At 35.6% G+C, this 140428-nt stretch overlaps 15 protein-coding genes and 1 non-coding gene across 28 annotated transcripts in view; 6 read left to right on the top strand and 10 right to left on the bottom strand.

Moving 5' to 3' along the window:
- LOC132162420 (7,8-epoxymelianol synthase CYP88A51-like) overlaps window positions 1–3954 on the bottom strand; it is a 10757-nt gene extending 6803 nt beyond the window's left edge. Inside the window, 5 exon segments of the mRNA XM_088511426.1 lie at window positions 858–947; window positions 1149–1415; window positions 2195–2371; window positions 2373–2679; window positions 3689–3954. Coding sequence (XP_088367552.1) covers window positions 858–947; window positions 1149–1415; window positions 2195–2371; window positions 2373–2679; window positions 3689–3924 — 1077 coding nt within the window. The 5' untranslated portion in view covers window positions 3925–3954.
- Window positions 3955–9179: 5225 nt separating this feature from the next.
- On the top strand, window positions 9180–13412 carry AS1 (myb-like HTH transcriptional regulator family protein). 3 transcript variants are annotated; one of them, XM_059606553.2, is made up of 2 exons: window positions 9180–9503; window positions 12044–13412. In XM_059606553.2, the coding sequence occupies exon 2, from the start codon at window positions 12088–12090 to the stop codon at window positions 13171–13173; it is 1086 nt and encodes a 361-aa protein (XP_059462536.1). In that variant the 5' UTR covers window positions 9180–9503; window positions 12044–12087; the 3' UTR covers window positions 13174–13412. The 3 variants fall into 3 exon arrangements, with proteins under 3 accessions (XP_059462536.1, XP_059462535.1, XP_059462537.1); XM_059606552.2 differs by having other exon boundaries at window positions 9180–9732; XM_059606554.2 differs by lacking the exon at window positions 9180–9503 and adding an exon at window positions 9795–10194.
- Window positions 13413–19868: 6456 nt separating this feature from the next.
- Window positions 19869–25999, bottom strand: LOC132162653 (uncharacterized). The gene is made up of 7 exons (XM_059572935.2): window positions 25815–25999; window positions 23030–23200; window positions 22747–22878; window positions 22163–22303; window positions 21798–21926; window positions 21220–21553; window positions 19869–20334 (listed from the first exon to the last, which is right to left on the bottom strand). The coding sequence occupies exons 1-7, from the start codon at window positions 25956–25958 to the stop codon at window positions 20084–20086; spliced, it is 1302 nt and encodes a 433-aa protein (XP_059428918.2). The 5' UTR covers window positions 25959–25999; the 3' UTR covers window positions 19869–20083.
- Window positions 26000–37896: 11897 nt separating this feature from the next.
- Window positions 37897–54390, top strand: PRT6 (proteolysis 6). Of its 4 annotated transcripts, none has more exons than XM_059607145.2 (19): window positions 37897–38251; window positions 38743–39840; window positions 40076–41286; window positions 41745–41885; window positions 42251–42509; window positions 42586–43308; window positions 43974–44165; window positions 44299–44984; window positions 47163–47214; window positions 47296–47932; window positions 49866–50074; window positions 50146–50684; window positions 50777–50881; window positions 51115–51181; window positions 51313–51390; window positions 52482–52550; window positions 52822–52927; window positions 53020–53150; window positions 54004–54390. In XM_059607145.2, the coding sequence occupies exons 1-17, from the start codon at window positions 38183–38185 to the stop codon at window positions 52894–52896; spliced, it is 6210 nt and encodes a 2069-aa protein (XP_059463128.2). In that variant the 5' UTR covers window positions 37897–38182; the 3' UTR covers window positions 52897–52927; window positions 53020–53150; window positions 54004–54390. The 4 variants fall into 4 exon arrangements, with proteins under 4 accessions (XP_059463128.2, XP_059463127.2, XP_059463125.2 ...); XM_059607144.2 differs by having other exon boundaries at window positions 40076–41304; window positions 42266–42509; XM_059607142.2 differs by having other exon boundaries at window positions 40076–41304.
- A 2150-nt stretch (window positions 54391–56540) lies between these two features.
- On the bottom strand, window positions 56541–62760 carry MYB3R-5 (myb domain protein 3r-5). Of its 6 annotated transcripts, none has more exons than XM_059571973.2 (10): window positions 62628–62760; window positions 62453–62519; window positions 62001–62171; window positions 61668–61719; window positions 61241–61298; window positions 60491–60585; window positions 60294–60397; window positions 59866–59994; window positions 58153–59354; window positions 56541–57023 (listed from the first exon to the last, which is right to left on the bottom strand). In XM_059571973.2, exons 3-9 carry the CDS (start codon window positions 62144–62146, stop codon window positions 58163–58165), a joined length of 1776 nt encoding a protein of 591 aa, XP_059427956.1. In that variant the 5' UTR covers window positions 62147–62171; window positions 62453–62519; window positions 62628–62760; the 3' UTR covers window positions 56541–57023; window positions 58153–58162. The 6 variants fall into 6 exon arrangements, with proteins under 6 accessions (XP_059427956.1, XP_059427958.1, XP_059427955.1 ...); XM_059571975.2 differs by having other exon boundaries at window positions 62001–62155; XM_059571972.2 differs by lacking the exon at window positions 62453–62519.
- A 2485-nt stretch (window positions 62761–65245) lies between these two features.
- LOC132161761 (mitochondrial import inner membrane translocase subunit Tim9) lies at window positions 65246–67590 on the bottom strand. Its single transcript, XM_059571943.2, has 2 exons — window positions 67402–67590; window positions 65246–65635 (listed from the first exon to the last, which is right to left on the bottom strand). Exons 1-2 carry the CDS (start codon window positions 67494–67496, stop codon window positions 65449–65451), a joined length of 282 nt encoding a protein of 93 aa, XP_059427926.1. The 5' UTR covers window positions 67497–67590; the 3' UTR covers window positions 65246–65448.
- A 2648-nt stretch (window positions 67591–70238) lies between these two features.
- On the top strand, window positions 70239–79150 carry LOC132192010 (ATP binding microtubule motor family protein). 2 transcript variants are annotated; one of them, XM_088511180.1, is made up of 13 exons: window positions 70239–70513; window positions 70606–70774; window positions 70881–71274; window positions 71580–71785; window positions 71889–72199; window positions 72279–72345; window positions 77782–77863; window positions 77978–78264; window positions 78352–78398; window positions 78498–78519; window positions 78607–78669; window positions 78768–78806; window positions 78910–79150. In XM_088511180.1, the coding sequence occupies exons 1-13, from the start codon at window positions 70344–70346 to the stop codon at window positions 78991–78993; spliced, it is 1941 nt and encodes a 646-aa protein (XP_088367306.1). In that variant the 5' UTR covers window positions 70239–70343; the 3' UTR covers window positions 78994–79150. The 2 variants fall into 2 exon arrangements, with proteins under 2 accessions (XP_088367306.1, XP_059463167.2); XM_059607184.2 differs by having other exon boundaries at window positions 77972–78264.
- Window positions 79151–80065: 915 nt separating this feature from the next.
- Window positions 80066–81064, bottom strand: LOC132162095 (metallothionein-like protein type 2). Its single transcript, XM_059572344.2, has 3 exons — window positions 80905–81064; window positions 80600–80680; window positions 80066–80506 (listed from the first exon to the last, which is right to left on the bottom strand). The coding sequence occupies exons 1-3, from the start codon at window positions 80967–80969 to the stop codon at window positions 80416–80418; spliced, it is 237 nt and encodes a 78-aa protein (XP_059428327.2). The 5' UTR covers window positions 80970–81064; the 3' UTR covers window positions 80066–80415.
- Window positions 81065–89930: 8866 nt separating this feature from the next.
- TRNAK-CUU (transfer RNA lysine (anticodon CUU)) lies at window positions 89931–90003 on the bottom strand. The gene has a single exon. It is a non-coding gene; the product is annotated as a tRNA-Lys (tRNA).
- A 783-nt stretch (window positions 90004–90786) lies between these two features.
- DAU1 (TRM32-like protein (DUF3741)) lies at window positions 90787–95090 on the bottom strand. Its single transcript, XM_059572170.2, has 5 exons — window positions 95007–95090; window positions 94475–94666; window positions 93907–93992; window positions 92087–93755; window positions 90787–91557 (listed from the first exon to the last, which is right to left on the bottom strand). Exons 2-5 carry the CDS (start codon window positions 94632–94634, stop codon window positions 91037–91039), a joined length of 2436 nt encoding a protein of 811 aa, XP_059428153.2. The 5' UTR covers window positions 94635–94666; window positions 95007–95090; the 3' UTR covers window positions 90787–91036.
- A 4728-nt stretch (window positions 95091–99818) lies between these two features.
- Window positions 99819–102442, top strand: LOC132161909 (putative protein phosphatase 2C 4). Its single transcript, XM_059572129.2, has 4 exons — window positions 99819–101186; window positions 101275–101388; window positions 101975–102239; window positions 102333–102442. Exons 1-4 carry the CDS (start codon window positions 99819–99821, stop codon window positions 102440–102442), a joined length of 1857 nt encoding a protein of 618 aa, XP_059428112.2.
- Window positions 102443–104746: 2304 nt separating this feature from the next.
- On the bottom strand, window positions 104747–110864 carry LOC132161800 (pectin acetylesterase 5). Its single transcript, XM_059571994.2, has 12 exons — window positions 110379–110864; window positions 110188–110270; window positions 109944–110073; window positions 109754–109827; window positions 109152–109241; window positions 108841–108965; window positions 108017–108077; window positions 107580–107633; window positions 107377–107454; window positions 107171–107276; window positions 106551–106696; window positions 104747–105181 (listed from the first exon to the last, which is right to left on the bottom strand). Exons 1-12 carry the CDS (start codon window positions 110605–110607, stop codon window positions 105068–105070), a joined length of 1290 nt encoding a protein of 429 aa, XP_059427977.2. The 5' UTR covers window positions 110608–110864; the 3' UTR covers window positions 104747–105067.
- A 2200-nt stretch (window positions 110865–113064) lies between these two features.
- Window positions 113065–116556, bottom strand: ALG10 (DIE2/ALG10 family). Of its 2 annotated transcripts, XM_059571970.2 has the most exons (9): window positions 116347–116556; window positions 116130–116227; window positions 115947–116035; window positions 114976–115309; window positions 114569–114848; window positions 114228–114365; window positions 113924–114128; window positions 113497–113639; window positions 113065–113349 (listed from the first exon to the last, which is right to left on the bottom strand). In XM_059571970.2, exons 1-9 carry the CDS (start codon window positions 116369–116371, stop codon window positions 113090–113092), a joined length of 1572 nt encoding a protein of 523 aa, XP_059427953.2. In that variant the 5' UTR covers window positions 116372–116556; the 3' UTR covers window positions 113065–113089. The 2 variants fall into 2 exon arrangements, with proteins under 2 accessions (XP_059427953.2, XP_088367218.1); XM_088511092.1 differs by having other exon boundaries at window positions 116130–116555.
- Window positions 116557–117582: 1026 nt separating this feature from the next.
- Window positions 117583–121960, bottom strand: LOC132161786 (actin). The gene is made up of 5 exons (XM_059571971.2): window positions 121821–121960; window positions 120630–120699; window positions 120141–120534; window positions 118073–118686; window positions 117583–117986 (listed from the first exon to the last, which is right to left on the bottom strand). Exons 2-5 carry the CDS (start codon window positions 120687–120689, stop codon window positions 117921–117923), a joined length of 1134 nt encoding a protein of 377 aa, XP_059427954.1. The 5' UTR covers window positions 120690–120699; window positions 121821–121960; the 3' UTR covers window positions 117583–117920.
- An 8876-nt stretch (window positions 121961–130836) lies between these two features.
- On the top strand, window positions 130837–131853 carry LOC148583464 (uncharacterized). The gene has a single exon (XM_088511329.1). The coding sequence runs from the start codon at window positions 131216–131218 to the stop codon at window positions 131822–131824; it is 609 nt and encodes a 202-aa protein (XP_088367455.1). The 5' UTR covers window positions 130837–131215; the 3' UTR covers window positions 131825–131853.
- A 4274-nt stretch (window positions 131854–136127) lies between these two features.
- On the top strand, window positions 136128–139794 carry LOC132161884 (uncharacterized). Its single transcript, XM_059572098.2, has 7 exons — window positions 136128–137762; window positions 137905–137995; window positions 138179–138336; window positions 138450–138501; window positions 138574–138653; window positions 138736–138829; window positions 138905–139794. Exons 1-7 carry the CDS (start codon window positions 136143–136145, stop codon window positions 139606–139608), a joined length of 2799 nt encoding a protein of 932 aa, XP_059428081.2. The 5' UTR covers window positions 136128–136142; the 3' UTR covers window positions 139609–139794.
- Window positions 139795–140428: the final 634 nt, after the last annotated feature.

Below are 140428 nucleotides of genomic sequence, written 5' to 3'. Positions count from 1 at the left end.
TTTATACAAAAGTCAAGGGTATAAATGTCATGTAATGTTTAAAATCTGACAGAGGAGTCCAAATTGAGAGCAGTTGAAAGTTCAAGGGACTAAATTAAGAGATTTTGAAGTTTAGGGTGGATTTATCAAATCAGGTAGAAGTTCAGGGGTCTTTAGTGAAGTTTCTCCTTCTTTTTTTTTGTTTTTTCCAAATGAATTTGGCGTTTGGTTTATAAGTGTTGGAGCACATTTTTGGATGACCGAACTAGTCAATGGATCGGTTGCAAGACAAGGAAAAAAGTCATCGGAGGAACTGGGAACACCAATAATTAAGTTTCAACCATTCATTTCATCTTATTTGCTTGGTGTTAGAAATGTAATACATAGCATTGATAGCAGAATATAATACGATACCTCACATGCACTGAAAACAAGATTTGATGTAATTGTTCCCTATGCATATTTGCTATTGGGTCTCCAACATTTCTTCTCTCAATGGTTGAGCATGCTACTAAAGCGATACCCATAATATCCAGAGTCTAAGTACTTCCATACTCATAGAAGACCAGAAAGGGAAAGTATTTTCACTCACAGAATGCTGTAAGATTTTCTACGCACCAAAAACATCAAATTAAACCAAAAACTTGGTTTCCCAGCAGTTGCTTTTGCACATTTAAATAGTGTTAGCATAAAGAACATGTTTAAGGTGCGCTTATTTTCATTTCTTGTGTGGAGTAATGTTTGACCATTATATTACAGATATTTGTGTCAAGGAGCTTAAAAAGTACTTTTTTAATCATATTATTTTTGCAATATGTGGACTAGTCCAAGTCAAAAAAACATCAACAAAAGAATGAAGAAGCCAGAAAAATCCATACCTTTGCAAGATATTCCATCCGTTTAATATCCGTAAGGCTCAATCCTTTCTGGGTAGATGGTCTTCTCTTCATGATCTCCTGTTGTTCTTCCTGGAAAATGAAGTAAACAATTGCTCATATCAATGGGCATCCACATGAATATGGGGATTTGAATCCATGATGTTTAGTTTCAATACAATATGAATAGCATTTGAGGTTTAAACAAACACCATCCATCCTCTTTAATTAGATTATTGCACACGCACACAACTATATATATATATATATATATATATATATATATATATATACCTTGGCCTTTTTAAGGGCTTCAGGATGTTCTGATAGGTGTACTATTGCCCACAATGCACCCATTGCCGAGCTCTCAAAACCAGCCGAAAAGGAAATGAGTATCAAATTTACGATATGCTCATCCTCCAATTTGTGACCATCTTCATCCTCGGCTTCTATAAGCAAATCCATCATATCTTTCTTTCCCTTGTGTTCATCGTTACTTTTAGCCTTCGCCCTCTTTTCATCCAAGATAGATTGAAGGACTTTCACCAACTTTTTTCTTGCCTGATCATGCAATAAAATTAACCATATCATCACTCTAATTTATATAACAATGTTTCTACCTACGTTCATATTGTAGAAATACATAATACGGAATAAAAATAATACAGAAAGAGAGAAAAGAGAGAAAGACACATAAATTAAGATAGTTCGGCATATAGTCTACATCTACAATTAAAGTCTTAATAGGCTACATATTTCCTTTAATGATTTGACAGTTACATAAGATGCTTATTTATACAGATCAATAACCAAAGCCTCTCTACACTTAAGTAATGTGGGACAATCTCAGTTTGCATATTCTCTAACGCATAAGACCCTTCACGTCAAGAACAAACATAGAACAAATTTTATAACAATTATATATCATTTTATACCATTAGCATTTATTTAAAAAATATTAAAGCAATTAATAATCAAAATACGTGTCAGAATTCTTCTTGTATATCTTAATATAAACCAGTATAGAATAGCATTTCATATATTTCGCGTGTGTCCATCTGCTTAATCCTTTCATGTCAGTTTAATTTTTAGATATTATATATGGTTAAGATATTTGAGATAAAATACCTAGTAGATATATATTGTGTCTTCTCTTTTTCCTTAATTTTCAAAATATTTCTTGCTTATGAAAATATAGTAAGATTTTTTCCCAAGAAATAAGTATTCCTTCTCAAATTTGTGGATGGAATGGCTATTATTGGGTGAAGAAAAGGTATATATAAAAGCCATCTGATCTTATAATATATACTTTTTTAAATCATTCATAGTGCAAATTTTACCTTCAACGCTTTATGAAAAGCAAACCCCGGGATATCAATGGCCATGGACAATAGTCCTTGATGATAATCATTGTACAATTTATGCGTCGCCCTGAAAGTAGAATCACTAACAGAGCCCATGAAAATGCTTATCACGACCTTGAAGGTAAGCATCTTCATTTCTGTGAATAACTCAATTAAATGGCTTGTTCATGCTAGCAAATTCATCCAAGTAATTAATCACAACATCCTCTATATGTTTGATATACATTGCTAGGGCTTGATGTCCGTTGATGGGATTTGCGATTATTCGCCGTAGACGCCTGTGTTCTACGTTTGATGTATTGTGTAGGGATTTTCTCCCTGCTAAAATATTGGCGGATTTAGGATAACCAAGTCCGAAGGTTTCATCATTTGTCAAAACACGCCGACATAATTCAGGCGTACAAACGATGATACTTGGACAACCAAACAAGTGTGTTTTGTAGATGCCAGTCTTCCCAAATCTGCATATCCAACTTAACATATATATCAGTTTGTGATTCTTTTAGACAAATAATGGTAAATTGTACAAATGAATTAAAATATTGAAGAAATTCATAATAAAATGGAAAATTAAATAGAAAAGGGGGATAAAGAGAAAAATAGACACAAAGATTTATGGGTGGCTAAGTGTTAAGACACTTACGTCCACCACTAGAAAAGGCCTGATAAGGCTATATTGTGTTCTTATTCTTAATATTTACAATACAAAGACTCCTATTTATAAAAGAATTGAGATTGGTGAAAAGAAATTCTTTATTTTTTTTTTTTGCTGAACCAAGATCTAGTTTGGCAAGTATCACAATATGTTCATGAGATTGCCCACCAGAACCGCCAGAAGAAGAAAAACAAGAGTCGACACAGCTATTAGAGATTCAAAACTGATGTAATAAGCCGATGGCTCTAATAGCATGAAGAAACTCATAATAAAATGAAAAATTAAATGGAAAAGATGAATAAAGAGAAAAATAGAGACAAATATTTATGGGTATAGTTCGAAGTTATATACCTACGTCAACCACTAGGAAAGAGCCCAATAAAACTAGGTTGTGCTCTTATTCTTGATGATATTTATATTACAAAATACTCCTATTTATACAGAGATACAAAGATTTAGTAATATAGTTGAAACAAGTAGTTTTTAAATGTTCTCTTAAATTTTGTCATAGCCAGTCATGTGTTACCATTGCTTTCCTCTTATCATGCTGTAAATTAAATAACTCACATATATAGCTCATCTAAGTTTTGCTTGAATCCTATTCATACTCAAAATAAAAGTAGACAACTTAAACATAAACATTTAATACTCAGGTATCCACTCTCTCTTATAACTTAAAAGAGAGAGCTTAAATGATCTTCTCCAGTCCAACTTTTTTAAAAATCAACCAGTAGTTCCATAGGACCCACTGATCCAATGATTCAATGTAAATACGAACACAATTAAGAGAGAGAGGGAGAGAGAGAAAGAGAGACCTGGAGACAAGATTATAGATGAAAGCATTAGGGTTACCAGATCTTAGAGAGTTGATGAGAGGCAACATGTTCCCAAGAAAAGGCCATCCCAAATCACCTGGAGGGAGAGAGTATACCATTTCTCCCACCCTGCCAACATAATACCATTCGTTCACTCTCTTGAGAAACCAAAATACAAAAGCCCATCCACTCAATAAACCTGCAACAATCACCCACAAGAAATTCATCACCACCATCTTGAATTTTCTCTCTTCCTCATCCACAACATGCACTCAAAACTATAAATAGTGGTGCCAAACCGTGAGCTTTCCGGCCTTTTTTTTGCCGCCTTCCTATGTCGCCAACCTCTCTTAATAAAGGGGCATCTTTGCCGTTACTATTCTTGTTTGTTTGTAGCCGTTACTATTTTATTATTATTATTATTATTTATATAAGTACCGTTACTATTCTTGTCTGTTTGTACATGACTTTGCATGCCCCTAGCTGAATTCCCATATGCCTAGTTCCATTTTTTTTATTTTTTTTTTATTGAAGTATAAATTATTTAGTTTTACCATCTCAATTTCAAATGTATATATAGTTGTTCGTTACGAGTAAAGTTACTAGCGTCGAATCATCCGAGAAGAACTGGTTGGTTAAAATTGAGGGGTAAAATTGTCAATTTTTAAGTGAAATAGAGATGATCCTATTCCGATCCTCCCACGCACTTTCCTCTTGTTCTCCATTTTTTTTCCAAATAAGAAGTTTTAATTTCCAAAAATATTTGTGTTGACAAATTTTATTGCCATTGTTTATCTTGAAATATTACATATAGATAGGAATGGTGAGAGAAGAATTCATATCTACCCTTATAGCTATAAAAATGTTAACTATAAGAATGTTTTCATTTTTCTTAAAATTATGATGGACAAGAAATTAAAAAAAAAATTAAAAAATAAAAATTAAAAGAAACAAGGAGAATGGGGCGAAGTGTCTGATTCTATTTTAGAGAAGACTCTGCCATAGGAAATTTGATATCTTTATTTCAAACTATCTATTTCATTGTCAATATCTAAAATTTGTGTATCTAACCGTGCATGTGAGGTTAACGTTGGCACATTTTTTTAAAAAAAATAAATAATGTAAAATAAAAATCAACACTATTAGATGCACTTAAATATTGACCAAGAAATTGATAAAATCCTTGTTCAGTAGATGTTTGTCCAAATGGTTATATCAAGTTGGAATGGGTCAAGTTATTGCTACCTTATTTACAATGTGTCCCAAAGCCCCCAATATGCCACGCAGGCCCAATAGAACTCTTCCATTCTTTCCCACCTCTTCAGGCCTTACTTAAAAGAGGCCCAATTCCCTCTCAAAAGCCCATCAACCAATTCCCTCTCTTGAACAAGCCCACAGATTCAACTCAATCATCCATCTTTTCAAAAACTCACAAGTGAGCCTTTTTCCTTCAAGAACATTCATTGGTGAATTTTATATATATATATATATATTGCTCTCTTAAAAAAGGTTCAAGCTGTATAAATTTGAAATTAAATATAAATTGTGAAAAATAACAAAAGCAAAATATTTTGCGGTGGTTCGGACTTAATGGCCTACATTCACCATTGAGAATTGCCCCTTAGGGTATACATTGTGCTCTTATTGTTTTGAATGATTTACAATACAATACAACTATATATACAGAGGAAATGATTAGATAATGATTTAATATATACCAACTTAAGCACTATATTCAAACAAGATTGTCTTACCTCTATCTCTTCAATTTCCCACATAATGGGTTTTTTTTTTTTTTTTTTTTTGGTTGGGTACGCGGGGATAGTTAATTTGAATACCATAATTCAAAAGTGTAAGTCCTACAAATTTAATTATAGATTTTTAAAATATGAAAATTGAGAATGATGGAAGAAAAATGAGAGAATACAAAATAGCATTTCTTCTACTCATTTGAATTTTAAAATAAATTATAAATTATACAAATGGTAATCATTAAATCATGAAACTATGCTATGCATTAAATTTTTATACACTAAATTCATTTTTCATTTAAAATTGAAATGAAAATGAGCTATTTTTAATAAAAATATATATTATCATATTATTTAAAATTTTAAATAATGAGGCAATTTATATGAAGGATAAAAAGACTTATTTTCATTTTCCTTCGAATAGAAAAATCATATTCCCAACTAGTCACAAATCACAATGCGCAATTGCACATGAATGCTCTCTTTTCTTTTTCTTTTTCTTTTTTTTTTTTTAAAAAAAAAAAGCATCATTTTCCAAAAGAATCATACGTCTAGGAAAGGCGGTGCTAAAAGGGTCGAATATCTTGAAAGGGATTTTGGATGTTTCCCTTTCACCTAACCAAATTTGGGAGAGAGAGAGATATGGGTCTGAGTCAGACGACTGAGATTAAAGGAGGGAATTCTATTTTTTGAGCTTATTTAGGATTATGTATGAGAAATAGAGAGAGAAGTTTTAGGTAAAAGTTTTATTTTTTAAGTTTTTACCAAAAATGCATTTTTAACTATTTTTAGCTTTTTAGACCTTTAAAAATGCTTTTATTTTTTATTTACCAAACGAGTACTTTTTTTTCAAACGGACTTATTGAGTGTTAAAAGCACTTTTAAGCTCCTCAAACACAATCCCAAACAGATCCTTAACCCTTTCTTGATCGATTTTTTTTTTTCATTTTAATAAGTAATTTTTTACTTAGAATTTTATTTTATAGTATTTAGCAACAATATACAAGTAATTATGTATGAAAAAAATTTAGAACCAGCATTTATTAAAAAATGAAAAAAAAAAATGATACATAGAATCAGCTTAAAAATGTTCTTTTTTTAAAAAATACTAAATAATGTTTTTGTTTTCAAATAAAAGAAAAAAAAAATGGTATAAAAATGATGAATAAATAAAGGGAGGTATTCCATTCCTCCTCAGAGTCGCTCCCTCCCACTCTCTCTTCACCGATCCCAATAGGATCTGTCAGGCTTGCGTCGTAACGTGGAAAGACTAGCATACTGATAAGGTGTACATACGTACGACGCCAGCTGGTCCAGCCAATGGTCGATGTATTGTGGTCGTTTTTTTGTTATGGTGGATGTAGCTAGTGTCCAACGGTGGACGTGGAGGTGGTTCGTAGGAGATCATTAGTGCATTTTCCATTTCCACCACAAAAACCTTTTCAGAGGTGGGCCTCACATCGGAGATCAGGCAGGATCTCCCTCAATTTTACCATATGCTCGATGTGTCAAATCACTCCTTCTTATTCCAACCATGCCCTTCACCATCCTTTTACACATAAAAATTATTAATTTTTTTTTTTTTTGAGAAATATTAAAATATTAATTAAATAATTAAATTTATTTTTGTAAGCCCCCATATATTTACCATGCTTATAAAATAATAAAATTATGCTTGGTAATGTGTTTTGTAGGATTTTTTTAAAAAAAAAAATTGTGTTTTTAATGTTTATTAATATTTTTATTTTAAGAAGAGAAAACAAATATTTTAAGAAAGTGAACATTAGTAATATTTCAAAACAAATAATTTACGACGTTCTAATGTTAAACATTGCAATACCAAAAAAAAAAAAAAAATGTTAAACATAGCTCTTGATAAGGGAGTGCAAGTAAAAACATTAACCATCAAATCATTGCCTTCAAAAATACTTTCTCCATTGTTGGGTAATGATAAAAGGGCACCCCAAACCAAGGATTGTTATGAAGGCCATTGAAGACAAAGCCCACATTAATTAGTTATAAGTCCATGAAGAAATAACAGAGATCCGGTTGTCTAAAAAGATTAAAAAAAACATGTTCCAAGAGAACGTGGTCGAGCTTAAAGCGTTAAGCCAAGTCACGTGTTGAATAAACGTGCCCAAGCTAAGAGCACCAATCCATGTTCTGGATGAATGTGATCGAGACTTCAATAAGACCCCATAATCCCACGATTTGTCACAACCCATGATCCTATTATTCACGATTTCAGCATCATTCGCATTGGACTCTTTGAAAATATGGGGCAAAGAATTCAGGGATTACTTTTCGACTATAACTACTACTTGATATCTATAAAAGGGAAGCTCCAATCAGGTATCTGACTAATTACACTTAAGAATTCTTTTGCTTTCTCTCGGTGAGAGACAGTTAACTGACTTAGATATCAAAACTATTTTTTGCCGGCATACTTGGTAGACTCTTATCCTATTTTTATTTTTCAAATTGCACCTCTCGAATTGATGAGTAAGCCATCTCGAAAACTGTCTCAACATCCATAAATAAAACTCTTCTTTAATAAAAAAAAAATTCTTAATTATTTAATTAATATGATATGTAACAATACTAAAAAAAAAAAAAAAAAAAAAAAAAAAAGAGACGAGGTGAAGTTCAGTAAATAGATCATTGGGTGGAGGGGCAAAAGAGGAATACGAGGGAACGTAGAGAACTACGGGTCTGATGGGAGTGTTTTTTGTTCTGTGAACCCGGAATTTAAAGAGAGAGAGAGAGGGAGGGGGCGGGAGAAAGAGAAAGGGACCCACCACGTCCAACAGAGTGAGAGAGAAAAAGAGAGGCGAAGGAAAAAAACCGACGTAACGTATCACTGAGTCTCTGCGCGCGCTTCTGCGCGGACCAGAAGGTCGCGTCTCCATCAGATTCGTCTCCTTGTGCCGTGAAACGCGGACTACAGTCCCCTCCACACCCACTCAGTCTCTGGGCCCCACCATCCACGTGTCACCCCGAACCTCGAACACCCCGCCACCTAATGATGGCTCCAGAAGATCCTCCTTCTCCCCTCTCCTCTCCATCCACCCAGGTCGATCCCCTACGCTCTACCCTATCCTCCCCCCCTCTCGTGATTTTCCTTTTATTGATGACCACCTGTTCTCCTATTCCCCGCTAGGCTTATGCAATCACCGTCCCCATTGTTGCTCATAGGTTCGTAGCCTGTGAGCTACATAGACACAAAGAGCAACTCTTGTCTCTACTCTAAATGTGAGTCTGTGACGCAATGGGGATCAGAATTTCCTCGGGGGCCACCACCATTCTTTCATCATCATAATCACCATCATGATGATTTCTCGAACCAACGGTTAGAGATGCTTCCCACGCCTCTGTGGTCAACTCTTTTTCCCCCTCCACCTTGGGCCGTTGTCGATCACAAGGGCGAAAACAGGTTCACGAGTGGGCCGGCCTGGGGGGGGGACCACGGAGAGGCGTTGGGGTAGAATTTTTTATACCTAACCCGCTAAACGCCACGTGCATGGTGTGGCCCGCTTCCCAATAATGTAACTGGCCGTACCGCTATTTTTTTTTTGTTTTGTTTTTTTTTTTTCCCTGACCCAGGTGGCGTCAACGATTGAATTTAGCTGTGCTTTATTACTGAATATGACAGCCTTGTAAGGATAAAAATCACACGTATTAAAGGGGCGTAAGCATGTTAGTAGAGTATTTATGTTAGCCCCAAACAGAAAGCTGCGAAAGGACGGAAGGTGGCGCATTTTAAGCGCTGAAATCGAGCGTACGCCTCTGGAACATTAATGCACCCATCTCGCTCTCTTATCCTACGCTCTTATGGTTTCCTATTTAGCTTTATGCACAGTATAAATGCAAGGGGGGTATTGGTGGAGGGGGTGAATCGAGCACCGGAGCTTACGGTAGCAAATTCCCCGAAAGACGTCAGCGTTGAGCTCTCTCTCTCTGTTTGGCCTCCTTTCCTTCCCATTCGCGTGCCCTGCTTTTTCGCGCACTGTCAGATCTCTCCATCTCTTTCTATATGTGTTGTCTTAGCTTTATCGCTCTTTTTGGTATAGTCTAATCTTCTTCATTTCTTGCTGCTCTCTCTCTCTCTCTCTGGTCCCATTTACTGTGCTCTCTTTCTCTCTCGCTCTAGGCTTGGGATATTTTCTCGCTCTAGGGTTTGAGTCTTGAGCGTTTTTTCCAAATTCTATATTCTGTTTTAAAGATACGTCTCTGTTTCATTGAGTTGGAGATGCGTCGACGACGAAGCGCGGTTCTGTGTGGTTAAGAGGGAATGTAAGCGTCGTTCTGTAGCTGTTTTGTTCTTTTTCACTGGTATCTGGTTATTGTTGTATTTTCCGTTTCGATAAATGTTATAAGTAGTTGTACTTTTGCTCTTGATATGCCTAAGAAATTTGGGTTTGTTCTGGTTTTCTTTCTGCGTGCTGTTTGGTTGTTGAGAAACACGGTCGGGGAAATTTGAATATAAGCTGTGTTGAAGCATAGGGCTTAATGGGCTTTGCCTTTATGTTGTTCTGGACCAAAATACCACCTTACAAAATATCTGGCTACTGAGTAATTGAGTTTGATATTTGCCTTTTCGTCCTCAATTATTGCTTCAGCTAGATCCCATTTCGGAATAAAGTTACTTTTGGGTGATGATTATTAAGTATGGTTGTGTACGTGGTCAAGCGAACTTTATGTAATGTCTCGGATTAATATTTGGCTTATCTCACAGGGTAGCTTCTGGCTTTGAAGGTATCCCGCTTCTGAAACAATTTGTTTTGCTTTAAAAAAAAATTATTTACTATTGGAATAGCTTCGATTTTAACCTGGTTGTAATCGTTTTTTTAATGAAAAATCTCAATTCATTCTGTTGCTAAATGATTGCAAATCGTTCCTCTCGCTAAATAATCTCAGTATTTTTCTTTAGATAATTGGTATATAATCTCCATAGTTAATTTACTTAATAAATGATGTCAAGGATTTTCACTTGTCGAAAAGAAATGATATTATATATTCTCCTTCTTTGGTGAGTTCCTCTTTCTTCACGGAGATACTCTTGAATATTCTATTTGGTTTGTAACTTTTTATTTCTTGAAATCCCAACACTGTCACTTTCTGGTTGAATTGAGTCCAACCCATGTAAGGATTATGCGTCATTACGAATTTTGTGCTGTAGCTCTAAAAATGCTGTATTTCACAGTTCATCCCGGATTTGGATTGCGGGTTTGTATTCGAAATGTTTGTTTTTCTGTTTCAAACTCATATATTTGTATTGCATTCTCGTGTATTCGATCCGTAGGCATGAGGATATTAGATATTTAGAATAAGTAATTGCTATGCTAACTCAGAACTGTATTTCTTTTGCAGTGTTTTGATTTGCCTATTTATTTATTTCTTCTTCTGTTCCTTATGTTTCATGATAAAATGAAGTTTGCAATGTTAAATGTATGACTTAAAAGTTGAAAGTGAAAGTGATTAAGGTTTGTGGTTGACTCGCTGATAGATGATAACCTCTAGAAAACTGTGATGCCACATCGATACTATTTTTACAATTGTCTCACTATAACATTGTCTCTTACAATAAAATTCTGGGCATATATGTGAGAGTATTAACTAAAATTCTGGCAAGTTTGCCTATTCTTACCGATGCATATCCGCTTGTATTGACACGTCACAGTCTTTGATGAATTTCCAGCTTGCTGCTGGTGTGTGAAGTTACTGCTTATTGTACTGCTGATTATTGGGTACGATATTGGTAGAATTATTGGGTACGATATTGGAACTTAGCATGACAATTGACCCAACTTGTTTGCTAATTCAGTCATTGCGTTAGTGAGTTTTCTCTGTTATATATTTTTGTGTTTTTTATTCTAGCATATTTTTATGTGACATTTTCATACGTTGGTTGTTAGTGTTGCAGGTAAGGGGTAATTAGTTTTATGAAGTAAAGTTATATTTTGCACCATGATGTGCACTGTCATTTTGATTTGTTTGGCCGATGTGTATATGAGCTGAACTAAAGAAACAGAAGAATTCTATCTTTCTTTTTTAGAAATCTGAATACACTTGTCTTACAAGTCTGATTGGTTTGGGCATCATATGCGACTTTGCCTGGATCCTTGTCTATTTAAGTTTGAGGAGATTCTAAACAATTGTTGGATCGGTTGTTCAATATCACTCTGTCTAGTGAAAAGTGCCCCAACTTTTGTTCAATGAAGAAAACGCGTCTCTATATTTCTGTGGTTTTTTATTATCAGGCATCTATAAGGAAAAATGAAAGCTACAGAATTTCCCATTGATCTATTCACAAACATATGCGTTTGTACTTGTTTTAGGCAGGTCATTAATTGCCACTTTAAGCTTTTGTACCCTTAGTCGCTGCTGACCTTTTCTGATACAAGAATCCGTTGTGAAGGGTACAAATTACTTGTTCATTCCTTTAGCGTGTTGTAGGTTCATTCCTAGCTGGTTCTATCTTTTGAATTGTATGTTGTTCTGTTTATCAGTTTTATCTTCCCGTTCTAGGAGTACTTTACTCTTATATATTAATGGATAATCTGTTTCTGGAGCTCTCATATTTCATATTTTGAAAAATTTCCAGATACATTATGAGGAGCTCAAGTTTGAGGCAATGGGCAGTGGAGTATGCATCTGGAAATGAAGGAGAGACAGCGTTGGAGAGCTGAGGAGGACGCATTGTTACGAGCATATGTCAAACAATATGGCCCTAGGGAGTGGAATCTCGTGTCACAGCGCATGAACACACCCCTAAACAGAGATGCCAAGTCCTGCTTAGAAAGGTGGAAGAACTACCTCAAACCCGGCATAAAGAAAGGATCCCTCACTGAAGAGGAGCAGCGTCTTGTTATCCGCCTTCAAGCCAAGCATGGCAACAAATGGAAGAAAATTGCAGCTGAAGTCCCAGGTCGTACTGCCAAGAGACTAGGCAAGTGGTGGGAAGTGTTTAAAGAGAAGCAGCAAAGGGAGCAAAAGGAGAATAACAAGGCAGTTGACCCCATTGAGGACGGCAAGTACGATAGGATTCTTGAGACTTTTGCCGAGAAGTTAGTGAAAGAGCGCGCCACCCCAGCATATCTCATGGCCACTTCCAATGGAGGTTTTCTTCATACTGACCCACCTGCCGCTGCACCTGCTTTGCTACCTCCATGGCTTTCTAATTCCAACGGCACCTCCACAGTTAGGCCGCCCTCCCCTTCTGTAACCCTCAGTCTCTCTCCCTCAACGGTTGCAGCCCCTCCCTCGATCCCATGGTTGCAGCCTGATAGAGGAGGACCAGATAATACCCCTCATGTTTTTGGCAATTTGCCGCCTCAAGGGTCAGTACCCGGTTGCGGAGAGAGCATGCTGATATCTGAACTAGTGGAGTGCTGCAGAGATTTGGAAGAAGGGCACCGTGCTTGGATGGCGCACAAGAAGGAAGCAGCCTGGAGGTTAAGAAGGGTAGAGTTGCAACTGGAATCGGAGAAGGGATGCCGGAGGAGGGAAAAGATGGAAGAGATTGAGGCAAAGGTGAAGGCTCTGAGGGAAGAGCAGAAGGTTGGTCTAGATAGAATCGAAGCAGAATACAGGGAACAATTGGCAGGACTAAGGAGGGATGCAGAAGCCAAGGAGCAGAAGTTGGCTGAACAATGGGCTGCAAAACACTTGCGTCTTACCAAGTTTCTTGAACAGACGGGCTGCAGACCCAGGCATGCTGATAATGGCCGATGAGGAAAATCCATATAGTAGGGTGTGGGTTGTATCATGTTTGTCTAAATCCTATGCTTGATCATGTTGTGTCCATTCTCCTCTTATAATCTATTATAGCTGTCTCTTTATCTTTACTGTCTACTTATTGGCTGGACCGACTGAATGTAAGGCAGCATTTGCTGAACCTGCACTACGTGCATTTTTTCCTTCTAGCTGTATGATATACATTCAATTGTTGCTTGAATCTTTTTTGCCTTTCATTTTCCTTTATTCTTCTTCTATTTTTCTCTCAATCCTCTTCTTTTGCAAGTTCATGCTCTGTATAAAGCCATGTCTTCATCCAGATTTTGGACATGGCTTGTAAGGAGATCATTGACACGTTGCTTTGTTTGTTGTCTTGGGAAATATGGGAAATAGCATCATTATGCTTCATAATTATGATTCACTAACAAAATCCTCAAGCCTCAAAGGTCTCTTGTCTTGACTCCCTCCCTCAAATAATTCAACATTGACTCCCCTCATCTCCAACTGCACATGGAGGGTTGGATGAGGTTGTGTAACCCACAACGCAAAAAATCAGTTGTAAAAAAAAAAAAAAGAAAACGGGTGCTCAGGAAAAAAGATGTTGTAGTTGCTGTTTGTCAAGTGCTGGATTATTACACTGTTTTGATCATGCTGGTTATCGATTGCTTCTAGGGGAGGAGATTTGCTTACCTATTTGGATGTAGTATATCTTCCATATATTGGATTCTACATAGGATTAGGATTGATATCCAATGTTATTCTCTCTCTACTTTATTGTCTTTATTTTTCCTATCAGTCTTCCTATATATTACTATAAGAAGTAGGGATTGTTACGAAAAGTAATGTTATTTTTATCTTACAATAATGTATCGGTCCCAATCAATCTTTAGATCAGTTAGTGTTAAAAAATTTATATTCAATGGTAAGTTATAATTGCTACATTAGCATTGTGAGATAGTTGTGAAATAAAAATATACTATATAACATTTTTCTATTATGAAATAAGATATGGATCTCTTTAAAAAAAAAAATTGGGGAAAATATACAATTACCACCACATGACATTGGGGCCTCTTATACCACCTTCATGTGTCTAATTAGACACATGAACATTGGTGAAAAATCTCAATCGACCGAACATTGTAGCACCAACGTATATAAAAAAAAAAAAAGATAAATAAATAAATAATTCAAACTTACTATTTCTTTCTTCCATTTTAATATTGAGAAAGGCTTATTAGAAGAGTGAGTTATTATTGAATAGTGAAGATCTGCAAGCTTACCACGAAAGGGAGATTCTAACGAGTGATGTAAGGAAGTGCTCATCAAGCACTTGGCAACCTTTTCACAGGATCTTTTCCCATCTGAGCCGAGCTCACATACATGTTTGTTTTCTTACAACACAGGATATGATCGTCAGCTTCATCAATGGTTTTGAACGTCAAGCTCATGCTCAGATTTTTGTGTGATTCGCACTATATCCAATTTCAAGAAAAGCAAATCACTTTATCATATTGAGTTTGAGAGGAAATCTTAGAATATTTCATGTTCTCTAAATTAGGTTGTGTTCTATTTTCTTGTGGGTTTATTCTCTTCCTTATTTAATATAGGGTTTCTTATTCGAGAGCTCATTCTATTAGGATGTAGTGCAAACCCTTATTTTCCAGTCTTCAATAGAAATTTGATACATCAGATAAAAATACCAAATACAATAAAGATAAAAATACCGTATCTTTAATTCAAATCAATACTACGCACTTTTCCATTCATTTTAACCTAACACCTACCCACCTCCAAGCCCTTGTAACCGGAGTATCTAAGACCAACCAAGACGGTGGCTTCAATGGTTTTGTCAATGAGTATTTTGTATATGAGGTATCTTGTTAGGAAAAGAAAAATTGTTTGGTGTGGAGAGTTATATTATTTTTGGATGTTCCAAGTTTAGGTGTCTACTTCCTATTCAAGAGTGCAAAACACCGAGTTTACATTATGACCTGATTGAAGTTATTCTCTTATTATTCACAACTCTAAATTCCTCTATAAATTCCTCTATAAATATCACATTGAAATACAATTTATTAATTATATACTTCAATAAATCAAGATGCAGCAATACTAACGCTTTATCGTATCAATCTCTTTCTCTCTCCACTTTTGCTCTTTTCTCTTTCTCATATTATATCCCATTATATATTTATACATGATCAAAGCGAGATTTCCCCATATCAAGAAATTCTAATTTGGGCACTCTAAAAAACATCCCCATTGATTTGCCTATTTTTACCCAAGAAAAATACAAGCTCATACTTGGAAACCTGTGGAATGTGGTTGATCAGATCACATTGTTCAGTATAGGCAGAAGGAGAACTTGAATATGCATCAATATTGTCTTCAACTTCTACTAGATTAGTTTGCAGTTCCATTAGATTTGCTTGCTCTTGTATAGGGTTTACAGTGCTTTGCCCTTCTTCTTTATGCTCCTCCACTCTCCCCTTCTTATTTCCTACAATAAATGATTGAAAACAATACTAAGAACAACATTAAAAACCACTGTTTTTATAGGAAAAATTGGTCCATGTCAAGTAATAAATAAGAATTTAGTTAATTACCTTGTGGCACATTTTCTTCCTCGTTGAAGTGATTAAGAAGATTGTTATATGATGTGTCCAAAAATTCCTCAACCATTTCGTGTGCTTCTTTTGGATCCACACAAGCAGATGAGAAGCACATATTCTCCTTTGATTTACTACTACTACTAGAAATTTGAGATATCATCTTCCTCTTTCGTAGTCCTTTTTTATGCTCAAATCTTTGTTCCTGAAAAGATTACAACATTGGTATAATTATAATGAAACCACATTCAATATTATCAAGGAATAATAACATGTAGTTGCTTCTCTGACTCACCAAATAATGCCCCCCTGATTTGCTCTTGTTTGCCTTCGGTTGTTTATGATCTGTATAAGCCTCATAGAGCAAAAAATTGACAACCTCAACGGTAGACCGGAATGTTCGGTGTGATTTTTCATGACGATAAAACTGCACATGAAATATTTCATTGAGTAAATTACCAACATTTTAAGTTCAATTTTTTTTTTTTTTTTAATAATCCTTCATGGAAAAACATGTATTGTAGGATTTTAGATGTCTTGTTTTGAATTGCTGATCACTTTACTTGATTAAGAACATGCAAGCTTTACTTTAAATTTATTACAAGCTAATTATAAATGTCAAATTACGTACCATGTCACATGATTTTCCGTTGCTGCGTTTTTTGCACACAATGTTCCATCCATTTAGCCTCTCAAAGAAAGAAAACTGAGGCACATTCTGGGTATCTTGGGGCACTGGTGACCTAATTATCTACAAACAAAGAAAATAATAATTAATATACATACACATATATCTATACACCCACACCCACACATTTATTTATTTTTAGATGAATTTGTGAAATTCAGATAACTAATTAAAGAAGAATCTACCTTGTCCACCTCTCCAATGTCAATTGCACAATCTTCAGGAAGTTTGAAGGAAACTGAGATTTCTCCTACTACATTGGTTGTCCTTGTCCCCTGTTCTGTTTCCCAAGCCGACACATGTTTCAACTGTGATGTTGATTGCTTTTGCAAATAAAAAGACAAGAAATAGTTGTTAGCATATATATATATAGAGAATGTGAAGAAATTTATATCCTTAATATACACAACTCTCTTGTTCTACCGAGATGATCAACTTCACTACTAAAGCAAAAAGAACATTAAGTAACTTACAGTAACCAGTTGCCTGAGGACTTCGTAGAGTTGAACATGGTGGCTTTGTCGACAAAAATGCTCCACTAGATCTTGAACACACGGCGGTGTCTCCCGCCCGGCCATGATGTTCTCCGGCACGGTGGAGTTTTGGGAGTTATTCTCATTGGTGAGTGACATCTTGACCTTTGTATGAAAAAAATGAAGAAACCATATTACCTTCTCATCAATCAAACCATAATTAACTAGCAATTAATCATCTAGCTAGTAGTGTGCACAATATTTGTGTCACCAAGCATATATACTTGACAGTATATATATGTAGCATAAAAAAATTAATTACCGAAAGTATATTAACAATCATCGATCTCTAATCTCTTTGGCAATTCCAATATATATATATATATATAGTTAAATTAATACTGGGCATGGCCGCATGAGTACTGATGCTTCTTAGAGAATTAAAATTTATTTTTTCTTCCCGGCCGCTCATGAACTCATGGACATGAAGTACGTACACTTCAATTGGGCTCTAATATATATATATATATATATATATATATATATATGAAGCTCGATCCAGGCTACGGTTAACCTAAAGTGAATTGTTTTGCAGCATTAATATTGATTAGGGTTTCAAAGTAGGGGGCAAATTAAAGTAGTAAAAACTCATCTACTATGGTGATCGATCAGCCTCAAACGTAATTCTATGTGAAGCTCTAAATTTTGATGTAGAAGATGTATAACAGTAATGAAAAACAGAAGAAAAAGAAAAGAAAAGAGGAATAAATAAACCCACCAAGAATTAGATCAAGCTAGCAAAAGCCAAATCGAGTGAAGCTTCAAAGTACAAACTGTTCAAAAAGATAGAAAGTAGGGGGAAGGGAACAAAATTACCCCATCCATTCTTCTAATTAAGCGTGATTAAATTCGGTTGCCCCCTTTCCAAGTCATAACCCTCGTGATGCCTTTCTGTGGGCAATGGCACAACTCGAGGGATTTAAGGTTTAAATAAAGTAATGTATCCTTTGTAAATTTTGAGGAAAGTTCATTTACCCTCAAACTACTATTTAATTGATAATGTCCCCTAATGATAAAACTACCATTAGTAAAATTAAAATAAAATTAAAAACAAAAAATATTTTTATAAAAATTGAAAGTTTTCGTTTTTATTTTTATTTTTTAAAACAGAGAGAAGTTCACGCTCCCCAAAAGCACGCACACACCTCCTAATAGAAGAGATAACGTAAGGAAGAAAGACTAACATGCAAATAAGACTTCCCTCAATAAGACTTTCCTTCCCCCTTTCTATTACGCAGTTTCGAGCTAGCAGCTAGGTAGCTAGTTTCTTTGTAGTTTTCATTTGGTAAAATTGAGTAGAAAAGGGATATATGAAGTTGGTTTTGTTTCTCTGTAAATCCCCATTAAAAAGGGGCAACTTTCTTGTAGTTTGTGATTGGATGGAAGAGCACTAGCAACAGAATCCTATAGCTCATTCCATTTCCTATGTTTAAGAAAATTTTCAAAAATATCACAAAAAATACCAATATTAAAGGGCATTTACAGTGTTTTCCAATCTATTGGAAAACATTGTAGATGCTCAATGCACTATTAAATTATAAAAAAATTGATTCTCTCTCCTCTCTCATCTCTCATTGGTTGCAATAATAAAAAGAAATAGTACTTAATTCATATAAATATAGAGAAAAATTAAGATATCTTTTGTGAAGTGTTTTTTTTTATAGTGAATCAAAAAGTGGTCTTATTCCCTAAATTGAGGGAAAATGGTTGGAAAGCTGCTGCTAGTGCTCTAACTGTTAAGATTTTCTCTCTCTTAATAGATCTCTTGTTTCTCAAATAATTTTTTTTTTTAAAAAAAAAAAAAAAACATTTTTTTAAATAAATTCATTTTTTTTAAAATTAAAATTTTCGTTTTTAAAAAAAAATTAATTTTTTTATAAATATTTTTTGAATTTATAGGAGTATTTGTCTTATTGAGAAATATATAGTGCCTTATCTTTTTGGCTAGCCTTGGGAGGATATTGACAATGTTTTGGTAGTTTAGAGGGAATATTGTCATAATTTAAAATTTGAAAATTTTGTCAATTAAATGGTAGTTTGAGGGAGTTATGTAGACTTTACACTAATATAATTTTTTTTTTTTTTTTTTTTTTTTTTTTTTAGAAATAAATAAGTATCAAATAGTACGACATGCTCAATCATCCTCAACTTTTAGAGCATGTTTGAGATTGCGTTTGAGAAATAAAGTTTTTAAGTCAAAAAGAGCTTTTAGACAAAAGCTTCATTTTTAAGCTTTTGTCAAAAGTGTTTTTTTGGTCATTTTTAAGCTTTTTGGACTCTTAAAAGCGTTTTTAATTTTTTTACCAAACGAGTACTTAATCTTCTATAAGCAAATCCATCACATCTTTCGTTCAATTCCCTTGTGCTCATCACTACTTTTAGCCTTCACCATCTTTTCGTCCAAGACAGATATTGAAGGACCTTTAATTACCAACTATATTTTCGCCTAATCATGCATTAAAATTAACAATATGATCACTCTAATTTATCTAAAGCAACTTCTGCTTACATAATTCCATGCATATTACGTTTCTAGGTTCAAGAATAAACATAGCTAGAACAAAGTTTATAACAATTATAACATTTTATAACATTAATTAGTATTTATTAAAATTACCGGGTCGCATGATTTTCCATCCGTTTAGTCTCTCAAGGAAAGAGAATTAAGGTACATTTTGGCCGGGTCACTTTGTTTTCCAAACTCAAGTTTACACAATATATGAGTTTTGAGAGTGAATGTTAGAATACTTTTTTTATATTTTCTAAATTAGGTTTTGTTCTATTTACTTGTAGCGTTTATTCTCTTCCGTATTTAGTATAAAATTTCTTGTTCTGTTGTTCACCACCCTAAATCCCTCTATAAATATCACATTGAAATACAATTTATTACATACTTCAATACAGTCAAAATGTAGCACTAACATTTCATCAGTCTCTTTCTCTCTTCGCTTCTGCTCTTTTCTCTCTTCACATTACATCCCATTACATATTTCTACTCAAACAAAGCAAGATTTTCCCCATATCAGAAAATTCTAACTTGTGCACTCTAAAAGATATCCCCACTGCTTTGCCCATTAATTATTACCCAGTAAAAATGCAAGCTCACACTCTGAAACATGTGGAATATGGTTGATCAGATCACATTGTTCAGTATAGGCAGAAGGAGAACTTGAGAATGCACCTGCATTGGCTTCCACTTCAGTAGGATTGTCTTCAACTTCTTCTACATTAGTTTGCACTTCTGCAACATTTGCTTGCTCTTGTATAGGGTTTACACCACTTTGCCCTTTGTCTTTCTGCTCATCCACTTTCCCCTTCTTATTTTCTGCAATAATAAGAGCATTATTAATTAGCAGCTTCACCAAGTTTTACTCACCAAAATAACCAAAAATACATTTTTCTCTATTTTAACTACTTACTTTTTAATTGCACTGCCAGCAGCCTCACTATTTTAACAATCAACTTTCACTATTCCATTAAAATTTTTTTTTTTTTTAAGATTTGTTTATTATTTCTCTAACTATTAAAGGGGGAGAGAAACCATTTTTTATTCAATTGGTAAGTAAACATTACTCACTATTAAATAGTGAATACTGTTCACTACCATTTTTTTTTTTTCATCAAATTGGTGAGGCTGAAAAGACGGGTGTTTAAGCCTTTTCACCAAATTGCCTCACCAAAATAACCAAAAAATGGTTTTGGTGAGGCTGCTAAGAGCATTGTTAGCAACTTCATCAAATTTTACTCATCAAAATAACTAAAAATACATTTTTTTTTTTTTGCTATTTTAACTACTCATTTCTTTAAAGCACCCCCAAATGCCTCACTATTTTAATAATCACCTTTTGCTATTTCATTTAAATATTCTTTTTTAAAGATTTGTTTATTATTTCTTTAACTATTAAAGGAGGAGATAGAAACTGTTTTTTTTTATTCAATTGGTGAGTAAATAGTACTCACTATTAATAGTGAGTATTATTTTTCACTCACCACTTATTTTGAGTTAAAATAATGAGGCTGAAAATAGAAGATTTTAGCCACTTTCACCAAATTGCTTCACCAAAATAATCAAAAAATTGTTTTGGTGAGACTGCAAAGAATGCTCTAATAGTACTCTAAAAGTGATTGAAAACAATACTAAGAACAACATTAAAACCCACTATTTTTATAGGAAAACTTGGTCTCAAGTAATAAACAAGAATGCAGTTACCTTGTGGCGCATTTTCTTTCTCGTTGAAGTGATTAAGAAGATTGTTATATGATGTGTCCAAAAATTCCTCAACCATTTCGCGTGCTTCTTTTGGATCCACATAGTCAGACGAGAACTCTGGTTCACTACCACCTTGCATGCTACTGTTTGAAGAAGAATTGAGAATGTTCAAATATGCAGCAGCTAAAAGTTCCTCCACTGTTGCATTCGTGTATTCTTCACAAACATCAGATAACACGTACATCTTCTCCTTTGATTTACTGCTACTTCCACCAGAAATTGGAGATGCCATCTTCCTCTTCAGCAGTCCTCTTCCATGTTGAGATCTTTGTTCCTGAAAATATTATAATTATAACACTTCGTTCTAAATTGTATGATATTTTCTGTTTTTGGCAAAGTTCGCACGGTTTTTATTATTGGATTTACTCAAAATACCTCATATCATTTACAAAGAGCATATTCAATATAAACACATCATCTTTTTCACATACAAGCAATGTGACACGCACGAATATTAATTATAATCAACAACATTCAATTTTATCGAGGAATAACATGTAGTTGCATATGCGACTCACCAAATAATCTCCCTCCGATTTGCTCTTATTTGCCCTCTGTTGCTTTGGTGGATAAGCCTCATAGAGCAGAAAATTGACAACCTCAACGGTTGACCGGAATGTTCTGTGTGAGCTTTCATGACGATAATACTGCATATCAAATATTTCAGTGAGTAAATTACAAACATTTAACTTTATAATTTTTTTTTTTTTATTTTTTTTTTTATTTTTTTATATTTTTTTTATGATCCTTCATGAAAAAAGAAGAAGGTATTGTTGGATTTTAGATGTCTTGATTTGAATTGCTCACTTGAAGAACACGCATGCTAAATTATTACATGCCAATAAAATTTAGTGAGATTCGAACAAGAAGTCAATCAAATTACCATGTCGCATGACTTTCCGTTGCTGCGTTGTCGGCGCTCAATATTCCATCCGTTTAGCCTCTGAGCGAAAGAAAATTGAGGGACATTCTGGGTATTGACGTTGTTAAGGTCCCCATCTTGGGGCATTGGTCGCCTAATTATCTGCAAACAAAGTTATCAAATTGCTAAGAAAATAATAATATAAATACACATATATCGTGAAAAAATACCCATTCAGTGAGGCGTGAATAGTGACATTTTAAGTGCATGCCAAAAAAAAAAAAAAAAAAAAGTCATTATTCATTTAGTGACGCTTTCTAAACAACACTAAACATGAGGTCGAGAATTAAACACTAAACAGTACCAATGGTGTCGTTGGTACTATTTACACTTCACTACATGAAAAGTGACATTTGAACAGTGAAACGTCATTTTTTATGTAGTATTGCCATTTTTTGTGCAAGCGAGATTAAATTTGTGTATACAACCATCCACCCACCTACACACATATATATATAACTATGTATGTTATGTATGTATGTATTTTTTTAATGAATTTGTGAAATTCATTTAATTAACATATAACTAATTGAAGTAGAATCTACCTTGTCCACCTCTGCAATGTCAATAGCACAATATTCAGGAAGTTTGAAGGAAACTGAGATTTCTCCTACTACATTGGTTGTCCCAAGTTTTGTTTCCCAAGCCGACACTTGTTTCAACTGTGATGTTGATTGCTATTGCAAATTAATAAAAGACAAGAAATTGTTAGCATACATATATAGAATGTGAAGAAATTTATGTACTTATTAATTATACAAAACTCTTGCATGTTCTACCGACATCAACTTAACTATGCTAATAAAGCAAGAAGAACAAGTAACTTACAGTAACCAGCTGTTTAAGGACTTTGGAAATCAGTTCAACATTGATGCTCTGTCGACAAAAATGCTTCATAATTGGATTTTCAACATAGGGCTGTATCTCCCATCCGGTCGTGATGTTCTCCAGCTCAGTGGAGTTTTGAGACTTATTCTCATTGGTGGGTGACATCTTGACCTAGGGAGAGAGAGTAGCATATATGATATATATACAATATTTGTATGAATGCCCATTGTAGTAATTTGGTGGCCCTACGGTTGGCAATCAAAACTATACTTTATTTTGTATTGTTAACTTTAAACCATGTATTCAATCTATTATTTATGGAAAAGTTATTGTTTTTTCAATAATTCAGATTTAATTTCAATATATCTCTCTTTCTCATAAAAACATGTATTGGGTTAGATGAAAAGGGTAAAGGGGTGTCTAATAATTAGCAAACTTGTGCTTATGTAATAGGGTACTTCATTTAAATGGAAACATTAGACGTGTGTTGTACCCCTAAACTTTGATTCAAGTCTCTAAGAACACTACAAAAAAAAATGCTAAAATAGTGACACGTGGCAAAAAATGTCACTATTGATGTAGCGACATTTTCAAATGCCCTTAAACATAGTGATTGGATTCAAAATTGGAGACGTTTGAACAGTGAAATTGTCATTACAATGCTATATTTTAAGCCCAAATGTCACATTTTAGAAGACAACGTGTGAATTGAATAGTGCCAACGTCAGCTTTTACTACCCATATATATGTAACCTCCTACTACCCATATTAATGTATGTACCGATTGAAAAGAAAAACATGAAATTGAAAAGAAAAATAAAAAGCTCCCTAACTCATTTCCTAAAATAAAATTAATTAATTTAAATAAATAAATAAAATTAATTAATTTTAAAAAAAAAAAAAAAATTGTAAACAGTACTCCGTACAATTGATTATTAAGAACACAAAAAAGTATACAACTCTAAGATGTCTTTCAAATTATGACCAAGAACACAAAATGCAAGTAAAGTGCAACTTATAAACCTACTACAACTTTTATTACAAATATGAACTGCCATACATGTACAGTAGTCCTCATTGACATTCATTTTCATAAAATGTGGATTGCCATATGAATTTCGCATATACACTAGCTAACACGTCTTTCCAATTATGACAAGTTCTCAAGTACTTGTCAGTGTCGTCACTCAATGATAGGAAAAAATTAATGATGGTTCCAATTATTAAGAGAGCAAAAATGCAGATGCACTAACATGTCAATATGATCAGTTGAGACAATGAATGATTCGGATAATGGTAAATGATTAAATGCCATGTATTATATTTCATAAGTCTTAATTCACTTGATTGTATGAAAAAATGATGAAGAAAAAACCATATTACCTTCTCATCAATCAAACCATTAAGATATTGCAGGTGTACTAATAAATATGATTTAATGCTAATAGATTATATATGTCAAATATGATTTCATTAACGGTAAACGGTATCTGACGACGATCTTATCTTGTGTTGAATTGATCTTATGTCGTTAATGCTAAAGAACCAAAATCGACAAACGGTTAACGTCTAACGATTATAAGGCACTACAAGAAATTTGGTTTTTAGTGACAACCAAAAGTAGTTGTCGCTAAAATTCTAAAAGTCAATAAATCATCACTATTAATGTACTTTAACGATTACCGGTCATGGCTAATAAGTTATCGCAGTTGTTCTGTTGAGAAATGTTATCAGTGACGACCTTTCGTCAATGCTAATGACATTAGATAGAGGGTTTCAAGGCCAAAACTCACGCCAACTAAAATAAATGATGGCTAGTAAGACATTATAGGCCTGCAACAAGAAATCAAGCCTAAGATCCCAAAAAAAAAAAAAAAAAAAAAGCCTACATGAATGTAATTAATAATTATAATACCAAGCTTCAGTAGCCTATTTTCAAGAATTTTCAAGGGGTAAAAAATTTATTTTAAAGGATATCTCTCATGAAAAACAAATAAATCAAATGGAATTTTAAAATTTTGGGAGACACTGATGAAAATAAGACCTGCAGGCTGCAGTACCTCTTTTGTATCTATAAACCAATTAGTAGAGTTTGTTACTTAACTAATTAAAATCAAGTATATATTAAAACCTAGCAAACATACAGTTTTTTTTTTGTTTGTGTGTGTTCACGTCCTACCAAGCATATTCGACAATATATATATAAATTAATGACTGAAAATATATTAACAATCATCTCTAATCTCTTTGGCAAACAATATAATTAATATGTATACAGAGTGTTAAAAACTGTGCATGAATACTGATGCTTCTTAGGCAATTTTGAATTATTTTTTTTCTTCCTGCTCATGAACTCATAGACAAGAACTATCACTTCAATTGGGCTCTAATAGAAGGAAGCTCCAGGCTAGGCTTAACCTAAAGTGAATTGTTTTGCAGCATTAATATTGATCTATATGTTTAGGGTTTCAAAGTAGGTGGCAAAAGTTCTAAAAGCTCATCTATTACTGCTTTATATATGATGTTCATGATTTTCAAGTACTATGGTGATCAGCCTCACAAGTTATATGCATGTGAAGCTCTAAATTTTGATGTTGATGTTGAAACAAGATGCATGCACAATCCTGAAAATTTGTCAACATATCAAACCCTTCCTAGAAGAAAAAAAAAAAAAAAGAAAAAAAAAAAGGGGGAATAAACCCACCAAGAATTAGATCAAGCAAAAGCTAGCTCCAAAGTACGAACTGTTTCAAAAGATCAAAAGTACTAGGGCAAACAAAATTACCCCATCCATTTTTCTGTCAGACGTGATGAAATCCTGTTGCCCCCTTTCCAAGTCACAATCCTCCCGACTTTCTGTGGCCAATGGCACAAGGGTTTGCGCCGCAGCCATGTCATTTTCAGTGATGTTCTCAGAAATGAGCACCATTTTCACCCTAGAGAAATTAAAGAGAGAGTACTGAGAGAGAGAGAGAGAGTGAGTGAGTGAGAGAGTGAGAGGGGGAGGGGGGTGTTCGTGTAATTATCTATATAGTATCTTTCTTCCAGTTACATGCAGAGGCCTGCAAGCCACGTGCACGTCGGCGAGGTGGCGAAGTAAGGTGGAGGGGGGTTTTGCCAGGGTCTGAAAAAAGTCATACGTTATGTTTATACCCATTTGAATTAACTGATGCTGTACTTACCTAAACAAAATTCAGTCTTTAATGAAAGAGCAAAAATGGCAAATATGCAATAATGGAGCTGATATATATGTGTGTGTGTGTGTGTAATCAGATTGAGCACCCAAGTGAAAATATGCTAAAAATGAAGATTGCTATCCATTTCAAGAATTAATATTACACATACATGTAAGAAGAATGTTATTTGAATTTGATTTCATTTTTGAGGATTTATTAAATAGTTTATTGCTCAAAGTTTCATTTTATATATATGAAATTAACTAAAATATTTGGGTAATTAAAGGTTGATTAATTAAAGGGCTCAGACATTATTAATGCAGGGTGACAATTGTATGGTTAGGTTGAGATGGCTAGCTCATTTGCTAGTGGAGGGCCACAAGTCACGACATGAAACTTCAACGTTTTACCAACTTTGGACTACAATGCAACTTGGCAAGCATGCTAAGACTTATCTGGACAGGCCAGATTTTAAATGAAGAGATGTATGATGACAGGAATTCATGCACCAATTTACTCCACAATTAATTAATTAATTTGTTTGAAGAGAAGGTAATTACGAAAAAGACATTAACAAAATATGTATTTCAAGTAGCAATATAAGATCTCCACCTTATGTATTTGTATAGAATTAATTCAAAAAGGCATATCCATACCATTAAACAGTTTATTCATGGCCCCCAATCCTTTTAACAAGTATATTGTATGCCAAAAAAAAAAAAACATATGGAATTGCACTGCAATATGCTGCTTTTTATACATAAATAGAACCATAGGCGGAGCAATAGGAGGTCGAGAAGAAGCTAATTTAAGTAGCTTTGGTATAGTTTGCCTTTTAACTTTGATCGATCGCCCGCCCTAAAAATAGAAAAAGTGAACATACATTAAATATTATATGTTATGGAATCGTCGACAAACTTATTAAAGAGTCGATCGATCAAACGTAATTATAGTGGCGTGTACTCAAAAGGCAAATGTGCGTTTTATGAAAAGAAAGCAATTATATGGATAAAAACTTGTAAAGTATAAAAGTAATTATAGCCTCACGATTCACCAAAAAACCCCTTAACTAATATGTTATAGGGAAGGAAACATATGCGTTATGGAGGGAGGGTTAGGCGGCTTGTGCGGTGGCATGGGAAATTTGTGCAATAATTCACTACAAAAATTCGAGGGTTTAATGACATTTGAATAGTGACATTTTTAGAAAATGTCACTAAATTTTGACTGTTTTATTTTTCAAACGTCATTATTCATAAAATAGTGATGTCTGAATAGTGTTACTGTTCACGCATCACTAATCATGCGTGAATAGTGATGTGTAAACAGTAGAACGTATCAAAATTTAAAAATATTGATGCCCAAAATTTGCATTTAAAACAACTACCCACATCCAAAAACTTCAAAAAAATTCTACTTTCACCCAACACACATAAAACTTTTTTGTTTTTTTTTTTTAAATAAATAAATAAATTTTCAGGCAGCCACACGTGGGGAAGGGGTTGCCCGCGAGCCACCCCAAATGTCTCTAGGGGTGGCCTTTCAGGGTGGTAATTACGAAAAAGACATTAACAAAATATGTATTTCAAGTAGCAATATAAGATCTCCACCTTATGTATTTGTATAAAATTAATTCAAAAAGGCATATCCATACCATTAAACAGTTTATTCATGCCCCCTAATCCTTTTAACAAGTATATTGTATGCCAAAAATATATATATATATATATATATATATATATGGAATTGCACTGCAATATGCTACTTTTTATACATAAATGGAACCATAGGCAGAGTAATAGGAGGTCGAGAAGAGGCTAATTTAAGTAGCTTAGCTATAGTTCGCCTTTTAACTTTGATTGATTGCCCACCCTCAAAATGGAAAAAGTGAACATACTTTAAATACTACACATTACGGAATCGTCGACAAACTTATTAAAGAGTCGATCGATCAAAAGTAATTATAGTGGCGTGTACTCAAAAGGCAAATGTGCATTTTATGAAAGGAAATCAATTATATGGATAAAAACTTGAAAAGTATCAAAGTAATTATAGCCTCACGATTCACCAAAAAATACCCCTAACTAATATGTTATAGGGAAGGAAACATATGCATTAAGGAGGGAGGGTCAGGCGGCTTGTGCGGTGGGAAACTTGTGCAATAATTCAAGCCAAGTTGCATATATAATGCTTGTGCAATTACATGTAAAAAAAAAAAAAAAAATCATTTACCATTAATCATCATTACTCCCCAAAAGCAGCCCACAGTCCCTTGCTAAATAGTATTTCCCTTCTCACCCACCCACAAAGCAGCCCACAGTTAACAGTCCCTTGCTAACTAGTATTTTCTGTTCTCAACTTTGTAGTTTCACATAATCTCAATCATCATCAACCCTTCTCCTTGCTTAGAGTTCCTCTGAACCCCTTCTTCTAATGGCTTATTTTCTTCTAGCTTTGCTTATTGTTTGATTAGCGGCCCCAGAGTTACATCTAACTCCTCTCCTCTTGAGTCAAATATTTGGAAACTTAAATTGAATGCCAGGCTGAAATTATTTCAGTGGAAGATTGCTTGGGACATTGTCCCCTCTAAAGCTAGGCTTAGTTCCATCTTTCAAATTTCCCCTTCGAATTCTCTTTGCCCTCTTTGTAATTCTAAAACAGACTCTCTCCATCATCTCTTTCCATTGTATCTTTGCTAGAGTGGCCTGGAGGGCCCCTGGACTCTTTAACTTGGGATTCTCTTAGTCTCCCAAGCTGGATCAAAGGTATCATTCTCCCTTACCTCACTTTTGGTATTCCCAAATCAGAGTCGCACCTTTTTCAAATTTATGCTACTGTTCTCTGTGATCTTCTCTGGTTTAGCATAAACAAGGCTTTGCATGAAGGCATCATTCCAGACATTTCAAAGCTTACTGATTCCATTAAAAAGAATGCCTTGGCTCATTCAGCAGCTTGGAAATCCTCTCAAGAGCCTGTGATCGAATCCTGGTCTCTTCCTATCAAAGGTGCTTACAAAATCAACTTTGACACAGCTATCAAAGATCAATTACCAGCTCAAGCAGCAGTCTGCAGGGATCACACAGAGACCATCACCAAAGCTTGTTCTCAAATTAGCCCTCGTTGTGACCCCAATTTCAGTGAAGCTCTAACAGCCCTTCTAACTGCCTCTCTAGCTGCTTCTTTGTAGCTTAAAAACTTCACCTTAGAAGGGGATTCTCTGAATGTCATCACTGCTTTGCAAGTTCCATCCATTACTCAAGATTGGCATATAGAAAGAGTCATTGCAGACTCTTTATCCATTATTACAGCTTCCTCATCTTGGGAGGCTAGGAAAATCAACAGAAGTACGTGCTAACAACAGAAGTGCGTGCTAACTTCTGCACCCATCATGTGGCATATTGGGTCGCGGCAAGAGTTCACTAAGGCTGCATTCCCATTTTTTTTCTCCCTCCCCCCCTTCCTCTTGTAATGATCCCAAACAACCTTCTGTTTTCTTCCCCCCTTGAGGGGTTGTAATGCTATGCAATGTTTGTTAAAAAAAAAATTAATTTTAAAAAAAAGTAACAAACATCACTTTACTGAAAATAATTTTCCTTTCTTGAAAATTTTGAGGTATGTAATTAAGTTTTTACATTGATTTATTTATTTAACAAACAAGTCATTTTCATTGATATAAAATCAATCTGGAGCAAAATGCTCCATTATATAATGCTAAAGATACAAGTTGAAAACTCTATAGTCTCAACACTATCTATGACATATGTACTCAATAGCCTTTAGGGCTATTACAAAACAATACTTTAGAAATGTCATCAACACAATCAGTATATAGATCTGTAGTATAAACCAAATAATCACGTATATGGTCGCTGTATCTTTCATCAATGACAATTCTTCCATAAACTTGATAACTCCTTCATCATCAGTCAATAGTTTACTCACAGAAAAGAACCAGAAGAAAACAAAAGACCTACCAGAAACCATTTCGTTATTCTTAAGCAAAACCTAAAAAAACAACAAATCAAAGACCTATTCCAGCCAGAGCAACAGCAGACTTGTCTTATTCACAAGCAAAAACGAAAATACAGAATAAAAAAATTTAAAAAAATAAAAAAAGTGAAAAACACCCCCATTCCCCAATGACAACTTCGTTGACATGCCAACGCTTGACCGGCAAAATGATGCATGAAGACCGGCGGCAACAAGAAGGGGTGGCCGGCGAGTACGGTGAGCGATAGCGTGGATGGACGGAACTGATGGAGAAAGCAAGATCTAATTCTAAAAATAAAAATAAAATAAAAAAGATCTAGAGACCCCATTAGATCCCGATGTATACTATACCCTCATCTTATGAGAGTCTACTAAATAGGCAATAGCATTACTCAAAAATTAATATTGTATACTACACCCTCATATTACCCCTATCCTACAACTTTTTTTTTGTTCTTTAACAATGGTTGATTCAATGGCATATAGATACCGCCACGTCAATCCATTAGAATAGGACTGAGATGAAGTGTATTATATAATATTTCTCTTGTTGTAAATCAATTAAGATTATTTTCTAATTTTTTTTCTAAAATTTTATACATATTGTATTTTTTTTTTTAAAAAAAAAAAACATGGGTGAGGATGGGAAATGATCGATCTCCCATTCCACGAAGGGTCATGATTTTGGATTGCTTGAATAAGTTGCCCTCTCGGATGATATTATTCAAATCTAATAAGTTAATTTGCATAATTTGGAGATAATTACTATGAGATATTATGTGGACCGAAGCATGCATGCATGGCAGAAGGACCCTCGATGATTCCCTTCATATGCTGCGCGCAACTTGACTCTTCGAATTTTCTTGGACGATGACATCAAATTCTTCTTGAAGAAATTAGCCGCAGATGCAAACCATTCCAAAGGAAATTTCCTTTGGGAGATGTCAAGTAATTACTCTGCCACTAATCGCTATTTTAATTAGCAAACTCCAACATATTTTAATTCTTATTTTTTTAATACAAACTCCAACATATTATTTATTTTACTCTCTACTTTCTTTAAATATTATTTTTTAATATTTTGTAGAAGACAGAAAAAGGAGAAAAAAACAAATAAATAAACAAAAAATAAACCATTGTTCTCAATATTATATTCACTCAATGTACTCTAAATGTTTGGGAGCTTTTCAAATCGTTTGGTAATTCAGGGGTTTAAAGTAAAGTTACCCTTATATTTATAATTTTCAATCCCAAAGTATATATATATATATAATAAAATAAGCTGATCAGGCACGTCCCTTACTCTTTTTTGCTCATATACATTTTTTTTTCTGCATATATCATACTAAAGGAAAATATTTCTTGGGTCGGAAGGAGACGATCGATTGGGTACGTAATATGCTTAGATTTTTTTTTTTTATGGTTCCACTTTCTGTGAAAGTATAGCAGCTCCTGCACTTACCAAGGACTTACCAAGGACTTGCCAAGAATCTGCGTACGTACTCTCTGTATAATTGCAATACAAATTCTGCAGCTTTGGCAGGACAATCTCACACGTAACTCATTCTGGTTGTGGTCGTGTAATTTCTTGCATTTTACTTTCTCCGCGCAAGTTCTTCATCGATTATAAATATTCAAAAGCATTATCAATATTCTTCAACAAGCTAGCCTCTATTCTATCTCTAAACCTCTCCCATCCTTTGGTAAATGGAAACTATAACTACACAATATTCTTCTTTCTCCTTCACGTTCTTCATGAAGATGATGACGATCCTTCTGCTGTTGCTGATTTGTTTTAGTAGCAATCCTGTTGAGGGCGCAAGGCCTTTGAATGGCATGATGAAGCCAACACCTGCAACAAATCGGGTAAAGGTACCACCTTCTGCTCCAAATCCTTGCCACCCAAAAGACGTTGAAGGACATTGCCTTGTCAATTAATATCTCAAATGTTTATATATTCATATTATTCTTTCAATTATGTAATTTTGGTTTGTTTTCAATTGAAATGAAATAAAGAGATTTATTTTTTAATCAATATTTTGTTTTCTTATAAAGACTCGGATCAAGCAAAAGCCCGATCCGTTCAAGATCTTACACTTTAGAGCCCATGAATGGACTTGGGCCGGGCCTCTCAACCCCTTATATATATAATAAGCTTTTTTATTAATTTTTCTGCTGCCAGTGGCGTATGAGAGAGAGGGGCACGGCATAAGCTTTTTCTTCTCTCTTGCTGCCGGTGAGAGACACAGAGAGGGGGAGCACAGGAGAGAGGGGCAGCGTTCTTTGTATCGGTGTTATCTATATTGGACAGCGTCATCTCCGGCAAAGCGTGGGTTGGCCGATGAGTCGATGACGGGTTTGAGGAAAAATATGAAAAGTTTATTCTAGAAGATTTTTGTTTTAGGTATTTTAGAAATATAAAAATAAATAATATAAATAAATAAATTAGGTGTTTATGTTTATTTTTATTATAGTGTTCCACGCTGATTTGCCGTCTTCTTATTGGAGGGCACAAAAATCTTAGTTTGTACCAAGACTTTATAGAAATTATTCTCTTGAAAGTTTGAGAGAAACATTATTAATTAGGTGGTAATTTGAGAAGGTATATGGACTTTTCCCAAATTAATATTAAATACTCTTATCCCACTTGGCAGAGTTTTTTTTTTTTTTTTTTTTTTTTTGAACAATGATTGATTCAATGGCCGATAAGCAATGCCACATTAGTCTATTGGAATTGGAGTGAAATGAGGTGTATTATTTAAATCAATTATGATTTTTTTTTTTTTTTTAATTTTATACGTATTGTATATATATTTTTTTTTACTGACCACATTCAACTATAAATAGATATGATAATTCTACTGTTTTATACTAATTGCATTCATGGCCTGGTTTTTTAAAAAAAATGTTGGGAAAAATATAAAAAAGCCCCCCAAACTACCAGCCGTTTTCGATTTAGCCCCCTAATGTTCCAAAAGTGATAAAGTAGCCCCCTAAACTACCAAACTATTGCATTTTGGCCACTCCGTTAGTCAAAACCGTCAGTTTGGACGGAAACTGCAAAACGACGTCGTTTGTTACAGGTAAGTTACTACAATGCCCTTTTGGGAAAAATATAAAAAAGCCCCCCAAACTACCAGCCGTTTTCATTTTAGCCCCCTAATATTCAGAAAGTGATAAAGTAGCCCCCAAACTACCAAACAATTGCAATTTAGCCACTCCGTTATTCATTACCGTCAAATATGATGAAAAATTTAAAACTACATCGTTTTGGCAATGGTAAGTTACCAAAATGCCATTTTTGGAAGAAAAAAAATATCATATTAAAACAAGCAAGCAAAACGGCGCCTTTTTGCTTGAAATTAGGGTTTCCTTACACTTACCAAAATGATGCCACTTTGGTAAGTGTTAGGAATTAAAAGAAAAAACCCTAGACCCCACGCAGGTGACCCACGAAAAAACCCCCAACCCCAGTTTATCTTTCTCCCCAAAACCGCCGGCCACCACGTCGTCTATCTCCGACAGCCTGTAAATCTTACCCATAACTCAATCTTTTTATTGTATTTCATGGTATAGCTGTCGGATCGGTGTTGTTTATCTACGAACGTGATTTTTTTGTTTGATTTCTACGATGGGTAAGATTTTTCAGTGGCGCTTCGTAGCTAGTGGATGGTGTGGCCGGCGGTGATGGATGGTGGTGGCAGGGGCAGTCGTTTTGAGAGAAAGAGAGAGAGGGGCGTTGCGTTTTTTTTACTTGAGGGAGAAGGTTGCCGGAGATAGAACGATGTGGTGGTCGGCGGTTTGGGGGAGAGAGATAAACTGAGGTTGGGGGTTTTTTCTACGTGGTGTCTAAGGTTTTTTTTTTTTTATTCCTAACACTTATCAAAACGGCGCCGTTTTGGTAAGTGTAAGGAAACCTTAATTTCAAGCAAAACGGCGCCATTTAGCGTGCTTGTTTTAATATGATTTTTTTTTTCTAAAAGGGTATTTTAGTAACATACCATTGTCAAAACGACGTAATTTTGAATTTTCCATCATATTTGACAGTAATGACTAACGGAGTAGCCAAATTGCAACTGTTTCGTAGTTAAGGGGCTACTTTATCACTTTCTGAACATTAGGGGGCTAAAATGAAAACGGCTGGTAGTTTGGGGGGCTTTTTTATATTTTTCTCAAAATGGCATTATAGTAACTTACCCGTAACAAACGACGTCGTTTTGCAGTTTCCGTCCAAACTGACGGTTTTGACTAACGGAGTGGCCAAAATGCAATAATTTGGTAGTTTGGGGGGCTACTTTATCACTTTTGGAACATTAGGGGGCTAAATCGAAAACGGCTGGTAGTTTGTGGGGCTTTTTTATATTTTTCCCAAAAATGTTTTTATGTGACATAAATGAAAACAAACTTTTTTTGTTTTTTGGTTTTGGGTTTTTTTTTTTTTTTTGGTATTTCTAGATGTATTTGGTTTTTGTTTGAGTTGTTTATTAATATTTTGAGAAGAGAAGAAAACAAAAATTTTAACAAACAAACCAAGATTTCTCTCCTCCATATTTTCTCACTTTTTTTTTTCTTTTTTTTTAAAATTTTTTTTTTTATTTAAAACATGGATGAGGATGGGAAATGATCTCCCATTTTGTAGCACCCTGGCTTTATTAGGCAAGCTGTAAATGAAATTATCTAAATCTTCATGTGACACTACTATTTTTTTATTACTAAGATAGCGGAAAACCAGTGATAAAACTTTTTTTTTTTTTTTTTTATAACCAACACTCGCTAATAAATACATCATTATAACTAGAGCTTCTATTATACATCATTATGATGTCACAAACGTTATCCATAATACAATGAGTCACAGGCGTCATAAATACAACTAACAAACTTATAGCAAAATAGCTCTTCAAAAGTAGAAGCCTCCCGCAAGACTCAAGGTAAAAGTCTAATCAGACGTACAGATCCTTTGCAATGACATCTGTAGAATCATTATAGTTTTACAAGTAGAAGTGTGAGTTTACGACTCAATAAGTTCAAGTAAACTAACCATTTATAATGCGAGCCCATCTTTATTTGAAAATCAATCTTATCACCGTGTTTACAAACCATCCATGAATGCAGGGTTGGTTTTCACAAATGAATTAAAATAATAGGGCTCAACAAAACATATAAGGCATACTTTTGTAAAATAATGCAAGGTCATATCTAATTGGTGCAATGGTCCATTGACCTCCTCATGTGGTCTAAGATTGCCTCAAAACATAATCAAAACACTCAAATAGGCCATGCTAATCAAACTTCATCAACATTCAACCCAAACACCATCAAAACAGAGACAACCGAACACTCAAATCTCATTAATCCTCAATTTTGGTCAAGACCCGAAACACCCATATCATTCTCTCCCAATTTCCAAGCAACCCAATAAATTTAGACATAATCTGAAATTCGGCCATAACAACAAGATACAAGCAGAATCAATAAAGACATCAAACTCCAATTCAAAATCATGACCCATCACCAATTTCGGCCATAAGCATCCTCCCAACCAGCAAAATCATGGCACCCATTCAACACATCCAAGAATCACCAAAGTAGCCCAAACATTAACAATCTCAATCTCTATAAATCATCTAATAAAATACCCATCTAATTAAACCCTTAAAACCACCAAAACAAATACCCAAATCGGTTTTAGCTTCATCAACCACAATCACCCAAAATCAATACGAAACAGAGATCGAAACTTACTTTGAGGTGGTTTACATGAAATTCTCCTTGAAGAAATTCAAAAGGGACACGTCCAAAAAACACTCTACTTTTGTAAAGTATGCATATTTATAAATTCGTCCTCCTCCTAAAAATAATATTTATGTTCCTCTTTAATTTTTTTTTTCCCTCTCTTCCAAAAAAAAAAAAAATTCAAATACCCCAATTTATTTAATTTCCCTACATATTCAAAGGTGTCTTATTCTTGGATCCAATAAATCATGTTTAGTTTATTTTGCTATTTGTTTATACTATTGTATGTTTATGATATCATAAGACTAATTTTAAGACTTCAATACTTTTATTTTATATAAGCACGCACAAACACACATACACAGAGATTATATATATATATATATCGATGTGCTTTTGTATTTATTTAAGTCTGTCTTCTTAATGTATATAAAAAAATAAAAATAAAAAACGTCTTCCCACTCCATAAATCCTAGTTCCGCCTTTGCTCTCAACCATTTCCGTATAGTGAATTGAAGAATCTATTTTTCAATTTTTGAGGAACCCACATGAGTCTTCAAATTCAATAGTAGATCTATTAGATTTGCAGAAAGAGATAGTTAAAAAATGATTGGGAGAATGATTTGTAACATGGCGGTCTCATATTTGCCACGCATGCAGTGGACTTATAATTATAACTATGCAATATCTATCTTATTATTTGCTACATGGTGAAATCGTGTTTGTTTGTTTTCTAGAAGAACATGGTGAAATTATGTGGAATTGAGCTTCGGTTATTAGTCTCCAATATATCACACGCATAAACACGTCTGAAGTTAATCACACGCACATCGCACATATTCATATATCTGAAATTGCTATACGCAAAAACATCTAAACTTCTTATATTTAAAGGTTCAAGGAAGGTTCTTGAATCTTTGCAGGAATTTTACTTCCGCCGCGTCTAGTTCTTTATCGATTATTATAAATACATAATCATCAATATTCTTCTGCAAGCCTCTCTATATATTCTCTAGACCTCTCCCAGTATCCCTGGCTTGGTAATTAATGGAAACTATAACTACACAATATTCTTCTTTCAGCATGTTCTTCAGGAAGATGATGGCGATCCTTCTGCTGCTGCTGATTTGTTTTAGCAGCAATGTTGCTGAGGGTGCAAGGCCTTTGAATGGCATGATGAAGCCAACAACTTCAACGGTTCGAGTAATGGTACCACCACCTGCTCCAAATGGTTGCCACCCAAAACAAGTACTTGAAGGACATTGCGACTAATGAAGAAAATGGAGCTTTGGCTTTTGCCTTGTCAGTTAATATCTCAAATCTTTATATATATTCATGTTATTCTTTCAATTATGTAATTTTGGTTTGTTTTCAATAGAAATGAAATAAAGAGATTTATTATTTTTCAATCAATATTTTGTTTTCTTATAAAGACTCGAATCAAGCAAAAGCCCGATCCGTTCAAGTTCTCACACTTTAGGCCCCAGAAATGGACTTGGGCTGGCCTCTTAACCGCACACAAACCATAGGAAGTGCCTTAATATAATAATAATAATAATAATAAATAAATAAGGAGCAAATACAAACCGGTAAGAATTCCAAAGAAGCGAACGCGAGTGAGACCAAAGAATTGGATAATACTTACAAGTTTCAGGGTATTTTTGTCACTTTAAAAAATAAAATAATAAAATTATTCCTTCAACTTCTTAAAGTAATAAAAATATTCTTTCAATATAACTAACAATTTTAAATAAATTAAAAATGATAAAAGGAAGTAAAGCATTAATTAAACAGTAGATATTTACAGAAAAGGATCTCTTTATTTTAAATTTTCGTTATTTTTTTTTATTAGTGCATTTAAAATGGTAACATTATTCAAAATATTTTTGGGACAATACTAAATGCCCTTACAAAAAGAAATGAAAGGGAGATATATTTACACTATTACCATAATAGATGGGATCATTCCAGACTCAGTGAAAGACAGAGAGAGAGAGTTGGTGAATGGTGGTTGGTTGGAAATTGAAGCATAAATTCACTGCGAAGGGATTCGAAAGCTTTCCCTGAAAACGAGAAGAAAGGAATAGAACAGAAAAGCTGAAAAGAGAAGAAGATTTTTAGGGTTTGTGCAGAACCGACTTGAAGAAACGCAAACGGTAGAGAGGCAAAGCTGGGGAGCGAGAGCTCTGGGGTAAGGCGGTGTTTGTGTTGCACGGATTGGCTGGTGCGATTCTGGCGGGGCTCTCCTAGTATGGAGAACATGGATGTCGATTCCTCTCTCGAATCGAGCCAACTCAAGCCCCGGGACCGAATCCTGCAGGTCTACTTCCTCCCTAGATTTTCTGAAATTCCCTTTTGGATTCCTTGATTTCGTTATTGTTTCGATTTTGGTAATCGGCGTTGAATTTTTATGCGGTTTTGTCAAGCTGTGGATATGGGTTTAATTCATGATTTGTCTCTTTTTGTTTCCATAAAAGTGTTTTTTTTTTTTTTTTTTAGTCCTGGTAATTTTTGCCTTTTTGTTCATTGGGTCGCGCAAATGTAGTAATATAAAGAAATTGATTGATGAATGTTAGGATTTTAGTTAGTTTAAGTGCGTGGAGTTTTTTTCTGATACAACAAAAATGGCTTATATGGAGACCGGAGACTTACTTTAGGAAATGGGTCCTTCTATTCTTAGTTTGATGAATGTAATTTTTTTTTTAAAGGTCGACTTTAGAATGTTTCTGAGAAGGTTTTGTATTTAGTACTAAATATTGTTTGGGTTATGGGTATTTTATTTATACATTTTGTATATGTATTTGATATCAGAGGCTTGCTCTACTTGGAATTCCCGCGGATTGTCTCCCACCTGGGTTAGTTGAATTTGTCAAGGATGACAAGACCCGTATACCAGAGCTGGTGTCTGCTATATTGCCTACAGATGAGGAAATGAGGGAAGCGTTCCGAGAAGCAAAGGCAGGTTCTAAGAAAGCTTCCACTAGAGTAAAAAGACGATTCCGGGACAACGTGGAGTGGTTAAAATGGTTGATGTTCGAGGGTGATCCGGCTGCTGCCCTGAAGCACCTCTCCAAAATGAGTGTTGGCCAGCGCGGTGTTTGTGGCGCTGTTTGGGGAAACAATGATGTAGCATACAGGTGTCGAACTTGTGAACACGATCCGACATGTGCAATTTGTGTTCCTTGTTTTCAGAATGGGAACCACAAGCACCACGATTATTCTATTATCTATACGGGTGGCGGTTGCTGTGATTGTGGGGATATTACGGCATGGAAACGTGAGGGCTTCTGCTCAAAGCATAAAGGTGCAGAACAAATACGACCCCTTCCAGAGGAGTTTGCAAAATCTGTGGGCCCCATTCTTAATGCTCTCTTCATTTGTTGGAAGGAGAAGTTAATGGTTGCAGAAACTACTTCTCAAGAAAATCCTAGAGCTGGTGATCGTATTGGAGAGCGAATGGAGGTTGCAAATGAGCTAACATTTATGTTGGTGGAGATGCTTTTAGAGTTTTGCAAGTATAGTGAGAGTTTGCTCAGTTTTGTTTCTAGGGTTATCTTTTCTTCTGTTGGCTTATTGGAGAATCTGGTGAGGGCAGAGAGGTTATTGAGAGAAGACGTTGTGAAGAAGCTCAGTGAATTGCTTCTGAAACTGCTCGGAGAACCTCTTTTCAAATATGAGTTTGCTAAAGTATTTATGAGCTACTATCCAAATGTTGTAAATGATGCCATAAATGAAGGCACTAATCATGCTTTGAAGAAATATCCTCTACTGTCCACTTTCTCTGTGCAAATCTTGACTGTGCCTACTCTAACACCGCGTCTTGTGAAGGAAATGAACCTACTTGCTATGCTGTTGGGATGTTTGGGGGACATTTTTTTTTCATGTGCTGGTGAAGATGATCGTTTACAGGTAATGCAAGATTTTTGTTTTTACTTTGCAAGCTGGTGGAATTAATAAAACATAGCTGGAGATAATTATTGCCTTAGAAAATTATTTTTTTGATAATTATTTCCCTTCTAAACGGCAGAAATCTTTCTCTGTGGTTTTGAAAATATGTTTTATTCTCTTTTTAGGGGATAGAATCCCCCCTCTCCATTTCCGCTCTTTACTTATCAAAAATATATATATATATATTCCTTTGCAGGTTGCTAAGTGGGGAAATTTGTATGAGACAACCATTAGAGTGCTTGAAGATGTTCGGTTTGTTATGAGCCATGCAGCAGTGGCCAAATACATTACCCATGACCAGAAAAATATATCAAAAACTTGGATGAGACTTTTAGCTTTTGTGCAAGGGATGAACCCTCAAAAGAGAGAAACAGGCCTCCATATAGAAGAAGATAACGAGAATATCATTTCTCCTTTTGCTTTATGTCATTCTATTGCTAATATTCATTCTCTCTTAGTGGATGGGGCGTTCTCAGCTGCTAGCAGTGAAGAGACGGATGATGACATTCTTTCTAACACATATAAGCAAGATGTGGTTGATGCGGATGGCTTAAGACATGCAAAAGTAGGACGGTTATCTGAGGAAAGCTCCGCATGTAGTGCAACATGGAGGAGCAGTTCCTTAGCTTGTGCTTCAGAGGTTGCTGAGTTTAAACCTGATGCCATCTCTTATCCCTTAATTCCACCAACTTTCAAGTGGTTAATGTATGAGTGTCTTAGGGCTATCGACAATTGGTTGGTTGATAGTACTTCAGGGGCTGCTCTTAATGAATTATCTCCAAATACTAGCAGTAATCCTGGTAGCAATTTTTCAGCATTGAAGGAAACGTTATCTAAGATTAGAAAAGGCAAATATATATTTCGCAGACAGGCGAGTTCAACTGAAGATCATGATACTTCACACGTAAATAGTGGTTTTGGTATGATTTTAGAATTGCAGAATGGAAAAAGTAAAGACAATAAACTAATGACCAGTGGTGAAATTGATACTGTTAATACCTGCTGCCCGGCTTGGTCTAATGACAGTCTGATGGAGGGCGATACCATGGACATAGATGCATTACGCGTTTTGAGTTTGTCTGATTGGCCAAATATAAGTTACAATGTTAGTTCACAGGATATATCCGTTCACATTCCATTGCATCGGTTACTTTCCTTGTTGTTGCAGAAGGCATTGAGAAGATGTTTTGGTGAATCTGCAGTGCCAAATATGACTAGTGATAGTTCTGCTAATTCATCATCCACAAGCTGCATTGATTTCTTTCAACATGTTCTTGGGGGCTGCCACCCATTTGGGTTTTCTGCCTTTGTTATGGAGCATCTGTTACGGGTGAGGGTATTTTGTGCTGAGGTTCATGCTGGAATGTGGAGGAAGAATGGTGATACTGCCCTGTATTCTTGTGAATGGTACCGTTCAGTTCGGTGGTTAGTAAATCATGCATTGTGATAAATATATGCATGAGATAATAGGGTTTTTTTTTTCTCTTTCATTTTCTCTCTTTTCTTCTCCTTTTTTTGGGAAGGGAGGTGGAGTTGCAATGTGATATGCTGAGTGTAAAAGAAAATGACTTCTTCATTAAAAAGATGACACAAGTGTTAGCGGTTAATATGGCATAATTAGGCCCAAAATCACAGGCTTAAGCTTTTGGGTTTAGTGGTGTCCCAACATTAAAAGACTCTCTTAGGTGTCAATCTCCCTAACAAGATAAATGTCTTTCTGATAGTAAATCATGCAAAGGACTGGGGTTTACTCTGCAGGGGTGGGTCCGAAGGGCTCTACCTTGGAGAGGTTCCCTGACATAAAAAAAAAAAAAATGTAAATCATGCAATGTGATAAATATCTTTCTGATAGTTTCATGCTGCAGGTCTGGACAGGGTATAGAGCTTGATCTATTTCTGCTGCAGTGCTGTGCTGCATTGGCTCCACCTGATCTTTTCATAAATAGAATTATTGAACGCTTTGGGCTATCAAACTACCTTTCTCTGAATCTTGAACGCTCTAACGAGTATGTGCTCATCTACTTGATCTCTATCTGGTATACAATTTTGAGCTGTCAGACTTGAATGCTTTATCTGTCCTGTTTAGTATTTCTTTTAATGGACTGACTTGTACTCTGTTAGTACCATCAGGTAGTACACCTTTTATTGATGTACAGATATCCTGTACAACTTTTCCCTTGGAATTATTTTTCATCATCTGTTGAAGTCTCTGCATCCAAACACTACTAAATTGTAGGATTTATGTAAATAATATTCTTACTTAATATCACCTTGAAATTGTCCTCATGATTGTAACCTTTTTTGTGTTACCTTGAGACGCATCATGAGGAGACCGATTCCATATTTGATTTATGTTAATCTCTTCTTAAAGAACACCTTTTTTCAGGTATGAACCAGTTCTGGTGCAGGAAATGCTCACTCTTATTATTCAGATTGTAAATGAAAGGCGATTTTGCGGGCTAACTACAGCTGAAAGTTTAAAAAGAGAGTTAATATTCACGTTAGCCGTTGGAGATGCTACTCGTAGTCAATTGGTGAAATCTCTCCCTCGTGGCCTCTCCAAATTTAACCAGCTACAGGAAATTTTGGATACTGTTGCTGCGTATTCCAACCCATCTGGCTTCAATCAGGTTTCATTTTTTCCCAAAACCTGTTAAGTGTTTCTGATTTGACACACTGGTCCTGATATATTTTTCTGTATCTCAGGGTATGTATTCACTGCGATGGACATATTGGAAAGAACTGGATTTGTACCATCCTCGCTGGAACCCAAGGGATTTGCAAGTTGCGGAAGAAAGATACTTTCGCTTCTGTAGTGTCTCCCCATTGACCAGTCAACTGCCCAGGTGGACTAAGATTTATCCTCCTCTCAAAGAGATGGCTAGAGTAACCACTTGTAAGGCAGTCCTTCAAATTATCCGTGCAGTGCTGTTCTATGCCATTTTCACGGATAAAGGGAGTGAATCACGTGCTCCTCATGGTGTACTTCTTACTGCATTGCATTTACTCTCGTTAGCATTAGACATCTGTTATCAGCAGAGAGAATCAAGTGACCAGTCATGTTCGAGTATGGATGAGGTTCCCATCCTAGCTTATTCTGTTGAAGAAATTTGGGAGGGATTAAATTATGGTGCTGGTGGACAAAGCTTGCTGTCACTTCTTGTTTTTTTGATGAGGATGGAGAAGAATGAAAATGTCAACAACTTTTTCGACACAAGCAGTTGCAACCTTTCTTCTCTGATTGCAAGTATATTGAAGAAGTTTGCTGAAATTGATTCTGGATGTATGGCCAAATTGCAACAACTTGCACCTGAAGTGGTCAATTGTCTATCACAATCCAAACCCAGTAGTGATACAAATATCTCAGGGCCAGCTTCTGATAGTGAGAAACGGAAGGCAAAAGCTCGAGAGAGACAGGCTGCCATCTTGGTGAGATTTATTTTACTTGCGACTTTGCAAGAGAATGGGAAAACTAATTTGTATGTCCATATTGAGATGAATGAGATGTAGACGGAGATGCTCCATTTGAATAGTATATTTAGTAGGATAATTCCTTGTTCCATATTTTGTTGAGTTGGCTATTTTCCTAGATGTAAAAGAAGATAGTTTGTGTTGTTCTATCTGTTCACCTGAGTATATCCCTTCTCCATACTGACCCTGGGCGGTTCACATTTTCCCCTGAAATTCAGAGCAATATATATATATATATATATATATATATATATATATATATAAACCCCAAGGGGTTGGCCCAAGTGGTGGAGGCCTTGGTCTTGAGGTATCATCCCCTTCAAGGTCCAAGGTTCAACACCTCATGGGTGTAAACAATCCTTTGGGGCCACACCCCCTGGTAAAAAGCCAGCGATTTAAGCAGTTCCGTGCAGGGAAACTTCTGAGGGTGCGGTGCACGAGACCGGGGTTTACTCTGCAGGGGTGGGTCCAAAGAGTTCTGCCTTGGAGAGGTTCCCCGACATCAAAAAATATATATATAAACTGAACCTACCGTGATTTGGCTGTATTAGCGTATTAGTTATTCTTTTATTGCACCAAATTAAGTTGTTCCCAGTTATGAATTAACTTGGTTTGTTATGCAGGAAAAAATGAGAGCTGAGCAATCAAAGTTTTTGGCAAGCATGGATTCCGCTGTGGATGAAAGTTCAAAATCTGGACAAGTAGTAAATAGCTCTGATGTTGGAGATGATTCAGAACAGACAGCAGAAGTTGTTTGCTCCCTTTGCCATGATCCCAATTCCAAAGATCCCATGTCATTCCTGATTCTTCTGCAGGTAACCACTTGGTGTCTATGCTGTACCCTGCTAGGTTTCCTATTGCTGAATAATTTTCCTGCTATCAACTGATGTGTACCATTTGTAACTTAAGTGAAAATTGATGGTAGATATTTTTTGTTGTTGGAACAAGAAATCTAGGCTTGTGAGTTTCGTTGACAGAGGTCCCCCATCATGGGATAAATTTTGCCGGTTAGAGAAGGAGCATGTTTCTGCTGCCACAGACAAGGTGACTGATCAATCTGGAATAAGCACCTCATCAGGTGGTTCAGGATTGATTTCATCGTCCCCATCAGCACAGTTGGTTCAGAATGCAGTCAATGAATACTCTCTTTATGGACAACCTGAGGAAGTCAATGCTTTTGTAGATTTTGTCAAGGCTTGGTTCCCTGCAGTGAGGGATATTCAAGTGCCACGCACATCCAATGATGGAAGGGAGAGGACTGTATATTCCATGGAGACGTTGGAACAAGATATGTACTTCTGCATACGTAGAGAAATGCATGATACTTTGCTGCATTCAAATTTTACAGAGGATGATAATAAACTTTCAACTGCTGAAGGGAGTTCAGAAAGAAGGAAAGATGCTGAATCTGTCTTGCTTGGAAAGTACATAGCTGCTCTTTCTAGAGCAATGAAAGGAAGTCCCTCAGCATCTGAAGATGCTCGTAAGGATAAGGCTTCAGTAGAATCTACTTCAAAGTGTCCAGCATACGATGGATTTGGCCCTTCAGATGGTGATGGAGTTCATATTTCTTCCTGTGGGCATGCTTTGCATCAGGGATGTCTTGATCGCTATTTAGCTTCATTGAAGGAAAGGTAAGTCATTGGAAATTGAAATTTCATACTATTATCACCTTTTGTGGTTTTGGATCTTCTTGATTGCTTTTTCTCTTAACTTTTGATTATCTTATCTTTGAAACAGTGGAGTTGACAATTGAAATATGCTTGATCTTTCTTCTTTTTTTTTTTTTTTTGGATAAGTAATATGCCAGATCTTTCTTGTTATGATTTTGGTGTTAGAATCTTTTAATGCCTTTCCCTTTTTTTCCTGGATTACAGATTATGTATTTTTTCTTGGTATAACCTCAAATGTGTTTCAAACTACTTAATGCAATTTCTATGTGTGGGTATATATATATATATATATATATATATATATATATATATATATATATTACTTATCAAAAAAAATATATATATATATATATATATTGGATAAGTAATTGAATTATCATTAAAAGTGTAAGGTGCCTCCGTGAATACAGGAAAGTATATAAGAGAAAACACCTAGCTTGTTAGAAAGAGAAAAAATAATAAGAAAATCATGATAACTAAGCTACAAAGGGGGAACAAATGCAGCAGTTCAAAGATACAACTTATTTATAATTATTATCATAATTTCTATATAGTTATCATGATTTTCTTATTCTTTTTGCCCCTACTAGTTAGGTGGCTTCTCATGTATACTTTCTATGTACTTAGGGCAGCTTACGTTTTTAAAATTATTATCATAAGTCGTACTAGCCTTTTAATTAGGGACAAGGGATATGACTCGAATGTCTCAGCTTGTACACTTAATCTTTATATTAGATTCTACATTTATAAATAAGGGTTAATTACACTTAACCTCCTTCAACTACTAATCGTTGGCAAAAAAAAACCCTTATGTAAGTCGTGCACTTTAAATCAAACGGGAAAAACGTACATGTGACACGCACAAGCTCATTTTTAACATGAAATGACAAAAATACGCTTAGAATTTTAAAAATAAAAATAAAAGCAATAAAAAATAGAAAAGAAATCTTAAATTTCCAAAACAAAAAGGGGTGGTTAGCCATCCTTGGGGTTGGCTGAACCACCCCTTAACACTTGGGGTTGGTGGCTGGACCACCCCCAAGCGATTGGAGGTGGCTCAACCGCCCTCCTTGTCCTTCGTGGGTGACTGAGCCACCCCCATGTGATTGGGAGGTGATTCTACAACCACCCTTTAAAGCTTTTTTTTATTATTATTATTTTTTTTTTTTTTATTATTTTTAGGGAATTTTCATGATTTCATGGGAAAAAGATCATGTGCATCTTACGTTCGTAGGGACAATGTGTAAATGAGTGATCATTGATGGAGGATAAATGTAATTAACCCGATAAATAAATATTGCTTTATTGAAGCCTCAAAATGTATGTCAAAGTAGTTTGTGGCATTTCCATGAAGTCCGAATTGCAAGCCTGGAAGCTTTTGTATACCAAGAAGGAAATAGACTTTAGAGTGTCTTGCCTTATATGCATAAGCTTTGTGATAAAGCTTTGAACTGACGTATCCTTAAAGATGCATGTGTTTATTCACATAGATATATTATGTGGGCACTAGGACATACACAGATATGTGAAGTAGTTTCGCTGTGACTGTTTCGTAGTTCATTCAGCATGTTTCTGCTTCTATGCTATGTATGATGTAGAGAAGAATGAAAAATAGTAAAAAAGAAGTGAAAATAATACATTTCAAAAACTATGTAAAACTTTTTCTTTTGACATATAGGACATTCTTGTATTTAAATAATGAACATGGATAGCTGGCTATCAATAATTATGACTATTATTTTTTAATGAATTACTGACGGTTAAATCAGTGACTTGAAAATATAACTAAAGATAGGTCACTTGGGCATATGACAAGTCAAAAGTGTAAAATGATGTAGAAGGTGCACCAGCAGGTTATTTATTTATTTTTGCTTATAATATAGATATTTTTGCTTATATTATTAATTTTATTGGAGAGTTACAATTAAAAAAAAGGTTCAATTAAACCTATTAGTGTTGGAAACGCCTTTTGGTGATTCTGTGGATATGTTGCGATGAATGGAAGAGATATTTATAGGTTTATTGCATCCAATGTTGTGAAGGAAGGCTTTAGTGTGTTTGATTATGTAAAGTGCTTAAGATGAGATCTGATTTTTTTTTTTCTTTGATGAATACTTTGTTCTGACATTTTTAACCCAGATATGTCAGAAGAATTGTTTTCGAAGGAGGCCATATCGTGGACCCAGCTCTGGTAAATGATCCCACTGTCTTTCATTTTCTACAGTTGATGGAACAATCACCATTTTGATCTTTCATGTACTCCTTTTGCTAGGGAGAGTTTCTCTGCCCCGTATGTCGGCGACTCGCAAATTCTGTCATGCCTGCTTTACCTGGGGATTTCAAAGATGGTTGGGAGCAGTCTGTAAGTTCAACTGTGAGTTACTCATGTGCTGCTGGCCCTTCAGCCGCATCGTCTGAAGAAATTAGTTCACTTCGCATTCAGCAAGCCTTGGCTCTCTTGCAATCTGCAGCCAATGTGGTTGGGAAGGATGAAATTCTTAAAGCTCTTCCCCTGCAGGGAAATGGAGGAATGAGGTCAAATCTTGAGTCTGTTCGTCGGGTGTTCTCTAAAATGTATTATCCAAACAAACAGGATAAGTTATCACAGTCTGAAAGGGTAAGCCACTCAATGCTTATGTGGGACACTCTTAAGTACTCCATCGTAACAATGGAAATTGCTGCTCGTTGTGGAAGGACTCATATGACCCCAAATTATGGCCTTAATGCCATGTATGAGGAACTCAAATCTTCCAGTGGATTCATATTGTCCTTGTTGCTAAAAAATGTCCAAAACGCACGAAGTAAGAATGCTCTTCATGTGCTTCAAAGATTTAGAGGTATTCAGCTTTTTGCAGAGTCTATTTGCTCTGGTAAATCTTTAGGCTATGCCAGTAGCACATCTAGACAAGGTACAGTTTTTTAACTTTTCGGCCCTTGCTTATCTTGTGAGTTATCATTGCTTCTGTATGTTTCTTTTGAGCTTTCTAGAGAGTTTTTATTTTCTTATGTTCCTATTAAATAGGCATAGAACTTGTGCACTGTAAGTGTGTTTTGTAGGGAGACGTGGAAAGACTGAAATATAACCCAATGACTCCAAACAACACCTAGAATGGGGGTTGAATAGGTGCTTATAATATAGTACGGAATTTAAAAATAATAACCGTCACATAAAAATTCACCAAATATTATGAAAGCAATAAATTAATCAACACAAGTATTTGGTGACAAAGTGAAAACATTTTGAGAAGCTCTTCAAAAGTAAAATCACTTCGCGGCAGTCAAACTTAGGAGATTAATATACTATAGAAGAATGAGAAAGTACAAGATGTTCATACTTGCAAAATCTTTGCAATTGACATACCCTTGTACTAAGCAAATGACCCGCTTGCCTACTACTGTAGTATTTCTCCAAAGGCCTTTGGATAATTCTTCTACTTGATCTTCTTTACCGGAACTCCAATAGACTTTGATTGTTTGATGATGGACTATGTGGTTTGAAAGAAACACTCCAAGAGAATAGGCTATGAAAACTCTCTAGACAAATTTTGAGAGGGTTAGGCATTGTTTAGGCTCAAGAAAATGATGAAAACTCTTTAGAACAATAGTGAAATAGCCTCCCCTAACACCCCTAAGGTCATGGGTTATGATGCTTATATAGTCTAGGGAAAGACAAGGCTATTTGATCAAAGTTAGCTAGGCTAAAATGGTTTTGCAGAAATTTTGATTGATCCAACTTAAGTTTGATCGGTCCAAATGTTTTTGATCGATCCAAATTTGTGATCTTATAATATGAACCTTTCCTTTTCTTGACAAATTTGATTGATTCAATTTGAATTTGATCGATCCAAATTTAGTTTAATCAATCCAAATTGAGTTTGATTGATCCAAATCTTCAACTCTTGATTTTTGTTCATTTAAGCTCCAAACTTGTCTTGAACACAACCGTGGGTCTAAAAATTACATTCAAAATTATTTTGTCACTGAATTAGAAAATTAAAAAACCTAACAAGGACAAATAAGGATGGGAGAACAATGGAAGAGTGGATTGCCATTTTCTCTTATTTGTAGGGTAGAAAAAGGAAGGAGCAGGAGATGGATGGGCTTTGTCCAACCAGTCCCACCATATTTCATCCTCCCAAAGTGGGAGAAAAAAGAGGAGAGAAAATGGCATGAATTCATGGTTTGACAATTTTACCTCTGTAATTTATCAAAAACAATTTCACACAAGGGTATAATGGAAATTTATTAGAAAATACTTTTCATCCTCTCACCTTTCTATCCTCCTACTAAACACTTGTAAAGAAAAATGACAATCTCTTTCGATCTTTCCCCCTCATTCCTACTAAACAGATATGAGGTTGTATTTAAAAGATGTTGCATAACAAAAATGTTAACTCGAGTCAAATGCGGATTTATTCTTGATTTTTGGTTAGGAAATTTGCTTAACACTTGTTTATGATGATTAAAATATCATCTTCTCAAAGACACATTATTTATCAAAAAAAGAAAATCATCTTCTCAAAGATAATACAGTGCCTAGTTGGAGTTTTAGAGGTCAGGCTATTTTGCAATTATTGAGTCAGATGAAAATAGATGCTTTAGGAGCTTCCCACCCATCCCCCAAAGGGCAGTCGGAGATGGGCATTGCACTGTTTAAGCATGGTTCTTTTGTTTTGCAATTAATTCAACAATTTGCTTGAGAAAAGGGTAGCAGTTTAAAAGTGTATTGACAACAGAGATTTTTATTTTTTTCATTTTTAGGGAATTTGATTGTCAAGCTCTATGAACTTCATTAGATTCTATGAATTAACATGCTCGTATCATTGTTGTTATGCTTCACAGGTAATATTTTAGGTATCTTGAAGCATCTTGAGATGAAAGAATCCTTTCCTGATACTCAATTTTGGAATCGAGCTTCTGATCCTGTCCTTTCTGGTGACCCTTTTTCATCATTGATGTGGGCTATCTTTTGTCTTCCATATCCATTTCTATCATGCGAAGAATCGATGTTATCCCTTGTGCATGTCTTCTATGCCATCTCTGTAGTGCAGGTGTGTTAGCCGAACTAAATCCAATTTACCATCACTAGTCTAGTTTCCTGATCCTGATAATTGGAATGCAGGCTATAATTACATATTGTGGGATACATCACTGCAAGACGAGTGAACTAGGATTTAATGATTGCCTGATTTCTGACATCTGCAAAGTTTTGGGGGAATCTGGATGTGCCCAGCAATATTTTGTCTCACGTTATATTGGCCCATCGAGTAATATTAGGGATACAATTCGCAGCTTGAGTTTCCCTTATTTGCGGAGGTGTGCACTGCTGTGGAAACTACTCAACGCATCTGCCCCAGCACCTTTCTATGATAGGGATAATGTGTTTGATAGATCATCTGTTGCCATCAATGACATGATGGATATCACTGATGGTTCGTTGATCGAGTTCAATGAAATCCAACAGCTGGAGAACTTGTTTAAGATTCCACCGCTGGATGTTGTTTTAAAGGAAGAAATTCTGCGTCCTCTAGCTTTAAAATGGGTTTATCATTTCTGTGAGCAGTTCAAAGTTCGTGGTTTTGGACGTGAAATGCATATTACACCTGCAATTCCATTTAAGTTAATGCATCTTCCCCATCTTTACCAGGATGTCTTGCAGAGGTTTGTTTTTAACTTTTCAACTTCAGATATGCTTACAGAATGTCCTTTTTCTCTTGAAAAGCTCCGTTCATAATATATACATTTTTTATCAGGTTGATAAAACAGCGTTGCCCTGACTGCAAATCTACCCTTGGTGAGCCCGCATTATGCCTCCTGTGTGGTAGATTATGCTCTCCAAGCTGGAAGTCTTGCTGCAGGTTCTTGCTCCTCCCATCCTCATAGTTGCTGTTACAGATCATGTTTCTCAAAAGTTCAGAGTCATACTTCTGATCTTGATGTCATAAGGCATTAAATAAACTATAAAAAGAGATCAAATTAACCTTTTGTGGTTCATGGCTTCATGCTTAACATTTGATCTCAATGTCACATGTTTACATGCTTATGCTTTATCAACTAACTGGAAGTTCGGTTATATTTTATTCTTTTAAAGCCAAAGTGGATGCCAAGCTCATGCAATGGTCTGTGGTGCTGGTACTGGAGTGTTCCTATTGATCAGGGTATGCTTAATAGTTTTTCTAGTTTATTTGTAGGAAGCTCAAAAAGTCTCCATAGTTCTATTTCTTCTGTCTTACCTTGAACTTTTTCGTTTGAGTTGATAACTGATAAATCATATTCTTTGTTATGATAGAAAACAACAATCCTGCTACAGAGATCTGCACGTCAGTCTCCTTGGCCATCACCTTACCTGGATACTTTTGGCGAAGAGGTAAACTTTTCTTTCTTATGTTGTTTATGTTCTGTCTTGATGAACCTGCATTTTCTTGTCGCTTTGAATGGATTCTTCTTCTGTTAATTTTTCTTCCTCAAAAGGGTTTTTCGCCCATGCAATATTTCTTTTGTTTTAAACTTCCTCACTTAGGCGTCGTTTGTTTTGTGGAATGGGTATTCCATTAGGAAAATGAATGGCTATTATTAGGAATAGAGGAGAGTGGATTTGAATAATTATTCTTATTCCTAAGTTAGGTAACAACACACATGTTTTAAGTGGAATTGAATCAAAATTACTAAAAAGCCCATCACTATTTCTTTCTCTCTTTTTTTCAAAAAACAAAAAAATTTAAAAAATTAAATGGGTGGCTGGTCGGCCACCCACAGAGCGGCCGGGGATGGCCGCGGCAACCTCAGAAGCCAAATTTGGGGTGGCCTTAGCCACCCTGAAACGCCACGATGGTGGTCGCACCACCCCTGGCCTCTTTTGTGGGTGGCCGGCTTCCCACTGTATTTTCCATTTTTTTTTTTTTTTTTCTTTTGTAAGTTTGAAATAAAAAGAAAAAAGTAAGGGTATTATTTTGGAAAATGCAGCCTATTCCTTCAAAAATAGCTATTCCTCTCATTTTTTAAAGGAATAGTTATTCCTGTATGTAAGAAATTAGTGATTTCCACGGGGAATAGGCATTCCATTCCAGGGGTCTATTCCACAAACCAAACGGGCTCTTAGATTTAAATTACAATGTCAAATTTTAAAGTTTATCTATCTGAGGTTTGATTTGTTCTTAAAAACCCACATGCTGATTTCAAGTCTATTCAGTTTCTTTCCCTTGGAAAAGGTAAATATAATAAACTATTGACATTCACCTAATTCCATTCAAATGCTGCAATCTTTGTATAGAAGGTCAATTTAATTGGTCACGATTTTGAAGTGTTTTAGATATCACTGCTGAAAACTGTAGTACTTGTTTGAAGTTTACTAGCCTTCTGCTAGCTTTGTTGTAAGTTTTGTGCCTTTAATGTATACATGAACATATGTAGGATTTTTCTTCTAGCTATTTACACTTTTTTATTATTATTATTTCGCAGGATATTGACATGCATAGAGGGAAGCCATTGTACTTGAATGAGGAACGCTATGCTGCTCTAACTTACATGGTGAAGAGAACATTTTTTTTTTTTAGGGTCTTGTGATTATTTTAGTTTTGTCATTTTAGCTTGAGAAAGGGTCTAGCTTGAGAAAGGGTCTTTTGCTTTGTTTATATGTATGACACGACCCAAGTACCTGAACTTAAAAATGTATCCTACTTAAGTTGCCCCGCTTTTTTTTATTTTTGCCTTTTGTTCAAATTTGTTTTCATCATCAATTTTTTTTTTCTTTTTTTGGTAACGGTTAAGTAATATTTTCTTATTTAATTCTGCTTGATAGGTTGCTTCCCATGGCCTTGATCGGAGTTCTAAGGTTCTTCACCAAACTACTATTGGTTCTTTCTTCACGGTGTAGTGTGGATTTCATGCTTATGTTTCTTGAGAAGGTCGGTGTTATGCATTTTCTTTTTTCATGACCTTGCTTCAGTGCATGTATATCTTTGGTGTATTATTGATGCTGAATATCCGAGTTTTGCAGGCTGTTCAGAATTTTGAATGAGACCTATAAGGAGATGGAAAGTGTTCCTGCATATGCTCTATATATCTGATAGGGGCAATTTATTAAGGATCTTGGACTTTGGCATGGTGTTGTACATACAGCTCATTCAGGTCAGTTTGCTATTGTTTTATTTTCTCTTCTTATCTGCTGGTCTGGAAACCACTCTGCCCTTGGTTCTTTTTCCACTCTCAAAACAGAAATTTATATATATGATTTCATGAATCAGATTTATCATGAGAAAATCTTCAGAAGAAATTTGCATTTTCGCAATGGACTATGATAAGTGAGATTGGGATTCATACTCTTCTGTCCAAATTAATGATTCCGTCAAGTTGACTTAACATTGATATCAACAACCTTAACCTAACGGGTATCATGGGCATCCTGATTCACTATGACCAGAGATGGTATTGACGCTATCCAGCACTTGGTTGAGATGGGCCTCTTTGTCTTATTCTCATTTTTTTACCACCTTTTCATGGTTAACAATGATGAATCATGAGAATCTGGCTTGCATATCCTAATTGTTCTATTTATTGGAATGTAACTTCTTAGTAAAGTTATTTAATAAGACTGGGCAGAATGTTGTGAAGTTATAGGTTTTAGAACGGACATAAGCTTTAGCCCATCCTGCAATTTTGCCCTTTGTTGCAAATTACAGTATTTAGGGCTTTGTTCTTGAGGACTGAATCTAATGCTTTGGATGGTAAATAAACTTTATTCGTAAGTTACATTTTATTAATTGAACATGTTTTTGAGAGTTTTTAACATTATTTCCTCCTTTTCATGTGGTCTGTGAGATGTGTCATCTTTGCTGAGAGTCGCCTGCACTATTTCTTTTTCTTTGACCGATTTTATGCCACCGCCTGTTATTTGCGGAAAAACGAACTATTCTTGACCCAGTATCTTTGTGCAAGGGATTAATGTTTTGCCTTCTACTCATTTAGTTGCATGTATTTGCAGATACTTTTGTAATCTTCGTCCACAAGCGGAAATTTTGAGTCCTATGGTGGATTTGTGGTTGTGCAGTTCTTCACAATGCTCTAAGTTCTTAGCTGTGATTTCCTACCCTATCTACTGGGTCCGTGGGGTGGAAAATTCCCCCTATCGATGGTGAACAGCTGCTGCTCCAAGTATATTGTTCATGTTCCTTTTCCTCTTTTTATTTTTTTTTTATACTTTTGGGTTTCTGTTTTTTGGGGGGTGGGGGGGTTGAAACAATCACACCAGTTCCCGTAATTAGTTCTAATTCCTTCTTGGATGAGCATCTTGTACATAAAAAGGTCATCCATTATGTATTCATTAATAGACTGACATTGTGCTCCTTTTGATCTAAACTCCTTTTTTTTTCTGGCCTGAGCAAGTGTTTCTCTAGTTTAGGATGGATTTGACAGTTATCAAGCACATCAGACAGACATTAATGAACCATCAGACAGACGGAAATTAAAAAAAAAAAAAACCCCACAAATCAAGCAAAGGCTAATACTAATAAGGCAACAAAATAAAATAAAAAACCAACAAAAATGATATCAAGCAACGGCTGGCAAAATCAAGGAAAGGAAACCAAATATATTTTCTTTTATTTTCGTCCTATCAAGCATCAAATAGAAATCGTGAGAAACAAAGCCTTCTCAATTTCTTCATCTTTAGACAGGAGTTTAGAAAACACCTCACAGGCTTTTGCCTTTTATTGCCAAGGGCCTTGAAAACAGGGAGAGGAGAGGGTTCATTTAGTATTTAGAGGGGCATAGTTGTCCCTCTAAATACGCTAAATGGACCCTCTCAATTTCAAGTGAAATGGAGAGAATCCGTTTCCCTTGAACAGAGTGGCAGCATAGAGGTCACTGGCAAAATAATTTTGCTGTTTGTTGATGGTATGATCTTAGTAATTGCCACATCCTTGTTTACTAGCTCAGAGAATCCATTTAAGGTAGAACACGTACCACTAGAGATAACTATGTGAGTTTTTTTTTGTTTTTGTTTTTTTGTTTGTTTGTTTTTTTTTTTTTTTTTTGTGCTTTACTAGGGTTAAATACTTTAGTGGTTTGATAAGAAATCAAATAGTCCAACAGTTTTGAAAAGTATCGCAAATGATACATGTGGACTTCTGATAAACACATCTTGTCCTTCATGTCATTCCATTTAATAATTTAACGGCATGCCACATTAAACCAATTAATGACCATCACATGTCTTATTTGTTACGTTAATTTTTTTTTTAAAAAAAAAAAAAAATTAGGTGGTGATCTATTATGTATTCATCAATTTTTAATAGATTAATATTGTGCTCTTTTGGCCAAATGGGGGTGGTCGAACCACCCCCTATTTTTTTTTTTTTTTTACATAATATTAATGTGGCATGAGACACATCACAATCATTGATTTATTTGATGTGGCACACCGTTAAATTACTGGACAAAATGACCAACTACGTTTATTAGACATCCACAAGTACCATATGCGGCACTTTATAAAATCGATGGGGTCTATTTCATTTTAGGTCAAATCACATTCACTTGTAAATTATTTAACCCTTTTAACAAATAATCTATGTATATTTTTTTTTTTTTATCAAATAATCAATGTATATGATATAAATTAAATCAAATTAATAATTTCATTTTATTTTATCATTTAATCCTTGCCATTTTTAAACCATAAATAATAATTCTAATTTAGTCACTTAAGCTTTCCATTTTTCAAATTTTTAGATAACCTAGGGCTTCCTCATTTCTTCTTTTTTTTTTTTTTTTTTAATTGAATGAGAGAAAAGGGTTACGAGGGATAGGGCTTCCTTCTTTGAGGTTTATGCTCTATTACAAGTTTACAACACTTACGGCTCTCATTTGTTGAGCCTATCTAAACCTCAAAAATATCTTATTTTGGTAATTCTTGGCCTCACCACCTCAAATGGTGTCTCTTCGGCCACCATACAACTACATCTTAGTCTCCCCAACTCTCTCATAAGTTAGCCATAAGCTAAGTTAAAATGGATTTTGTTTATTCCGTACAACTACATCTTAGTCTCCCCAACTCTCTCATAAGTTAGCCATAAGCCAAATTAAAATGGATTTTGTTTATTAATATCCACATCGTCCACAATGAGCTGCCACAACTAGCTTCGCTGGTAGTATCTCTGGTTGCTTTCTTCACTTTCGAGAATCCCTTTTAGAGTTGTAGTAGGATTGTTGTCTAAATTGGATTTTCTTTTTGGCATTTTGGATTATGGTTTTTTTTTTTTTTTGGTCTTTAAAAAAAAATTCAAAGTTGTTCTAAACAGTGAAATAAACAATCTTTGGAAGGGTGGGCAAGGCCCCCAAAGTCATATATATGTCAATTTAATAGATTATGTTAAGAAAAAAAAAAATTCCACGAAGAAAACTTCATCCTAAATTTCATTCGATGTCAAATTACATTTTTCAGGATAAGAGCTCAAAGAATAGAGTAAAAAAGTTCTTAAAAAAAAAAAGAAAAGTTACCACTCGGAAGACAAATCAGTACGCACCATTAGAAGACAGACTTGTATTTTTTGAAGTACACAGGTTTTATGAGTTATGAGTACAATTACATTGCTACTTCCACTTGTAGATATATGTAGAAAAGAATCCAAGACATGGAAGGGGGGAACAACGAAGTTTTCAAGCATCATTTCCTTTCTTACGATGGGGTATCTGTACAAATCCAGTACAGTCAATCTATTTTCACAGGTAATTTGGGACCTATCTTCTTATTCTACACTTACCAGAAGCCTCCTGCCACACACTTTTGTGGGTATGACCAAAAAAATTGTCCGTGTACCTACTAACATGCATCTGCAAGATGATTATGCCATTGAAGATTTATTCATGTTCCAAGCAAGCAATCAAGTTATCCAACTTCCAAAATATTTGGTCGCTTTTGAGCAGCTTTTGTAGAATGTGAAATTTGATCGTCGCATAGAAGGAAACTGTCAACCAAATTCGAAATATTTCCAATCTTTATCCCTAAATCAAGAAGAACAAAAAAAAAAAAAAAAAAAAAAAAAAAACATATTAGAGACATATATGAGAACTGTGTTCAACTTATCAAAAAAAAAAAATGAGAACTGTGTTCATACTTCATAGTTTCATGTCATCACCAACTCAATGGAGATATGTATATCAAAGAAACAAAGAATTTAAAGGGGTGGGTGCTCAACTCTAGGATCAATTCTGTCCCAAAACCCTCAAATCGTATAACATAATATATATAAGCAAAAACCTTAGAATATATGTTCAAACAAATTCAAGATAAGCTTGATGATAGAAGATTATAATCCATATCAAATAATCAGCAAACTTAGCACGAACCAGCTAGTTAACCTTGATGTTAGAACAGAATAATCCAGTCATGGTAGACTTTTCAAGCTAGGATCCATTCGCTTATTTTATATTCTAGCTGTCACTAGTCCATTTAGAAAGGGAGCCACAGTTATGTACCTGGATTTCCACAGATTGTAACAGATGAAAATTCTTACATATCGGTTCAAGTTTAATTTCCTTCAAGGATTTGTATATGTTACAACACATTAACTATGTTGAAGGACTGACCCCTTCCTTCTTCCCAGTTATCTCAGGAAAAAAAAAAACCTATGTTTGAAGGGCTTTTCTTCCAAAGGGGAAAAAAAACATAGGGGCAAGAGAAATGATGTGAAGGGGCATATAGAGTGGTTACTGGGAAAAAGTAACTCCATACTCCCAAAACCATAAATGACAGACTATCATGTCTCGGCCCTATGCCAGATGATTAAGATAACTGCCTCCTGCATATATCCTACATATTTGTGCAAATAATGTATCAAGATTTCTTTATTCAACTCAGCAAGCACATTTGAAGATATGTCATGAGCTGAAAATTTATCAGACTCGTCAAGATCTTTCATCCAAAGAATTAGGACTTTCTCAGTGTAGGATCAAGTTTTGATCCTGAAGCAAAACAGAAATGCATTTTTGTTTCCAATGTCTACTGAAATGATCAATATTCAAAGGAAGGAGCCAAAGTGGAATATTTAATTACTTGAGAAGATAGTAGTTCAAAAAAAGAATCGGATGGACCAGAACTTAACGAACAATGGTTAGAGAAGTAAGAACTTACGATTAAAGCCCTAGGTCACTCCAATCTTTGTTGCATGCGAACAATCTTCAGTAACAGGGGAGCTCCCATTTGTGGATAATTCTATGGATTTGGTATTAGCATCACACTTCTCTTTCTCAAATGTGAAATCAAGTTGTTTCTCCACTGACTTCAAAACAGCAGTTCGTTTGGATCTTAACCGATATGGAGGAGATGCATTAAAAGCCTCACCGTTAGCCCCAATAATGCTGTTCCCATGAGAAGCTGGACTCTCACACAAACTTTCATCTTGACACTCGGACTTCTCCAAACTGTTCTTACTTTTTCTCTGTTCATCAGAACCATATACAACTTTTTTAACTGATTCCTCATCTGCTCTCGCAATTTTATTAGGATGCAGATGCTTTTGACCTCCAGTATTCCTCTTTCTTAATATGGAAGGAGTATTGGGGAAGCTCTTAGCGGCCATTTTCAATATTGACTCAGGACTTGGAATGCTTAAACGACCACCCTTCACACAAGGCGGAGTGAAGAAACTAATAGGAGACACAATCGGACTCGAGTTGTACTCATGCTGCATGCAGCTAGAGTTCAGAACATCAAAATCTAATGGATTACAACTTTCTAACTGTGGTGGCTCATAGTACAAAGAACCATATATTGGAGTTTCACGTGACAAAGGTGTTCCAATAACTTTGTCTTCATCAATTTTGATATTGGTTCCACATTTCTCAACCATTGGTTCATCGTTGTTTCCACAATTGTCAATCTTCAGCTTGCTGTTGATTGCACAATTCTCAAACTTTGGCTCGCTGTTGATTCCAGAATTCTCAAAATTTCGCACTGACCCTGAGTTGCTGCAGCTAAGATCCATATTGGATGATCCTGCCTTGAATTCTTCACATTCAGAATCAGCAGAACTATTTGGAATGACATTTAATGAAGCAGCCATGTCACGAGATGGAGCTGAGGAAACTAACTGATCCTTGCTATTTTCATTTGTCTTACAAATGTCTGTAGTTCCTGATGATGATTGGGCAGTTGAATCCGAGCCTTTATTTGAACAAAGAGGTAAGTTTTTAGCTACAGTGGATCTATTCGTGTCTTTAGCACCATTTTGGGGACTATTCTTTGGAAGTGGCGGAAGTTTCCCAGTAGCCAAATAGAAATCTAACTTTTTCTTCAAGGAACTATTCCAGTGATTCTTTATAGCATTGTCAGTTCTGCATAAAGAAAGTCATATAGAAGACTTCACTTAAACTAATACATTCAAGCACACATACTGCAAATGAAGTTAGCCTGTTTTCACAGCATTCCCATAGATTATATATTGGAGATGATGCATTGGATCTAGGTTAAGATAATAAAAAATAAAAGTAGAAAAATCATTCACATTCATTAACAATTCTTTTTTTATTGGCTTCAAATATTGTTCTAAGGGCTTCAGCTGAAAAGCACATTTGTGTGACCTTGAAACGATCTCATCTGCATTGCACATCCATTTACCCCCCAATAATAATAAAGCACTTGGCTTCAAGAATGAGTATGCACATGAGCTGGTGGGAAGGAGCAAGTACAGAAGATGTGAAGTTTTTACTCTACCACGAGTGATGAGATTGGGAATGTGCAAATTTTACTGTGGCCGTTTTGCTTGATCAACCTTATTAATACTTTAATTTAGCACCCAATTTCATTGGAAATAAAAAACGTGACAACTCAAACAAGAATCAGTACCTTCCACATAGAACCTTAGCTATTTCAGCCCATTTGTTCCCATGTATCCGGTGGGCTTTCATGAGAGCTAATTCCTCATCTAAAGTCCAAGCATCTTTTTTAATATCTGGATTCAAATGATTGTGCCACCTGAAGAAATCAGAAACATTCCTTTCATAAGTACAAACAGAAGTTAACCATTTCTTTGCTCATCATGATGAAATCAAATTTAAAACATCAACGCCATCAAGAAGATAGTGATAAAACTTTAAATCATGATCACCCCCATCATATAAAACCAGGAGAAATAACTTCTAAGACCTTATCTTTTTTTTTCTTTTTCTTTTTTTTTTTTGGGGGGGGGGGGGGGGGGGGGGGGGGAGGAGGATACAAACTGAAAATATTAAACAAGATTACACAGCTAATTATAGTCACAGATAAAATGCTACCTTTCTCGGCATTGTTTCCCTATACGACCAGCCAAAGACTTAGCAATCAAAGACCATTTTGTAGGCCCATATCTTGTTACCAGCTCAATGATTTTATCGTCCTCCTACAAGCCACACAAATAACAAAAGCTTTAATGCTTGAACCACAAAATGCGAGAAGGAAAACTATTAAACAAAGAAAAAGACCAGGAGCCAACCTCTTGAGTCCATGGTCCTTTTACAAGATCCGGATTTAGAACTTTCTGCCATCGATGCAGACATTGAACTTCAGATCTATCAGGAAAAAACTCAGCTGCAAACACATTGTAGCAACACACATTGGATCAGTTTCATGAATTTAAGCAGAATAGCGTTACTTTATAATGAATACTAGATGTTAAAAAGTTTAGGCTATGTGTCGATCTAATGACTAATATTAAAATACATCAGGCCTTTAACTAGATTTTATTTAAACAAAAGACTACGCTCAACCACTTTTAACAACAAAATATCTATCTATTTGTCCAATTCAATCTTGTTTCTAAAGAATTTGGTTGTTTAAATGTTCTGCTAACTTCAGCTCTGGTTGCCATAGTAGCACAAACTTCTTTCTCAAACCATTTGAATTCCATGACAAGTACTTGGGCTTCTTCTTATGCTGTAACAAACATTGGACTAGCTTCAAATGCTTGGAGGTCTCGAAAGTGGGTAAACCAAAGTAAGGTTATTCAGACATCCAGCTCTATTAATTCATGATTCATTTAAGTCCACTATTTTTCAAACTCTCAAGTACTTCAAGTACACACATTTTCCAAACAGAATCTCTGGCTACTTAAGTTTGGCAAAAATGGCCACCAGAAATTTGTAAAAATAAAATTCCTGACCAACAGCTGCATTTCAGAACTGCACACAACTAAAGCAGCACAGAACAACCAATATCAGAGGCACTAGTGAGGAAAGAAAGAAACCTATTTTCTTCCAACTCTTCCCCTTAAAAGCTGCAACAGCATTCCTTAACGTCTCATCCTATAGAAAATGACGTTGTTGTTAGTAATTATGAGCACAACCCCTGAAAGGTAGATGATAAAAAAACAGCTGCATAAAGCATTGCAACAACAAATGAATATGGGTGAACACAAGCAGATCTGAGCTACATCCACGTGATAGGATATGGTTTCAAAGATCTTCCAAATCAATATGTATGCTACTGATAACATCAGTGGTAAACCAGTCGTTCCTAAACCAAACACCAGATAACGTCTTTCCACATAAGATGACTAAACAACTGCCCTAGATCAACCTCACACTTTCATAAGCTAGCTGACCCACAGGAACACATGAAAAGTTTCTAGACCATAAATTATCGGACTTCAGAGAACTATGAAAAATACTAACCTCCTGTGCAGTCCAACCACCCTTCGCTCGTCTAATTGGGCCAGTGGCCCTCCTGCAAGGACAAATTCGCATAATTAAGCTCATTAGCCAGATAACTGATTACAATGAAAATAACCTATTAGAATGGTCACAAAGCTTCGCCCATATGCAGAGCAGAGAAACCTAATTCATAAAGCAATTTTACGCTTTCTAAGAGGCCTGATAAAAGAAAATTTGGATTAAGCATAGTCAATACAAGACACTGAACATAGCAATTTGACCCCACTTTTTGAGCAGCAGCGCATCACATAGCTATAATTGAATGCAAAAGCAAAGGAATTCAAGAACTAGTACCGAGGAGACGGTGATGTTGGGGCCGGGCTACACGTCCCCGGGGACTTGAGATTTGCACTACCACTGCCTTCGGATACAGAGGAGCTCGAAGCAGCCGTTGATTGTTTATTCTCAAGACAACGCTCTTCCAATTTCATCTCAGCCATCTCATCCTTCTACAAGTACAATCATCTATAAAACCCAACATCCAAATGAACAAAAATAGAAGTAAATAAACAAACAAACAAACAGACAGACAGAGGTATAGCAAACCGTTCCAAGAAAGACAAAACAAATCATAATCACCAAAAACCCTAAAAACCCCACCCGTGCCCAGATTTCCAAAACCCCCCACCGCCAAAGACGAATACAATCAAAACCCAGATCTTACAATCAGTTATCAGATCAAAACCCATGAGTAAAACCAATAATCCTCTACAAGAAACGGAGAATTCTAGGGTTTCTGAACAAACCAATGAATCTTTCACAAATCAGAGCTCTTGGGATTCCAGCAAACAAGTTTACACGATCAAAAAACCACTGTAAAAATATGAAGAAAAAAATAAAAATAAAATAAAATAAACAAAAACCGGTTTTGCAATACAAAAAGACCAAAACAAAAACTTTGATTTGTGAAGGTAAAAGTACCCCCTCCCGTAGAGAAGTGGCGGGAATCGAAATCGAGCTTATCGAAGAGACCAATAAATTCGAGCCCAAGAAAACTCGCTCTCAGAAAGAACCAGGAGCTTTTGTTTCGAAAAATCCTCGCCCGTTGAAACAAAGAGAAAAAGAAAGTAAAAGGAAATATTATTGAATAAGATTTTATATGTACGTAGATATAACGAATATGTGAGGCACCGACGTCTCCGTTAATTATTACCGTTATCGAAGGTCGAGTTTGCTTCGCGAGCTTTTTTAAACAAACAAAAAACCCTATCGGTTAACGGCCTTTGACGGTCCATCTAAACGTTAGGGGACAAAGTTTGAACCTCAAACGGCACTCTAAGGCCACCGCGTTAAATGTCGAGTACGTTTGGAGGTTGTGGATGGGTGGCACGGTTCGCGGGTAATTGCGGACCGTTGGATTGCAAACTAAAGCTCGGGGCTTTAAGTCGGTTTTGTGTTTGAGAAAGAAACGTTTCAACTACATTGATGAGGGTTTTAGGGTATTAAAGTCTGCTGGACGTTGGATCACGAGTCATCAACGGTTAATAATCGTCTTGACACACTGGCTTCTTTTAAGATTTAATCTCGACCCTTAAGTTGCAAAAGGTACTATTTTCCCCATGATTCTCCTTTGTGGGCTTTCTTGTGGGGCATACTCCAAATGGCAAAATCTCAGCGGTTGTAGCAGCATATAACATCAGAGCTGGTATCCAGAGAATCATTAACCAAAAAAAAACAAGAAAAAGTGCTATTGGATCAGCATCAACAACTATCCGTCATGTCCCCAAAGGGTGCTCAATCAGCTGGAGATTACGTCTTATGAAGCGAAGGTCACTAGTTCGAATCTTCCCTCCCCCTTCTTGTGTGGACATGTCAAAAAAAAAAAAAAAAAAACACGTCTTATGAAGCGGAGATCACTAGTTTCGAATCTCTCCTCTTCCTTCCCTTGTGTGAACATGCAAAAAAATAAAAAATAAAAACCAAGAAATTGGCTCAAGTTAATCAGGAGGTTTGAATTTGATTAATATGTCCAGATATTTTTCCTCCGATCCAATATGATTTTACATAACTCAAATCAAGCTAGAAATTACAGTTTTATCCCGCTGAAGTAACAGTTTAAACCGACCCTCGAATTAGTCATTATTATTAATAAATGAAGAAAGGGTTTCGAAAGGACAGAGTTTTGGAAATTAATGTAACTCAAACTAAATTCTTTACTAAAATGATCTTCAATTATTAACTTTAGGTCTCGACTTACTTTGGTGTTAGTAGTTTTTCTTTTTCAATTTATTTGATTAGTTTATTAGGTTAAACATATAATTTTTTTTTGTATGGCAAAAAAACCCTTCAAGGTAAGGCCATTTTGTGTACTCACTTCTGTCAAGTAAACCTTGGATCCATGCAAAGCGTCTCCTCCACACAGATCGAGTAATACTCTGATTTTGCCAGCGAACTAGCCCCAAGAAATTGTTTATACCCAAGAAGATTCGAACCTTAAACCGGATGAAAAAGCTACAAAAACAATGGCCCTTACACTTGAGCCAACCCGCCTAGGGTAAAAGATATAGTGGAAGATAATTTTTTTTTTCTCATTTTTTAATAAAATCCTTAAATACAATCTGCACCCCTTTTTTTTTTTAATAAAAACTCTTTCTTTAGTATAGGCAAGCCGCAAAATTGAATCCTAAGTCTCTTGTGCAACAAGTTAACCAACGCCTAAAATATCTTTTATAAGTTGGAACACAACTAGTTCGATGATTGAAACTACGTTGTAAACAACAAAAGAACTCAATATTAAATAATTTCAAGAAACTATCAATTGTCAAAATCACCAAAATGAGTAAATTATCTATAATCTTTGGGCTGGCGTTTACTTGTGTACTACGCTTCAGATTATTTTTCCGGTTACATGCTTTTGGATGAATGATTATTAATTAGCATACTTTATGATTTTCAAATCCAATCTCTTCCGACAAACATGTTGTTAAACTGTTGTTATCTTCAACAACCGATGTCCAGTTCAGAGGTTTAAGGATTAAGTCTTACACAGTAGTTGGAAACCTAAACATTGTCATTCAAGCTATACAAAAAAAAAAAAAAAAAACACAGACCCTTCAACGGTAACAAAAACTGTACATTTATTGATAAAACAGGTTCGTTTGAAAAGTATCATCATCCAAAGAGCAGGGGCAAACGGGAAAAATAGAGCACCTAAGCAATGAGTTCTGCAGCTACAAACACATGTACTACAATTAACACTAGAATGGCACCAAGTTGGTAATGGTTGCCAAGATCAACATTCTCATGGCTGCAATGAACTCCAAAAAGTTCAAAAATAAACAAATAAATTGTAGGACTAGATTGAATATCAAGAATGCGAAGAGAGATTACCTAGTCCAGAGAATTATCATTTTCCTAAGCATTAATTCTAAATGCTTAACTTGTGAGTTGTGAGCCTTCAACAGGCTTGACGCAATTGCTGACACAGCTAGTTCAGTAGAGCAAGACAACACTAGAATTCTCTTAATGAGCTGAAATGATAGGCATGCAAATTAAGTTTGGATTCATTACTTTCCCAGATTATATGGAATAAACAACATAACTAAAATATATATATCAAATCCATTTATATCCTGTTGATTGCAAAACTGAGTGAGGGATAAACGAACAAATCAGTCTTCTTGTCATGAAGAATTAACACATAGAATGTATTTCTAGTTCCAAGACTAAAAGAATCGAACTTGTAATAAAACCATATATGTGTGTTACAAGAGTTCCATGCACCGACTTATTAAGAAACGCCTTAATCTGTTGTAGCCGCTCCTTGGTTTAGCTCCGCAAATCTCATGCCAACACGCATAGAGTGCTTTAAGAACTTCTCAGCACACCTACGCACACAAGTCTCCTCTTGCTTGGTCAGGGATTTGCGCTGGAAGGTGTCCACACAGTCCGTAAAACATCTCTCCACCAATGAATTATACATCCTAAGACTGCAATTTGTTTTGATCAAGAAGACAACATGAAAGAATCAGAGGCCTAGAACATCCTAATGTGTTTTTTCTTTTATTCTCAAGTCTTAGAATTCAAAACTGAAGCAACTAGAGAAGACAAGGCATTCTATTGTACAGAAGCCAAAACTTATAACCACTGCTATAAGTTGCCCATATTTCCATGTTGCTAGGATTATCTGAGAATGGAAGAATGACCAAACAAAGAGAAAGCCTTCTGCCGTACATGGCCTTTAGAAAGTATTAAAAACAAACTGCTAAATAGAGCAGCCATATTAATGACATAGTCTGTTAACACTCTGCACGGCATCTCTCAGCACAAGTTCAACATAAAATCTACAGTAGTCTGGGAAAATAATGCTTCTTAGTCTATGTTTTGAAGCATTCTTGGTAAATTCTGTCTGTACGCAATGCATCAGTATGTACTAATTCCTGAGACAATTCTGGCATATAATAATATAACCAAATCTTTACCAGGGCTATAGAGATTAGCAGACATAAGATAGAGGTCAGAAATATGTAAACAATTTGTGGCATATGCCATTGGCTGATACATCAGGTAAGAGAAACAAGTGCATCAAAAAAGCAAGTAGATTGATGACTTTTTAATGGAAAGACAAAGTAAGAGCATGCCATCGAATATCTGCAACATATGCCAGAAAGGCTTCCTTTGGTTTTGTATGAACAAATCCAAGAACAAATAGCAGGGTAAGAATGGGTTTAGCTAATGGATATATTAACCAATCCTTAGACCACTAACACCTAAACCATGTCAAACTATCAGTGCACAAATTGTTCGATTCTCTGAATGAGTATCATTGGCTCACTGATCAACATACATGTGATAAATCAGATTTTAAAGTTTAGAATATAGCACAGATAAGCTCAAAATGGAATGATCTAAAAGCTTCTTTTTGCCGACTTCCTTCAATAGCTTTAAGACAAATAGCTAGATAGACAAACAAGTATTTTTCTACCTCATATGTTTTCATTCATTGCCCTAAAGAAGAACGTACACTTTCCGCCTTTTGGACACCACAGTAGGAACCCTTAAAAAAATTGCCATCATTTGCCCAACAAGATAATCATCCATCGTTTTTCTTTGTTGGTCTCTTAGACTCTTACAAACTAATCACCCATTAAATAACTTTACCAAATTCTTTTGAATCTCTGCTCCTACATTTTTAAATTTTCTTTTAGCATATAATTCTAGCTTCGACGAGTTGGAATGTCAAACTCAACGTTTAGCCCTGAAAATCCCAAATCTAATGAAGCATTCACATGTGACTACTTAGATCTAAAACAAATCACCGAACCCAAGAACAAAAATTAACGGCAAACACCAAAACCCACCAATTATCTTACGCTACTGGCTTTTTTCCATATCCACAGGAGCATCAGCCTGATTTCCCATTGAGCACTTCAATCAACAAGTTAATCCTCTGGGCAGTTGGGTAACTTTCTAAATATATGCCTCAACTAAACAACAATAACTAATTCACCTTTCTCCACCCCAAATTATCATCACTAAAACCAACTAATCAATTCAATACAATCAGAGTTTGGTCTCTTCAAACTTCATACTTTAAGCCCAACAAAAAACAAAACAAAAGAAATCCCAATAATTCAAATTTTACGAAAATGGAAGTGGCAATAAGGAAACAAATTAAGAAATAAAGAAACAATTGTGCATATATATATATACTCCTAAGAATTGTTGGGATTGTTCAGAGAAAGAGAGAGAGAACCTGTCGCGGATCTGAAGCTGGTCGATCATGGTAGACATTCGTGCCTTATCTTCTTCAGGAAGAGAGTCCAAGTCTGCCAGCATGGTCTTGTCCATCTTTGTTGATTCTTCAACAATTTTCGAGGTTCAGGGTTTAACAGCTCTGCTTTCTCGGGGCTTTAGAACGAACGAAAAAAATGATGCCTCTTAAACCCTACCCTACGTGGTTTTTTTTCTTTTTTTTGCGGTTCTTATTGGACAATAATCCATTAATCAACCACCAATCAAAAATTTAGGCCATAAAATGATAATTAATTAATAAATAATTCTTAAAGGACAGTAAGCAAATTCATTTATAGTTTCAGTTTAAATTGTGATTAATTAACGGCTTAGAGTTGCCATTATCTTGAAAAACAGTGAGATTGGATTTGAGAGACAAGACAAAGCAGGAGAGAGAGAGAGAGAGAGAGAGAGAGAGAGAGAGATTGCAGAGAATAATGATGTTTTATCATCCCAATTAACATAAGTGCATAACCTAGGACTAGGAGATTTGTGATTATTGTAAAGTTACAGTAGTTGCTCAGTTCTCTTTTACTTCATATATTTCAATTTTCAGAACAACTGCCGCATATTCATTCATGGGAAATTCACTTAACTTTACCTCTATTGTAATATTTTCTAAATTAATTTTTTTATTAAAAAAAAAAAAAAAAAATTGTTGCAATTGACCCCTTAAATTACTTGTCCCTCTTACTTAGTTCCCTCAATTAGAATTTTTTATTAAATCCGACGAAAAATACATGTAACCCAAAAAGACAATATTACCCTTATATATACATACTTTTCACTTTTTCACGCTCAATTCCCCATACTCATAGTAACTTTTAAAATTACCATTAGATTTGTGATGAATTTTAATCCAAAGTAGTTTTAAAAGCCACCTATAAAAGTGTGGGGAATTGAGTGTACAAAAGTGAAAGTATGTGTAGCATTATATTGAAAGGAGACTAGTACATGGGTTCATGATCGTGGGTCTCCATTGAGAGGATACCTTGCTATGGGTTTCCCTCAGAGATTTTAATTTTAATTTTTCTTTAATTTAAGGATAATTTGGTATTTTCACATATCCCACCATAAGTATAATAGACATTTAACGCGGTTGTCATCCAAGTTAACCAAAAACCCTAACTACAAGGAATTATAAGTGAAATGTTAATAGTTTGGAGGGTCAATCACAATCTTTCTTAATTTGAGCAAGATATAATAGCAATAGAATTAAAAGTTTAATGGAAATAAGTGTACTTTTCCTTCATTTATCCAAACCAATGTTTTGTGCCAACGAGTGTAAGATTCAAAGGGAAGAAATTTGGCCATGCAGTGGAGTTCACATTTTATGAAATTAAATTATTCAACGGATACATTCTACTAATGTTTTTACAAAATTGTACTTGCTAGCTAGCACCTCCCTTTTTTTTTCTTTTTTTCTTTTTTTGTTGGTAAAGTCTATTTAACTCCCTCAAACTATTACCTCAATAACAATCTATCCTTCAAACTACCAACTGCGACAATTTACCCCCCAAACTACCAAAATAATGACAATGTATCTCCAATTTTAACAAAATAACGAAATTACTCTTACTAAAATAGAAACAAAAATACTAAAATTTATTTATTTTTTCAAAATTTTAAAAGTATTTTTGTCTTATTGAAAATTTTATAGGGGTAAATTGTCATTGATGTGATAATTTGAGAGAATTAAGTGGACTTTACCCTTTTTCTTTTTAAGGAAATGCGCGTTAAATTTGGGATAAATTTGCTAGTGAAGTTATAATTGAATTTTTTTTTTTTTTTTTTAAATCACTTATAAAATCCAATTTTACATGATAAAAAAATAATTTATGACTTGATTTTATCCATCCACTCAATATTATACAATACACCCACATAATATTCGACTAACTTTTTGCGATATCATCAAAAGAAAAAATTATCCAGATACTTCTGGATGCATGAACAGTTAATAAAAAGTATAAATGAAGGATAATGATTAAAGTCTCAGACAACCTGAGCACCAATTTCCAATTCATCTTTTGGCAATCCCAACTGAATTATGCATTTTCCTTTTGTTTTCTCTTTCTCCCTTCTGCTTCAACAATTACCAGCTTTGAAGCATAGTTATTCTAGTCGGCTTCTTTAACAGTGATTGTAAAGTAGGAAAAGGATGTAGTTTTGTATGAGATTTATTTTTCTAAATTAATTTTAGGTTTTTTAATCATTTATTCGAGTATGTGAGTTTTATAGAAACTCTCTTATTTGGACATCTAATTGCTAAATATCTCGATTCTTAAAACAACGGACAGGTAAAATAAAAAAATAAAAATTAACTAAAAAAAAACTAAGCAAATACTTGTTTTTTTTTTTTTTTTAAAACTCTTTTTCAGTTTGATTTGACACCACTACCACTCAATTCAAAATTTTTCAACTTTACTCAATATTTTTCAACCCACCTAATATATAAATATTAAAAAAAAAATGTTAGGTGTTCTTCTAATGTTTTTTTAATATCATTTTAACTGTGACATGACTTTTAAAATTACTGTTGAATTTGAAATTATCATTATTAACTTTTAATCTATTGGCGATTTTAAAAGTCACATCACATTTAGAATGACACTAAGAGAACACTAGAAGAACACTCAATATTTCTCATAAAAATAAAATAAAATAATAGCACACCACGAGCCATAATGTTCTTACCGCTCATCTAATTCTCAATTTTTTTGTTTTTGTTTTTGATTTTGAAAACACTGTTTCAAAAGGATATCTAACCGTTAAGATTTCAAATAAAAGGAGGTCCAACGGTCGCCAACATCCATTTCTAGGTAACCTCTCTCGTTTGTTCTGTATCTCTCTCTTGCTCTCTGTAGCCCGAACTGTAAAATCTTTCCTACTCCTTCAAAGACCATGAACCCCAACTCCATCTCCAAGGTCAGAGTCATTGTGAGGGTGCGTCCCTTTCTCCCCCACGAGATCTCCGACAAGAACAATGACCGTACACCATGCGTTTCAGTTCTTGATCAAGATTCCGAGTACGGTGAAGAAGTCGCCGTTTATCTCAAAGATAAGGATACCAGGTAAATAATTCATGCCTTCCAAATTTAAATCTGTGAGGAAAATTTTAGGGTTTTTGATTTTTACTATGGATTTGTTTTCTTTATGGTTGTAGCCGAAACGAGTGCTATCGGTTGGACTCTTTCTTTGGCCAGGAGGACAACAATTTGGGTCGGATCTTTTACAAAGAAGTGAGCCCTTTGATTCCTGGAATTTTCCATGGTTGCAATGCAACGGTGTTTGCCTACGGGGCTACCGGCAGTGGAAAGACTTATACCATGCAGGTTACCGAGAAATCAAGAGAAAGAAAATAAATTGTGAAAATAAATTGTGAAATTTTGAAATTTGAAATTTTCTGCTTTATTAATCAGGACATGGTTGATGTTGCAGGGCACTGATGAGCAGCCAGGTCTGATGCCGCTGGCCATGTCTACAATTCTCCCATTGTGCCAAAGCACAGGAAGCACAGCAGAGATCTCGTACTACGAGGTATATATGGACAGGTGTTATGATCTTTTAGAGCTCAAAGCGAAGGAAATATCGATTTTGGATGATAAAGATGGGAAAATTCATCTTCGGGGACTATCTCGGGTCCCTGTAAAGTCGATGTCCGAATTCTATGAGGCATTTTCTTGTGGAGTTCAGAGGCGGAAAGTTGCCCACACGGATCTCAACGATGTCTCTAGCCGGAGCCACGGGGTTCTTGTGATTTCTGTTTCCACTCCTTCAGGTGATGGCTCTGTGGCTGCTGTTACTGGGAAGCTCAACCTCATAGACTTGGCAGGTTACTTCCACACCTTCTCTGGTCATATTCAGACATCTCTGTGTGTATGCGTGTGTGGGTGTGCTGTGAGAGTGGCTATGGGCAACGACTCAATTTTTTTCACGACTTGTCAATTCGGCACGAACCCAATACAAAATTTAAAATTAAAGAATTTGACCCGTTGAATTAATAATTTTATACCGGACTAAACCCAACATGTGAAAACTAATTAGTACCCCTAACTGTGGGGGTGTAGGTTGTTTATGTCTGTGGGTGTGTGTATCTGGTGGTCTTCCCTATTTTGATTTGTATGCTGATTTAACCAGGTAATGAAGATAATAGAAGGACCTTCAATGAAGGGATTCGTCTCCAAGAGAGTGGGAAGATCAACCAGTCCTTATTCGCATTGTCAAATGTGATTTATGCACTGAACAATAACAAACCACGCGTGCCCTATAGAGAAAGCAAATTGACCCGAATATTGCAGGACTCTCTTGGTGGAACAAGCCGTGCTATAATGGTTGCATGCCTGGTATGGACTTCTACTTGCCTTTTCTTTTCTTTTTCTTGTTGATCTACAGGTTATCATATGGTTGTACCGAAATTTCAATGAAACCTTATTTCTTTGATTATAGAATCCGGGAGAGTACCAGGAATCTGTTCATACTGTCAGCTTGGCTGCTCGTTCCCGGCACATCTCCAATTTCGTATCTTCAGCTCATAAGCTAGAGACCCCAAGGGATAAAATGGACATGGAGGCCAAGCTGCGCGCTTGGCTTGAATCTAAAGGCAAGACAAAGAGTGCACAAAGATTTGGAGCATTCAACTCTCCTTTTATGGGAAAAACTCCCAGTTCTGTTAGCTCTGTTAAGAAACCCAGTATCTTTCGCAGCTCTGTGAAAGCAAAGGCTTCAACCAACCGAGGTGCTTCTGAGGCAAAAGAAAGGTATGGGGTAATTAATTGAATCTTTCTCATCGCAGGCTGAAGTGATACTCCTCATTGCCTAATTGCAATATATGTGCAGGTTTATTATACCTGAGCCTGTCATGAATTTGTTTAACAATGAAGGTCCAGTGGATGCTTGCTTGGAGGTAAGAATTTGAATACTATTTTGGTAGTTTTCAGGATTATTGTTTATAATTTAGAAGATAGATTGTATAAAGTGTTTATTAGCTCCAGGTGAAGATAATGTTGGCTGCCGACATGGTTTTTCCGTACTTAAGATAAGATTTTGATTAAACAAAATGAAGCAAATCATACAAAGATTTATCTAGATGGTTCTCCATTCATCTAGAAGGTTCTATTCAAAGATTTATCTAGATGGTTCTCCATCCATCTAGAAGGTTATCTTCAAACATTTATCTAGATAGTTCTTTATCCATCTAGAAGGTTCTCAATTTGTCTTCATCATCTAAATGGTTCTATCTTGGGGGCTAAGTTCATCATCTAGATGGTTCTAACTTTGGCTATAAATAGCCAAGGGGCCTTATGCCTCAAATGATGATTGATGATGAACAACAACACACGAGAAGAGAAGCCAGGAGAGGAGAGCTCCAGAGAGAGAGTTAAGAAAAGAGTGTTTTAATACACCACTGAGAGTGTATATTAGTTTCAACAGAGGTTGTTTCTTTTTGTATTATTTTACTCCTGTATTAACTCAAGTTTTGCATAACTTGAGTAAACACCACTGTAACAAGTTATTTATAGTGGATTAATCGGAGTTAGTCCCGTGGATATAGGCCCACTGCCGAACCATGTAAATACTGTGTGTTGATCTCTTGCATTTATCATTCCATTATTATTTTGTGGAGTTTGCACAACCATTGAGTCAAGGGTGTGTCCATCCCTAACAAGTGGTATCAGAGCCAGGCTGACGGTAATACAGTACTATTCACCGACGTTTTTCATTTGAAATTGTTGTGCAATTTTAATGGAAGGTACAAGCAACAGAATGATAAGCCTAAATGGTAGCAATTGGCTGCTTTGGGAAGGCAAGATGTTAGATATTCTTTACTATAAACACAACCAAGCCAAAGGAGACTTTAGATGCTGAGTGGAAGAAATTAAATTTACAAGTAGTTGGTCTCATCCGGCAATGGGTGGATGACAAAGTCTACCATCATATTTCCGATGAAACCAATGCTTGTGAATTGTGGAAGAAGCTGACAACAAGATACAAGCGAAAGATAGCCGTAAACAAAGCCTTCTTGATTCGACAACTTGTTAACTTGAAGATTAAGGAGGGTGTTTCAGTTTCTGACCATTTGAATGATTTTCTTGAGGGCAGGCTGCTGGGATAGACAGTGCACAAGCTCTTGTCACAGAGAACAAGGGCAGAAGCAAAAACAGAGGTTTTTGCATGTTGCGGGTAATCCAAAAAGAGGTCAAAGTCAAGAGAGAGGTCTATTGAAAGAAGAAAATGTTATCATTACGGCAAGGAGGGTCATATGAAGAGAAATTGCTATGCTTGGAAGCGAGAGCAAAACCAAGCTGACTACAGCCAAAGAAAAGATGATGAAAAGAATATAATTGCCACTTGCTCGGGGCAAGATGTGGTAGTTCTATCTTATAGCGCTGGGGATTGTTTGCATGTTGCGGGTAATGATGAGGAGTGGGTTGTAGACACCGCTACCTCTTACCATGCTACTCCTAACAAGGAGATCTTCACATCATACAAAGCAGATGACTTTGGTATGGTAAGAATGGGTAACACTAGCAACTTGAAGATAGTTGGAGTTGGTAACATTCGTGTTCAAACCAATGTAGGTGTACATTGATTTTGAAGGATGTTCGACATATTCCCGACCTGCGTCTCAATCTCGTATCTGGGAATATTCTTGATAAAGAAGGGTATGAAAGTTACTTTGGCAAAAGAATTTGGAAGCTCACCAAGGGATCTTTGGTGGTGGCTAAAGGCAAGTCTTGTTGTTCATTATACAACAAGACTTGATGAGTTGTTCATTATACAAGACACATATGAAGGTGTGTCGTGATGAGTTGTTCGCTGTGGAAGATAGTTCATCTCCAAATTTATGGCACAAAAGGCTGGGTCACATGAGTGAGAAAGGGTTGCAGATTTTGGCATTCTTGTTGACAAAGGTAAAGCTCTTAATCCATGTGAACATTGTTTATTCGGGCAGCAGCATAGAGTTTCTTTTGCAACGTCTTCACAAAAGAAATCTACTATTTTGGGGAGGGTCTACTCAGATGTTTGTGGATCTATCGAAGTTCCAACCTTGGGTGGCAATAGATATTTTGTCACATTCATTGATGATGCATCAAAGAAGGTGTGGGTCTATCTATTAAAGACAAAAGTCAAGTCTTTGATATCTTTCAACAATTTCATGCCATGGTTGAAAGAGAAACTGGAAAGCAGTTGAAGTGTCTCCGTACTGACAACGGAGGAGAATATACTGTGAAGAAGTTCAGAAGCTTTTGCTCAGAGCATGGAATAAGGCATGAAAAGACTGTGCTAGGCACCCTACAACACAATGGTATTGCGAAGAGATGAACTGCACCATTGTAGAAAGAGTTAGATGCATGCTAAAAATGGCTGGATTACACAAGTCATTTTGGGGAGAGGCCACTCTGACGACCTACTATTTAATCAACCATTCACCTTCAGTTCCTTTGGGTTTCGACATACCGGAGAGAGTATGGAGTGGAAGAGATGTCTCATATTCTCATTTAAAGGTATTTTGGGTGCAAGGCTTTTGCACATGTTCCAAAGGAGAATAGGTTGAAGCTTGATGACAAGCCACTTCCCTGTATTTTTCTGGGTTATAGAAATGAAGAATTTGGATTCAGGCTATGGGATCCAATCAAGAGGAAGATTGTCATAAATCAAGATGTGGTTTTCTATGAAGACCAATTCTATGGTGATGCAGATAAACCTGAGAAGTTTAAAGCTGCGATTGAAGATATAGTTGATTTATCTTCCAGTCCTTCTCAGCATACTCCAGACGAGGAAGTTCTGCATGATGCTACACCAGAATTGACTCCCAGTGATGAGCCAGAGTTCCTTGATAATGATGAGGATACTGAGCAAGGGGAGCATTCTCATGATCATGAAGATTCAAGATCTCAGGTTAGAAGATCTACGAGAGAGCATAGACCGTCATTCAAATATCCTACTTCAAAATATATTCTGCTTACTGGAGAGGTAGAGCCAGAGAATTTCCAAGAAGTACAATCTCATAAGGATAAAATCTGCTGGGTAAAAGCCATGCAAGAAGAGATGAATTCTCTGCAGAAAAATGATACCTATGAGTTGGTAGAACTTCCTAAAGGCAAAAAAGCACTGAAGAACAAGTGGGTGTTCAAGCTGAAAAGGGATAGCAGTGGAAAGCTAGCAAAGTACAAAACACAGTTAGTAGTTTAGGCTTTGCACAAAAGAAAGGCATTGACTTTGATGAGATCTTCTCTCTAGTTGTGAAGATGAGTTCTATCAGAGTCATTCTTGGTCTGACAACTAGCTTGGATCTTGAGCTTGAACAATTGGATGTAAAGACTACATTCCTTCACGGTGATTTGAAGGAAGAGATTTACATGGCACAGCCCGAAGGTTTTGAAGTAAAAGGAAATGAGCACTTGATTTGCAAATTGAAGAAAAGTCTGTATGGTCTCAAGTAAGCACCAAGCAATGGTACAATAAGTTTGACTCATTCATGGTGGGTCACAGGTACAACAAGACTAAGGCAGATCAATGTGTTTATTTCAAGAAGTTCGATGAAGGTAACTTCATTATCCTTTTGCTATATGTTGATGGTAGGGCAAGATGCAAAAATGATTAGCAACTTGAAAAAGGAGTTGTTCAAGTCCTTTGACATGAAAGACTTAGGGCCAGCTCAACAGATTTTGGGTATGCAAATCATACGTGACAAAGAAGCCAAGAAGGTGTGGGTGTCACAAGAGAAGTATGTTGAACGGGTGCTTGAAAGATTCAACATGAAAAATGCTAAACCACTTAGCACGCCACTTGCTAATCACTTTAAGCTTAGTAGAAACTCATGTCTGTGTACAGAGGAAGAGAAGAAAGCAATGGAGGTCATTCCTTACTCCTCAGCTGTTAGGAGTCTTATGTATGCCATGGTGTGCACACGACCAGACATTGCACATGCTGTAGGCACGGTCAGCAGATTTCTCTCAAATTCAGGCAAAGATCATTAGGAAGCTATGAAATGGATCTTTAAATATTTGAAGGGTACTTCCAAGTTATGCTTAATGTATGGTGGTTCCAAACCAGAGTTAATAGGCTTTACTGATTCTGATATGGTAGGGGATTTAGATAACAGAAAATCTACTTCCGGATATATGTTTACCTTTGCAGGGGGGAGCTGTCTCATGGCAGTCAAAACTCCAGAAGTGTGTTGCATTATCAACTATAGAAGCGGAATACATTGCCACTATAGAAGCTGCCAAGGAAATGCTATGGATGAAGAGATTTCTTCTTGAGCTTGGAGTAAAGCAAGATGAGTATATGGTATTTTGTGATTGTCAAAGTGCTATAAACTTGAGCAAAAATACTACTTATCATTCTCGGACGAAGCATACTGATGTGAGATATCATTGGCTACGTGAGGTGATAGACAAGAAGCAAATGAAGCTTGAAAAGATCCATACAGAAAAGAATCCCTCTGATATGTTGACTAAGGTGGTTCTGACTGGGAAGCATGAGCTATGTTCCCAGTTAGCCGGTTTAAACTTCCTGTGAGTGAAGTTAGTCGTGGCTTGCTCCTCTAAGTAGGGAGGGGGAGATTTGTTGGCTGTCGACAAGGTTTTTTCCTACTTAAGATAAGATTTTGATTAAACAAAATGGAGCAAGTTATACAAAGATTTATCTAGATGGTTCTCCATTCATCTATAAGGTTCTCTTCAAAGATTTATCTAGATGGTTTTCTATCCATCTAGAAGGTTCTCAATTTGTCTTCATCATCTAGATGGTTCTACCTTGGAGGCCAAGTTCATTCATCTAGATGGTTCTAACTTGGGGGCTAAGTTCATCATCTAGATGGTTCTAATTTTGGCTATAAATAGCTAAGGAACCTTATGCCTCAAATGATGATTGATGATGATCAACAACACACGAGAAGAGAAGCTAGGAGAGGAGAGCTTCAATTATACTCCAGAGAGAGAGTTAAGAAAAGGGTGTTTTAATACACCATTGAGAGTGTATATTAGTTTCAACAGAGGTTGTTTCTTTCTGTATTATTTTACTCTTGTATTAATTCAAGTTGTTTATAGTGGATTAAACAACTTGTTTATAGTGGATTAATCGGAGTTAGTCCCGTGGATGTAGGCCCACTGCCGAACCACGTAAATACTGTGTGTTGATCTCTTGCATTTATCATTCCATTATTATTCTGTGGAGTTTGCACAACCATTGAGTCAAGGGTGTGTCCATCCCTAACAGATAAGACTCTGCTGAAATTCATCTAGTTTAATTTTCTTGCATATTTAGTATGTAGAGAAGCGAAACAATCTGAAATTTTCCACTTCCATGCATATTAATTATAGTTCCATTGCAGATTGGGCAAGTTGCTGGCATGTCAAATAAGGAAGAGGTTGAGGTTGCTGCCGATGGAATTCTGTCAAATACTTACTTGCCCGGTATGTCACTATGAGAGATTGATAAAATTGTAATAATATTTGTAGAATTTTGCTCTTCGTGACAGTAATTGGATTTTTTTAATGCTTAAAACTTGTATGTTTGAATAGATGAAGCATCTGATAAAGAGGAGAATATGACAGCTGCTGCCAAGAGTGTTGGGTCATCCCCAGTTACTGAGAAGACAAATGCACTGCAGAGTTCTTCAAGAAAAGTTCTTTCCCAAATAGACACCAATATAACTCAAAAACCCCTTGAGGGACTCTCATCCACAGACCAAACGTGCCCAGATTTCTTTGAGCCAATTACTCCCAAAAAACCTTTCATTGAGACCTCTGCAAACAAGCTGCAAATATTTGGCACCCCACTTGATAAATTCAATGCACAGAGCTCCAATTTGAAGGTAGATACAAAAAAAAAAAATTCAATGCAGTGTTTCTCTTTGGGCTCTTAAAAATATGATTCTCACCCCTGAAATTCTTCTGTGCAGAGCTATCTTATTCAAGAGTATATTGACTTCTTAAATACGGCCAGCAAGTAAGTTCTGCTACTAATTGATTTCTATTTTCCATTTCTCAAGTTGCTTTCTGTGAATTGTTAAGTACTGAGCTTGTCATTTGACTTTTATGATTGCAGAGAGGAGCTGCTAGAGTTAAAGGTATATTTTAGCCAATTAATATCTTCCCATGCCACTGATCAGATATCTTTTGTTTTTTTAACCCTCTTCCTTTGAACATTATTGTAGGGGATCGGAATAAAAAGGGCAGAGTACATAATTGAACTCCGAGAAACAAGCCCATTCAAATCGGTAAGAGAAGTTACTAAGCTTTAAGCATCAAATTCCAGCTTACCTAGGTTGTACAGTACAAGTAATGCTTTATCTGTATATATCTGACATTGTTGCAGTTGAGTGATTTGGAGAAGATAGGCCTTTCATCCAAGCAGGTAACCTGATATCATTGTAAATTGAGAGAGAAAATTTTGGCTACAAACAGGATAAATGATTTTTATTACTGATGCACTCCCAAAAAAAAAAAAACTTTTATAGGTTCACAACTTGTTCACCAGAGCTGCAAGAGGGATTCTTGATAGACCAGAAGATTCAACTCCTAGTTGTTCAGAGATTTATTAATATTCTGTGTGTTTTATATGTATTTGTATCAACCATGTAACGCAGCCCGAGGAGGTTTGAGATTATTGAATGTAAATTTAGTCTGGAATTTGTTTTATTAGTTATTTATTTGAAATGATTCGTGGATCTGATATAAGTTGACAATGGCAACCGACTTTCAATCCTATCTTCTAGATATTCTCAACTGAATTAATCATATCATCATCTGACTCCTACAGTTTATAGATTCACTTTCATAATTTAATTATCTCAACCACAACGGAACATTATCTCAACCACCACGGAACATGATCATTTTCAATCTATTATGAACTCAAAAATATTTTATGGTTAAGATTTTTTTTCAAAAATTATATAGCATAAATAAAACACATATACCATTAATAAAAATAATAAAAAAATATTATTTTAAATTAAAAAAATTAAAAAAAAAAAGTTTGGCTTGACCGGCCATGGGGTGGCCGAACCACCTCCTCGAACTACCCCCATCTTGCAAAAAGAGGGGGGTGGCTGAACCAACCCCCAAGGCTCTTGGGGGTGGCCGCCTCTCCTGGGCCACCCCAGATCGGTTTGAAGTGACCGAAGCTACCTTTGGCCTAGCCAAGGCTCTTGAGGATGGTTCGGCTACAAAAGAGAAGCTGAACCACCCCTTGGCCTGTTATTGAGGGTAGCTCAACTCCTACCCAAAATGAGGCTAGCTTGACCTGGCCACCCCTTTCTTTTTTTTTTATTAATTTATTTTAATTTAAAATAATATTTTATTATTATTTTTATTAATAAGATATTTGTCTCATTTGTGACCATAAAATTTTTGATAAGAAATCATAACCATGAACTGAATATTCTCTAAATTAAGGAGGATCCTTGAAGAGGATTATGTTCCAACCACCACCACCACCACCACTTGAAATCCCACTTGAAAATCAAATAATAATTACATCCTATAAATAATCACATTTCATTTGCGGGAGGCTTGACTTTTTTGCATTATCCATGATCTTGCTTTTATAACTGTTTGTTTAAGAACTAATCAAAGTCATAAATCAATCAAACCCATCCAAAAAATAAAATCTCAGATAGAAGAAAGAGTTTCCATTCGATAATCAAAAAACTCTCTTCCTCCCACATACATAAATTACCCCATCGCAGCAGAGACTCGCATCATACATAAATTACCACTGCTATTTTTATACAAAGAAAACATGCACCAAGTAGCCATGGTTTGGAGCAAACCTTAGACTAGTAAGATTTGCAGAAAGACAGATCCACGGCTACTTTATTAGGCTAATTTCAAAAGGAGTTTCTAAAAACACCTTATAACACGAAACACGCACATATATATTATATTATATATATATAATCGCTATTTATTAGTTTTCAAAGTCAAAGGCCGTCTCTGCTTCATAGGCTACGATTTCTCTCTCATTTACAAGTGCATGGGTCACAGGTGCAGTTCGATCCGCACTTGCAGCCATTCTCGGCTCCCACCTCCATCTCAGCTCCTTCGAAGTGTCTGCATCATCCAAAATTATGACAATTTAACCATCTTTTTTATAATTAAAATTATGAGAAAATAATTAAAAAGATTATAATAATTAAAACATACGCCTTCTGGGGAGCAACACCAAGAACAAGGGTCTCGGTGGTGGTCTTCTCTGTGTAGCCCATGTCAGGGTACATCTTGCATCTGCAGCATCATTATCAGAAAATAACTTAAACCCATGATTTCTCAGATGTTAAACAAAGAAATAATTAAAAAAAAAAAAAAAAAAGAATTCCAAAAACTAGCTAGGATCATCAACCTCTTATCCAAACATGCAAAGTTATCACCTTTTTCAAACACAATTAAAACAGAGCATCATTTTTGCGACATCAAAACATCCTTAAATTTTGAATTGAACAGAGGCATACCCTCCACATCCGCTGCCACACTTGCAGCCAGATCCGCAACCGCAGTTTCCTCCACAGCACGACATTTTTTTCACGGGAAAGAAATGAAGCAGGACTGAAGATCGATGTATTCGAGGGTTAGGATAATATTCTATCAGACTCTTGAGCACGAGCTCTCTGAAGAGACCCATGACCTCAATTTATAACGTGGTGGAGGAGAGAGAGGGTGGGATATCCACCGTCCACGTGGCTAGATATTGCTCGTGATTATCCATGGGGTGTAGGTTCCGTATACGTAGAGGGTGTTTCTGGTGTGTTCTCGAAGTGTACGCCTTCTCCAGGGTTCTCCACGGCCCCTTATTATCATTAGAATCAGAAGGTCGATCAGATGGACAGTTGTGATTAGCGGACGCCTTTGTAAGGGTTATCTCACCTTACCTTTATTGACCACTGGCTCCGTACCGACCATTTGGCATTCGAACTAGTATTTCGTGTCACTCAAATGATCCTTTATTTGCGGTTTGCACCTTTATCGAGGATTCAAATATAATAACTCAAAGTGGTATTTTTTTTTAAAAAATATATAATTGAAATTTTAACTAATTATCTTTTTCGTTCAATTTTTTAATATTTTTTAATTAATTATAAACATTTTACATTATTTTAAATCGACTAAAAAATAATTACTTGAGAAAATTTTTGTCTCTCATATATATATATATATATATATATATATAAAAGAAAGATAGTTGCATTAGAAACTATTTTAGGTTACTTAAAAAAAAAAAAAAACTATTTTAGGCAGTGGAGTTTCAAATAGAATATATTCGAAACTATTTTAGGTAGTAGAGTTTCAAATATAATAAATTACGTGTATGAAGTCTTAATTAGATTAAAAAAAAAAATGAATGCTAGGTGTTTTTCTTGTGTTCTATTAGAACTAGATTGTTATTATTTTTTAAAATAAAAAATATATAAAAAAATCGACCCTTATTTCTCTCACCTAATTTTTAAAAAATAATATTCACTTAGAACCAGAAAAACATCTAGCATTTTGATGTAAGCATATAGTCTAAAATACAATTTTTATTACGTTATTACATACAATATGATATGACTTATCTCAATAATAACTTCGTGGAAACAAGGCCATTAATTTTTTATAAAATATATTTTTGAGATATGATAGCCCCATCTAAGACCCAATTTTTGTGCACATATGTTTTAATTTTTGTTTCTTTTTTGAAATTTTAATTTTGAATTTAACACAACTCTTATATAGATTTGTGCCATATAAATAAAAGTTGAGTCTTATATGGCTCAGTTGAACCCCTACCATATATATATATTTTTTTTTTATAACAATGCTTCTTCTTTTTTATTCATTTAAAAATAAATAATTAGAGTATGTTGCTCTAACAAAACAATATCATAGCTACAATTTGAAATTTCTTTTATCCAAATCTGATATATGTTTTGTTTAACTCTTTGAATGTCACCGTCCTAATCAATTTTCAAATTTTTAGCATATTCCTGCGAATCACATCCCTAGCCACAGCTCATTTCATCATAACTTTCTCAACTAGACAGTAATTTCTATGCTTTTCCATTTCCATTGCAAGGGCATTCTCAAATGTAATTTTCTTGGATGTCTAAATCATCCGTGACAATTCTTGTATGTGTCTGATATGAGTGTCAGATAATTTTTAATCGAGGGTCACATCTAACAAATTGACAAAGATGCTCTTAATGAATAAATGATTAAATGTAGCTCCCTAGCTAGTTGATACGTATACTTATCTTCTTTTATTCAAGAAGTTAGATTTTTAATAATTTTTAATATATATATGGCAAACAGACTTGAGGACATACAAACCAAAAAAACAAATTTTAATAAACTCAGAAAAAAAAATTCAATTTAATCACTTTTTAAAATTCAACAAAACATTTAAAATTGGATCATTTTTTAAAAAGAAAAGGTAAAAATATATACATAATATATATATATATATATATAGAAATGGAGTTGTGGAATTATTATTATTATTTATTATTTATTTTTTGTTGTAACAGAGTTGTGGAATTATTGGTTTGAAAGCACTGTGACGTTGAAACTTCGGGAGGAGATAAAATAGAGCCATCTATTATTATTATTTTTTTTTTTGGGGTCGAGGAGCCATCCATTATTAACTTTGGATGGAAAGCGATGAAAGTGGAGGCACTGACAATCCGTGCTACCTTCATAGCAAACCTGTGTCAGTGTCACGAGTACGACTTTTTACCAAAACTCAAGTGGGGAAGGGGATTACTCCCAACTTGTTCAACCCTAATTTTGTTGCGATAGGGTCGGTGATTGTTTAGATTACCCTACGTCAACAAAAACAAAAAAAAATCTACCATACACTCAATCACTCAAACCCTACTTCCTCTCACGTCTCTCTCACTGTGTTAGCGGGCTCTATGGCCACTAGCAAACAATCATTCTTTCCCCTCCGATAAAGATATTAAGTAACAATCATTCTTTCCCCTCCGATAAAGATATTAAGTAATTTTATTGTTTGAGTTGTTAACTAACAAAAAAAATAAGAGAATTGTTATGGAGTTCACTTGTTTGAGTAATTTATTTATTTGTTGGGACAGGTGAATAAACTTTTTTACGCTTGAATTGCGAATAATTAATTTGAATAACAAAATTGCTGAAGATCTGAAACATTTCCGCTTCCCTTTCATGTTGAAGAAAAAGAAGGGTGAAAGTTGGATGATCTAAGACTAGGTCAAAGAACAAGGTTTTTTTTTTTTTTTTTTTTTTTTTTTTGTGGGTTTCAATAGTAAGTACTAAGTAAGGTGAAAAAAAATTGTATCAAAGAAATAATTAAAAAATATAAGTTTAGTAAGTTATAATTGAAGAATATAACCTAAAAAAAATAAAATGTTCATTTTAAAAGAGAGCCATCAAATCTATCACAAGCTGTCTCATCTAGACTGTTAAGATATACCAAGTGTATAAAAATATCTATAATATCAACCATATATTATAGATATGTGAGACATGAGACATGACCCCTAATTATGTAGGTTTTGTACATTTTCGAAGCCTACCATTTCTTTTTCAAATGCGTATCTTAGTGAATAAAGGCAAAAGAACCGAATAAAAAAAATGGTTAAGTGCCTAATAAAACAATTACAAGTGGTCAAACATTCCATCAATTAAACAACTACACTAATAATCACAATCACAACCACAACAAAAAACTAAGCTAGTGGAGTCCATACTTTATGTTTGATTTGAGTAAAAAGGCAGATTTCACTTGTATATTAATTGGAGGAGGATCCTCTATGAACTCTAAACTCACCAATCTTTTGTTTGTTTTTAGTACAAAATGCAAATTGTACTATCTCAAAGGAAACCCAATGGGCCAGTATGAGTAGTGATATAAGGAGGAATATAGTTCTTTTAAAGTTCTCTCGAATGTGTTGTAACTTTTAAAATTACAAATAGATCGAAATTCAAGAGGGCTCTCCTTATATCATTACTCGGTAATGTTATACACTTAATTTTATTTTAAGGTAAAGTCTACATATCTCTCTCAAACTACTATCAAATTGAGAATATCTCTCTCAAACTTTCAATTGTGACAATGTTTTCCCTCCCCAAATTACATAAACATTGTCAATGTCCCCCCAAGGCTAGCAAAAAGATAAAAATGACTCTATAGATTTCCCAATAAGACAAAAATACTCCTATAAATTCGAAAAAAAATTAATTAATTTAAAAAATGAAAATTTTAATTTTTTTTTTAATTTTATTAACTTTTTTTTAAAAAAAAAACGAAAATTTTCAATTTTTATAAAAGAAATCGATTTTTTAATTGTTTTCCAATAAAAAAAAGGATTTTAAAAAAAAAATTTGGCCACTCCTTGAATTTTATTTTTTTATTTTTAGTTTTAGGGTTTTTATTTTTATTTTACTAAAGGTAGTTTTATCATTTGAGAGAACATTGACAATGTTTTGGTAGTTTGAGGAGGACATTATTATAATTGAAAATTTAAAAGAGACATTATCAGTTAAATGGTAGTTTGAGGGAATACGTGGACTTTCTCCTTTATTTTATTAGACTAATGGGTTAGTGGTTATTAATTTTTGATGGGTCTTTATTAAAAAAAAATATATATATTAATGAATGATGAGTAGTGTTACATTAGGCACATAAAATAAAAATTGAGTATTTAAAATTGCTACTAATTAAATGTGTAGTACAAATGCAAGTGGTAGTACAAGAATTCTGTAGCATTTGGTTGCTAGCAATAATGAATGGCTCTCATCTTTCGTTCTCTTTCCCTCACATTATTGTACTCTTGTCTCCCTCTGAGCATATTTTTTCTAGAGTTCAAGACCTAGGAATAAGAATTTTCTCTAATTTATTGTCTTAAAAACCCTTCAAAATTCAATTAAATACATAAATGATTTCTTACAAAATTAATCTATATTCCTTAATTTCATACTTTATTATTATTATTATTATTATTATTATTATTATTTTGAATTTTTAACCCAAAAGAAAAAAGTTTGATGTTTTCAAAATTAATCAAAAAGTGTTTATTTATTTTACTGTTTGAAAAGACGTATCAAATGAAGGCTGAAAAAGGGCTAATATCGTGGTGGGCCTTGAATGAACTTCGTCCGTTTGCTGCGTGGATGTGGATTCCCTTCTGACATGGCCCAAAAGGTGCATGCATGTGTAAAAAGCACATGCATCATGCACCACATCCTATGCATCATTCATGCTGCAAGCTTTTACCAATCTAAAGTTTTTGTACAAGGAAGCCGTTGAAAATACTCTAAAACCCAATTTCCTAATAATAAAAAGATCGAGTCTTGTATGATTTGATCTAGTTGAGGAGACTCTTGGTCTACGGATGCTGTGTTATATTCTTGGCGGTACCTCCTCCTTTACCAGTACTTCGATTGTTGCTATTGTCTCTTGAGGCTCTTCATCGTGCCCCTTTGTCATATTTTACCTCCTTGTATAGCCGTTAGAAATGCCCAACTCATCTATGGTTCATTTGCGATCATTAATGGATTTGTTGCTCATTGTTTGTATTTGTTTCGGTGCTATTAGAAGACCAAATGAGTGTGGTGTTGAATTTATTCTAAAGCATGTATGGCATGCTGAATGTGTTTGTAATATGTTTTTAAACTATTTTTATTGTTGTGTTGGTTGATTTTTTATTGTTTGTGTTTGTGTTGAGTTTGATTGAATTTTCATTTATATGCTGAATGTGGACGTGTATGGATAGGATTGTCATGGGTTATGGATTTTTTGATGTTGTGAAGTTTAGTGGGTTGTGAATTTTTATTGTTTGCAATATGCTTTTAAACTATTTATATGCTGAATGTGGGTGCATGGATATGAAACTATTTGGACTTAAAATGTCACCTTCTACATGTCACTATTTTACCTAATTTTTGTAGTAGGTGTATGGATATGACACTATTTGGGCTTAAAATGTCACCTTCCACGTACGTCTCTGATTATGGAGACTTTTTTTTTTTTTTTAAAAAAAAAAAAAAAATTAAATTTAACTAATTGGGCCAGATAAGTGCTAACACTAGCACTAAAAAAAAAGGTAAAAATAATGGGCCAAAAAACATGTCAAATTTTAGGCCCAATATCCAAAATATGCCAAAAAGGCCATACTTTAAAAATGGTTATAGCGGTGCGATTATAGTTAGGTAAACTGCTAACTGCTTAAGTTGGTACGAAGTCAGTTAACAAATTAGATTAACCGACTAAAGTGGTTACCGTTAGAAAAACAAAAAACAAAAGACAAAATATTAACTAATTGGGCCAGATAAGTGCTAATACAATGAGTGCATCTTTTTAGGCCCAAAACATCTAAAGTGAGTCCAAAAATACATGCCCAATTTAGGCCCAACTTTAAAAGCGGTAAACCGCTAATCGCCTAAGATGGTGCGGAGGAGCTAGGAAATCAGACTAACCGTCTAAGGCGAGGCGGTTACGGTTACAATTAAAACCAATAACCACTAACCGTAACATTTTTTTAATTTTTTAATTCTAATTAATCACGTGTATATATATATATATATATATATATATAACATTACTCTACAAAATAAAACGTGCAATATCACTACAGAAGTGTGGAATTAGATTCATGGAAACAAACTGTGTTAATCTCTTCTTCACAGGAGAGGCTGCTGGGACCATCTGTTGTTAATTAAATAATAGGAATACAAAGAATTCTAGGACCATTATCCTTGTACGACACGAATAATGACACATCAAATTCTCCAACTTTCGGGACAAGTTACCCCCCCCCCCCCCCCCCCCCCCCCCCCACACACACACACACAGTCACAGACCACAGTCCCACACCATTGTTGTCAAAACCCCACCTTCCAAGCCAGACTTTGGGGTTTAAGCTTTCCAACTGTGTGTTAAACATGTCTGTTTGTTTAACGTGTTTTTATGTATCTCTCTCTGTTAAGCATCGTTGTCAAAAGGGCCTTTTTTAAAAAACAAATACTTGTATGATATAAAACAAAACAGAAAATTTAGAAAAAGACTAATTAAGCTTACACAATAGTAAAAAAGTACCTTAATGATCAGCTTAATTACACTTTAGATATATATATAATATCTTCGATTAATCAGAAAGATTAATTAGCATCTCAACAATGCAAGGGTCTGATAATAAGATAAACACGTAAATTAACATGAATTACAATCCAGAGATAATTTGGACTGCACCACCACGAACCGGCGCCGGCGGGGCATAGCCTCGGTTCGACAAACAGGACACTTGGAGTGCAAACCCAACCACAAATCGATCCACTCTGCATGAAAAACATGGTTACAGTTTGGAAGCAACCTTACCATGATCTCTTCATTCTCCATCATGCTCAGGCACACCAGGCAGCACTCCGGCACTGCCGTGGCGTCGTCCTCTTCATCCCCACGGTTGGTGGATATAAGAGAAAATAGTGCAAGAAAGTGTAATAAAAATTGATTTAGAAAAATTTGAGAAAATTGTTGAAGGAGCGGAAGTCGGACGGTGATCTCCATTCCCCAACAAAATGTGAGATATAGCTCAAGATAAAATATGGGAAAGATCACTGATAGTCGGTTCAAAGAAGATGGAAAGACTCTTGAAAACTCATCTCCTTTAAGGTTGTCGTCAGCAAAAACTTGAAAACCCTTCAAACCCCAAAGCTTCTTTAACGAAACTTTAGTTTGTTTTTCCCCGCGCGGCGCGACTTCCCATTTAACTTTCAACTTTAAAGATTCTGATTTTTTTTTTCTTCAAATTATTATCCGTTAATATGCGGATAATATGCAGAGCGTTAATTATGTTAATCAATTTCAAGAGTGAACTTAAATTATTGGATCAGATCCATAAGAGTGAGCTCATGGTTATTTAAAACACCATATAATATGTGGAGCAGGAGGTGGCCTGCTGATCCCATTTTACCTTCACCACCGATTCAGATTAAATAGAAAATAATCCAACTGTTTATATTAATTATTAACTTTAAAGTAATTTTTTTTTTTTTTTTTTGACAAAAAAAAAAAAAATCAAGTTAATAGTTAATATAGTAATACCATTAAAAATGAATATCTGTATACTTAAAAAAAAATCAATATATTGAGAACAAAAAAACTAATATTAAAATGTTTGTATATATACTAACTAGTTAATATACCGGTCTCTCTATTGCTCGGGGGCACGCGAATAAACCGCCTGTTTTTCGTGAATGACAGTTTGCTATTTTGTAGGCTGATCATCTTTGAATGGATCCAAATCCAAGAGATTTCGACGCTATATGAGAAAGCTTCAGAACAAAAACTGAATAGAAACAAAACTTCCATTTTTTTTTTTTTTTTTTTTTTAAAGCAAAGACACCTGACATGAGACAAAGGCTCACATTGTATCTGTTGCGGGTTTTAAGCGTTATCTAGGGTCGCCGACGCTCATTGGTAGAGATCACAGGTAAGCTCATTCACTAGTATTAAGGAGAGAATTTGGGGGCGGATTAATGGGTGAAAAGAAAAGTTTTTATTTCAAGCTTAAAAGAAAGTCCTATTAAAGACGGTGGTACAGGCAATTCTCACGTATACAATGAGTATGTTTCAACTACCCAAGACCTTATACAAGGATATTAATTCTATGATGAAAAAATTATGGTGAGAACATAAGGAGAATAATGCCAAAGTAGCAATGTTGAGCTTAAAGGCGGGCGCGGGTCGGGACAGGACGGGTTTCAACCTTTTCAGTTTTCACCTCATGTACGAAAATCCAATAATTAATGACAGTGGCGGTGAATTGTGGCTCAAGAAGGGTTATTGTAAGCCCCACGTACATGCTTGAATGCACTGGTCGGTCTCTATGTACTCAGAAATCCTCTAAAACAACACCTCTGATTACCTGCACTGGTACACCACGCTTCCATCGCCCGCCACCGACGTCTCAAATATATATATATATATATAAAAAAATTAATTAAATATAATTTTTTTAATGTTTTAAATTTTTTTTAATTAATTAATTATATGGACACGTAGCAAACTGTAATTGGTGCTAACGTGATGTTCCGCCAAATTTTAGACTGAATTTTGATGGAAAGACTATATCTGTCTTTAAGCAAATCAGAGGGACCTCCTGTGATAAAAATTAAACCTTAAGACTAAGAATAAAAAATATAAAGAAGTTAAACCACAAGCATGAATAAGTTATTTAACCCGATTTTTAATACAATCTTTTTAAGAAATTCTTAAGCAATTTAAAAAAAAAAATTCAACGTGAAAATCAAATGAGAACTCTAGAATAATGCATTTAATGCTATTGAATTAGAAAAAATCATAATTAGATATGGGAAACTCTAGAATAATGCATTTAATGCTATTGAATTAGAAAAAATCATAATTAGATATGGGAACTCTAGAATAATGCATTTAATTCTATTGAATTAGAAAAAATCATAAAATCATAATTAGATGTCAACTCCTAAACGCCAAAAAATTAGGCGCCCACCGTGGGGCTCGAACCCACGACCACAAGGTTAAGAGCCTTGCGCTCTACCAACTGAGCTAGACGGGCCTTGTTGACGTTTGAAATGATAAAATTATATAAATACGTAATATCTACGTCCTCGTAAGTCGTAACGCATTGTACTTGTTTGGAAAAATATCGATTTTGCTGAGGACATTATTCGACATTACTAATTTAATGGGATTCAAACGAATTAAAGAATACTATTATTATTTTTTGCAAGTTGGTATACAACTACCAACATTATAATAAAAAGTCTTTCAATTTTCATTTCCAATGACAATTAAAGAAACAAACTAACGAAGCCTAAAAAAAAAAAGAGAAATGTTAGGAATACTAAGAAATGTGTACCAAAATGACGTGGACAAAAACATCAACATAACCAGTATGTACTTTTCTTTCGACGCCTTTAGAGGGTTTTTTTTTTTTTTTTTTTTGGGGGGGGGGGAGGGGTTAGAGTAAATGAATGTAGAATCAACACCACCAATAGAAGACAAAGAACATCTCAACCTTATTAACAAAATAGAAGTATAATATAAAGCATGGGTGCAAGTTGAAATCAATGATTAAAGCTGCTTTAAACAAAAGCAAACACCTGAAGCTTCCTATACAAAATTTTGTAAAAGATACCCTTTTGCCCCCACCCCCCACCCCCCCGCCCAACAAAAGCAAACACCTGAAGCTTCCTATACAAAATTTTGTAAAAGATACCCTTTTGCCCCCACCCCCCACCCCCCCGCCCAACAAAAGCAAACACCTGAAGCTTCCTATACAAAATTTTGTAAAAGATACCCTTTTGCCCCCCCCCCCCCCCCCCCCCCCTCATTCTGCTATAAAAGAGTAACAACCTCTTGAATAAAAGGCATGAATCAAGTCTTGCTCTTCAACTCTGTGATTTTGGAAGATGACTACAATTCTGCCATCTACTCATATTAGTTTGCTTATATTCAGAGCCGTAGCCAAAGGAATACAGAATAACTTGTGCTCGCTAACTGTACAGTATATATATGTACTAATGCAACAATGAATTTCTTTCTCCCTCATATTTTTCCCGATTCTTTTCATGCACCTGTTCCAGCCATCAGGTCCAGAAAACTTCCTCTAAAAGATCGTCAAAAATCAAATCATCCAGCTCCAGCCCCACACACTCAGTCTCAAATTGGAGATTCATCCACCCATCACTCTTTGCTAAATCTTTGCTCACAACATAATCCTCTGACTGGTTACCCTCTGGTCTCAAGCTCATGTACCAGCTTATAAGTGCCCACACTTCCTGGAGAACATGATGTCCTGCTGGCATTGGGCGGATGTGGGAGAGGGAAGACAAGGGAATGGGGCAGTAGCTGCATGACCTCCCATATATCTCCATCAGGACCTCATTGATTAGATCAAACAAAAGCAAGTGACTGCAATTATCACCTTCTTCATTTTCCCAGCAGTCCTCCACTTCCTCATAAACATAAGGATCAACAGCCAGCTCATCAGAATGCCATGTTCCAAGGGACTCATTCCCACTGAACCCGGATAGCTCCAGTACATCTCTCACGTAATCAAATTCAGCTCTCTCTTTTGCATCCACTTGAAAATGCGGGATTTCATAACCTGGAAAGTTGCACACAAGTTGGTGAAGGTTGCAGGGACTGGATTCTTATTAGCTATATGATTGAATCCAAACTGTACTTCCATTTATGAAAATCAAAACTTGATGTTTAGAAAGCTAAAGTTTGAAGACTAGCAAACCCATAAATCAGTAAGTATTCAAAATATTCAAAGTCCTGAATCTTTCAGGCCAAAGGCAATACCTTTGCTAACATGATAAGATAATCCAAATGTATGTAGTAAAAAAGATAATAATCTTGAAATACTAACCCAACTTATGCTTTTCTATAGAATCCCAACTTATGCTTTTCTATAGAATTTAAGATGTTAAAACAAATAATCCACTTCAAAAATGAAGAAAATCATGCTATTCTCCTGTATACCTAACCAATCCAAATTGCTAACCAATCTAAATTGCAAATTTGAGAGAGAGAGAGAGAGAGAGAGAGAGAGAGAGAGCAATTACATGCACTTGGGGTAGATTTGGGATGATGTACCACAATGTAAAGAAATAATTGATTGATGGGAATACCTTCTGCTATGGAAATGTGTACAGGGCTGGTTGTGTCCTTCAGGGAATAGGAGTCAGTCTGAGAAACTGGAATGTGTTCTTCCAATTCAGCAATGGGTTCCTTTGAGGGCCCAATATCCTCTTCAATGTCCTCATTTTGAGAAGTGATTTCCCTTGCTTCCGAGTTGCCAAAATCATCAACAATTAAACCCGCATTTGCCTCGTTGTTTGCAATTGATGATGGTGATCCAACCTCATCTCCCAGAACCAAATCAGTTTCACCAGCTCCAAGCAAGTTTTCTTGATTTTTACTTTCTACAAGAATATCTAACTGCAACCGATCTTCTGAATCTAGAGGAAGGTCTAGATTTTCCTGTTCACCAAAACTGCTTCCTTTGCTTACAGAGACATCCACAACAGTCCTAGTCATCATTCCTGAAGAATAAACATCAGAAGAGTCCTCACTCTGATAGATAAAAGATTTGAGTTCAGGTAAAGAGTGAACCCTTGTCAGGGATTTTGGGGCACTTCCTGAAGGCAAAGATGCCTCTTCTGTTTTTGATCTCCCAGAGGTTGTGTGTTTGGCTTCTCTGTTGAAACTAGTCTCGTACAGCTGACAATATCTGTCCAGCGACTCATTGAGAGATGATGTTCTTCTCATGTGGCGTATTCGAGCAACAGAATGATCAATCTCATAACTACTTTCAGGACTAGCTTTGCCTTGTCTATTTATTGCAGAGTCCTTCAGTTGATTGAAAATCTCTTTCTTCCATTCATTAGAAAACCCACGGCCGTGAGGAATTTTGTGAAGGATAGCATCCATAGCAATCCGATGCCTCTCTTTTCTGCTTTCCTTAATCACATGCCTTATCTTCTGTTTAAGATCCTTGAAACGCTTGATAGCCATTTTATTCTCATGCATGTCAGCTGTTTTATGGCTTGAATTTAACATTCCATCTACTTCATATTCTGCTTTTGATGGCATTGACTGGTTAGTAAAATCTCCCGAGTATCTGAACTCAACTGCCTTATGTGATTGACTACCAAATTGGAACTTTCCTTTTTCTTTTGCATGAAACCCAATCCCCTCCTGCATGCGTTTCAGTTTGCTAGCCCCAGAACCTCTTCTGCCTGATGAGCCGGGTAAAGGAAATGATCCAGACTTACTCAATCCCATTTTTAATAATAAATTCTTGTTTACATTGATCATGTCAAGAGGATTCAGAAGCTCCTTTGTATGGAGCGAAGCATCTCTAGTGAGTTCCTTTGCATGTATCAACTTCTGCTCCGACATATCTTGCTTTGTGTTGTCCAACTTTTCCTCAACAAGTGTGCGGTTCTCTGTTGGTTGCTCCTGAAACTCACACTCTTCATAACTTTTCTCGCTGGCAACTGAATCCTCACAGCATTCCAGAGGCAGCGAATCCCATGTGCTGATAGCGGGAGAGTATTCATGATTTTGGCTTGTAGGACTTCTATTGTCTAATACAAAATCAGCAAGGGGAACCGAATCTGAAGGTTCCAAATGATGAATGGAATTCCTTCGAACTAACTGTGATCGAACAGGACAGCTTGAACTTCGGTGATGTTTTCCCTTCTTTTTGGATATTTCGTCAGAAATCATTGCTTTTATTCGGGCTCTAACAGAATTTTTTGGTGCTGGCGTGGACTGTGTCATCTTTCCTCCAATCTGATGCATTTCAAATCAGACATTAACTTCACTAAATTAAATTCAATCTCTTTGATCCAGAAGGACCAAAGAGAACCAAAACTGCCATTTTTTTATGCTTTAGGAAAAACTACAAATGCATGCCATCAACAGTCCTTTTGCGTCAACTTACAACACAGTAGCCCATCTCAGCACCATTCTGTTCTTCAATTTGATCATCACTGAAGGCATTTGTATCATCCAATAGATTTATATCTCCTACAAAAGCAGAAAATAGGTTATTAACATATATAACTTGGGAAATCAATCTATCTTATATATCAGTTATCGTCAAAGAGGTCCTGCAGTGAGTGATAATTCCACCTAGGACATTGTGCACATCAAAACTCATCTAATTACATAAGAATCGAGTCCACTGAACTGTCTTACAAAATTTAGAAATCATGGGTGGCACTAAAATGATTAAATTTATCGTTTCCTATAGTTTAAACTTTTGAAATAATAGATGATTTAAAATGGTACAAGAACATAGGTTCTAAGTTAAACCCGGTTTCCGTAATTCATCGCATTTCAATTAAATATTTCGGGTGTAGCAAGAAGATTCCTATATGATGTCTAAAGAGTATATAAATGGAAGACTTATAATATCATTGAAGGATCAAATATAAATATAATAGACGCCAAATTAGCATGCCTTGCTAGAGCAAGAGAATTTTTCACATAAAAAAAAGGTTGCTTACCAGCGACATGGCTACCACCTGCACACCTTCTGTTTGAATATCTTCTCTTAGCATAACGCCAGTGATGATACTTGATAACATGAAGTATATTCCACGTACATCCAGGATGACTACTCTCCGAAGGAAACGCACAGCGTTTGTCTCGAAAGTGCTTTCCCATTGCTTACAAAATTCACCTCTTAATTTTATTTTCTATTTGACAAGAACAAGGAAAATTATGCATTAGCCAGCAAAAGATCTTAGCTATGAAAATGAATGGGGATAAGAAGGAAGACCATTTAAAGCATTTTATTTAATGAATTTCTATGTTTGGTTGAAGAAACAAAAGGTAGGAAAATTAATATGAACCCATTAAATTCTCTGGGAAAATACATCAAATGTTGGAGTAAAATCAGAGCAAACTCCTTTATTTCTTCCTCTTTTTTTTTTCTTTTTTTTTTTTTTCGTTTGGGTTGTTTTAATTTCTTCAAATAATGAAAATTTACAGGAAAAAAAGAAACAAAAGATGACCCACAGAGAAAGAAGATTATACCTGTGGGGGGAGAATCGCGTGGCACAACGAAGGTGCTTGTGCTTGTCCAAAGCCATGGCTAGAAACCAAAGAAGGCAGTGTCGGTTTTGTTTGTTGGTTAAGAATACAGACATTGGTGTGAAGAGACGCCAAAGCAGGAGAGCATTCCATATATCGCCCTTGCTTCTCGGAACCTTTACTGGCTTCCACTCTCCTTTTCTTGAACAGGATTTAACGATTTAACAGTATAGGGTGCTATGTCAATAATTAATTATTATTATTATTATTTTTTAATATTTATCATTAAATTTCTAAAATTTAATTTTAATCTATGAAGTTGTTCAACTTCAATGGTCTTAGGTTGCCGTTTTAACCAACTTAACTGTCTATCCTGTCTCTCTTTATTCTTTTTCAAAAAAGAAAAGAAAAGAAAAAGGTATATATATATATATATATATATATATATATATATATATATAAAGCATAAGTGACGAATGAGCTGTTGTAGAGATTATAGTCAATTTTTCATTAATTAAAATAAATAATAATTCTTCATAAAATTAGTACCACAACTTTTATTATAAATTTTTTATAATATGACATGACAACCTATTTGCATGACACTCATGTTATCGGAGTTACCACGTAAATTTGTAAAAGGTTGTAATAAAAATCGTATGCTACTTAAGGCATTTTACATAAATTTTTTAGTAATATTATTCTTCACACTTATTTTAGATTGGCTGATGTTGTGTGTTTTATATAATATTTTTTTTTTTAAAAAAAAAAAAATCAGCTTTTAGGCTTGAACTTTTTTTATTATTATTATTTTTCTTTCTTTATGGGTTCCAAACTTTCAAATATAAAAAAGGGTGTGAGCTAAAAAAAGAAAGAAACAAGAGTAAGGGCTCCCATAACAGTGACATGAAGCAAAATAAAATAAAAATATAGGACTTTAAAATGATGATGCTCTGCATGTATGCTTTATTCGTTTCGCCCACAAAAGAAAAACAACGGAGAATAAAATATATGATTTTTTTTTTTTCGTGTACTAGGAATCTAAATAAAATAAAATAAAATAAAAATTGATGAAAAATAACAAATATCACCCTAGATGTTAATTTAATTCGTGCATTTTCTTTTTTTTTAATTTGAACAATTTACAAGTCTCAATTTTAAGTACATAACATTTGATTTGGGATCAATTTTTTTATTTAATTAAAAAGGGTAGGAGCGGACAACCAACTGTTGCTACCCTACCTAGACATGACCATCGTAATACCTACCTGAGTACTTGTTAAGAATTGCTTATAAGGAGCTTACGCAGTGAGAATCGCATCCGCTCCCTTCATACCAATTAGGCTATAACTTGACCCAACTCTATCAAGACATCCGTGGAACCAAAGATGACTAATATTAATAAGCTTGTATGAGTGATTCTCCATTGCGAATAATTAAACCTATGCCCTAGTACATACCCAATTTCATGGGGATTTTCTTGAGACCATTAAACTATCGCCACCGGTGGTGATTCGGGATCAATTGACACCTACACAAAAGTCCAAAGATAATATTTGCAATTATCCCAAAACACAAACCTTAAATTATAGATAAACTTGATGATAAGAGTGTGAACAAGTGAAAACTAACCTAGGAACTAATAAAAAGAAGAATAATGCTAGATATACAGCTGTTTTACAATTTATTAACACGTGTCGTTATGATAGTTTACGCGGCACTCATATGGTATATAATATTACTCTTTTCTATATCATACTCACTAGTTTTTATGCAAAAAAACTTAGAGTAATGTTATATACTATATTTATAGATTTAAGAGAAAGAGAGTTTTGTCGTATCATGTTTAGCAATTAAAGATAGGGTTGTGAATGTTATAGGGAGTGGGAATAACTTGATTTATAAGACTTTGTGATAAAATTTCATTTCTATAATCAAAATGGTTGAAGACACGCACTAACATCATGATTGTACAAAATAGCAATTGTTTTTAATTATTTCTTCCTAATTTATAATAATCAATAATATTCATCCAATCAACCATAGGTGGAGTTAATTAGGAAGGTGGCGAAAGGTGCATGACAAGTGCCCTTCTTTTAGCCTTCTTGTTCTTTTGTTTTTTATTTTTTATTTTTCTTTTTTAAGAGAGAAAAAGAATAACCCATTTGAAGCTTAAAAGAATCGAAATTGGTACAGGATTTATTTATTTATTTATTATTTTTTTGAAAGTACATTGATGGCAAGAAATGAGAACGCCATGCATGCATGTCGTTTTCAGAAACAAAATAATATTGGATCCACAAGAATATCTGAAGAAAAGCAAGTATGAAAAGTATATAAAAGTAATAAAACTTGTTGAAAATTAACATTAATTGCTAAGCTTTCAACTATTTCTTAGGAACCAAACAGAAAAAAAAAATAAAAAAAAATAAATAATCAAAAGAAAAAAACAAAACATGTTGGCGCTGGAAGCGGGAGATTGTGTGTCTGAGCCATTTGCAAGATGATGACGAAAATGACAAGCGCCACCGACTTACTTTACACTCTCTCTCTCTCTATATATATATATATATATATATATATATATATATATATATATATAATTTGTATGAAATATGTAATTGTAGTTACCGTTTGGAGAATAATGATCTTGTTGAGCTTCGGTCGAATCATAAACGAGTTCGTGTCGAGATAGATTTAGCGAATCTACTAGCATATCCTTTAAACTTGTATAAAATATATAATTGCAATTTTGTTCAATTATTTATTTATATAGTTAATTATGTTTTTCTATATTTTCAATCATTTTTTTTTTTAATTCCATCACTGTGCACAACACATGGAATTCAATTGATCACTCCCTCAACCTATTATCTAAGGCCTATTATTAATAAAAGCAGTGCTATTTATATACTTTGCATGCATATCTTTTGACTTTTATACATGTCTTGTATATACATTGTTAATTAATATCACATTTAACATCATATCTATTATTTTTAATTTAAGATTAATAATACTGATAAGAGACGAGTATTCAAAATATATATATATAAAAATATTACTTGTCTATATGGAGTAGACATGGCTACATCTTATGTGATAATGAATACATTAACGAACAAGTGTATAAATAAGGATTTTGTAGTGCATATTACACATAAAAATAAATAAAAGAGGTGTGATATAGCCACAACTTAAATTTAACTTGGCCTAACTTTTAAATCAAACTTTTCTCTCTCTATCTAGTTTAAGGCTCTCTCTCTCTTCCACGGGCAGTTTTTTTTTTTTTTTTTTTTTTAACTTAAGTGAAAAGTTGGACCAAAGTTGAATTTAAGTTGTGCCTTTATTATTTTCCAAAATAAAATAAAATAAAATAAAGAATAATTTTTATAAAAATCTGGTCGAAGAAATAAATATTTTATAGTGCATACCACAAGAAATAAAATATATTCAAATAGATCTAGAGGACGAATTAAGATCATCTACAATTTCTAAGGTATTCTATATCATATACTATTCTTTAAATAATTCTAACCACTGTTTTTAAATTAAATAATTAAGATTATTCACAATGATATATTTCAATTTTATTAACTTAATATGTATTATATTTTATCACGTTATAAAAATGATAACTACTAATTAATGTGGATAAAAATAAATTTATAAAAATGAACTTAAAAAGCAATAATACAGATTTAAAAAATTATAAATGATAAAATTATAAAATACAATAAGAATGCCAAAACAATAATTTTGATATTTTAATAGCATTTACATTTTCTTTTGTTTACTTTTTTTTTTTAATTAAAAAAGGGTATCGAAATGCAACCAACTGTAGCTATTCTACGTTAGCATTATCATATAAGTAACACCTACCTGCTAAAAATTGCTTTAGAGGGGGCTTAGATAGTGAAGAACCGCACACGCTCTCTCAAAACCAATTGAGATATAACCTTAGTGGTGAAAATGCGGTTACGAGCTAACCGCAACCGCCTAGGTGGTTAATTGGTAGTTAGCGGTTATTAGCGCTTTTTAAAAGGAAAGAAGAGGAGGAAAAAAAAAACGACGTTATATATATATGGTTAGTAGTTAACATTTTTTCCAAACCTTAAAACTGCTAACCGCACCGTCTTAGGCGGTTAGCGGCAATCAACCCTACACAGCCTAACCTAACTCCACCAGGACATCAGTAAAATTTAAAGTGACTAACACTAATTAGGAGTGAGTGATTCTCATTACGAAATTTGAAATTCAATTGTAGTACATACCTGTTGTGAACTGCTCAAAAGGAACCTAAATAGCGAAGCGACCCAACAGCATCCAATCAACCCTACACAGCCTGACCTTACTCTTGACTAACACTAATCAAGAGTAAGCACTAATCATGAGTAAGTGATTGTCGACACATGTTTCCTAGTAAATGCCTAACTGTGTAAAAATTACCTACGGAACTACCGCTACTGCTGATGATATTTTCTTTTGTTTACTTAAAAACCTGTTTAATGGTTTGACTTTGATATTATCAGATTTCATTACTATTATAATTTTTAAAATTTTTCTCCGCCCGCATGCGCTCGACTCTCTACAGCCCAGAGTCAACTCCCCCATTAACGATAAAAATTGAAAAATGACAAAAATTACCTGAAAAGTCAACCCCTCTAACATTTATAAAAAGTTCTCTCTTCACCTTTCCATCTTCTTCTTCTTCTTCTTCTTCTCTCTGAGTCTCCTTCTCTTCCTCTCTGAAGCACACAATCAACTGGAACACAACCAGAAGAAGAAAAGAAAGAGAATAATATTTACTTTTCCATGGGAAACGGCATCGGCAAGGCCTGCCACGGCTTTGCCGGTGACGGAGAGATCTCGAAGCGCCACAACGACGTCGGGGTGGTCCTGTCGGATCCTCTCGACGAGGGCTTGGGGCATTCCTTCTGCTACGTCCGACCCGACCCTCCCAGGCTCTCCTACTCGTCATCAAACTCAGAGGAGGATACTCAGGATAGGGACTCCGTCGCAACGACGGCGTTCCGGTCTATCTCCGGCGCCTCCGTCAGCGCCAACACCTCCACGCCTATCTCCACCTGTCTCGCGGACCTCATCGGCTCCTCCTTCGTCGACCGCGCCGCCTCGTTCGCGAGCTCCACCTCCTTCGCCTCAACCCCTCTCCAACCGGTCCGTCGATGCTCCACTTGCGAGCTGGTACCCGGCTCCGGCCCGATGGAGAGAGGATTCATGTCGGGTCCAATGGAGCGAGGGTTCGTATCCGGCCCGATTGACTCGGGTCCCATAGAGGAAGCAGCACGTGAACAGCTACCGATTGAAAATATAGTCAAGTCCAAGAAACGGCGTCGTTGGTTTAACAACATCTTCAAGAAACTGATATCAAGCGCGATCGCTTGTGGGCACAAGCCGGTGATGGCGCCGGTTAAAGGTGCCGTCAATGCCAGTGATTCGGGTGGTTGTATTCACTTGAAAGATGGCGAGTATTTTAAAGAGAGAAAAAGTCTTCAGTGGGCGCAAGGAAAGGCAGGGGAGGATCGAGTACAGGTGGTGATTTCTGAGGAACATGGTTGGGTTTTTGTGGGGATTTATGATGGGTTTAACGGCCCTGATGCAACCGAGTATTTGATTTCTAATCTTTACCCTGCAGTGCACAGGGAGCTCATGGGCAATGAATCCCAATCAAGGAATTTTGATGAGGAAAATGAGATATCAGGAAATGGGGAAATGACGGATTTAGATTCTAATTCAAAGAGAAAACAGGGTAATAGTTCCAAGAACAAGAGGAATTTTGAATCTGATGGGGAGAGAAGTAATCATTCAGAGGTGTTGAAGGCTCTGTCTGAGGCCTTGAGGAAAACAGAGGATGAATATTTGGATATTGCTGATAAGATGGTGAGGAATAATCCAGAGTTGGCTCTAATTGGTTCATGTGTTCTGGTGATGCTGATGAAGGGTGAAGATGTTTACTTGATGAATGTGGGTGACAGCCGGGCGGTGTTGGCTCAGGAGGCTGAGCTTGATGATCTCCGGCCAAGGAAGGTTCACCAGGACTTGAAACAGATCAATGAGGATATCCTAAGCAATCAGAACTTTTATTTTGGAGTTGCATGCGGGGGATTACAAAATCTAATTCCCCTGCAGCTCACCACGGATCACAGCACAAATGTGGAAGAGGTAAATTTATATATGGTTTTCAGTAATATGATCTCTTGTTTTGATGATGTGAATTTTACATGACAGAGAGGCCTTTTTTGGGTTTCAGGAAGTTGAGAGAATTAGAAATGAGCATCCTGATGATGCTTCTGCAGTTGTCAATGAAAGGGTGAAAGGTTATCTTAAGGTCACTCGGGCCTTTGGGGTTGGCTTTCTCAAACAGGTATATATTGTAAGCTTATAATGGGTAAGAATCTTCGACCCTGATTCACTAATTTTGTGTTGGACTTTTGTCGAATTTGTAAGTTGTATAAAAAATTGTTAGCCCTTATGTCCTGTGTTGATTTTTGGGTCATGTCGAGATACGAGTATAAGAGCATATTTAAGATTATATTTGAAAAATAGAACTTTTAAGTTAAAAAATATTTTTTTGGCAAAAATTTCATTCTTAAGCTTTTGTCAAAAATACGTTTTGGCCATTTTTGGACTTTTTAAACTCTTAAAAGTGCTTTCAATTTTTTTTACCAAACGGATACTTTTTTTTTTTTTTAAGCGAACTTTTTTAGTGTTAAACGCACTTTTAAGCCTCTTAAATGGACATCCAAACATGCACCAAGACTATAAGACAACTATAATTTGGCTCATTTAATTAAATAGGCATGACCCACAATCCAAACTTGCTAATTTTATGTTGGGTTCTTGTCCAATTCACAAATCATTAAAAAAATTATTGATTCTACGCAAAAGTATACATATTTTAAGTAAGTTTAGGCTATCATTTACATAAGAAATCACTTATTTGTTTGCAGCCCAAGTGGAATGATGCACTTTTGGAGATTTTTAGAGTCAACTACGTTGGGAGCTCCCCTTACATCACATGTCTTCCTTCACTCTACCACTTGAGACTTGGCCCCAGGGATAGATTCTTGATATTGTCTTCTGATGGACTTTACCAGTACTTCACCAATGAAGAAGCTGTCTTTCATGTTGAATCCTTCATTGCTTCGTTTCCTGAAGGAGACCCTGCACAACATCTCATTGAAGAAGTGTTGTTCCGAGCGGCAAAGAAATTTGGTAAATTAATCCTTTTATCTCCCAACACGAAATTCAGAAAATAAATAAATAAAAATGGAATCTAATCTGGTAATTGGCTCGGGATATTTGCAGGTATGGACTTCTATGAGTTGCTTGATATCCCACAAGGGGAACGACGTCGTTATCACGATGATGTTTCCATCATCATTATCTCTTTGGAGGGACGAATATGGCGTTCATAAATAGAGGTCTATATATTCAGAAAAAAGAAAAAAGAAAAAAAGAAAAAAGAATATATATATTATCGAAGAGGTTGGGCAAATTCTGTATTTCCTTCTGCCTTCTCTTCTTTTCCCCATATTGTACCCATGGTGGTACACGTCACCATCTATAAAGGTTTCCATTTTCCCATAAGGGCATCTTAACATGGAAAATGCAGGTTGAATTGAGAGGTAAACTGTATTTTTATGATATCTTGTTAAAATAATATTAATTTTAAAAATTAAAACGGATAGAAACGGATCAATTTAATCATTTAATCAATATTTTGACAACAATAATCACGGCTTTTTGTTTAAACAAAACTAAATAATATGTTCAAAAGATGCACCAAATAATCATATTTATTAATATGTATCGACATCAAATGAATTGTCAAAAAGAAACATCAGGATGGTCGTACTAAATCAACCATATTTTCAAATTCTAATATCTGATTAAGACAATTTTGTTAGTCTTAGGAAACTTATTCAAAGGATGACAAATTTTTATTTTATGAATATATTTTAATTTCAACATTTATTAGGTCAAAACATGCTATCAATGAAAGTTCAACAATCTTGTTCATAAAGCTCTTTTGAAATGTCGCATTACATGTCTCGTTCGAACAAGATGTTGCATCATGCAAAAACCCGAGACTTTCGGCCAGTAACAGAGAGAGGGGGGGCCTACCCCGGTTTCCCCCAAAATAAGGAAGAAAAAAAACAAAAAAAAAAGTGAAGTTTTAATTTTTGTTATTTGGCTCGCCCCATCCCATCCAAAGAAGTTTCCTGATTGATGTCCCAACCATTGAGTTGGAAAATTTGTTAATTTAAATGAAAGTTTGTTGGGTAGATGCACAGTTAAGACGGTTGCAAGTGGTTTAGGTCTCTCTAATCACATGAAGTAATAATTAATTAATTAATATTAAAATGAAAACTGAGCTTTTGATATCTCAACCGCATGTCATTGTCAAAATGCCCTCTTTTATGGGAACAGGTGAGAGTGATACTCCCATACGACAACCAGAATACCTGCCCATTTAACCGATTGTGAGAAACTGGAGAAGTCTTTTTAACTGAATAATTCTGGATTGACTCTTGCAAGCACATGGTTCATATTTTCAATGATAACATTTATTAATTCTAGGTTTTGGGTGGAATATTTCAATACAAATGTATAAATTTTATTTTATTACATTTAACGGTGTTTGTAATTGGGTCAGTGATATATATAACACTGGCACGCCAGTGTTATTTAATTACAAAAATATAATTAAATAAATTTATTACATTTAACGGTGTTTGTAATTGGGCTAGTGATATATATAACACTGGCACGCCAGTGTTATTTAATTACAAAATATAATTAAATAATTATTTAAACAGTATATATATATATATATATATATATATATATATTAACACTGGCGTGCATGACTATTCATGCATGCTAGTATTATATAAATCATTGCTCATGTAATTGTTGTTGGTAAGTTGGGTATTGCAAGTTGGATATTGCATCTGGGGAATTGTATCGAAAACCTAGAGGGCATAACCCATGCCATCATTTCTGGATATAACATTGCACTGATGCAGCAGATGAGAAAAGAATAAATTAGTCTATAGTTTTATTTAGGTTTTATATTTTAAAGAATTCATGTATTTTGCAATTTAATAATAGGCTTGGCCTGAGCTCTTTTATAATTTGATAATAGGTTTGGCCCAAAAGTAAGTCAATTTATGGTTAGGGTATCTCACTGTCCTTTTTTTTCTTTTTCTTTTGGACATATCTGCACAAGAGGGGAGGAAGGAGATTCGAACTAGTGATTTTTGCTCCATTAGGCGTGGTCTTAGCCAATTGAGCTATCTCTTGGGGGACAGTGAAAACGGATTATGACATTGAAAAAACAGATGTTTTGTTGGAGACATTGATTCATTTTCTCTTTGGTAGTAAAACTCTACCAAAAATCCATTGTTGATTAGTAGACTTCGATTAACGTGATTTTATTTATCTTTTTATGTTCTTTCGTCTGGTGTCAAATTTGATTGGTGGACTTCGATCAATGTGGTTTTATTATCTTTTTATGTTCTTCTTCTGTCGTGTGTCGCCTAAATAAAACTAAACTAATTTATCATTTTCTCATCCTACATCATGCACAAAACTTGATGACTTCGCCCATGGCATCGTTTTTTGCTGAGAGGCCGAGCTGGAGGAGTTGATAGTGATATTGCTTGAGCTCGCTCAGCCATTTGAGCTTTTGAGAAAGAAATGGAAAGGTTTCAGTCTCACAAAATAGTGAATATATAGCAAGTGTAAAACAGCATCGTTTTTTCTTTGTAAAGAATGCAATTGAAAAAGTTCTGTGACTTCAACAAGAGCAGTTGGCACAACAGAGTTTTGAACTCTGTGATGCAATTGTCTTCACTCTTTGTATATTAATCACAGCCTAACACTGCAATGGATTCCAATTAGCCATAATCTGCTTAAATACAGGATCATCATGCTTTGGACATGCAGAAAAACAATTCCATCTGCGTGTTTTGAGAATTTGGAGATCTGGAGCTGAGAATAACCCATTAGAAAAAACTAGACAGTAGAAAGCTCCATCACCCTCGAGTGAAATCCAGATTGTGGCAGGTGGGATTGCATGGATAAGGGCAGTCAATTTGCTTCACTTTGTTTCGATTGAAGAACCAATCACCTACAGACTCTGCAATGGTCTGTTCAAGAGCAGTAAAACTCTCAGAGTCAATGAACTAATATGGTTAGGAAATATGACAGACATCCAATTAAAAAGCAAATTTTAATGCAACTTCAGCTGTCACAAGCAACAATAAGACAGTTCAACACTATGGTCGGTAACATATATGAACATTTACAAATCATCTGATGGAACCATCATAAAAATCACAAAGACCAGACCAATCCAATTCAATTACATTTGTATAACATAGTTGGCTGGTGCATGGAATTTTTGAAAACCAGGTTGAAGTGTTTCAATTCAGTTATGAATTACTATGGTGGCAACAAGAGGCATATTCTAAGTAATTGCATTACGGAATTCAAGTATGCATTTTACAAATAGATCAATGCACCGATGTGAACATTGAACATATGTAAGCAACCTCATATGAAATAGAACTTTACAAGGAGAAATGTTACACATACTTCCACTTTCACACTCTCAAATCCACACTTTTTAACGTGGCACTAAAAATCACCATTAGATTTTGGTTTGATCACTAATGGATTTTTAGTACCACGTCAAAGAATGTGGGAGTGAGTGTGTGTAGCATTTCTCCTTTTCAAGAGATCCAAAACAAAAAGAGTGTGTAATAATTTCGATCCTATTTTATGGAGGTATTGGTAATTTTAGTTATTAGTTGGGATTTTCGGAAAATGGTAGGCTCAATGTAATAATGAGAATGGACCACTGCATGAGTCAAATGATTTAATTTTAAAATCTTACATCAAATGACAAGATAGCTTAATGGAATAATTTATAACATTACTAATAGATGGGAACAAGAAAAAACCCCACGAGATCACAATTTTTAGTTCACATTAATTAAAAAAAAGAAAAGAAAAAAGAACAAAACAAAAACAATAGACTAATAACCCTAGCCGCCCATATGTATAGACCTCTACATTTTTAAAATTTGAAAAAATTTAGCTTGAGATGGAAAGCTAGTTATTTTAGCAATTAACTTTAATTCTTTTGTTATCAATCTAGCCATGCATATACCCATATTTACACGTTTTTTTTGCTAGAATATACCCAAATTTATAATAAATCAAATACGAAATCATTAATTGTATTTACCTATTTTGCAAGGCCTTTATTTCAAAGCCCACTAAGCATAAAATACTATTGCTAAAATTTTAATCTCCCATACTCCATCAATTCGGCTACCATTTGATGTCATTTTATCAGGCATCTATTATTATAATTAGTTTATTGCTCTGATAAGTCTTATAGTTCTTTGTGCCTCTGAGTAAATAAGTCAACCAACCTATCTCGAGCGGATTGGGGGTGTTACAGTGTGTTTTTGAGAGAGAGAGAGAGAGAGAGAGAGAGAGTTTGCTTACCTTCTTGTTTATTCTTGGAGACTTGGGTGAATGCCATGTGTCAGGCATCCATGTCTGGCAATGAACAAAGCAAGAATTTATAAACATCCCCCCTTCCTTGTTTTTCTGGAATTCACTCAGTGCCTCGAGCAGAGAACTACGGAAACCTGTATATAATAAATTTATACGTGATATGGGCAACAATTTGGGCGAAGTGTACTCTTTAACTCATTATATCTGAAAGAAAGACCACTGGTTCAGGTTGCTATTAGCCAAATGACAAGAGGCAATTGGATCCATAACAACTTTGGTATTCTAGTCATCTATGCCACCTTGTTTCGTGATAATGCTGTCTTCCATCTAGTCTTTGACTAGAAATGCTCATACTACCAATGTGAATAAGATAAACTGATAATCTAACTATAACCATAAGTAAATACACTGGTTTCTAGTCCAAGAAATCTCTATGATCTGCTGCATTAGCTAACTTTCAACTATGGGATCATTATATAATAGCCCTTGAAAATGAGAATAGCCCTTGAAAATGAGGGTATCATAACCGCCTGCCAGTGTTACATTAGTCAATAGGAATGTTATTTAACCACAATCTAAAATTGGGTAGCAAGGTACACATCAATTACCTTGTAGTGTTGCAATCTGACTAGGATTACATTTATGAATGTTTAGTCTGCAATTTTGCCAGCTGTGATGAGGATCTGACGCATCTGGTACCAAGATATTTTGTATCTAGAGATCATCTAATGATTAATTAGCATCATGAGATAAGAATGGAAAAATCATAATCCCTTAATGAGCAAATGAAGCATGTGTTTTAAGGAAAAGTTACCTGCCAGAAGTCATAAGCTGGGTTGACAAGAAACACTGGAGTCTTTATGTTTTTGATAATCTCCCGAGGGAAGAGGCACTGCCATTGCAATTCATAACAGATAATATGGGATAATTGTTAGAGAAATGATCGGGCAGCAGAATGAAAAGCACATCTCAAATTTGATAAGTTACAAAATATACTAAATGAAGAATAAACCCTGCCTTATGTGGTTCCATTCTCGCAACACAATCCTTGTGCAAACTTTTTGCTACACCCTGACAGCAAGATGAAAGGTAAGCAAGAGATAACAACAAAAATTCCAATTAAAAAAAAAAAAAAAAAAATCGTTCTTTCTTCTTCTCTGTTTCTTTTTTGGTGGAAAAGTAAAAAGACGGTTAATACTGGACACGGGGGGATCCAAAACATTTTAGGTTGTCCCTATGATGGAGGTACCTCGGCAAGACTTCTAATCATATGGAATATGCAGAGTAGGTAAACACAGGAAGGTCAAGGATCTGAAAAATAAATCTTACTAACAGATGCACCATACTGTATATTCTGATCTATTTTGACTAGTAGTGTGCCCCCTACAATTGTTGCATGTATAAGTACCATCTAACAATCAATTATATAAGATTAGTAAAGGACAGAGCACAACCTGAAGTTGGACAACATCACGATAGAAAGATCCAAAAACTTGATTTCCAAGAACATCCTTCCTGAAATCAATGAAAGATAAAAAGTGGCTCAGTTTTCTTTGTATATAATCATGTTTAAAGCAAAGAGGCTGAACAAATAAGGAGGGACAGAACTACATAAAGATCATGGGGGGATATATGTAAAAATATATGTAATTTTAGGATTAAATTAGGTTTGGCCCTCTATCAAAATTAGGCTTAACCCCTTATTCATACTTTGGTGCCTCCGAATGAAAAATCCTAGTTCCGTTTAGAAACAAGCATTATACAAGCACAATTAGTTGCTAAATTCATGCATGCAGGAATTTGTTTCAAAAGCCATGGTGTAGCTTGTTACTCCATCATAGATCCCCCAGGTATATATATTCACTTACGCAGAAGAATTGTAAAAAGTTGCAGGAAAATATAATGGTCTAAATGGTTTCCAACTTTCCATAATGTTATGGTTTTCTTAGACAATTTTTTTTTTTTTTTTGATAAGTAAACTTAATAAATAGAACAGGCAACTTTCAGATACATGTATAAAATGTATACCTAAAGAGTAGTGCTACTCTTTACACCGGCTGGCGTAGCTTTTTTTAAGTAGCTTTTATTTTGGTTTTTTTTTTTAGTGACTGACATGGGAAGACACTTAAAACACGTCTTAAGTCATGTCAGCTTGTGAGAAATGGGTTTAAAGAGTAGCATTACTCAACCAGAAAACATGATATTAAAGGACTCCAAAATTGATAGCATACAACTCCTTAGATAACAAATTAGCGGAAAAAGGAAAAGAAAAACATACTCATCAAGGAAAAAACCTGCGTCGGAAAGACACTTGACAGTGGCATCCTTGGGCAGAAATTTTGGAAAATCATCACAATGTATAAGAGAAGCCAAACCTCCAGCAGAGCATCCTGAAAGAAGAGCCTGCAATGATATCAAATATGTCAAAGATTGAATCAAACATATATGCACACAATATTATTATCAACTTTACTTAAATAGGCTTTACATGTATAAAATTGTCTATATCTCATAATTGAAGTAACTATTTTCATAAAAAAACACATCTATTAGCACTAGTGAGAAATTTATTAATACCAAGGAAGCTACCTGTTTTGCACTAGACAAGCCAAGTGATAAGAGTTCATCCATAAGTGCTTCCCAGATGAGCTGCCCTCTGAAGAAAAGTCCCGTTCCATTCTACAGCATGGAAGAATCGACAACATAACGAACACGCAAAGTAACTTTTTTCTTTTCATTAGCTATGCTAAGAAGGAAAATTCAAATTCACGGTAACTGACCACTTAATCAGAAACTATTAAGTCACAAGTTGTCCCAAAAGCTTAAGGTGTGAGACTCAAAACATTGTATATATAACTAAAATTGGGGATGAACGTGCAAAATAACTTTTTTTCTTTTCATTAGCTGTGCTAAGAATGAAAATTCAAATTCACAGTGAATTACTACTTAATCCAAAACTGGTAAGTCTCCAGTAGCCCCAAAAGCTTAAGGTGTAAGACTCAACATATTGTATATATAACTAAAACAGGGGATAAATTGTACAGCTTGGGTTTGAACTACGGACCTTTGTTATGATACTATGCAAAATCACTAGTTGTCTTATAAACTTAAGCTAAAAAGCAAATGATGAATTCAATAATTTAATTAATATTCTAACGGAAAGAAGGCAGAGTTTCTCCTATTACACTCACTTCACTTTCGGGGTGGCCGGCAAATGACGCGCCATCACAATAACGTATCTTGACTTTGTTCCAGCTGAAGAAATCTAAAACATGCTCCATAAAATTAGATTAAAAGACATCATTGACTGAATTATGAACATAGAGATTAACTGACTAAAGCTAGTGCAAGCACTAAATTAAGTAGCTTGGTGCAAATTACCAGGGTTTTGGGCCGGATCACGGCTCAAGATCCCGGAAAATGGAACTTGACGCTCCATGTACTTGGAAGAACCTAAAGGGTTTAAGCTGCGAGAAGAACATGATGATATTGTATCGCACCAACCTCCACCCTACACCTCAATCCCAAGAATCAAAAGAAACAAAATTTAAATAAGTTTATATACTACAGAAATGTTCATCAACAAAATTAGAAACATGGATTTTGATGGAAATGAAGTGAAAACCTCAATGTGAAGCAGCCAATTGTTAGACCCAGATCCAAACCCCTTCTGGAAATGGTACCCCGCGGGACTCCCATCTAAACAAACTGCGAATTCAAAGAAAAAATATATATATTAATAATTCGAATAAACTCAAAAGGAAAAATTAAAAAAATCAATTTGTTCTCATTGATTGTAGAGATAGGACGGCGTACGGGCGCCTCTGTCCTTGGCGTTGTGCAACAGGGTGAGGTCGACCAGATTGGCGTCGATGGAGTGGCTGCCATCGAATGGTTGGTTGACGTTAGAGTCATCGCCGCGCCAAGAGTTTGAGATGAGAGGGAAGATGAAGATTGCGACGGAGAATCCGACGGCTGCGATTGCCCAGTTCTTCTTGGCCCACTTCCTCCACCAAGTGAGAACGCCAAGGCTCTGGTTCGCCATTGTCGTGCTCAGGTATCAATCGGCGGTCAACTAGAACGAGAGCGGACAGAGCTATTATTTTATACATCTTTTTTCGCACATCAACATGACAACATGTCATTGCAGTCACATTCATCAATAAAAGAAAGAAATTAACACCCTCCGATCTTCATCTCATTAAATTATTAAAAAAACATTGTATAATTTTAGCATTTTTCCTTAGAGGAAGTGTGTGATTTAAGGAAAGAAGTTGGCCAGAGAAAACGAAGACGACAGATCTGCGAGTCTGCGACTGCGAGCGCTGCAACGGCTACATCAAAATATCCATCCCTGAAATAGTATTTACTGGACACAAATTTCATATATTTTCTTTAAATAGCTCTAATAAATGCTAATTGTTCTAATATATTTAAATTCTTCAAAAATCAATATTTGAATTAGAAAAATAATAAATGACGGTGAAGAATATTAACGAAAATATATACATCTCATATATTAGAAATATTTGACATTTATTAGAGTTAGAGCATTTAAATAAATATTTTTTAAAATAAAATCTTGGATCATACAATAAATATCGCCGCTTAATGAAATCCCATATGAGAAATTTTTTGAAATAAAATCTTGTAGTACACTACATGGCCTGTGGCTATATGTAATGATTTGGTGCAACAAATTATTAAAATGAAACTTGTCAGTAATTTATATGGAAAATTAAAAATCAGTTTAAGGATTAAAAAATATGAGTTAATGTCACATGTCGCAATTCTAGCCAACTATCTCTAATGAGGTTTCGGATATATATATATATGATGATGATGATTAAATAGATTTTAAATAATATTTTATTTAATTACAAACTCCTATTATAAGTTTCCATTGTTTTCTCTCTATTTCTCTATTAATGGAGAGTTCTCTTTGAAATTAGTAGTGACTTATTCAAATTTGAATTATTCTCTTTTTCTCCAAATTCATTATTTTCTAACTAACTAATTGTTCAAGTCCTTAAAATCATTTTATATCTGATTATATATATACACGATGATTAAATAGACTTTAGATAATATTTTATTTAATTACAAACTCCTATAATAAGTTTCCATTGTTTTCTCTCTCTTTCTCTATTAATGGAGAGTTCTCTTTGAATTTATTATTGACTTATTCAAATTTGAATTATTCTCTTTTTCTCCAATTTCATTATTTTCTAACTAACTAATTGTTCAAGTCCTTCAAATCATTTTATATCTGATTAGTGATAAAAAAAAAAAAAAAATGTTAGAAAAACTTGAATATAAAACCTTAATAAGTAATTTTGCATTCCAAAAAATGAGAAGAATGATGTTTAAATTAAAGTATAGTATCAAATTAAATATTATTTAGTTAATATTTAAATTTAAGAAAAATGCATCACTTAAACTTCGCGCCTTAGGTTCCAAAGCGTAATAAGCTAGCCCTGGTTAGAGAAAATTTGTGTCCTTATTTACTAGCCCATAACCAGCGTGATGAACATACTTTTAACGCAATCAAATAAGTTCTCTCACCTTAGATTCAATGTTTAGTATCTTTTTGGTGTATCGAAAGCGTTTTATGTTTGTTTGTTTTTTTTTTTTTTTACAACAATCAAATAAGGTTTTACCCTCTTTTACTTTCAAAAGTAGAAACCCATTGCAATAAATTAAAACGTAAGACCTTTAATTTTAGTTTAATTCATATAAATTATGAACATGTTAAAATATTTGCTACCAAGTAAAAACAAAAAAAAACAACAAAAAAAAGAAGCAAGAATAAAACTTGAATTTTGTTTATAAAGGAACTCTGATATTGTTCGTATTGCGTGATACCTACTATATTTCAATATAAATAAAATTCATAATTATGAACATTGAGAAAAAAAAAGAAAAAAAAAAAAAAAGAAGCAAAATAAACAAATATTTTGCATAAATTTAAAAAAGAAATCCAAAATCTTCACTCAATGCAATTAAATAAATCCTCTCACATATGAATGCTTAATTGAACAAAAATCCTACACATATTTTGACTTCAGCTTCGATTTTTTTTGAAAATATTAAGTCCTTCCAAAATCCGACTCGCACGGGCAGGAGCTGGGTTGGATTTCCGAAACTCGGTTTTTTGCCCACCCCACCGAACTTGAAGCTACGAATGAAGTGCTTCTTGCCAGAAAATTCAACTGGAAATATCGTTTGAAAAGAAATCGTGAGTAGGAGAGAACTGACGACTGGAGCCGACAGTGAATATGATCAGAAACTACAAGGTGAGGATGGGCTTAAGTTATGTGAAATGGATCTTGGGTTGCTGGGGTGGTGCCTGTTGGAGGTGCTAATAAAGAACAGCTGCAGTGAGATAAATAAGGGGAAAGACCAAAAAGAAGCATTCAAATAAAGAATTTCTTGATGAAAATCCCTTCATAGATGAAAAAATAATACTACCCAAAAATGACGTGTGTAAAGATCTGATGAATCCTTTAGCATTTCCTAGAAACTTTCTACCATATAAACCTCTGGATGCCAGGCTCATGGCTCCAATGGAAAGGCCGAAACAAAAAAAGCATCATTGTGAGAACATTGAGGGCTAGATATAGAAACCCCATGAGAAGCCAGCTTTGATAATCAGTAATAGGGGAATGAAGTATCAAGAAATAGAATGGTATAGTATAGTATCTGAACTCAATCAGTGGAGCAGGAACCAGAACTGCTGCAGTAGCCAAGAAGAATGCCAACACCCATATCTTCCTCTGGACTTTCCCTGCGTGAAACATGTAAGCAAACTCTTGGTGAGGCAGAAAGAAACTAAATATGATATGATGCCAATCAGGATTTAATAAACATAATTTCATTGGCTCCATTTTTTGTAACTATGCACGATGTGCAGAGACAGGAGCTGCATACTAACCCAATACGGTTAAGATTGAAAACCATGAATAAACATAGAGTGGGACCAGAAGGTATTTCATTGACCAATGAGCATTGATGACCTTGCGCCAGAGGTAGAATGGATAATGTCGATTGTCAGCCAGAAGATAGGGATGAGCTATGCTGAAACAGTCAGATAACCAAGTGATGAAACAGCAACAGAAACTAAAACTAGGTAAGCAGCTGTGATCTATTATATTGATGAAGTGAATTACAAAAATCAATTGAAAGTTGACCTTTCATATAAGAATACATTGCTAGACCGGCCACACACACTTAAATTGAATAGCATACTCTTCAGCTAAGCCAATCTTAGTGTTCCTCTATGACCATCGAGTTCAACTAGTTATAGCAGACAAACAACAAAATCACAATAACAATTTGCTTAACTGGTTATCTGACCTGACCTGAAGTAGTGCACAGAGAAGAAGCCAGCAATGACAGCCATTAACACTTGAAAGAAACTAAGAGGCCTTCTCTTCCAAAATGACTGGAACAGGTCTATGATTTGACCTAAACTGCAGTGCAGAGGAGCCACAGCAAGAGCAGAAACCAGACCAAAATACATGATCTGTGCAAAATGAGGTGAAACTGCATGAGCTTCTTTTGCACCTGCAATATCAGGATATACAGTGAGAGACAAAAGCTACAAAGACCCTTGATATTCCACAAAATATAAAAGGAGCAGGAGTAAACAAGATGAAACAATACCTAGAACTACACTCCCATTCCAACGGACAAAAGCCAAAAAAACCAACAATACCATGAGAAAAGGGCTAAAGGAAACCAAAAGCTTCCACTTCATATGCCACGATCTTAATAAGATGACCTGAACCTCATCAAGCAAACCTGCAACACAATGCCACTGTATGTACCATAAAGGTTGAGGGACAAAAACATAAATGGTGAAGCAAGAATAACTAATGCGGCATGCTCATCATCCACAGCATGTAAGATAATGGGAATCAGTCTAGTATATGAACTTTAATAACTTAGTATGATTGCATCAATTACTAATAGATGAAAACTAATTTAAAAATGTGAATTCAAACCTGACATGTGGTTTGCTGAAAAGATGCTTGTACTTGGTATAGAATGTTTATCAGTATCCAAAGCGCTACTGAACTTTCGCTTTCTCAAGTTCAAGCCCCACGTGACATTATTTTTAGAAGTTAATCTATCAGTTTTCCTGATTGCTGCATCAATTTCATTTTCATTTACTTCTATTTTATCTCTTTCATGGGTCAGAGTAGCATCTATAACCCCAATGCATGCAACAAAAAACATCCATATTATATTGGTCTGTCGAATGACAACAGCCAAGGCACCAAGCTGCATGCAACAAAACGAGATTAATTTAACACTAGAATGAATATGTGTCTCTGCATGAGTATACGCATGTATTCACGTTCAAACAAATTACATGGTTAATGAAAAAGGCTTGAGCAGAGTCCTTTACCAATGCACTGAACCAGTAACTCTTCTTTAAACTCGCAAGATACATAGCGAGCACTGCAGTAAGCGATGCAACATCTGTATAATAGAGAAAAGTGAAAAACCAGTGGAGGGGATATAAGGCTAGGACCACTGCAATAATTGTTGCTTTTCGTTCACTAAGAGTTGGTCTCAAGTGGGTGATTATCTCATATACAAGAATGCTGCATAATAACGCCAAAACACCATTTACAGATCGAAGAATCGCAGTGGTGCAGACTTCAGAAAATGATGAGTCTGCTTGTATAAGGAACATGCCTGGAAACAAAGAAGCAACATGGGCAAGTGAAAGATAGTACCTGCAAAAGTTTTAAATCACATATCAACTTCCTTATCTACATATTTATTCTGAATTGTGCTAAGCCGGCCCAATTAACTTACTGAGACCTAAGCAGCCCTTGTGGTGTTATTTTGATAGGGCATTTGGAAAGATACAGAAAGCATGGTAAAATCAGCAAATTAAGCCCCTCAGCTAAAATTTCTTAATATCCCATGATATGCATATAATGATATATCAAGACAAATTATTCTCGGAGCAGCTTGTTGTTTCATCAATGAATAGACATTATAACACCTACAACCCCGCTTCCACACAATCTTTTATTTGCCTTTCCGCCCCCAATTCAGAGCAGAAGCTCAAGCATAACAGTAGCAACACTATACTGAAAATTCTATCGGCAATGCAAGAAACCCAAGATGATCCTACTTTCAACAGCAAAGCAGAAAATTCAAATTGCAAAAACCCAATCGATCAGTGGAAATTAACTACGACCCACTTACAACCTCTCATTTTATTATATCTTTCTTTGCTAAATATTCAATTCAAGAGCATGCCCCCCAATTGGATAGCAACCAGTAGAACTAAAAATTTCATCAACAAAATGAAAAAAAAATTATAATAATAAACGGAAAAGGCAAATAGTTAGGAGAACGTACAGGCCAGGAGGAGTGGTAATCATTGGATCCCAGCTTCTAAAATTTCCTTTGCAGTACTGTTGAGCCTGAGGTGCGTGGAATATCTCATCCTATGCATTTCATCACAAGTGCATCAGTGTGCCAACAACCAACCAAATCAAAAGGAAAAAAGGAAAAAAGTAGTCTTGTTTTGTTTGGGCTTACCATGTAAGGCTCAGGAACTATGCGATTAACAAGGAAGGAAACGGGAATGAGCCACAAGCTCACAATCACTGCCACAGCTATTCTTCCCATCTCTCTCTCTGGCGCGCGCGCGCGCCGACGGCAGAATCAATGTCACACAAATCCGTTTTCAATCATTCAGGTAAAATGGTAACGAACAAACACAATTTCTCTACGTTCGAATATAAATTCAGAGTACCTAAATCACAGTCCAAGGGTTTCATTCGCCGAGCAAAACGATTGTAACCGGTTGAATTTGGGGGAAGCGAAAATGCTTCAGACGGTGCGTTTTGGAGTTTGAGTTCAAGTGGGGTGCAGTGGGACGGATGGGGCAGACGCCGTTCCACATGAAAGGCAAAGGATAACGCCGTCTTACTCTGCCGTGTAGAATTGCCAGAACCCTTCTCTCTCTTCAAACATTACACTAACTCACTAAGGGCAATCCAAAAACAATGGAAAATTTTGCTGATGACTTTGATATGAAAGAAAGAATTTATTTTATACCAAAAAAATATTAAATAAAATATACTTCAAGTTCTTTTGTATTAGTGTGAATTTTTCAAATTCTTTTTTCATTTTCTGGAATGAAAAGTCATTTTTCTTTGAAAAATATTAGGGATCAATAAGTTTTTCATATTTAGCATATATTCTCTTACAAATTTGAACTCTCTCACGTTTTTTATTCGAATTGCTAATAATTTGAACAATAAAATTGTTAGAAATTTCTAACAAATAATGGGCTGAGGGTAGGTTGAAGTGAAATAACAAGATTACAATGCAAACATAGTTTCAAATGTAACAAAACTTGTATAATCATTTTCGTGGCTAAAGCAGTGCAACAAATTTTAAAGCTCAAGATAAAAAGAAAAAGAGAAATGCTAGTGGTCAATATTTTTTTTCATATTTGGCCAATTTTATTTTACAAATTAACCATTAGATTTGTGAACTTATGTAGATCCTATATAAGTTAAAGATGAACTCCATAAAGCTAATGGTCAAACCATTAGGTTTGTGAAGTTTACCATTGACTTATGTGAAGTCTATATACGTCTATAAATCTAATAATTAATTTGTAAGAGAATATAAGTCAAATATGAAGAACTTATCAACTCCTTGCATTTCTCTTCTTATAAAGTCCACATGTCCAAAAAGGTCTTAAACAATTTACCTTCTACTCGGTTAGGTGATATTTATAAGGACTCTCTCACATTTGTAATCCAAATAACAAATTGCTAAAAGTCTAAATCCTCGAGCAATTGTTGTTCTAAGTGGGAATTTGATTATCATCATCGAGCTTTCACCTAATTATGCACCAACGGCTAATATTCCACTTCTGTAATTAATATCCAAGCAGCTGAATTTTTCTTTTTCTTTTTTTTTTTTGGTTAGGGGAGTGGGGAGGGGTAAAGACTGGCCTTATAAGAAAAGCAGAAAATAAATCTCTAAGTCTAATGATTTTATGGAGAAATCGATGTTGAACAGAACTACTTATTTAAATGGGTTCATTCCACAAACTTGATCACTAACAAAGAGCAGAAAATCAGATAATAAATGAGACAGAATTAACATGCTGCTAAAAGATTGCAAGGGTAACAGTCCCTCGATACTAGGAAGAAAACAACCAAAAGAAAAATTGCCTCATCCTTTAAAGGTCATTGTCCAGACATCGAAACAATTGGGCAGAGAAGAAAAATAGGCAGTAGAACCAAAGAAGAAGAATGCAAGCAGCATTTTCTCTCCAAAATAGAGCAGTCCACTTATCGTTGGTTGTGCTCAGAAGCATTTCCTATGCACAATTGAAGGGCCGGACTCATCATACTCAGCCTTGGCAATCCACATCTGCAGCCAAAATTAAAAATCAGATACAGAAAGAAATTGCAACTAGAACACATGAATAAGATATATGTATATGTCAAAAGACCCACCTGCTGGAAAGTACTAAGGGATGCCAAGATGGAGCCTCCAATCCATACACTATATTTCCTCTCAGGTGGAGCGACCACCTTAATTTTCATGCTGCTGGGGGCTAATGCAGTAATTTCCTTGCTCATTCTATCAGCAATACCAGGGAACATAGTGGAGCCACCACTCAGTACAATGTTCCCATACAAATCCTTCCTGATATCAACATCACATTTCATTATGGAGTTGTAAGTTGTCTCGTGTATACCAGCAGCCTCCATTCCAATCATGGATGGCTGGAACAGGACTTCTGGGCATCGGAAACGCTCAGCACCAATGGTGATCACCTGGCCATCAGGTAACTCATAGCTCTTCTCAACAGAGGAGCTGGTCTTAGCAGTTTCCAATTCCTGTTCATAGTCAAGGGCAATGTAAGCCAACTTTTCCTTCATGTCCCTCACGATTTCACGTTCGGCTGTGGTGGTGAATGAGTAGCCCCGTTCGGTCAAGATTTTCATCAGGGCATCCGTGAGGTCACGACCTGCAAGGTCAAGACGCAAGATGGCATGTGGAAGAGCATACCCTTCATAAATGGGAACCGTGTGGCTGACACCATCTCCAGAGTCGAGCACAATACCTGCGCATAGAATAAATTATTAATTTGGCATGCAATTAAGCATAGATGATATCTGCAATCATTAGTAAAATCATAAAAAATCAATCTAGATGGTTTAGACTAATTGAATAGCCACTACAAAAAAATGCAGTATTAGTAAAGTATGTACTGTTTATTATTTTTCGCCACATTACCATTTAGTAACGTGTCACTTTACCCACGTTACTAAATGGTAATGTGTCAAATTTGGTAACGTGTCAAATTTGACACGTTACTAATTCGAAAACTTTAGTAACGTGTTAAATTTGACACGTTACTAAATGGTAACGTGTCAATTTGACACGTTACTAATTTGAAAACTGAAAAAATTTAAAAAAAAAATTTAAAAAAAAAGTCGAAAACTTTAATAACATGTCAAAGTTGACACTTTACTAACGGGCATTGGAAACACGCGGCAGTGCTTCCCTCTTTTTCTCTTTTTCTTTCTTCTTCCCTCTTTTTTCTTCCTCCCAGCCATGCTTTTTCTTTCTTCTTCTCTTTTTCTCTCTTTTGCTCTCACGCCCAGTATACCCCCATGGCAGCTCCCTCTTCTCTCATATGGGAAGAAGAAAAAGAAAAGAAGAAAAGAAAAAGAAGAAAATGAAAAAGAGGAGAAATTTTTCTGCTTGGTTTGGGTGTTTGAAATTTTTCTGGGTCTGATTTTTAGGTTGGTTTGGTTTGATTTTTCAGGTTGAATCCATTTAGAGAACGGACATCTTTGGGAGAGAAAGGCCAGTGCACAATGTTTTTGGTGGTGGCAAACGTAGGTTAAATTAATTTTTTATTTTATTTTTTGGAAATGGAATGGGAATTGTGCTTGAATCTTGAATACAATTTTTTTTGTTTGTTTAATTTAATTAATTCGTGGTGATGAAATTTGGTTGAATTTGCTTCAATTTTTTTTTTTTGTTTGATTTGTACATATTTTGCGATTTGTTTGGTTGGTGAGAAAGTGTTGTAGTACTAGTAATATGGGATCCGAATTTGTCTTTAATAGCAATTTTTGGCTAATATTGGTGTGTTGGTTTAAGCAAACGGTACGTTTTAGAGTTAAAACTAAGCCTATTTTTTAATTTTTGAAAAATTTTGCACTGATTTATGCTTTTTTGGTGGCAATTACCATTATTCTGCATCTATTGTTGTAGTTAGTTGCTGAGATTTCCTTTTGAGATTTTGATGCGATCATACTGGATCTAGATATGGTTTTATTTCAGAGTGGAGCTTGTGGTTTTATTTTTTTTTTTACTAGTTTTTTAAACTTTAGTAACGTGTCAAAATGATGGCACGTTACTAATAGGAATTTAGTAACATCCAAATTAGTAACACGCCGCACACGTTACTAACCACACATTACTAACCTTTAGTAATGTGTCAAGCCTATTGACACGTTACTAATGTATCGTTACTAATCAGAAGGTTTTTTGTAGTAAGCTTACCAGTAGTACGACCACTGGCATAAAGGGAAAGAACAGCCTGGATTGCGACATACATGGCTGGAGCATTGAAGGTCTCAAACATGATCTGTGTCATCTTCTCACGGTTTGCCTTGGGGTTGAGAGGTGCTTCAGTGAGGAGAATTGGATGCTCTTCTGGAGCAACACGCAGTTCATTGTAGAAGGTGTGATGCCAAATCTTCTCCATATCATCCCAATTGCTAACAATTCCATGTTCAATTGGGTATTTCAGAGTTAATATACCACGCTTGGACTGAGCCTCATCTCCAACATATGCATCTTTCTGCCCCATGCCAACCATAACACCAGTGTGACGTGGACGTCCAACAATGCTAGGAAACACAGCCCTCGGAGCATCATCTCCAGCAAAACCAGCCTATCAGCAATTCAATGATCACAATAAGCCCTTACCATTTGGCAGATAGTTTAGCATTCTACTAATATGTAATACATAGTACTCTTTTAGATTACCTTAACCATTCCCGTTCCATTATCACAGACAAGAGGTTGAATATCCTCGGCATCTGCCATCTTCTATTGCCTGCTCAGAATTAACAGTATAACATCAGAAGAATCAGGTAAGGAACCTCTGCCCATACTTATCTTCCAATATCAAACATCTATCACATGTACCCACTTTATCTTATATTAACTAGACTGTAGCACTAACATCTTGTGAATCAAGAGCAGGACCAATTATCTTAGTTGACAAATAATAGGTAAGATTGAATTTAAAAACATATGCATGAGACAGTTAAAATCAGACCAAAAAAAAAGAACAAAATATCTTGGTAACAAAAATACTACGAGGAACTCTATACTAACACAAAACCTTGCACAGCCATCCAAAACAAGATTAGAACATAACTTGAAAGGTCATTCACTCATTTGACAAAATGGAGAACGATCTGACACTATTTTCTAACAATTTATGCATAATTCTTCGTCCCATACCCTGAAACAATGATCTCAAAAACTCCTAATTACAAGGGCAAAAATTGATTCGCATCCTCATGTAGTCTGCATACAAAATAAGATTGATAGTGTGCTACTGTAGAAATTCACGCTTGTTGATGCACATGCAGCTGACATTACCAGAACACTAGAGGGAAATGGGAGCAACATTATTATAGATAAAATCCAATGCTGTGCCGAATTGCGTAAAAGTTCATAAAGGAAACAAAATATATATTCATGATTAAACAGTGTCCAGAACGAACAATTGAGACACACTGTAAACACAAACACCGGACACCAAAGAAGATGTCCGGTGAATCAACATTTTCACAGTGACAACACGTAAAGAAATAGGAAATCACAAAATGGTACAACACTAACGACGAGATATCGCCAAATGTTATCAGGAATATGATTAGCCAAAGCGCAACAGATGAAGAAGCAAAATGAATTATGAAAACCCAGCAAACCCAGCAAACTCTTTGAAAAACAAACAATTTTAAAGCAAAAGCATTCCCGTCAGATCCATGGAAATCACAAGGTAAACCCGATAAGGCATCGAAAACAAGATCGGAAACACCATAACATTATATCAAACCGAAGAAAATGCCCATATTCATAGCAATCGAACATTCAAACGATCACATTGTGAACGTTAGGATCATCGTAGAAACATAATCGAGCGAAATATTACGAAAATCTCACCTGTTCAAAACCCTAGATTTCGCGTTCTTCGAGGTGGTCTCAGCTGCCCGCCCTCAAGGCCTGAGATTTTCGTTCAAAATGGGAAGAGCCCCCACAAAACGGACAAACACGATAACCAAAGCGAAAGAGAAATGAAATGAAATGCGCCTTATTCGGTCTCGCTCTAATTGTTGTCCCTTTAAGTACTAGATCTACGGCCCACGCGACGCGTCACGCTGATCTGGGGGCTCTCGTGGTTCCAGCTGTCCTTTCGCTTTCCAATTCTATTGTGGGGTTTCTTCCAGATCTCAGCTGACCAAATTTGCCCCTGGGTCTGATACTTTATTACTGATTGGTCCTCTCACGTCCTGCTGTGATTTTGGTTTGTTTATGGCCCATTAAACAAACCAAAGATAATATAAACACATAATAATCATGTACAGCGAAAATTAAATCATCACAAACACAATACCAATTAGACTATAATATGTGTCCCGTTAAAAAAAGAAAAAAAAATTCTAGGAGTCATTGACTCATTAGACTAACTTTAGATTGGCCCAAGGGATGGTCAAACCACCCTAATCTTTTGAGTTTCGGTCATCCCCTCAATAGAATTTGGGAGTGACAAAAGGTAGACATAATTATTTATTTGTTAATAGTTCTAATATTAGGTAGTAGAGTAATGATTCACACAACGCTGGCGCACGTCCAGCAATTTTTTTTTTTTTTTAATATTTTAAATATTAAAAAAAAAAATTGATGGGCGTGCATGACTGTTCATGCACGCCAGCGTTGTGTTTATCATTACCCTATGTAGTAAATTAATAACTTTTGAATCATATGAGGCAATTTGATAAAAGAGGAATGGTACACAAATTCTCACTTTCACATTTCTACTTTCATACTCTCTAACATGATTTTTAAAATTACAATTTAATCAAAATTAAAGAGTAATTAATTTCAATTTTAATTATGATTTTTAAAAGCTATGTAATGATATGTGGGATTAAGAGTATGTGTAGCATTACTCTTTATAAAAACCTATACCTTAGAGATCAATAAAACGTATATCTTAATTATTAATTTAATTTAAGATATAAAAAAGTATCGTTGCTAAAATCACCTACAAATTTCAGAAAATCATTTATTTAAATGAATGTATTGCCGTATTCAATGAAATTGACAATGAAAGTAGAATCTCATTCAATTCAGCTAAAGAGTTTGGGCTTTTGTTGGGTTCCGTTGTATAGGGCCGTTAAGTTTTCAGGTGTTTAATAGAATAGTCGAGCCAGGATTGCTTTACATTGGCCCACTATCGGCCCAAATACGTCTGTGGCCGGATGATACTGGGCCACTGGCGGGTGGGTAAAAAGTGCATGCAACAAGATAATATTTTGCTTTTCCAAAAAAAAAATTAAAAAAAATATATATATTTTGCCGATTTTTTATTTTTAGAAAAAAGGAAAAAAAAAAAAAAAATCCAGAGAGCCATTTGCGATTAGAAGGGCATTGTTGTCTATTTAGTTTTTGAATAAATTTTTGTGGACAACTATGCCCCCTAATTAAATACACTAAATGGAACCTCTCAATTTAAAGTGAAATGGAGAGGATCCTTTTTCTTTTATGAGGATGTGGTATAAAACTCATTTTTATAACTTTCAATAGAAATTTGACACATCAGGTAAAAATACTAAATATGATGGATATGAAAATACAGTATCTCTTTAATTCAAACGCCCACTACCCACCACCGGAACCCCCACCCACATCTAAGCCCTCAATACCAAAGTCGATCTCTAAAACCAACTAAGACGGTCGGTCCGATAGTTTTATCATGAATGTGTATTTTGTTTATGAAGTATTTTTCAAAGAGAAGGAAAATTATTTAGTGCAAATAGTTATATTATTTTTTGGTGTTGTAAGTTGAGGTGTCTGCTTCTTATTGGAGGGTGCAAAATATTAAATTTACACAATGACCTAAATGACGTTTTTCTCTTGTGATTAACAATATTTTATGTCGTGCAAATTAATTCATGTGTATAGAAACAATATGTGAGAAAGATATTGCAGAGAAGCATATGATATATGATATATAATCATGAGAAATGGTTGGCTGGCGGAGCAGATAATGGCATGCCATGACATGACATGGGAATTAATTTTTGGGCTCCTGAGTACCCTGACATACCGATAATGGCATGGCATGACATTATCGACCGACACAACATAGTGGACACATGACATTTGTACTCCAACAAAGTTTTATGTTGTACAACCAAAAGTTGGCCGGCTAGCCATGCATCAGGAGGATCAGAGAATCTGGACCCAGATCCCACGTAAACGTGCTCATACTGTCATACATACCACACCTTATTACATTACCCACATATATATATATATATATACACGCTCACATTATTTCAATTTTCATGTGTACTGCTTATACATGCATTCATATATTGTGTGAGATGAGATAATCCTCATGCTCGCCTCAATGATTGCATGACCCCAATATGTCTTTTGCTTGGTAGAAGATCATCCTTGAAACTCAAAACTCCTTATTTGTCTTAGCTTAGGAAAAATATTTTGTTTTTGAATTTCTAGCAATTTGAATATGAAAACCATGAGAAGATTCTTTATAAGATTCATCTGTTCAAATAAAATTTTGGATTGTTCAAACACCTTGTTCAGGCAGGTAAATTTCATAATTGTATGCTTGAATTACCAATAATTCAGGCAAATAAATGTTTGAGGATTTTTATTCCTTAAAAAAATTGTGACACACGAAAAGAATATGTTACTTATTATGGTTATAGTAGGGGTAGTAATTCGTATTCACATGTCGGGTTTAAGTCTTATCGAGGTATCAGTTATATACTATATAGGTTAACCCTAACTCACTAATTTTATGTTAGGTTCATTATTTATATCAAAAAATTGCTAACCTTAATGTCGTATGTCGAGTTTGAGTTATGTCAAATTTGTAGGTTGCATACAAAATTACTAACCCTAAATTATAGGTTCAATAGAATTTTTTTTTTTTTTTTTTTGGTATGTATAAGTTGGTATTAGAAAAAAGGTTAAGAATTTAACAAAATAAAATTTGGTATTGATGAGTAAAATAGTAGTTATTTTCAGCTGTATGATTAGTTATGATAGTTAAAGCAGGCTGGGTAATGACATTTGGCAGCCTTAATTGAGAGGAGATCATATAGCAGAGTGGAAGAAGATAATGGGAGAGGGAGATGATTTTGAGACACGGGGCATGAATCATGACGGTTGGCGATGGGTGGCAAAATCATGAGCCATGCATGTGCATGACTCGCAATGATTCCCCATGAGAGTGTGTACTGTACTACCACTGCGTACATCTCTCATCTCTGTGTGTGTTTCTGTTCCCGAATGTCATTCTTTGCGTACAATTGCCCCCCTCTCATAATTATTTATAATTTAACAGCTTTAATTAATTACTTAATTTGTACTTAATCCCAAAAGCTAAAAAAGGGGTCCGTTTTTCACGTGCCGTAGTTCGAAGCCAGGCGCACTCGCCGGTCATTTTTGTTTTCCTTTTACTCGTTGTACTCGACAGTCGCAGAACGGGTTTGTTTGTGGGAGCGTGTTTGGCACGCGGATGAAAAAGCGTGGGCGGTGTTGCTAAAGTTAAATTCTCCTCACTATTTGATGATGAAAACCATGCACTCCAATGGGCGCCGGTCCCCCGGGTTGTTCTCAGGCATGATTTTCCATTTTCTCGTAAAATTTATCGTCTCGTTAAAGAAATTACTTGCATGGTTGAATATATATAGATGATTTTTGTTTTTTAACATATTCTTTTGGGATAAATGCAAAATTGGTCGATATGGTTGGCCTAATTTACAAATCACTCTTTGTAGTTTAAAAAATAATTTATAGGTCTCTAGGATAGGTCAAAATAACATTTTACTCTCTGAACTCATTTTTCGTTAAATGACTTAACGAAAACCGTTATATTGTCACATTACATCCAATAAAAGTAAGACACTTGTTCTTTTTTATTTATGCTTTTAAAAAATGACAAATAAGCTTTTACACGTCATTTTGAGGCTCCAACACACACTTCATGTCAAATTAAATAAACATAATTCCTCTATATCCCTTGTGCTGCCGTCGTCTTCATCTTCCCCAACAATTCTTGCCATCGTCTTCAACTGCGTCTGAAATTTTGGCATCTGTGTTTTTTGACAATGCTTTCTATGGAAACAATCTCTCCCTCTCTATGTGTCTGGTTTTTTTGTTTTTGTTCTATGGCAAGTGCTTTCTGATTTGTGTTAAATAGATGTTGGAAGATGGTGACTTTAAAAAGCAAACCGTAGGTTCATCTTTTAAAAAGTGATCTCTTTTTTGAGATATGCAATTGTTTTTTTCTTTTGCGTGGCTTGTTTTGTCCTTTAGTGTGCATGTGTAAAATGGTGCTTGTGCTTGTAGGAATATTCATGTGTGGATGTAAGTTTTAATAGAAAACGCAGATGAAGACGACGGCAAGAATCATTGGGGAAGATGAAGACGACGACGACACAAGGGAGATAGAGGGATTATGTTTATTTAATTTGACGTGGAGTGTGTGTTGGAGCCTTAAAATGACGTGAAAAAGTTTAATTGTCATTTTTTAAAAGCATAAATAAAAAGAACACGTGTCTTATTTTTATTGGGTGTGATGTGGCAATGTAACGATTTTCGTTAAATCATTTAACGGAAAATGAGTTTAGGGAATAAAATGTTATTTTGGCCTACCCGAAGGACCTATAAATTATTTTTTAAACCACAGGGAGTGATTTGTAAATTAGGCCGACCATAGGAACCAATTTTGCATTTATCCCTATTCTTTTAATGGAAGCTTTTTAATGCTATATATATATATATATATATATATGATAATAGCAAACGGAGGCTGATTAGATCTCAACTCCCTTTTTGAGAGGAGGATTAGTCTTAATTATCATTTTTTTTCTAAGCAAACTGCAAGAGAAAAGGAGAGAAATATTACAACATAACAAATACAAGCATTCTAAGCATAAAATAAGAAAGACTATGCCAAGTGATCAATGGCACGGTCTTATACATTTTTGGCATCGGCAGTAAGAAAAAAAAAGCCGCATTAAGTAGCGGTTTGAGGCAGGAGAAGATGTCGACTCTTGAAAGATCCATCAACCTTTCCAATACACATGAGAAAGTGCACGAATCTCGAAAGGTTCCGCAACCCATCTCGAATCTCCACTGTGAAGCCATTGTTGTAGCATACCTGAAGGAGAATTGCTGCAGTAGGAATGATACTAATAGAGGTCGGAACATAGGCACCTTTGGAAGACACCAGCCCAATGTCCAGAGGACACCTCAAAACCATTTGCAACCGGAAAATGTGATCACCACTTAATGAAATCAGCCTAACTGCGAATATTTGATGTGGGAGAGAGCAGAAAGCCAAAGACCAAACGTGTGAACATCAATTAAACTACAGAGATGGCGGTAGCTTGTACACCACATGTGTGTTAAAGCAGTACCGTTAGTGTACACCAATTTGTGACGTATCAAGATTAACATGTCACCTTTAGGTGATGTGTGAAATTTCACACGTCACCAATTAGTGACGTGTGTTCAATTCCACACATCACTAATTCCCACTGGAGACTACATAGTTTTTGACGTGTCACTCACGTCGCTATTGACACGACACCACACCAATTGGTGACGTGTCAAGATTAACATGTCACCTTTAGGAGGGTGACATGTGAAATTTCACACGTCACTAATTAATGATATGTGTTCAATTCCACATGTCACTAATTTTCACTGTAGACTATATAATTTTTGATGTGTCACCCACATCGCTATTGACACGACACCACACTAGTAGTGATGTTTTTTTGCCAAAAAAATTGTCACTACCGATAAGTTACTAAAATTGCTTATTTTTATAGTGGGTTCGTAGCGGACACTCGCAGAGACGAAGGAGCTGGGGCTGAACAAAGCATGTTAACGAGTGGGTTGGTGGGGCTCATGCATGGACGATGATGGTGAAACTTAGTAGAACGGACTCCCAAGTTGCAAAGAAAAGAAAAGAAAAGAAAAGAAAAGAAAAGAAAAATTAAGAAAAAGAGGAGGAGCTCCTCCTTCCCCCCCGCCCCCAAACGGTGGAAACAAGGTGGTTTGCTCAAGATTAAGATTTGGTAGTGAGCACTAGAGGGGAGAGAGAGACGAAGCTCGATCTTTGGCCTCAATCCTAATTAATTTTCTAGTCTTAAGACGAGCCTTGTTTATTGCACATTAAGACAAGATGGGAAGAGTAAAAACAGGAATAAAAGATTAATCTCGATCGATCCAGTGCAATAAGTTTCATGTGAGAGGGTACTTATTCGATCCCACCTATTCGGAAAGGACACCATAAACACAGCATGTGCGAGGATATTTGGACCACACCTATTCAGGTACCTATCTGAACAGATAAAACCCAAATATCCTTTCACTTAAACTACTCGTATTGCATGCAATAAAGAAAGTTCATCGCCCCAATCCAATCCCCTGTTGAGGATCAATTAATACAACATGTCAGAAGTGCAGAAGTGCTGCAGATTATTACTATAAGCAACTAAGGAGCAACATCTTCGAGTTGATAAATATGTACAATATATGTTGTCTATTTCTATATTTCCATTTTGATGAAAATTTCCCTTTCTACTAGCAAAAGTGGTGTCCTTATGAGCAGCTGTATCATATGGCCCTAATTATTAGAGAGAATGCGTTACTGATGCCAAAGTTGGTGTGGTTGCTTTCAAGAGTTTGCTGAAAGGCATGCAGCTGATAGAGATTTTACGTTGAGAAAATGCAGAGCCGATGACATGGAGTATGATGATTGTCTTTGCGACCAAGATCATAGTTTTTGTCGTGTAGAGTTTGGTTTGATTAGTTAATGGTCTTGGCATGCTACAATGAATTTCATCGACATCACACTTTCACTGATTTAGGCCCCATTTGTTTCGGAAAATGTCGATATGTTTTTCGCTGTCGTTTGCAGCTCTGAAAATGGTTCAAAAAAGATTTTTTACACCACGCCAAACACTCAAAAAACAGAAAAACATAAAAGAAAAAAAAAAAAAAAACATTTCTTCTTGCTGGAAGCTTCATAGAAGAGGCCTAGACAGTGAAAATCTATAGCCTGACAACCATGACTCAAACCAATCTGGGCATCAGTGGAACCTAAAACAACTACTATTAATAGGATTGAGGATTCTCATTTCGGAATTCGAATTCTTGACCTATAAACCCATCTAGGCATCAATGAGATCTAAGACAACTAATGCTAATAGAATTAATGATTCTCATTTCGAGAGTCGAACTGTCAACCTAATAATTTTTCAGCTATTTAAAATTTTTTTTTGAGGCAACTGAATCACCACCACCACTGATAATAAGAATCTGACTAACTAAATAGTAAAGATCTATGCAGTTGTTTTGACTCAATTACTCTAACATAGCAAAATCGAAATCACATGATGAAGATCATATAAATATTAATCATGCATCTTCTAATTCTTATTGATCATACAACTAAATTATAGAGTTTTAAATGCTCAAATTAATTCCCTGTAATTTGACATATTTTCCCGCTTGATATGATTTTTTTTTTTTTTTTTTGACATGTCCATACAAGATAAGGGGGAAAGGGATTCGAACTAGTAACCCCCACTTCATTAAGCGTTGTCTACAGCCTATTGAGCTACCCCTTGGGGACCGCTTGATATGATTTGAACTTAGGTCTTATTCAATGCCCATCTAACTCAAGAGGAAAAATTGCACCAGATTTGGTATTTGGGTTGCATTAATTTTAAGCTAATTACCTATTCGCAGAGTGGTAGCTTTAATTAGTATTTGGATTAAATTAGATAAATTAGGCCTCGTACGTAATTTAGTGGTACCAGAAATTAATCTCTTTTTATGGGATATTGGAAGTTACAAGGAATGACTAAAAGAATTTTGATTTTTACTTAAAAGTTCAGTGGACGCAATATTCGGAAAAAAAGGTATATATAATATTAATGCTTCACCAACCATAAAATATAGCTAGGTTTATAGTGTTATTGGCTTGTACATGTGGTATACAAATTGCAACAACTCCATCGAGGCATTAATTAATTAAGGCCATTTTCCCAACTCCACTCATAGGATGTAAAAGCATTTTCTTCAACCATATTCTAAGAACCTAGCTAATTAATTTACATATTTGTTTCGATATAAAATGTTTTCTCTAGTACGTACGGTCGAAAACATTTTTGGTTAAGCAAAAAAATATTTTCTTTAATTTATATAAAATAGTTTATGTTTTTTAAAACAGTATAATCATTTTTTGGATTTGAAACTCTTTCTCAAATCAACGGATCGAGTTCACAAACCATCTTCGGACCCTCCACTAGAGGTTGTTGGACGTTGACGACTATTTTTCGCTGTTGCTCATTTTCTATACGACCCAAAGGCTAAAAAATATTTTCCTTCAAAATGAATAGAGATTAAAACTCATTAATTGGCAATAGTAACTTGCAAATGACGGGATTTCTACTTGGGTCCAATTATATTCCATTAAAACTAGCCCCTTATTCTATATATTGTCATGAAACACATATGAAACACGTATCTTAATCTCAACGGAATCTGATGGGTTATAATTGTGAAGGCAAAGTAGTAACAGATGGGAATGGCGTACGCCATACAAAAGGTAGAAGTTGACAAAGTCAAGTTTATTACATGCAGTCCTTAACTTGGTATATAAACAAAGCATATATATATATATATATATATATGAGATGAAGCGTTAATAATATATCACGAGATGATAACGGGGTTCTTCTTATGTGTGTATATATTTATTTTTATTTCTTCCCAACTAATTACATGGTCCCCCCTGTCGCAGACCACGTGCATAGCTGCATCAAAGTTCGTAGAGATCAGGAAAAAGAAAAGCATACTTCGAAACCCAGATTTTCTACTCCTAAATTCTCTAATATTTCTCTCTCTCTCTATGCAGAGAATGTGGAGGCCGTCAAAACCTCCTCCTGGCGAAGGATCCGATGCACATAAACTCCCTCATTCTCTCTCTTTATAGCCTCTGTTGAAACCGTTTCCTCTCTCTCTCTCTCTCTCACAGACACACCAAAAGTATAGACAAAGAAGCTCTGTAGAAATCACCAAACAAACAAAAAAAAAAAAAGTGGTGATTTGAGGATTATATTCCATTCCGTATGCAGGATATCTCTAACAACCACACTTCTCTTCTAGCCTTCCCATCTCTCTTTCTCTCTCTCTTCTTCTTGGTTTTTCGTTTAATTTGGTAATTCTATCATCTTACACGTACGCAGAAATACTCAACCAGATTGATCTCCTTCTCAAGCATGTCGAATTCGGAGGTTTTTCTCATCAAAGACTCTAAAGAAGTGGTGGAATTCAAAATCTTGGCGACACCCAGATTGATATTTGAAGACGAGAGTGAGAGTAGTTATGATGACGTGCCGGAGCTTCACAAACGAGAAGAAGAAGAAGAAGAAGAGAAAAAGAAGAAGAAAGACGATGGACATTGTTGCGAGGTGAAGACTCCTGATGAGGAACGCGAAAGGCCATCTCTGCAGCTAGGAGAAGTAGTCAAGGTCGTCAAGGAAGACGATGGACATTGTTGCGAGGTGAAGACTCCTGATGAGGAACGCGAAAGGCCATCTCTGCAGCTAGGAGAAGTAGTCATGGTCGTCGAGGAAGACGATGATGGGTTCAAAACTCCAACATCGTTGGATCACAAAATCCCAGTGATCAAACAGTGCCCACCTGCTCCAAAAAAACCCAAACCGCCATTGAAAAGAAAATTCCCTGCAAATAAGGTACGCAGAAATCTCCCGCTTGAATTCTCCGAAGAGATCGAATCGCTTTTCCCTTTCCCTCTTCTCTCTGATTCAAATCGCAACAAGAAACCTCGAAGAGACGATGAAGCAGAGAGATCATCTAAATTATAAGAATGGTGCAATGGAGAATGATTATTCTTTCTTGATTTTGTCTTCCTTTTTTTTTTCTTTTTTTTTTTTTTCTTTTCTGGGTTTTAGATCTTGATTTGGTGGGATTGGTCCAAGACCCAGAAGATTGTGTAAAGTTAAAGTTTTCAAAAGATCATCAAATATGAAGTAAAGACCAAGAAAAAAGAGGCGGATATGTAGAATTTCCTACTTTACTGCACCCTCGGGTTCTTTTGTACTCAAGGTCTTATGCTGTTTGTTCTGAGCAGAGAATTTGATTCTCAGAGATTGAATAAAATTTGAAGCTTCTATCTTTTCGACATTAAAGATTTGGAATCCTTTTTCTCTTTCTGAAAGATTCTTTCGTCCATTTTACGCTTAGGCCAATTCCCTTTTGGTTCCATGAAGATGACGATATCATATTGCATTGCATTGTCATTTCCTTAAGGTCATGTAGTAATTATTTTAATTAATTTGGTTAATCCAATGAGCCAAAGACTAATCCATCCCTTAATTATATAGATCAAACTTAGATTTCCAAGAGAGGCAAACATCCTTGAAGATAATAATTAAGTAGATAAAAGAAAGAACAATATCCCCATGATCTAAGGAATAATTCTTTATTGTTTCCAATTTATCAATCTCATAAAAAAAAAAAAATGATATTTTTATTTTGCCAAGAGAGTGTAACTATCTTGAGTCCTTGACTAGCTATGATCCATCCATTTCAGAAAAACAGACAAGAAATGCCAGCTTAATTAAGCCCCAGATGATGACACCTTCCTGTCCATTTCTGTCTTTATGTAATTTTTTGTTTGGATTATAAACATGAGCATCAGATACATAACTTATACGTGTTTTTGACCAAAGATAACCAATCTAGTTTTTTTTTTCCTCTCAAAAAACAAAGAAGTCATATGGTTAAAGCGGCGTGTCGTTGTTGGTATCTTCTTATCAGTGACGATAAAGCTAATGTCGTTGTTGATATGTTCTTATTAGAGACGACATACGTCTGCATTCAGTTGTCGCTGATCTATTCTTACCAATGATCGATGACAAATCGTGGTTGTTGAAGCGATGACAACTAAAATTGTCGTTGATAAGTTTGGAATTTTTGTTTTGATAAATTTAATATATATATATATATATATATATATATGTGTGTGTGTGTGTGGGGGGGGGGGGGGGGGGGGGGGGGGGGGGCGTGGGGTGGTGGGGGTGGGCGCGCCAATGGCTAGAAAAAGTAGGGTGGAAACTGAAGGTGCACAAGGAGACAACTACGACTATTCACCAATATTTAATTAAGATCAAATACATTCAAAAGAACAGAATTCAACAAAAGTGCTGAACAATTGACAATCAGATTAACAACATCAAGTTTACATAGCATGGAAAATACTGACAAACATCATAAACCCGCTAATATAAACAATGTAGTTTAGTCATATATAGTTTCCCTTGCATGATCATGTTCATGTTGTCTTCTTAGTTTCTATTTTTCACAACCTAACAAGAACTAGAGAACTTCAAGGTTAAAGGTGAAGATACCTTGCCCTATTTGACTGCTGAAGGATCTCTCTCAACATCAAGATTCTCAATCTGCTTCATCGATCTCCACATAGCCTACGTGGCACACAGTCAGCAACCAATCAACACCAGTACTGTAGCATCTTCACTGCTAATTAAAAAACATATTCCCAATTACTTATTAAACATTTTCAACATATGGGTAAAGCTGGTGATTAAAATGGCATGCAGCAGCACATATATAATGAAGTAAGATAGCATATATTCCTATGGGAAAAATGTAGCCAACTCAAAAATATCATAATTAAAGTTGAAGAAAATGTGGCACGATTGGAGTACTAGAGGGCTTGCGGTTTTTCAAAATATTACAGTGTCAAGATTCATGATCTAAATTAAGAAAACCATTGATTAGTAAAATCATTGACTAATTCATGATCATATAGATTGCACAAAGAAAGAGAACTTCCAGAATACAATTCTCTAAGTTGGTGCAATAAGTTGTTACAAACATTGTGCCCAAAAAGAAAAGGTTCGACCAATATTTCAGAGAAAAAACCGGATTTATGGCAACAACAAAAATCCTCTTTCTTAATAAAGCATTATGATTAATAGTGATTCTTCAATCATTAAATCATAAGTTGATGAAATATGTTGGAGCGTTTTTCTAGTCCAAGAATTTGCTACCTAGTGATTTTATTGATAGCGAAGCTGTAAAGAACCCCATGTACGGCAATGAGATTCCTGCAAAACAAAGACAGAGAGTCTTCGGTTGGAGCCGAAAACTCTCTGAAGCTTAAGTTAGCATCTTTATTTGTGGATAAGAAATATAATGAAAATTTATCTTTATTTATCCATAAATTAGTGTGTAAATGGTGAGAGAGGTACATGAGATTTACGGGGAAGAGAGAAGGGTGAGAGAGAGAGAGAGAGAGACATGGGATAGAGATCAGAGTCTAAGAGATATGCGAGAGAGAAATTTTCTGGAGAGAGAGATATCCTCCCTCTAGCTCTACACCTTTGCTAGAGAGGTCTTGCGTGGAGGAAGGAGAAGAACCCCTTTTCTCTTTTTCTCCTATCTCCTTATATCTTCAAGTGCAAAAGTGGTGTGTACATGTGTCGCCCAATGAGTGGTGAGGGTAATGTTGTAAGTTTAAAAAGGAGTGGGACCTACTAAGAGATATTTTCTCCCCAACAAAATATATACTTCAAATTACACTAACATTAATATGAATATGAACATTACCTCCCTAAGGGTAAGACTAAAGGATATATGGAACCGCCTCTCAATTAACCACGAAACTAAGACATTATAAGTATGAGAGAGAGAGAGAGAGAGAGAGAGATTATCCTGCAAGTGTCCTTTATTTTGCACCACTACTTTATCTTTATCAGTCTCCTTAGATAGATTATTAACTTAAGCATTGGAGATATTATCGCCGAGCAAGTCTCTGAGCTTATCCAACCTCTTCCTTTTTAGGTGCTCTTGAGTAGGAGGTTGGATATCAATCTTCATTATTATTCTGATCTATGAGTTGTGTCCATCCTCAAGCTGAGTTGCAAAAGGAAATGTCTTCTAACACTTTCTAACCAAACTCAAAAAAAGAACCAATCAACCATATCTTAGATCAATGATGTGTTAAACTTTAGAGAAAAATACTGTTCTAGTTCCCGGGATTTGATCTTTTATCAAATAACTCATTTGGATTTTGATCAAATAACTCATTTGGATTCAAAATATATCAAATCGATCCTTAAGCTTTAATTCATTATCAAATCATTCACTTCGTCCCACTTTTCATTAACTTTTATGAAGGAATGCCACTTCATATCTAACACTTTTGCGGCACAGGTATACAATATTGCACAATCAACTTCATCACGTTAGATGCATACTACGGTGGATCGCCATGTTTGTGACACATCAATGAAGAAGCCACATCATAAAATGCCACATCATTAAAAATGAATTGTCAGCAAATCACCAAATCTCATATAAGCAAAAAGAGAGAAGTAATTGGTCGCACAACCACCCTTTTGTTGTTGGAGGAGATTGTCAGGTGCCACCTCATCTATTATGAGAGGGGTGGTCATGCCGTCACCACCTCCCACTAATCCATATTATATTGTGGGAGGGGTCAATGTGTAGCCACCCCCACCTAATATGAAAAGAGGTGGCCACAACAACTTCTATGTTGTGGGAGGGCGTGATCGAACGACCACCACCTCTTTCATTATTTTTTATATGAGATTTAATGATTTGGTGACTCGGCATTGTTAATGACGTGGTAATTCACGGTGACATGCATTTGACTTGGTAAAGTTGATTGTACAATATATACTCGTGTTGTATAACTATTGGATATGATTTTGAATTCTCTTAGATCGGCAATTAACGAAAGTAGGAGGAAAGGGGTGATTTGATAACTAATAAAATCTTAAAAGAAAGATTTGATTAATTTTAAACCCTAAAGAATAATTTGATTGATACAATATTTTTTCCTAAACTTTAAGATGTTATTTTGTTCTTTCCGCTTTGGTGACCACGTCCAAGCCATAAGCAATGGACCAAAATGCTCACAGCCTCGCAGACGTGAAGAGATGTAATGAGCCATAACCCCCTTATTTTGACCGTTTCTTTTCCTCCAACGGTAACCAACCGCCTCCATCTCCCCCTCCTTTTTCTCTCTTCCACTTCCTCCTCCTGTTCTAATTCTTTCCATTTTTCCTCCAAAAATAAAAAATAAAAATAAAAATTCAAACAATAATTCCACACAATTCTCACCAATGCGCCAAGATGGAACGCAAACGGACTCTAACGATGAACTGGGACGGCCTCCGCGACGACGACGACGCCGACGACCGCTTCTACGAGTCAAACGACAGAGTCTCCTCTGCCATTTCGCTCGACCTCGCGTCCTCCTCATCTGAAGAAGACGACGACAGCGTCGACTTCGAAGAAAGTCGCGTGTCCTTCACCTCCGCCGCCTCCTCCGTCCACTCCGCCAAATCTCGAAGCTCCTCGTCCCCACCCCCCGACTACGATGTCTGGATCTCCGCGCCGGGGTCCATCAACGAACGCCGCAAGCGCCTACTACGTGGCATGGGCTTGGACAACAATAAGAAAGATTTTATCAGCTTCAAACGCATCGTTTCAAATAGATCTCAATCTCAACGGCTTACTTCTGCACCAACTACCTCTCCTACCAAAGAACCCAAAACAGAGTCGCCTTCGAATTCCAATTCCAATTCCCCATCGCCGTCGCAATTGCCGCTCGTTCTGGTCCGGTCACGGTCCGACAGCGATATCGAGACATTTTCGATATCCAGGCGACGGAAAGTGGAGTTGATCGGCGCAGTATCGAAGCAAAGGCTCACGAGAACCTACTCGATGATACTCGCGCCACACGCTCGAGTATTCCCTCCGTACGCGGATTCCATCAGAGTGTGGCCGAAAGGATCCGAATCCGCCACCGGTACCGGGCGGTCCATCCGGGGCGCGCTGTCGAAGACCCGGTTCGGCGCGTTCTTTCTAATCAAGAACCTGGACACGGGGACGGAGTTCATCGTAAGCGAGTACGACGAAGACGGGATGTGGAACAGGCTCAGTGACCTTCAGACCGGGAGGAAGCTGACGATGGAGGAATTCGAAAAGTGTGTTGGGTATTCTCCGGTGGTGAAGGAGCTAATGCGTCGAGAGAAAGTCTCATCGAATCTGATGAACGGCATCGACGAAAGCGCCATCGAGAGAAAAGTGAGCGCCAATTCGTATTTCTCCAAGAGTCTAAGGATGAGCAAGAGAGGAGGGGCTGCGCTGTTGAAGAACGTGAGGGGAATAGCGAATTCGATGAGCGGAGGGTTGATTGGTGAGAAGGAGAGAGAATTCTCGCAGCTTCCATTTCCGGTACTGTTAGAGCAGAGACTAGGAAAAAATTCGTCGGAATGGGTAAAAGTCCGGCAGAGCGGGAAGACGTACAAGGAGCTCTCGGCGCTGCATTTATGCCAAGAGATTCAGGCCCACGAGGGGTCGATTTGGACGATCAAATTCAGCCACGACGCACGGTTTCTTGCCAGCGCAGGGGAGGATCGGGTGGTTCACGTGTGGGAAGTGCAGGAGTGCGAGATCATGTCGTTAAGGCCTATTGAGGAAGGAGGAGCTATGACCCAGAATATGAGTCCCATCCATCCTTCGTTGTGTGCTGCTTCGCCGGATAATAGGCCCTCTCCGGCTCTTGGGGAGGTTACGCCATTGCCGTCGGAGAAGAAGAGAAAGGGAAAGTCTGCCACCAGAAAATGGAATTCGATTCCAGATTATGTTCACGTGCCGGAGACAGTATTCTCGCTTTCAGAGAGGCCTGTCTGCTCATTCCAAGGTCATGCGGATGATGTTTTGGACCTGTCCTGGTCCAAATCTCAGGTTATCATGAATCAACAATTGTTGCACACGAAATGCTGACACTTTAAATAATGTGTATCAATAGTTTTTCTTTACATTTCTTATGTACATAGTTACAGAGAGATGTTAATATAACCAGGTCCAATTTTGAATGGATTTGCAGCTGTTGCTTTCATCTTCAATGGACAAAACTGTGAGATTATGGGACTTAGAAAGCAAGAGCTGCTTAAAGTTGTTTGCCCACAATGACTATGGTAAGAAGCATAACTAATTTTGTGTTTAGTTCATGTTAGATTCATAGGTCATATCAAAATTTTGTCAGCCCTATTAATGCGTGTCAGATTCAGATCGTGTCGATACATAAATATAAGATTATATAGGTCAATCATAATCCAACCCATAGATCATTTTTGACGTGGGAATATTGGTTTTTGCAGTAACTTGCATACAGTTCAATCCTGTAGATGACAATTATTTCATTAGTGGCTCACTGGATGCAAAGGTTAGGCTATGGAGCATACCTGATCGGCATGTTGTAGACTGGATTGACTTTCATGAAATGGTCACCGCTGCATCTTACACCCCTGATGGCCAGGTCCAGTTTCTAACATATTTTCCAGAATGTTTTGTTTTGTGTCTCATACTCTTCAACGTAGAATCCTTAATTTTATTTGTCAGAATGAAGTTTTTTGGTTTTGAAAACTGCAGGGTGCCATCATTGGTTCACACAAAGGGATTATTCGCAAGTATAACACAGAAGGTATATATGAGTGTCTTTTAGTCCCTATTTTATACATAAGCCTCTGCTGATTCCATCTTATTTTTGACCCAGATTGCAAGTTGGATCAAATAAGCCAAATCGATATTCAAACAAAGAAGAAATCTCACGCTAAAAAAATTACTGGCTTCCAGGTAATCCTGCTTTTTAGTTTCAAATTCTATCACCCTTTGTTCTCCTTATCATTGCTTGGCAAGTAACTTTATGTATGAACAGTTTGCCCCAGGAAATCCATCTGAAGTGCTTGTTACTTCTGCTGATTCCCGGATTCGGATTTTGGATGGTTCAGATATCACTCATAAGTTCAAAGGTATCTCCATATATAATCATTTTAAAACTTTTTTAATGGTAACTCATAATGGGGTTGGTTGTTTCTTGATCACAGGCTTTCGAAATACAAGCAGCCAAATTGCAGCTTCTTTTAGTGTAGACGGGAGATATATCATCAGTGCAAGTGAAGACTCTCATGTTTACATTTGGAAGCGAGAAGAGCCCAGAAATGCAGGCAATGGAAAAGGCAAAAACTTAGTCACCGTCCAACAACAAGAGCACTTCCAGTGCAAGGATGTTTCAGTAGCAATCCCATGGCCAGGCACAATAAAAGGTGATCCCCCTCCCATGCCAGTGCATTCAAAAAGGCACTCCAAAACTTCCAACTCCCCATTACCATCCGCCAGTGCTTCTCCAATCAGAGAGGACAACAGCACAAACAGTAAAAGACATTTGCCACCGCTTCCCAAGAAAGGCTCCACTGCTCAAGAAAGTGTTTCAACTCCCACAGAGGAAGAGCTTGCTCTGGTTTCTCGTACGGAATCTGGGATTGGTGAGTCTTTCAATTCAGTTTCTGCATCAGTTAGGGTCGGCGATTCTTTTTCCATATCTGCTGCTGCAAATCCATCCTCTTCTTGGTCTTCCTCTTGGTCTTTGTTTGATGCTGGAAATACCCATGTGAGCCATGGCATCCAACCAACATCATGGGGGTTGGTAATTGTCACAGCCGGGCTGGGAGGTGAAATCAGGGCTTACCAAAATTTTGGGTTGCCGCGTAGGATTGGCCGCCAGACCAGTCTCTTCGGAGGCAATACATGAGTATATATATATACATATATATACTTTTTTTTTTTTCCCGTTGACGACAAAACTTCTGCATACAACTTGAACTATTCTGGTGAAATCAAACAGCCGGAGTGGTCTTTATTCTTTAACGTTGTAAATGTCGACAGTTCCTTACCAGAAATTTTGTAAATTATTTTGAATTTTCCCACACAGTTGAGGCTCACGATCTCATGTAACTTGTAACTAACAAAACCAAGGAAATGAATTTGGTCATAAGCTCAAATATTATGTGAATTTTTGTATTAAATCTTGATTAAATATCACATAAGTCGCAGAAGAGACTCTGTTTTGGACTCCATCAGTAATGTTGGAGGGGTGTATGAACAGAGGACTCTGTGCCAGCACGAGGTCAAATAGGTTTGATAATTTGCTTATTAATTTGTTCACTTGCAAACTTCTGTTTTGTAATTTTTTTTTTCCCCTTTTGTTTACTTGCAATGTGTGTTGTATACAACTAAGAAGGAAAAGAAGCAAGAATCAAGAATTAAGACACAATAATTTAATGTGGTTTGGCAAGATTGCCTACGTCCATTGGTAGCAACAACGATTTTTCAAGAAATTTTCAAGAAATCAATAGTCGTGCGACCGATCATATATATATATATATAATTAATAAATTTTCAAGAAATTAACTAAGGTTTTTTTTTTTTTTTTTTTGTTCTACAAATGACTTGGTACTTCTTGATGTGGCATTTGCATCGAATGCTAACATAAACACTGACGTGTCAAATGAGATACAAGTGACCGATGACAAACCTGAATGGTAAATTAAGTAATAGAGTGCGAGTGACCT

This window comes from Corylus avellana, chromosome 10, assembly GCF_965113065.1.
Source record: "Corylus avellana chromosome 10, dhCorAvel1.hap1.2, whole genome shotgun sequence".
Lineage (NCBI taxonomy): Eukaryota > Viridiplantae > Streptophyta > Magnoliopsida > Fagales > Betulaceae > Corylus > Corylus avellana.
The sequence above is the reverse complement of the archived record's forward strand: the minus strand, read 5'-3'. Positions and strand labels throughout refer to the sequence as shown.

What these genes read in the sequence shown, in the direction of transcription:
- LOC132162653 (XM_059572935.2), bottom strand. Translation starts at nt 25,958, where the DNA reads ATGGTGCTCATTTCTGAGAACATCACTGAAAATGACATGGCTGCGGCG. An exon ending in CTGACAGAAAAATGGATGGG is followed by an intron (nt 23,201 to 25,814) that starts GTAATTTTGTTT and finishes CTCTCTCCCTAG; the next exon opens with GTCAAGATGTCACCCACCAA. An exon ending in ACATTGCAGAGGTGGACAAG is followed by an intron (nt 22,304 to 22,746) that starts GTAGATTCTACT and finishes CTTTGTTTGCAG; the next exon opens with ATAATTAGGCGACCAATGCC.
- LOC132161786 (XM_059571971.2), bottom strand. Translation starts at nt 120,689, where the DNA reads ATGGCAGATGCCGAGGATATTCAACCTCTTGTCTGTGATAATGGAACG. An exon ending in TGCCAGTGGTCGTACTACTG is followed by an intron (nt 118,687 to 120,140) that starts GTAAGCTTACTA and finishes TTCTATGCGCAG; the next exon opens with GTATTGTGCTCGACTCTGGA. An exon ending in CCCTTAGTACTTTCCAGCAG is followed by an intron (nt 117,987 to 118,072) that starts GTGGGTCTTTTG and finishes TTTTGGCTGCAG; the next exon opens with ATGTGGATTGCCAAGGCTGA.
- LOC132192010 (XM_059607184.2), top strand. Translation starts at nt 70,344, where the DNA reads ATGAACCCCAACTCCATCTCCAAGGTCAGAGTCATTGTGAGGGTGCGT. An exon ending in GCTTCTGAGGCAAAAGAAAG is followed by an intron (nt 72,200 to 72,278) that starts GTATGGGGTAAT and finishes ATATATGTGCAG; the next exon opens with GTTTATTATACCTGAGCCTG. An exon ending in AGGAGCTGCTAGAGTTAAAG is followed by an intron (nt 78,520 to 78,606) that starts GTATATTTTAGC and finishes ACATTATTGTAG; the next exon opens with GGGATCGGAATAAAAAGGGC.
- LOC132161909 (XM_059572129.2), top strand. Translation starts at nt 99,819, where the DNA reads ATGGGAAACGGCATCGGCAAGGCCTGCCACGGCTTTGCCGGTGACGGA. An exon ending in GGGTTGGCTTTCTCAAACAG is followed by an intron (nt 101,389 to 101,974) that starts GTATATATTGTA and finishes ATTTGTTTGCAG; the next exon opens with CCCAAGTGGAATGATGCACT. An exon ending in CCGAGCGGCAAAGAAATTTG is followed by an intron (nt 102,240 to 102,332) that starts GTAAATTAATCC and finishes GGATATTTGCAG; the next exon opens with GTATGGACTTCTATGAGTTG.
- LOC132161884 (XM_059572098.2), top strand. Translation starts at nt 136,143, where the DNA reads ATGGAACGCAAACGGACTCTAACGATGAACTGGGACGGCCTCCGCGAC. An exon ending in CTTACACCCCTGATGGCCAG is followed by an intron (nt 138,337 to 138,449) that starts GTCCAGTTTCTA and finishes TGAAAACTGCAG; the next exon opens with GGTGCCATCATTGGTTCACA. An exon ending in AAAAAATTACTGGCTTCCAG is followed by an intron (nt 138,654 to 138,735) that starts GTAATCCTGCTT and finishes ATGTATGAACAG; the next exon opens with TTTGCCCCAGGAAATCCATC.
- LOC132162095 (XM_059572344.2), bottom strand. Translation starts at nt 80,969, where the DNA reads ATGTCGTGCTGTGGAGGAAACTGCGGTTGCGGATCTGGCTGCAAGTGT. An exon ending in TGTGGCAGCGGATGTGGAGG is followed by an intron (nt 80,681 to 80,904) that starts GTATGCCTCTGT and finishes ATGATGCTGCAG; the next exon opens with ATGCAAGATGTACCCTGACA. An exon ending in GGTGTTGCTCCCCAGAAGGC is followed by an intron (nt 80,507 to 80,599) that starts GTATGTTTTAAT and finishes TGGATGATGCAG; the next exon opens with ACACTTCGAAGGAGCTGAGA.
- MYB3R-5 (XM_059571973.2), bottom strand. Translation starts at nt 62,146, where the DNA reads ATGGCTGAGATGAAATTGGAAGAGCGTTGTCTTGAGAATAAACAATCA. An exon ending in GTGGTTGGACTGCACAGGAG is followed by an intron (nt 61,299 to 61,667) that starts GTTAGTATTTTT and finishes CATTTTCTATAG; the next exon opens with GATGAGACGTTAAGGAATGC. An exon ending in GGGAAACAATGCCGAGAAAG is followed by an intron (nt 59,995 to 60,293) that starts GTAGCATTTTAT and finishes TGATTTCTTCAG; the next exon opens with GTGGCACAATCATTTGAATC.
- DAU1 (XM_059572170.2), bottom strand. Translation starts at nt 94,634, where the DNA reads ATGGGAAAGCACTTTCGAGACAAACGCTGTGCGTTTCCTTCGGAGAGT. An exon ending in AGGTGGTAGCCATGTCGCTG is followed by an intron (nt 93,993 to 94,474) that starts GTAAGCAACCTT and finishes CTGCTTTTGTAG; the next exon opens with GAGATATAAATCTATTGGAT. An exon ending in CTGAGATGGGCTACTGTGTT is followed by an intron (nt 93,756 to 93,906) that starts GTAAGTTGACGC and finishes GAAATGCATCAG; the next exon opens with ATTGGAGGAAAGATGACACA.
- AS1 (XM_059606553.2), top strand. Translation starts at nt 12,088, where the DNA reads ATGCATCTGGAAATGAAGGAGAGACAGCGTTGGAGAGCTGAGGAGGAC.
- LOC132161761 (XM_059571943.2), bottom strand. Translation starts at nt 67,496, where the DNA reads ATGGACAAGACCATGCTGGCAGACTTGGACTCTCTTCCTGAAGAAGAT. An exon ending in CAGCTTCAGATCCGCGACAG is followed by an intron (nt 65,636 to 67,401) that starts GTTCTCTCTCTC and finishes AACAAATTGCAG; the next exon opens with TCTTAGGATGTATAATTCAT.
- LOC148583464 (XM_088511329.1), top strand. Translation starts at nt 131,216, where the DNA reads ATGTCGAATTCGGAGGTTTTTCTCATCAAAGACTCTAAAGAAGTGGTG.
- PRT6 (XM_059607142.2), top strand. Translation starts at nt 38,183, where the DNA reads ATGGAGAACATGGATGTCGATTCCTCTCTCGAATCGAGCCAACTCAAG. An exon ending in CCCGGGACCGAATCCTGCAG is followed by an intron (nt 38,252 to 38,742) that starts GTCTACTTCCTC and finishes ATTTGATATCAG; the next exon opens with AGGCTTGCTCTACTTGGAAT. An exon ending in ATGCTGCTCTAACTTACATG is followed by an intron (nt 52,551 to 52,821) that starts GTGAAGAGAACA and finishes TCTGCTTGATAG; the next exon opens with GTTGCTTCCCATGGCCTTGA.
- ALG10 (XM_059571970.2), bottom strand. Translation starts at nt 116,371, where the DNA reads ATGAAACCCTTGGACTGTGATTTAG. An exon ending in ATTACCACTCCTCCTGGCCT is followed by an intron (nt 115,310 to 115,946) that starts GTACGTTCTCCT and finishes AAACTTTTGCAG; the next exon opens with GTACTATCTTTCACTTGCCC. An exon ending in TTCAGCAAACCACATGTCAG is followed by an intron (nt 114,366 to 114,568) that starts GTTTGAATTCAC and finishes ATTGTGTTGCAG; the next exon opens with GTTTGCTTGATGAGGTTCAG.
- LOC132161800 (XM_059571994.2), bottom strand. Translation starts at nt 110,607, where the DNA reads ATGGCGAACCAGAGCCTTGGCGTTCTCACTTGGTGGAGGAAGTGGGCC. An exon ending in CCGGCCACCCCGAAAGTGAA is followed by an intron (nt 109,242 to 109,753) that starts GTGAGTGTAATA and finishes TCCATGCTGTAG; the next exon opens with AATGGAACGGGACTTTTCTT. An exon ending in CAGCTTATGACTTCTGGCAG is followed by an intron (nt 107,277 to 107,376) that starts GTAACTTTTCCT and finishes GATGATCTCTAG; the next exon opens with ATACAAAATATCTTGGTACC.